The sequence below is a fragment of the Rhinolophus ferrumequinum genome, chromosome 13 (genome assembly GCF_004115265.2).
Source record: "Rhinolophus ferrumequinum isolate MPI-CBG mRhiFer1 chromosome 13, mRhiFer1_v1.p, whole genome shotgun sequence".
Taxonomy (NCBI): domain Eukaryota; kingdom Metazoa; phylum Chordata; class Mammalia; order Chiroptera; family Rhinolophidae; genus Rhinolophus; species Rhinolophus ferrumequinum.
Genome location: NC_046296.1, coordinates 22,047,462 through 22,178,756, shown reverse-complemented (window position 1 = coordinate 22,178,756; position 131,295 = coordinate 22,047,462). Strand labels below are relative to the sequence as shown.

Here is a 131,295-nt window from a genome sequence, read left to right as displayed (position 1 = left end):
ATATGCAAAGGAAAAAAATCTGTTGTGTGATCAAAGGTCACGTTTTGTCAATAATAAGAAAACAAACATCATAAAAGGGGGGTATTGAAGAAGATGTATGGTTGATAAAAAATAAGCTCATAAAAAGATGTTCAACATCATTAGTCATTAGGGACATATTTATTACGTGTTAAAAAGATACTGTTTTGAATATAGGGGGTTGAATACAAGATACTATTAAAAGTAATTTCATCTGTGTCTTCTTGCTATTTAAAATAAGACTATTAGAAAATTTAAAATTATGCATGCGACTTGCATTTGTGACTTGCATTTTATTTTTATTGGATAACGTGGTTCCAGATAGTAGTTTCTCTATCAGTCTTAGCGGTTTCTAAAGTGAGGATGTCAAACATATGAGGCAGATCTTATACCCAACCTACAACGGATGTGTACTGTGAGCAAGAAATCAATGTTCGTTGTTTTCAGCCATTGGGGTTTGGGGTTGTTTGTTAATGCAGTATTGATACGCTAGCTATCCTGATGGGGATCGAAATGGAATTTCCTGGCTATCCTAACCTCTGAAACCTCCATCAATGTCTATTTTTCCTCTTTAGGTTCCTCATCTCTATGATCCACAACCAGACATGTCAGAATCTTTTATGATTTTCCTTTTCCTTCTAAATGGACTCTGGTCTAGTAGTAATTGACAAGGAGAATGGTAAATCCAATATCACTGTGTGGCTTTTTCTTTTTTTTGTCTGTGTCTTGACACACAAGGAAGATAACTTTTCGGTTGTCTTGTCTTTGGGTTAGTAAATGATGTCAAAATAAAGCCAGATGACTCACTGTCCCAGTTTGGTCATTTTTTGTCTGTCACAGTGAGTGACCTAGTTGGATAAGCACTGCACTCTTTCTGTTATGCCTCCCTTCCTGTTTCTATTGCTCTCTGGGCATCTCTACAAAATATCTGCATTAGTGTTTTACAAGAAAATTCTGACCACAGGGTGGAGAGTACTTGGAGCTGGGCATCCCTGGGAGAACAGTGGCAGTCAAGCCTGTTGTAATCCACGTGATAGACGACAGGATCACAGCAGTGAATGTGCGGCAGGTCAGAGTCCATTTCAGTCAACAGCTGAACAAATATTTATAGAAGGTCCATCATATGTCAGAAACTGTGCTAGGATGAGAAGTAGTTAAGCATTACTCTCTGTCCTCAAAGAACTACTAAACTGATGCTTCAACACCCTGTGATAACTGAGTGCTATAATGGACAGATAAAGAAGGGGAATTGGGCCGTTCAGTGAAGGCTTCCTTAGAGGTAGTTATAACTGAGTGAAGCCTTGAAGGATGGATAGGATTTACCAGGCAGAGAGGTTTGAGGGCCGGTTTGAAACATACGTATCAAAAATAACAAGAGAGAAGCGAATCTAAGATGATTTCCATTTTAGGACTTAGTGACCTGGAAAATGGTCGTTTCATTGATGAGTATAAGAAATACAAAAAGAACAGCCTAATTAGTGGAAACAATGATGCATTTAGATAGACAAATACTAAATTTAAATACTAGATTCTAGGTAGGAATCTAGAAGGGACTTCCCAGGAGCGGTAGGGACCCAGGACTGGAGCAAAGAAGAAAGGTCAAAGTGGAGTTTCAGATTTGGAAGTCAGGAGCTTGTCTGTGGGTGTTTGAAGTCATACTAATGGATCTGAATGCCCAGGGTGCAGAAGAGCCCATGCATTCATTCACTCACTCATTCAGGATTTACTCTGAACTCTTTACTTGTATGTGGTAGTTGAAGAAAAGTGAGATCAACCTGGGTAAGTGCATACTTTAAAGACAAACAGAAGTGTAGACTCTTCTTTCAAGAAACTTGACTGTGTGAGAAAAGAGATAAATAGCTGATAACTAGATGAGCTAGGAAACCAAAGTACTTTCTAAGGACGAGAGAGATTGTCTGGAGTTGAAAATTTAGTTGAATTTCGCCTACACTTGAAAAAAAAATCTATTTGCTAATGAGAGAATTATAACTTAAAAATTTCAGTTGATTATACACATAGCTGTTAATGTTGTTAAAATTTGCAGAGATTTCAATTGCATCATTCACTTCTATCTATTAGCTGATTGTTCTGCTCTGCAAATAATAGACTTAGGAGACTTATGCTTCAAAAGAAATTGATTGGACAAACTTTAATTGGTCGTCTCCTGAGCTAGGTGTTTTGCAGGTGCAGAGAAGTCAAGACCCAATTATGTTCTCTGGGGCTTAGCATCTGTTTATAAAGATTAATGCCAGCGAACGGTATAGATGATCACTGTGATGAGATTATACCTCCATTTCCAGAAAATACCTTAGAAAGGAAGAAAGTGAAAATGGTGAGGAAAGTCTAGAAAACTGACTTGAGGCTCTGCTTGTGTTGAATAAATAACTGGAGAATTTGAGTTTTCCCTGTTTTCTTGTAGGCAATGGCTATTTGTTAATGGGGGCCTACAGCCTGGTAGCTTGGAGGAAGGTGACTCAAGGGACAGGGAAATTAAATTGTAATTTATCTGTGTAGGAGGTAATAGAGTGTAGGTAGTGAAAATAAGGAGGAACACAATGATTTCAGAGGAGGAAACCACAGATGGTACTGATTGAATAAGATGGTGAGAGTTAAGGCATACTCAGAGAGGACTCTAGTATCTTGATCTTCTGAGAACATTTCCTTAACAGAAAAAGGAAAGTCACAGAGTGAGGGTGGGTTTGGAACATGAATGTGAAGGTAAAGAAAGAGAGTAGGGATCAGGTGGCTTTTTAAACTCATAAGCAAAGAAGTCAAAGCTGAAGTCCTAGGAGATGTGTTCACCAAAGAAGAATATGTAGAATTAAGAAATTGACACAGCTTTATGTTGGTGAACAGGCAAGATCCAAGAATGGAAATCAAGAGCAGGAAGAGGAGCCAGAAAATGGGTTGGTAAAGATGTGGTCTATAAGAGAAGACTCTCAGAAGCCTGAGGAGAAGTTATTTTGCCAGAAAAGGGAAGTGGTCAACAGTGTCAAATGCATAAGAGGATAAGGAAGCTGAGGCCTCAAAAAGACAGTTGAGTTTCCTCGGTAAAGGACTACCATGACTTTCAAGGGAGCCCTTTCAGAAGGATGGTGAGGGTAAAAGTCATAGCACAGAGAAAATGGTGGGTGTAGTGAAAAGGGGAAGCAGTGGTTATAGGCTATTATTCATTCTAGAAGTTTGTAAGAGTGAATTATAGAGAATTGGTTTATAGCTTCTAGGAGTAATGGGGTAATTCATTCATTTATTTGCTCAATAGCTTCATATGTATTGGAGCCCACTAGGTGCTTTTTCACTGTTAGGTGAATGAGGCAGGTCAGATCCCCACTATTATGGAGCTTGTATTCTAGTGTGGAAGGACAGTCTGTGAACAACGAAGACAACTTCAGACATTGAAAGCACTATTGATGAAAATAAGGCACAAAATAAACACATTGCAATCTATGGATCGAAAGAGAAAGCACATAGGTCCTGAGGTTGGATTGAGTGCCTCAAGGAACAAAAAGAAGGCCATTGTGTCTGGTACTTGACAGACTAAAGTGAAAGTGATAGAAGACGTCAGAGAGACAGAGAAGGAGTTTGGGTCCTCAGATTTACAACTTTTGAATCTTCTTTGGCTTCTTTGTGAAGAATGGATCATAGAGGGCAAGAGTTGAAGCTTGGATATGTGATGGAAGCTGCTGAATAATTCTTGCAAGGGATGAGAATGGCTTAGGCCAGTCTGGTAGCACTGGAAATGGAGAGAAGGGGTCAGATGTAGGATTTGTTTTGCTAGTAGAATCATCAATTAAGACCTGCTGCATGACTTTGGGATAAGAGGGAAAGACAAGTGAAGGATGACTCTTAGGTTTTTGACCTGAGTGACTGAATAAACACTGGACCCATTTGCTGCTATGGAAAGCCTGAGTGAGATGCAGATGCGGGGTGTAGGAGGGTGGTAGCAATCAGGGGTTTTGTTTTGCTCTGTGTGACATATTTTGACTCATCCAAGTAGAGGCAGGGTTCAGAGGAGTGGTCAGAACCAAGTGAAAGATTGTTTTCTGAGTGTAGAACTGAATATTTGTAAATTGTAGATTGAGCATAGGAATACGCTGGAGAGGAGAAGAGAGGAGGAAAATGAGGAAGGAGGGTTTTGAAGGAGATGAAGAAGGACTGGATGACTGGCCCAGACAGAGAGTTGCCATGGAAACCTAGCGAGACATCACTGATGTGAAAACGGAAATACAGATGTAGAAATAGAATTCTTTTGCGGTTGAGAGGAAGAAAGACAGTAGGGCTTATGCTAAATGCCCTCTGCCACCTCTCTAAAGTAAGAGGTGAGGTCACCTTTTGAGGGGGATCTGGGTGAGAGGAATAGTTGGGGGCTTGAGGAGAGAGGTTAGGAATAGATGTTTTGGAGACTCTGTTGAGAGCAGAGAGCATCAATCTCAGTGATGCAAGGAGTGAGAACAGTCCCTGACACTTTTCAGCCGTCCTTAGCGATCCGAAGGCAAGAATGATAAATCCAGTGGCAATGACCTGGGCACACAGGTTGGGTGGCAAATCTAGCAATAGATTAAGGATGGGTTGTTAGAGTAGGTTAAGGGCAGGTGTGGGATACAGAAGGGCCTTAGTGTACTGAGAGGGGCTAAGGGGTTAGATTCCTGGCTCGGGTAAAATGCCAGGTGTGTTTGCCGCGGCACAGAGATGTGAAGGTGCTGCTGCGAAAAGTGTGGTTCCCACCCCAGTTAGCAGCATCATCCCCTGAGAGTCTGTTAGAAACACAGAAGCTGGGGTTCCAACTCAAATCTCGGAGTCAGACTGTGCATTTTAACTAGATGCCCGGGTGGTGTTCTATGCATATTAAAATTTGTAATGAGTTGCTCTAGGGAATGAGGCTTTCAAAAGTTAAAACTTAAAAAAATAAAAGCTGTGTACTTCTGCTAAAGATCAGAGGATCTTACTTGTACATTGGTTTAATATATTTTACTTTTTAATTTATCTTTATGGTTTCCTGATTTTAAAAAAAAAAGAAGGTACACTGGTTTCAAAAGTGGAAAATATGCACATGTATAAAGAAGAGACTACTGTCCAGCCACATTCATAGCGCCCTTTACAATATTATAAGGAACACAAAAATGACTATGAGGGTCTCCCCAAAGTTAAGTTTCTCCCAGAGAGTTACCACTGCGAAGTAGTTTAGTAGCAGTGCAGCTACTTCTTGGTTCGATGACCTTCAGCCTGTTACTTCACCTAGTCTCTGTTTCTTTATCAGCAAAATGGGTGTGCAAAGAATAGTGTATAGGGTTAATGTTAGCATTACATTAAAAATTCACATAGATAACTTAGGGCAGTTCCTGGCATATAATAAAAGCTCAAAAATATTATTATCATATATTAGGACGGTATCTGGGTGAGAAATCACTAAGCAAAGACAACTTTTAACACGATGTCATAGCTGCTCCAGTTTGGAGGGCTTTGGGCCACTTCTGTATAGACTACTGTCTTGAAAGTACTCATCAGGCATGACAGATAGTTCAGGGGAAGAACCCTGGAGGACTGAGGAGGTACAATACATCCCTGATCTGAAGGGGCTGGTCAGGGAATGGAAGCCAAGACTTAGGCAAAGGGAACAAGACATGGAGACTTGGATGTGTTGAATTAGAAGCCACAGAGCAAAAGCCCAGGTCCTGGGGTGGAGTACAAGGTTCCCCAATTCCACTTTTGGTGTTACATCTTTTCTCTTTGTTACATAAGTCCACAGCAGAAATGCAATTGCTTTTGCAGTATCACAGCTGCAAATGAAATCCATAAAAACCAGGAAATAAATATCTGAGCTGCCCTCAACTGTCCCTGACTAGAGGTTAAGAAATGTGGAAATCCCCCACTTTCTGATGGTGGCTTGCCCGCAAATTTAAATGAGCCCTGATGAAACATGATAAGTGTTCAGCATAATGATGTATAAGGTTGTTGGCAATGTTTAGTGGTTTTTTGTTTTGTTTTGTTTTTTTCTGGATTTTTTTTCTGTTCTTTTATTTGGGATGCATTTCTTTTGTTTCCTCATTTTGGCTGCCTCTCTGTGTTTGTTTCTTTGTATTAGGTAGATCTGCTCTGTCTCCCATCTTGGCTGGGTGGGACAGGTTCTATGGGGCCCAATGGCATAGTCTCCCTTGTCACCTGAGCCGGGTGCTCCAGGAGTGTCCCTTGTGAGGATTGTGTATGCCGTCCTGTTATAGATGAGACTTTTTGCTATTGGCACACCAGTGGGTGGGATTAACCCTCAGGCTGACTGGCTGTGGAGTTTGGCCACATCCACAGCTTATGGGCTGCTATGCGGGGGGCTTACCCCACTGAGTGGGATTTGCTCTAATGGGCTCTGGTGCCTGTTGAGACCATCCTTTTTGTATACCACTTCTGGGGCTAATTGGGCAGTGCTCTGCTATGGTCTGAAGCCAGGCTCCAGGTATGTTGGTTCTGGGGCCTCTTGGGAGGGGCTCTGGTGCAGACCAGGTCAGTCACTGCCTGTGACTGTTTGGGGGATATCTGGTAGAAGCTACAAAGTGATCCACAGTCATTCATTGACTGTGCTAAACCTAGAGGCGCATGGGAGAGGCCACACTGAGAATGGAGGACAACTGCCAAAAGTACCAGGCCTGGGATAATTCCACAAAAAGTCGGGACACCTGGAGGCCTGCTGCCACCTGCCAAAGCCCTTAAGGTTCAGTCCCTGATAAAGCCTTATGTGGTATGTGAGTTGGGTGAGGCAGGGTCTCAGGGAGTCACTAGAGTGGGAAGAGTTGTGGTCACGAGTTTAATGCAGATTCTGATGTGGTGCCAGTCCTGAGTCTGGAGAGACTCAGCAAAAGTCTCAGAGCACACCAATGCCAGTCGCTGCCTGCCTGGGGCCTGTGGACTCTGACAGTTCTACAAGAAGTAGTGCAATGCAGGAGGGGCTGGCTGCTGGCGGAGAAAGTTGGGTGGGGCAGGATTCAGCTGAGTCAGCAGTGGGGAGCAGCAGAGCTCACCAGGCCAATCAGATTCAGATTTGGCCTGTGGGCGTGGGCTCAGCATAGGAAAGATGGCGCCCGACTGCCGGCTGCACAAAAGGTGCAAATTGCCGATTGTCCTCCAGTTCTCCCCCTTAAGCTGCACACCTCAGCCTGCCCCTTCGCATGTCTCTGAGTCCCCGAGAGTCACTGTCTTCTGCTAGAGCCCAAGGTGAGTGCCTATGAGCAAGTGAGTCTGTGTGCAAAGCCGTCTGGGTTTCCCGCAGCCTTCCATCCCACCCGAATGGTTGGAATCCCCACTGTTTTTCACAGCCAGGTGTTGTGAGGGCTCCTCTTCCCAGCACCAGTACTCCAGGCTGGGGAGGCTGGTGTGGGGCTGGGGTCCCTCGCTCCCCTGGGGTGAACCTCTGCAGCTGAGATATCCCTCTTGATTCTCAACCACCACAGGGATGTTGGGGGCCCATTCCACGTCTCTGCCCCTCCTACCAGTCTCAGCGTGCTTTCTTCTTTATATTTTTAGTTATAGGACTTTTGTTTGGCTAGAATTCAGATGGTTCTCCAATTTGATTGTTCTATAATTTAGTTGTGATTTTAATGTGTTTACAGAAGGATGCAGGCATAGTGTTTATCTACTCTGCCATTTTTGATCTCTCCAGAGTCAATTATTTTAACACTAAACACCACCTGGGATGAAGGATTCTTGAAGCTTTAATCCTGCCAACCTCCCAAATCTCAGCCTCATCTCTAACCATTCCCTTGCTTAAATATTGTGATGATCACTAACTAGTAAACTATAGGATGTCCACGTTAGTCAAACACTGGTTATTTCAATCTGGTTGTATAGGAAATAAAACTGGTATAACATAAACATTTTACTAAAGTGAAGCTTGTTTATTAAATTATGCCCCTCTCAAACATCCCTCCCACTAAATACCAATATCTGTGGCCTCACATCACATGAGTGCATTGTTGGTCAGTATTCAAGATTCACACTCAGGGCTGTTTTTCTGCCTCCTCCCTAAGGTGATATGAGCTTGTATGAGGGGATTGTGGTGTTTATGTAACATCTTAGCAGTTGGGAGACGTATTTGACCTGTATGGATTTTTATAAAAGCCTTTCCTGTATTTCAGAAAATGTCCTTACATATTCTACCCTTACACTTCCCTAGTGTCTACTTAACTTTTAAGTGAACTCTATCTAGTCCTGCAGTTTTGGCTCAATGGAACATAAAAATCCTTTCTTCTCCAATAAAACTTAACGCTTACTAATGAAAACATCACCTTTCATAACTATTATCTCTAAAATGGGTATCAAAAGCCTCATTTGGAACCAAAAACTGAACATTTGTTGTTGTTGTTGTTGGGTTCTGCTCAGCCCTCCGAAGAGGCTGAGGGAGTAGTAAAAATTGCCAGGAATAAAATGTACTTCTGATAATATTTCAAATTATTACCTTGTATGGATTAATTTCATAGACATAAACTGCATGGAAAAAAACCAGCCCCCAAAGAATAAACTGTTTGATTCCATTTATGTGTGGCTTAAGGTCAGATAAAATTAATGTTTAAAAAAGTCAAAATATCGATTACTGTTGGGGGCATGTTGTATAATCTGGGAAATTGCAGGAGGGAATCTTACAGTATACTGGAATATTCTCTAACTGATCTGGGAGTTGTATATTACGTGGAAAACACATTTTTGATGTCTACACTTCAGATTAGTGTGCTTTTTGAATTTAATTGTATATTGTCTTTCAATAAAAATTTATTGTGTTAGCTTCCTGTTGCCCTTGTAATAAATAACCACAAATTTAGTGTTAAAACAGCACAATTTTATTATTTTATAATTCTGGAGGTTACAAGTCCAAAATGGGTCTCACTGGGCTAAAATTAAGGTGTTGGCAGGATGGCATTCCTTGCTGGAGGCTCTAGGGGAAAACCCTGTGTTTTGTTTTGTTTTGCTTGTTTGAGCTTCTAGAGGCTTTTTACGTTCTTTGGCTCAGATCCCCTTCCATTTTCAAACTTAACGGTGGCCAGCCTGTTGATGCCATTTCTCTGGTTCTGAGTCTTCTGCCTCCCTCTCCCCCATTACATACCCTGCTGATTAAATTAGACTCACCTGAATAATCCAGTATAATCTCCCTAGGTTAAGGTCAGTGATTAGAAACCTTCATTCCCTCCTACCACATAACCTAACACATTTACAGGCTCCAGGGATTAGGATCTGAACATCTTTTTTTTTGGGGGGGGGTGAGTGGGTGGGGTGGTGATTATCCTGCCTACCACAATTATTCTGTTATATAGTTTCTTAATTTATAATTAAAGTTTTCAAGATAAAGTCCCAACCAAAAGAATTTAAAAACTATTAACAAATAACATTTTGATCCCATTTTCAAGTGACAGCTCCCCAAATGGGCTTTTCCTATTAGCAATTATTCCTGGATAAGAGGGTCCTCTTCTTCTAGTGCTCCATGATGATCCAACTTCCTGTCCTGGCCATTCTTTGAAATATAATAGAAAATTCAGCTATAAAGAATATAAAACACCTGCCCTATATTTAATATCTTTAGTTATGTCTCAAATACTCAAAGATGTACATTCCCCTATAATTTAAGAAGCAAACAATAAAACAACATTAATTGGATTCATGTTTTCCCTTCCAATTATCTATCCTATTCTCCTCAGACTTTGAATAAGCTGTCTAGAACTTTACTTCCATGTCCTCACCTTTCACTGTAAACTGTTCATACTTCAAACTGTCTTTCATCATTCTATCTATTCCAAAAGAGATGTCTTCAAAAATCACCAGTGGCCTCAGAATTTGCAATCATTAGTTTTCAGTTCTCATTGGAAAGCATTTATTGAGTACTTACTAAGTGAAAGATATCACGCAAAGCTATGTTTGGAAATAAAAGCATGAATATGAGAGAATACCTGCTCTCAAGTTGCTAATAATTTCTGCTGTATACATTAGATGTTTAGTTTTCAGGTGGTTTTTGCTTATGTCCTGGAAGCCTGGATCAACCTGTGCTGTTCAGAGGACAACACTGCTGTTATATGTTTCTGATGTCGGGTCTGAATCTGACAACTTCTGGACTGGATCTTAAAAATTAGTAGACATCTCAGGTCCCGCCTCAATCAGACCTGAAGTTCGGAGACTGAAAACAACAGACCACATACTAAGCTTCTCATTCCAGAGTGCTCTGGTTTGAGTGCTCTGATATACCGGGGGGAAAGACAGAGAAAACAGGGCAAATGTCTTGAGGTGGGAGTGCGCTTGAGGAACATCAAGGATGCCAGTCTGGCAAACGCAGAGTATGAGTGGGAGGTGGGGTGAAGGGAGAAAACGGGTGTGGGCAAGACCAAAGCAGCAGTGGAATTCAGGTCATACAGGATCCTTTAAGGAAATGCCACAAATAAGCAGAACTGTCCATGCAATGTGTCCTATAAGTTCTCAGGTATTTTCTCAACCCCTAAGCAGGAATATTTCCGATTAGATTTCTATATGCAATAAATTGTATCTGTCAGTTTATTAGACATATAAATAACCTCCACATTGTCAAAACCAGTGGTCCCAGAAGTCCTATTACTTGATCCATCAGTAGCACCTGCTGTCTTTGATCCCTTCTGCATCCTTAAAGCATTTCACTTACTTCCTAGTTTTCCCTCTACTTCATTTCTCAGTCTCTTTGGCTGGCTCCTCTTTAACCTCTTTATCTCTGAATGTTGGAGTGTCTCAGGTCTCAATCCTGGGACCTCTTCTTTATCTACTTAATCCTGTGTTGTGAAAAGTCTTGAATATTTTAATATAAACTGAGCAAAATTATCATGCTCCTGTGATGATTGGTGTTAATGCTGCACTTGTTACAAAACTTAAGTCCAAAGATAAAATATTTTGTAAGGCTATAATACATACAAGTGTTCATTACAGAGTCCCCACGAACACTCGGACCTTAAAATGAAATATGAAAAACACTATGGCTGTATCACGATGAACTAAATATGGCCCCATTGCTTAATACCCAGACAGTTCTATGCTTCGCTTGATGTTGGCCACAATGTAGTAGCAGCAATTCTATGACCGAATTCCGCAAAATGGTTAAGAGGTTGCTTGAAATGTAAAAACAATAAAACCCAACTTGTGTTATAACATTAAAAAAAAAATCCCTGCAACATTGGATCAAAGACTGGATCATTTGGTTGACATTTGAACTCCTCACACTGAATATAACCCTGCATGGACACTCATAGATGACGTAAACATATTAGATAACCTACTCCTTCCTAGTGAAATTGTGTCTTCAGGAAACTCAACTGGTAAATAATAATCTGACCCACTTTACTAAACCGAAGTCAGTTTCCAAAACTAGAAATCATAGCAAGTATAACTGTGAAGCTAAGAACTAAATTTCACAAAGTTCCCTGATTTCAAAATTTATGAAAATCGACTACAACTATCCTTTTTACCATCTAACTGAATATTGATAAGGTAGAAAATTATTACAAGGTGAAGTTACTAAACTGCAGTTAAACAAGATAGCAAAAAGAAAATGATTTCAGAAGAGAAGAATTTTATAAATATCTTCAGTGGTTAGTCTAGATATAAAAACCATGGTGCAAAGATTGTATCCATATTTGGAAGTACCTATATTTGTCATCAGCTGATTTCATTATGAATAAAAATAAATACTTCTCTTAGAGGATTATGGCTTAATTCTGCACTCAAACTGTAACAAGAAATATAAACCAGACAGTGACATCTTAGTAAGGAAGAAAATGCATGAGATTTTAGTTCCAAATTAAAGGAGTAAACAATTAAAAAAGGAAAATTTAACAGAGGTGACTTTTATCTCATTTATTTTATTTTAGTTTTTTGATAACAAAAGTAATACATTTATTTTATTTTTGAAAATTTTTATTAAATTTATTGGGGTGACATTGGTTAGTAAAATTATATCGGTTTCAAGTGTACAATTTTATAATACATCACCTATCTATTTATTGCATTGTGTGTGTACCACCCAGAGTCAGTTCTCCTTCACTCACTATATATTTGGCCCCTTCTAAGCCCCACCCCCCACCCTCCCTTCTGGTAACCACTAAACTGTTGTCTGTGTCTATAAGTTTTCGTTTGTTTGTTTGTCTTGTTCGCTTATTGCTTTCAATTTTATATCTCACATAGGAGAGAAATCATACGGTTCTTGACATTTTCTGTCTGACTTATTTCATTAGCATGATAATCTCAAGATCCATCCATGTTGTCGCAAATGGCAATATTATATCTTTTCTTATGGCCTACAGAGGTGATAGTTAGAGAAAAGTATTATTGTACCTTTCCAAGTACGGGACCATCTCTCTGGTTCACCCTGGGGGAGATTTGGATCTATTACAGAAACAATGTGAGATGGGAATAAGGTGATACTGCTTTTCGACATTCTTTGAGAAGGCAATAAGCTTAAAATCCAATTAATGGTGAAAGAGAAAAGTTTTTTTCAGGCCTGAAAACAGATCATAGAATTAATGTAAAGAAGAGACTCCCACCGGAATGGCTAGGGGAAGAGGCAAGAGCACAGAAAACAGTGATGGTGGCGGAAACATGGCCATGCCAGTTACGGGGTTGTGGGGAAAGGCAGAGAAAAAGAATCAGGAGGGTGACAAGTGTGTTGTAATTTTCCATCTTTGGGCTTTAGTGTGGAGAGTGGGAAGAGTCAGATACACTGAAAGGAGGGAGCTTTTCCTGCTCACAGTTTGAGATTCTGGAGGAGACTCATTTATTGAGGCTTCATGCCAATATGGGGTGAACCAGCACAGCCAAGAGAACTGTGGGGGGCATGGCCAGGAAGAGAGTAGCTTCAACTGAGGCACCAAGCCTCTCTTGGATTCATACTGAGAGCCTGGGGGTTTGTCGTCGTGCCTGTCATTGTAGGAGCAAGTTGCCCATAGCAGATATTGGAGGGAGACTGACTAGCTATGAGACTGCAAAGAGGACCTAGAAGAGATTCAGGTCTACAGCCAAGCAATGGTTAAGGGTCAGCCTGATTAGCATGAGACTATAGGAAAGGCCATGCATGCATCAGATGTAAGTCAGCAGTAGGTGCCAGTAGAAAGCCCCAGGAAAAAACCAGCTAACTATGCGTCAGCAGCCAGATGACAGAAGAATAGATGTCACATGACTTCTTCTAGTACAAAATCATGTGAATTCCTTTGCCCCCAGGAGCTCTTCACCATTTTGAATGAGAATAGGTAGAAAGCAACTGAAATACAAGGTAATGAGCATTTTTCTTAGAAATCTGGTACTTAATATGTTATATTATTGGATTGCTCTAAGGTTTGAAATAGATTGAATATTAAATCTTTCCCCTGCTAGAACCCAGAGGATGGGGGTTGCAAAAAACATTTGATCGGTTAGTTATATCAGCTGAAATCAAATTATTCTTCAAGAACTCAAAAGGGAATACAAAGGAAAGAGAATAAAGAAAACTTACACACTAAACTCACACACTAAAAGGATCTTTTGATAATTCCATGAAAAATGGACACAAATCCAATTTAAAAAACATGGAAGTAAGTTTGTAAAGAATGGGTTTAGCTCATTCTATAGTGGTTTTGGGGAAGATTAAACACTATATGATTCCTTATAAAAGTAAGCCTGAGTTAAAGTTAAGGGTACTCCCTTTTCCTTCCTTTCTTTTCTTTCCTTTCATTCTCCCTTTTTTCCTTCCTTTGTTCAACAAATGTGTGTCAGGCTCAGTGCTAGGCACTGAAGATATAACAGGGAATAAGACAAACATGATAGCACCTATGATGCTTAGACATTAGGAAAGGAGACAAAGAAAGAAACAAGTAAAGATATAGACAAGGTAAAATAATTGCAAAATGCAGTACGTCCTCCCTATCAAAGGAAACAGGATGTTGAATGAAATGAGGACAAATGGGCATTTTGGTGGGGCACCTGCTATGGATATCACAGGCAAGGGAAGTGTTACTGAGGAATGATACTTGAAAGCCAAGACTTGAAAGTAGGTGATCAATTTGACCCAGGTTGCTCAGGAGTTTCCTGGTTTTAAAACTAAAAGCCCCATCACCTGGAATCCCTCAGTCTCGGGTAAGCCAGAATGGTTGGTCACCCTACTTGAATGATGAGAAAGAATTGGCTTTGCACATCATAAAGGAACAGGCACTCCTGGAAGAGGGAATTGCATGTGGAAAGGTGGAGGTGGGAAGGAGCTTGGCATGGTCAGAGAATGGTCAGTGCAGGGAGGAAGTTCTGGGAACAGGTGAGGATGAAGAGCTAGACAGGGAGCAGGTCGTGAAGTGGAAGCTCTGGTAGAGTTCTGATTGATTTGAGATACAATGGAAAGATATTGACAGGTTTTATGTAGGGAGTCATATGATTTGATATTTTAAAAAAATCACTTTAGCTGCTATATGGAAAAAGGATAGAGGGGGGTCAAGATTAGCAGCAAAGTTAGGGTTATATGGAATTAGCCCAGGTGAGCAATGAAGCTGTCAAATGTGGGACACATGGCACGACAGAATTTGCTGATCGATGTTTCATGGGGTTCTGGCTTGAGCAGAGGGATACATGGTTTTCTGTAATGCAGGAAACTAGAAGAAGAAGTCATACTTTCTGCCTAAATCTCCACTCCTTATATGGACTAGCGATATATGTCAGAGTCCATAGATTTTAGAACATGTAATTTCTTACAAAGGGCACTCATTCCAGGATTTCAAATATGTAGCCTACATCAGTAGGAAGCTTAGCGCTATGCAAAGGAGTTGTTATCCCCGAGTCTCTGGTATAACCCAGTTAATATCTATTTTTAGAGTAAAACACTGATAGAGACAGATGATCTGCCAAGCAGAGCCGGAGGGGTAAAAGCACAGAGATGGCTACAAGGCAAAAAGGATCCAGCGTTTGTTCCTGTTTGTGGTGTGGACTGCACCACAACTGTGTTACTTCTAGACCCATAAATCCTGCCCGCCATTATTGCTTGGGCATGAAAAAAAGAAAAAAACGTTTTTAAAAATTATGATCGACAAAAATATTCATTTAAAAAGAAAACCATGAACAGAAATTTAGGTTAAAAAATTTGAAAAGGAACTATACTAAAAGGACTGAGCCAAGAATGATTCAGATCATAAAAGTAATAGATTTGGTTAAAAAAAAAGTTCAAAAGAGAACTAATTAAAAAGTTAAAGAAACACTGCTGAAGGGGAAAAATCAGGGCTAACTAAAAAAAGATGTAAAAAAAATAAAATTTGCATTGTAAAGTAAAGACTAAACAGGGGGAAAAGTAAAAACTCTAGACCCCAAGATTTAGAAGGGTAAAATCTGTCAAAGCTGAAATAAGGTGAAGGATAAATATAGAGAACAAAATAGAGAGGTGATAAAGACTAAAGGAGGAAGTGCACAAAATCAAAATGTTAAAACCTGTTAAAATTAAACTCCAAATCCTCAAGTATTTGTGGAATGAAGTTCTGGAAAAATAAGCTCTCGTTATTTATAAAGAAACAAAACTGACAAGTCACATGAATTACTAAGAGCGACCTCAGGGCTAAAGTAACTCCCATGGGTTGGGGGGCTCCAGAGAACTTCTTGAGGGCAGAGATGGCCTGAACTGCCAGGGTGTAGGATTTCTGAAGTGCCTCTTTAATGCAGGCCTAGTGGCAGGCCTATAGGTCAACAACAAGAAATCAGCTTGGAGCATCACCACTTGGTTGAAGTGGCTACATAAAATGTTTCTACTGGCCTATCTCGGTTCCCATTTGTTACTGCACAAAACTGTGTAATACAGAAAATACCGGAGGGATTATATTTCTTGCATATGAATGTATTGTTCATGCAACTTCTGCAACTTTAGCTACAAAAGAGATATACTTGAGGCTGCGATTGGTAGGGAAGACAGCCCAATCATTCAGAAGGCTTCCTCTGAGACAGTTTTCTCTCTTTTATGAAACACTTCCCCAGCTATGGTAAGGTTAAAAAGCGATCCTTCTGGAACTCAGAATAGTCAAAACAATTTTAAAAAAGAACCAAGTTGGAGGATGCACACTTCCCGATGTCAACACTTAATACAAAGCGAGTGTAATCAAGACACGGGAGTTCTGGCATAAGAACAGATAGATCAATGGACTAGAATTGAGAGTCCAGAAATGAACCCATATATCTACGGTTAAGTGATTTTCAACAAGTGTGTCAAGATCATTCAATGGGGAAAGAAAAGTTTTTCACTAAATGGTGCCAGCACAACTAGAGAGCCACGTACAAAATAATGAAGTTCCCTACCTCCCGTCACATGCAAAAATTAACTTGAAATGAAATGTCCAGAACAGGTAAATCCCTGGAGATAGAAAGTGGATTAATAAATAGCTGAGGTAGTGGTGGGGTGATGCGGAGAGGGGACATGACAGTTAATCTTCAAAACAGTGCCACGAGGTGGATTCTTTTGTAATCTTCATTTTACAGATGAAAATCTGAGGCACAGATAACTTGCCAACATAGTTAATAAGGGGAAGTTGCAGGAATGGATTATCTCCAAAGGTTGGTGGGAAGATACCGTCTATATAGTAACCACTCATCTTATGGTAGTTACAATTATCTATAGACATTGATCTTGAGTGGTAATGTTTTTTTTTAAAGTTTATTGTGGTGACAATTGTTAGTAAAGTTACACAGATTTCAGGTGTACAATCCTGATAATGCATTATCTGTATTTCACATCGTGTGTCCACCACCCAGGCAGTTTTCTGAGTGGTGACTTTTGTATCACAAATATACTGTGCTTTAGTCAGGGTTATGATAGTAGAGTAAAAACGTAAGTCATGTTGAGCTAAAACTGTACATCATACTTGGTTACATTTTGCTTTCCATTTGGAAATGTAGATATTGTATACATAATAAAGTTTGTAATCCAGGAGGTGAATTTCAAAATTTACGTGTGATAGGTTTATTTTTAAATGAAATGGAATCTTGCCTGTGAATTTTGATCGTCTTGCTCAACTCCCCAAGGCTCCTGGCTCACTCTTTCTGTGTACACAAGTTTCGAAGGGAAATAATAAAAACGTAATTCTAGAAGTATTTTCAACCCTGGATGAATTCCTTTTATTGTCTTTTCATATAAAGGATTAGAAGTATTCACAAGGTTCATAAACGGTGAGAAATTTCTTTACATCTGAAGACTGTTAATCCATAAATGTCTAGTTCTAAGCTTTTGGATCCAACAAACTCAGAGCTCACATCTGTTACTTCAGGAGAATATATTCACACTTACAGCCCAATGTAGTAAAATTACAGAATCAGAGGAGACACTGGGATGAAGATTTAAAGAACAAATCTGTGGAAAGTGAAATAATACCCCTATGGAAAAAACATCGGCACAGAATAATTGGACATTCTGTTTGGACAAAAGTGGAAAATTGAATGCATATGTTCTTAATTATGCCTTTGGAGATTAAGAAAAAAATCTATTGGGCAGTCAGGTCAGGACTGAAGGGCAGTGTGGATTAGGAATTTTCTTCATTGGAGTGTTATATACCCTGGCATCTTCAACTTGTAGCTGTAGAGGCTGTTTTTCATTTTTGGGTTATAGTCTACATTCTTTGTAGGAACTCAGTCCACTCTCAGTCCAACCCTCCCACCTGGAGATGAAACTGATTAGTTTCAGTTCTGTCATTTGCAACTAAAAGGGTTCAGACAAATTCTGACTTCTGAGATTTTCCAATCAGCAAACGGGGCTGGAATGAGGAACTCTCATACTCAAGCTCTTGGACAGATCTGGGTTTCAATAGAGACGTTGCCCCCTCTGCTGGCAGCTGGTTAGCACGTACCAGGTCTCAAGGATGGCGTGGCAGAAACTGCTTCCCAGCGTTGGAGCCTCTCTTCTCCAAGCACAAGCTGTTTGACCTTGCTCAAGTTACTTTACATCTTCCAGCCTCAATTTTTGCATCTTTAATATATTAATGTTAAAAATCTACCTTTTGAGACTGCTTGATGAGGTAAGTGGCTACATAAAAGGTACTTAATCAATGGAAGGTGTAATTATTATCTGACAGTTTGGGGGAAGAAAGCCAGCCTGTTCAAGTTATTCAAGGTTGCAAAATATGATCTTTAATATTGTTGGTTTTCTAGATGTGACAAAAGTTACACATATGATGTCAACCTAAGAAGTTATTGTCATGGAGTATAATTTAAAACACTACTCAAAGACAAATGAAAATATCCCTTGGTCTTGGATACAATAACTTGACTAAATTATCCCTAATTTAACAGTACTCAAATGCAATTTCAACAAGTATTTTTCCTGAAACTAGGCAAATTGTTCCAAAGTGCACATGGGAAAATAAACACACATGCATATTTAGGAAAACCTCGGGGGAAAGAGGATCAATGAGGATAGACAACCCTATTAAGTACCAATAAACTTTAAATTCTCTATAATTAAAACAGTGTGGCATGAATAGATAGACAGATCTGAAACATAATTGAAAATTCAGAAATAGAACCATGTAAAAAGAAAATTTATTAGTGAATAAAGTGGCATCTCAAATCATTGGGGAAAAGACATGTTGATAAAACAGTGTTAGCACACCTATACAACTATTTGAAACGATAATTTTGGATCCATAACATACATGATACTTCAGAAAAAAACTCCAAATGGAAAAAATGAGCCATACAAGCTCTAGAAGAAAACTTAAGTAAATTTGTTTATAATCTTGCTGTGGGAAAACTTTAAAAATATGCCCATCATCCAGATACAATAGTAGAAAAGATCAATTTGACTACATTAATAAAAAGAAGATTTGTGAAAAAAACACTGTAAGTAAAATCAAAAGACAAGTGGTAAACTGGGAAAAATATAAATGCAACACATATTCCCTATTTAGAAAGCATTCAAAAGTTGAGAAAAGCAAAGATTCATACACACCAAAAAATATAAGCACCTTTAAATGTGTGAACTTCATTGTGACAAGTTTTTCAATAAATGGTGCCAGCACAACTAGAGAGCCACGTACAAAATAATGAAGTTCCCTACCTCCCGTCACATGCAAAAATTAACTTGAAATGAAATGTCCAGAACAGGTAAATCCCTGGAGATAGAAAGTGGATTAATAAATAGCTGAGGTAGTGGTGGGGTGATGCGGAGAGGGGACATGACAGCTAATCTTCAAAACAGTGCCACGAGGTGGATTCTTTTGTAATCTTCATTTTACAGATGAAAATCTGAGGCACAGATAACTTGCCAACATAGTTAATAAGGGGAAGTTGCAGGAATGGATTATCTCCAAGGGTTGGTGGGAAGATATCGTCTACATAGTAACCACTCATCTTATGGTAGTTACAATTATCTATAGACATTGATCTTGAGTGGTAATGTTTTTTTTAAAGTTTATTGCGGTGACAATTGTTAGTAAAGTTACACAGATTTCAGGTGTACAATCCTGTAATGCATTATCTGTATTTCACATCGTGTGTTCACCACCCAGTCAGCTTTCTGAATGGTGACTTTTGTATCACAAATATACTATGCTTTAGCCAGGGTTATGATATTTATGGATAAAATATCGTGAGTCCTGAAAGCCTACTTTCAAATACTTCCGCTCAATAAAAGTGGTTTTGTTATAGACCAGTGGTTTTTTTGCTGTGACGTTTGTCTATAGTCGAATGGTATTTCCATGCCTCTGATTGCGGCGTTCAACTTTACCGTAACCAAGAGCTCAGTGTTCCAGAAAGAAAGTTTAGGAAAGCAGATGTCCATTTTTCTATATTTTTGTGTTTTTTCAAGAATGAAAAACAATAGGAAATTTTTGTACTTTAATCATTTATTTTAATAAAATGTAGCAACTTAACTATATTTACTTAAAATATAAATACTGTAATTATTTTCTGTGGATTTCTGACACATTTTGGAGAACAAACTTGAAGTCAAGTGAAAAGATTAACCAGGGATATTTGGCAATGTGTGGAGACATTTTGGTTCTCACAACTTGGGAGAGGATGCTATCGACACCTAATAAGTAGAGGCCAGGGGTGCTGTTAAATACCCTACAAAGTATAGGACAGTCCCTTAAACAACCCAAAATATCAATAGCGACAAGGTTTAGAAACCTGGTATAGACAGATCGAGATAAAGCAAATGTGGCTAAAGTTAACAACTGGGTAATGTAGGCGATTACATAACTATACTGTTCTTTCAAGTTCTCTGTAAATTTGAAATTTTTCAAGACAAAACATTTAGGGAAAAATTAAATTTAACAAGATATAATAAAAGGAGTCAAAGGAGAGAAAAAAGAAGCTGAACTGATAAAACAATAGGCCATACATGGAAAAAAAACAATGGTAAAATGTCTTTTTTATTATTATTGACCTATAAGAATAAAAACAGAAAATTCTGCCTAGTCTGTTTATTGGCAACAAAAAACACAGCCACCCCATTAAGTCGAGACATTTTCAAATGTCATTTTTAGAAAGCTTTGTTTATGATCTTATGTATTTTCTCCCAGGCTTTTACTGTGTGATGATCAGACAAATAATTTTGTCATATTAAAACTAAAACAAAATGAGCAAACTGGGAAACCAGCAGTTGTTTTCTTCCCCACAGGGCTCAGAAGACCCACAGCTGAAAAATAGGCCGCAGAAAATGTTTATTGAAAAATTTCCTTGATAAATTAATGTTTATAGTAACATAGCATAACTGATATGGTTGCAAACTCCAGTTTTATCATCCATTATGCCCTGACTGGGTAGGGACTAGGAGGTATTGGAAAAGGCAAAATAGGTTTACTAAGAAAGTGGGTTTTATTTCAGGTAGGGCTGAATTATAAGGATGTTGAACTTTTACCAGACCTGACTCACATCCCTTGCTTTGTACTATGACCTTCTTTGGTTTTGTTCAATTTCTGCTTCTTTCTAGTCCTTACTCTTTCTTCCTTCTCCAGCACTGTTTTATTGTGCAGAGTAATAATTGAATGGGTTAATATTTTTGTAACACTTTCCACTGTACTTTGCCATCCCAGTAATTTTTGTTTCTCTGCAGCTCTCCATCTGTGAGAGCAGGTATCCAGAACTTTGTGGAGATGGTGGATACAGCTAAGAATAAAGGAGTCAGTGCTCAGCTTGGAATTGCAAAAGGCTAAAAAAAGGCATGGAAGAAACAAGTTTTCACCATCAGGCTTTCAATGCAAAGATCCAGGCACCTGAGAAAGAAAAAGGTCTTCTGAATTCCAAAAGATTCACTTTAAATAATCACTTAAAATGAACCACCATAAAATAGGAAGGATGCAAGGCATGATTAAAGTACAGCATTTCCACCCAAAAAGAGAATGAGATGTTTGCTAGTTGATGAAAAGAAGAGAACTAGAGAAGACAAAAGAAGGGTTACATGGGGTGCCTCTGAGTGGGTCCTGCCCCCCAGACATGTTTGAGGATTTCATAGCAGAACATTCTTCATTCCTCCTGGCACATGTGAGAAGGAAGTCCTGTAACAGCATGTGGCAACTGCTGCAGAGTAGAAATGGGCGTGCTGTAGGGTGTTTAGGCAGAGTGAGCCTGAGCAGAGACTTAACTTACAATGTCAGCACTTGTCAGCAGCCCTTTTTTGGTCCATGAGGAGTGTGGGGTTGGGAGGGGGATGGGACACACCGTAAGACTTAATCTTGCTTATTAGGTGATTGGATAAAGAAGATGTGGTACATATACATACAATGGAATACTACTCTGCCATTAAAAAGATGAAATACTGCCGTTTATGACAACATGGATGGATCTTGAGATCATCATGCTAAGCAAAATAAGTCAAACAGAAAAAGTCAAGAACCATATGATTTCACTCATATATGAGATATAAAACTGAAAGCAACAAATGAACAAGACAAACAAACAAAAACTCATAGACACAGACAACATTTTAAGTGGTTACCAGAGAGTAAGGGGAGGGGAGGTAGAAGAGGGTAAAGGGAGTCAAATATGTGGGGCAGAAGGAGATTTGACTCTGGGTGAACACACAATACAATGATGAATTATAGATGATGAATTATAGAATTGTACACTTGAAACCTATATAAGTTTATTAACCAACGTACCCCCATGAATGTAATTTTAAAAGTACTCCAGTTGTTAACTCAGGCTCAACATATTGCTCAGTCTTTTGTGATTAGCGTTGCCATGTAAATTTGAATTTCAGATAAAACAATGAACATTTTTTTTTTTTTTTAGACTACGTATGTCCCCTGCAATATCTGGGACATACTTATACAAAAAATATGATTTGTTACCTAAAATTCAAATTTAACTGGGAATCCTGTATTTTTATTTGCTAAGTCTGGCCACCCTAATTGGAGTCCCTCCCTTCTTTTTCCCCTTTCCTTCCCCTTTCCTGGCATCCAGGCGGAGCAGGAAACCTAAGGAACAGCATAGCGTCAGAAGTGAAGCCTGCAGCCCTCTATTCCTAACAGGCTTTCCTGAGCAGCTTCTTTCCAGTTTGGGCAGTAGCCACTCCTCTCAACTGCCTTTGTCCCTGTAATTTGCAGTCTATTTTCTTGGCAAGATCAGGGCTCAGGGCATGTGGTCCTCCCATTGCTGACTCTGGCTCACCTCAAGTCGCACTATACTGGATTGCCCTAACTCTGCAGCATCTTGTCTTTCTCCTGGTTTTGGCTGTCAATCTCACGGCTTCTGCTTTGGGGTCTGTTACCTTATTTCTCAACTACTTCTATAGCTCTCTCAAAGGGCATGGAAACTTTCTCAGACTTCCTTCATGTCCCACTGAGCTGAAAGAAACTTGGGGTTACCTTTCTCTCCATCCCTTTTAGTAGTCCAATTATAAATATATTAAACCTTTGCAAGACATGCCTCGTTTTATGGTGCTTTGATTTTATTGCACTTCACAAATGTTGTGTTTTTTAACAAATTGAAGGCAATACCTTCCACCAGCAAAAAGATCACGACTAACATTATTGCAACACTCGCTTAATTACGGTAGTCTGAAATTGAACACACAGTATCTCCAAGGTATGCCTGTATTCTGAACTGTAGTCTCTAAATCCTTTTTTTAAAAATTCTTTTTTCTCTCTGTGCTTCAGCTCCAGCATTTTTCTATTGTTCTCTTTCCCAGCTCACAAATGCTCTTTTCTACAGTGTTCTAATCTGCTTAAACCTATGTATTGAGTTTTCTTTTCTGTTACTGTACTTTTCAGTTGTAGAATTTCCACTTAGTTCATTTTTATCCTCTAATTTTCTGGTAAAATTCTCCATCTTTATCTGTTTCCTTCATCTTTTCCTACATTTACCTGGACACATTAATCATAGTTATTTTGAAGTCCTTGTCAGCAAACTACACTGACTAAATTCTGGTGACTTTGTTTTTCTTTCAGTCATTTAATTCTGTCTTTTAGCATGCCTGGTGGGTTTTTATCGGATGCAGACATTGTATAGGAAAAACTGCAGAGGCTCCCGGTGATGTTATCTTCCTCTAGAGGTGATAAAATCCCTGCTCTACGCAAGGCTGAGGGATTTTTTTTGTTTTAGTTAATTTTCAAATAATTTTTCCACATCAGCATTTTATTTATTTTTAAACATTTTTTATTAGTTTAAGGTACACAAAACAATGTAATAGTTAGACATTTATCATTTATATCCCTCACACAGTGAAACCTCCCATCCCCCATCCACTACCCCTCTGACATCGCACACAGCCATTACATTTCCACTAATGCTGTGACTGCAACCAATAATGTTGTAAAGATTTTGTAGGGTATCCGATGGACACTTGTCTCATTAGAGAGACCACCTCAGGGATGATGTAGATGCCTGATCACTGCACTGTACACCTGAAGCTGAAGCTGAAGAATAATGAATGTCAATTACTATATATATATATACAGTTACAAGAGGCAGAGGGATTTGTTCACCGTAGGCAAATTAGGGATTTAGCTGAATTGAGGCTGGTGCCCTCCAAGGGTTTCAACTGAGACCCTAGGTTCTTCACCTGGGCCCCTGCTTCTGGCAGGTGCTCAGTTCTAATCACTGTCTCCTCAGCAGTGTGAGACTATGTACAAACTCCACTCTGCTTCTCAGAGGCTCTCTGCTTAGTTTCCTAGCCTCCAATCCCTCAGAGCTTCAGAATTTGGCAAATGTCTTAGGAACACTAGCCTTGTGTCAGACTTAGTTCTCTATCTCTCCCTTCTGGTTGAGCCCTGAAGTCTTCAATATTGTCTCTCTAGCCCTCCCGAAACCACCACAGCTTTCCTGGATTCCCTTGCCCTCCTTCTGGACAAAGCCCAGATTCTCAGTTTTTTTTTACATCACGCCTGGAATTGCCCAATGCTTCCAGGGAAAAGAAAACTACAGAATATCAGGTCATCGCTCCAGGTTCATCTTCTCCAGAATCTTGGTCCCTCTGGTCCTGGTGTGTCCACAGCAGTCCAATACCTTTAAGCAGATGTTTTCTGTTTTATGTCTGGTTTTTCTACTTGTTCGAAGCAGTAGCATTGCTCTTATATATCCTTACTGTTTTTTTTCTATCAATTGCTGACAGAGGTGTGACTAAAATCTCCCACTGTGATTTTGAATTTCTCTACTTGTTTTTGTAAATTATGTGTATATTTTCATGCTATTAGATTAATATAAATTTAAAAAGATATTTTAATTTTCATGGTGAATTGTGTCTTTCATTATTGTACAGTTTTAAAACATCTCTAGTCATGTGTTTTCCCTTAAAGTTAAATTTGTCTCATATTAATTAGATACGCCAACTTTTCTTTGCTTGGTGTTTGCATGGTATATAGTTTCCATTCTTTTACTTTAAACTTTTCTGTAGCCTTAAGTTTTGATGTGTACCTTGTAAAATGAATATAGTTTTTTTAAAAAAAATTCCGTCTGATATCTTTAACTTTTCATTGGAGTATTTAGTGTATTTATATGAAATGTTACAGATACATTGGGTTGAAATTGCCCATCTTACTATTTATTTTCTATTTATGCTGCTTGTTCTATATTGCTTTCTCTGTCTTTTCTTGTCTTCCCTGCATTATATTTTATTACTCCATTTTACCTTGGTTGTTGTATATTAGCTTGGTCGTTATATATTCCTTTACTATTCTTTCAGGGTTTCCCATAGAGATTACTTTACATACCTTTTACGTTTTGAAGTACATCCTTAATTGGCCCTTTTTACCCTCTTCTCAGACAATGCAAGAATCTTGTATTTTAACTCCATTTAGCCCCTCCCTACTTATATGCCACTGTTATCCTGTATTTTAATTCTCTCTCTGTGTTAAACCCCACAGATTTTATTACCTTATACTTGATATTCATTGAGATGTGTCCACATATTTACCACTTTTCTTGCTCTCTGTTCTTTCCTATACTCCAACCAGATGAAATCTGGGAACATATTCCTTTTACCTTTGAAATATATTGAGTTCAAGTTTGTTAATGAAGAACTCTCCATGTTTTTGTTTTCCTGAGCATGTCTTTGCTTCTCTTTCCTTCTTGAAAAGTATTTCCCCTGGGTACAGAATTCTGGGTTGTGAGTTTTGTTCCTTTGAAAGTTTCCTTAAAGATAACATTTTTGTATTTTGGGTTCCATTATTCTTGTTAAGAAATGATTCCATTTAATTATTGCTCATCCATAGGTAGTCTCTTCGTTTTCTTTGACTGCTTTCATTTTTCTGTCTTTCCTTTTCAGCAAATTTAGCTGATATAGCTTAGTAATGTATCTTTTATATGTCATGTTTACAGGTTGTATGGCTTCTTGAATCTGTGATTTTTAACAGTTTTAAAAAGTTATCAACCACCATCGCTTCAAAATTACTTCTGCCTCATTCTATCCTTCCTCATCTTCTTGGACTTTTATTACACATACATTAGACCTTGTCATTTTATTAGTAATGTTTTCCCACTGTCCTCTCCTCTGTATTCTTCATTCTTTTTCTCTCTTTGCTTCATTCTGGATTATTTCTTTTGTATCCATCTTCAGACTCACTGTTTTCCCCTTTCTTCAGCTGGGTTTAATCTGCTTTTAAACCCATCTATTAATTCCTTAATATATCATTTTATTTTTTAGTTGTAAAATTTCCATTTGGCTCTTTTTATTATTTCAGTTCTCTGCTAAAGTTCTCAACATGCCTTTTATTACACTGATAGCCTTAAGCTTTGTTAGTTTGGAGACGTCATCTGATAATTCCAACTGTAGATCTTTTCTGTCATCTGATTTTCTGTTTGTTTTTATTCATGTTATCATGCTTCCTTGTGATAATATGTTTGTAGAGATAATGTGAAACCTGATCTGTTGATATCTTTTTCCAGGGAGGTTTGTTTTGTTTGTTTGTTTGTTTTTTGCATCTGGCAGGTGTCTAGGGCATTATTATTTGGGGTTTCTCTCAACCCAGTTCCAAAGATTGAGATGTTTTTAAGGATTTTCTATGAAGTCTTATGTATTTCTAGGTCACTCCCATCCCCAGGGTGCAGTCTTGAGTCCCAAACTTCAAAACGGGAGATTATTAGGGTTACCAGCTTGTCTTAGTGAGTCCTGGATTCCACTCACTGTCCTTGTAGCTTGAGAGGCTTAAATAGATTTCGAAATCTATTTAATCTCTTAGATGCTCTCACAGAAATTGGCAAATGCACCCATGCAAGGTTGACCTCAATCATAGGTTTACCTCTCAAGTTCTCTTTCTTTCCCCAGATGCCGGTCCAATATTTCTTTACTATCTTGTTAGCTCTCTGATACCTTCAAGTAGATTAATTATTTTTCTGAGGTTTTTTAAGTTGTCCTAAGTAGGAAGGCTTGTCAGAATTATCTGTTCTGCCATTAGCAGAAATGTAAGTTCTATGTATTTAATATTGATTCCCCCCCCGAGTTTCCAGACATTTGTAATGGGAGACGTTTCTTGTTAGTCTTAGTCCTTCATGTTGCTTCAATGTAAGAACTAACTGTCAAAATTATAAAAGGCATTATACTGCTTAAAAGCTTGACTGGTTTCTGAAGTCAAAGAGATTTGGGTTTAAATTGTGGTTTAACATCTTTTTGAAATTTATTTAATTTTAGATTGCCTGGAAAAGAATTTGGAGATGATTTTCCTGTGTTCTTTGAAAGTGTAATTAATTGTGAAGATGAAAGAAAGTAATGTCTATAAAACATTTGGCATAGGGAAATACTCTAGAAAAGGTTGTTGAAAAAAGAAATCTTGGCTTTATGGAAAATTATCCTTCTCAGTGGAGAGATTTGGTGATTACTACCTCAGTCAAATATTCAGACTTACCTTCTAACACAGTAAAGCAATCAGACATTATGTGCTTCTTAATGTAATACAATAAGAAGTATATTATTACATCACCTATGTAGAATAATTGCTAACTATGTTTTAACTGAATCAAATCATGAAGAGACAATCAGACAAATCAATTACAGAACATCCCATAAGATAACGAACTTGAATTCTAACAACAACAACAAAAAGGCCATATCCTGAAAAACAAAGCCAAAGGCAGGGACACTTTTGGTTAAAAGAGATTAAAGGTACATAAAAAAATATACACATGTAAATTTTGTTTGGATCCTGAATTGGAAAAAAATAAACTATAAATCAACTTTGTCTATTGTTGATCTACTTTCATCCATTTGATGTTTTTGGTCTTTCAACTCTACTTTAAATAAAAATGTGTCATCTTCCATCTTACGCATTATTTTTTCTAATCCATATTCTGATGTTACTACTCATCTTATTTTTGTTAATATTATTAGGGCATTTGAAGTTTTGGAGAGAGATATTATATAATGTAAAAGCAATGATTAAATCAAAGTGGTTAGGGTATGTTGTATTTTTCAAATTAGGCTTATATATATGTGAATATTCTAAGGTCTAACGTTTATATTCATATATATTTTATTGATTATTATATCCTGGTCTAAGATTAGGTTATAAACCAGAAACAATTAAAAAAGAAGTTTCTAAATTTATTTTTAAAAATAATAGAACTTGAATTGATTCAATACTAAAAAAACGCTGGAAATTCCATGATACTCTATTCCAATAATCTTTCCTCTTTTACAAACTGTGTATACTCAACCTATTATTTTATCTATGAGTAAGAGCACTCCTTTCGTGCTACTCCACCCACTCACGTGCTCAGATGCTAATGGCTTGGTCTGATAAATATACATTTAATTCTAAGCCTATAACATAAAATTTATCACTGAGTTCCAAAACTTTCCTTTCAGTGTAGACTGTGCTCTTAGCCCTTAACTTATAATACAAATAATTATTGTAATGCAATACTACTACATAAACCAAACTAAAGATTATTCATATAACTTGTAAAAGTAATTATTGAGGTGACCCAATAATTGCAGATAATAAGTGATACTTTTGGGTTAAGTGCATTTTCAAATGTTTATTAAAAAAATAAAACAAAACATTCCTACTTTCCTATTTTTCTCTTACAGCTTTTGAGAAGACTAGAACAATTATTCATATATTAGCATTAATATTAAGTATCCCATGTAGCTTATAGGTTGTACATTGCATTTCAATAGAATCTTATCTTAACCATTAATAATATAGTAAATTATTTTTTATTATATATTCTGGGTAAAATTAAAATAAATAATGCACAAATAATTTAATAAATCTTTATAGAATACCTACTATGTTCCAGGCTTTGGAAACACAAAAATAAATAGTCCCTGACAGTAAGAAGCTCACAGTCTTAAAGGGGACACAGACAAGTAAAGCAGACAATTTAATGTAGTATGACAGCTTTCAGAGTGGTGTGTACAAAGAACTGCAGGAACCTTACCTGCATGTACAAGTGGTATGTACAAAGAACTGCAGGGGCCACTTAACCCAGAATGGTAAAAGTTAGGGATGGTTTCCAGGTCAAGATGATGAGTTTTACAGAAAAGAATTAATGTTGGTGAGCAGAAGAACATTCTTATAGAGGGGAGTGCCAAATAGTCCTGGAGACTGGACTGCCTGATCTTTAAGGCCTCTTCCAACTCTAAGAAAATAGTAAGAGACAATCAATCACCTGCTTGAGGCTACAAAGGAAATTTGTAGAGAGCGGGGCATCTTTTGATAGTTGCTTATTTATTAAATACTGGTTTCCTGGATTCTTAGTTTTCATGCTATACAGCATAATTTAAGAAGAAAATCCTATACTAACTAAAATGTTTTGTTGACACTTTCTACTATAGTGCTGACCACAGATTCAGAATGAACAATCTGGTATAGTGAATACTACTATATCATCTACTTTTAAGAAAAAGAGAACAAAAGCTAAAATAAAGGTTCCTGGAAAGCTATAAACTTTAATACAGTCAGGTTTTTAGGGTTCTCTAAAACAATGTTTTTCTTTTGAATATAGAGAAAACAAAAAAGGAGCTGTCCTTTTGGGTATCCTTCAGTAGGACACTAGGTGGTGCTACGAGGCTGTCAGAAAGAAAGTGAGGTTTACTAAGAAAAATAGTGCAGTTCTGCTGTAGTTAAGTGTTCTGAAAACTTTCCATATATTTTCAGTCCCTGAGAGCAATTCCAGGTCTATAGGCAAATAATGGGAACCTTAATCTCACAAGTTTTAGCCCTATGGTCAGATTAATCACAAATTTAGCACATTTTAAAATGGTTTCAATGTTTGACAATTCCATCTAATTCCACTGAAATGGAAATTTTAGTTTTTGAAATACAAATTTATTATACATTTAAACATATTGTTATTAATTTCATTTAAATAAGTCCCCCCAGGAGCCTAGTTATACCTACCACTTAAAGAATCTCTAAGTCAATTTCTTCAAATGGGTTCCAGAATTTTTGAATTATCATTAAGCAGAAAATACCAATCAAACTCTCTTATTATTAAAGCACCACAATATATTAAGACATATACATGAAATAATACATTTTGTAATTACTCTATTAGCATTGTATTTCTTATATAAATAATATTTCATGATTTTTTCACATTACAGTAAAACCAGAAAAATATTTTTTTCTAAAGTGTCAAGTAAAAACAGACTTTACTTTTATAATATTTTCTACTTAGTTTTCTTTTAAATGTTAAATATTTAAAAAGGTGAACAAAACAATCAATAGATAAAGCTATATCTTTTGCAATCTCAGAGTCATTTTAGTTTTAAACTCTCAAAGTTATGAGATCTGCTTGTGATTTTTCTGCATATCTTTTCAGTTCTGCTTCTAGAATTTCCCCCCATGTTTCTGCATCCATCGGGTACATGATTTTTTCTGGTAGGCTACCAGGAGAACATATGTTGCTGTATCTTCCGGTAAGCCATTCAAGTTTCACTTTACTCTTCTGGTAATTCCTCAGTAGTGTGTCCTGAAAGAGGTAAAACCATCATCGTCAAAGAATGTAGTAGGTGGTTTGTTAGTGAGTTTGTTTGAAACCAGAGAAGCTGATTGAGGCTAAAAAGATTAAGTATTTTGTTATGCACATATACTAATAAATGTGTGTGTGAGTGTGTGTGTGTGTGTGTAGCACCAGAGTTTGCTGGGGGTTTTGGATAATGTGGAGTGAAAACAAGTAGCCACTATCCTTCTGATTAACAGACAAAAATGCCCAAATTTAGGATTTAAAAAATGTAAAAGGATGGATGGGAGATACTGTGTTTTGCAGGAACAGAATAATTCACCAAGTCCAAAAGCCAACACACTCTGTATGTCATTCTGTTTATGAAATCCTAACTCTTCCAAATAAAAGGTAGAGTTGGTTCAAACCTACCACCATATTGTTAAGAACACTGCAGACCACAAAAAGGAAACTTACCCTCCAGGAAAAACCACTTTTTCGATCGTCATCTATTTCTCTTTTGCACACAACTCTCACAGCTAAGCAATGAGGCTCCCATAAGGAGTCATTGTTGCTTACTGCGGAATTCCACCTCTTGCATGTCATTGACGCCCTGCACAAACTCCGCATGTCCAGCTGACTGAAAATTTGTACGTAAAGTTCGTCAGGTAGCTGTTCAAAAAACTTATTTTGATACTCTTTGTTTTCCTTCTCAGCATCCAAAGAGTTCAATCCTATGTCAGAAACTCTTGAATTATTGTTCCTCTTCAAGTTCTTCTGCATAGCTTGATGTTTTAGTAAATTATCCTCATATGTCACCTAAAATGCAGAGTTTAAACATACTTAGTCTCTTCAGGTAAGACTACAGAACCCACTCTGAGCCAGATACTTTCTGGGAATGATTTAAAGAACTTTAACTTTCTCTACTTGAGATTCTCAATCTGTAAAATGGGTCCAATGATACTCCTCTTGTGTGCTCTTGCAAGGATTAACAGGGGTAACATGTAAACCATCTAGCCTCACATCCGAATTACACATTGGAGGCACTCAATGCATGTTACTTCTCTTCTTTTTAAAAATATTTTTAGTAAAAGGGTTTGTCTCTAAACATTAGTTTTTCCGCTCCCAAAGAACATTGTCTAAAAAAGAGAAGTGATTCTTCACAGACTATAATTTATTGAGTTTAGTAGAAATGACTATTGTGAAAACACATTTGACTCCAAATATTTATTGAAAATACCTTTGGAATGCAGACTGGTGCAGCTGTTATGGAAGGCAGTGTGGAGGTTCCTCAAAAAATTACGAATAGAATTACCATATGACCCAGCAATCCCTCCCCTGGGTATCTACCCAAAACATCTGAAAACGTTTATACATAAAGACACGTGTGCTCCAATGTTCACTGCAGCTTTGTTTACGGTGGCCAAGACATGGAAACAACCAAAATGTCCTTCGATAGATGAATGGATAAAGAAGTTGTGGTATATATACACAATGGAATACTATTCAGCAGTAAGAAAAGATGATATAGGAACATTTGTGACAACATGGATGGATCTTGAGAGTATAATGCCAAGTGAAATAAGTCAGACAGAAAAAGCAGAGAACCACATGATTTCACTGATATGTGGTAAACCAAAAACAACAAAAGAACAAGACAAACAAATGAGAAACAAAAACTCATAGACACAGACAATAGTTTAGTGGTTACCAGAGGGTAAGGGGGTGGGGGGTTGGAGATGAGGGTAAGAGGGATCAAATATATGGTGATGGAAGGAGAACTGACTCTGGGTGGTGAACACACAGTGGGATTTATAGATGATGTAATACAGAATTGTACACCTGAAATCTATGTAATTTTACTAACCATTGTCACCCCAATAAATAAAAAAATCATTAAAAAAAGAAAACACCTTTGGAAATGTATATAATTCAATTCTATTAAACTCCTGAACACTTGGTGTCTGTGGGAGCTGATGCCTTGTCATTAAGTTCTTTATCTACAATTTGTGACTTAATCATAAACCTGATGGACATTTAGTAGTTTATATAAGACTTGTTTATATATTTGTACCTAATGGGTAGATGCAAACCTTTGACATAAACACTATCTGAAATGGACAAGAGGTTGAGCTCAGTGTCATAATGACACAAAGTCTCAAATATTCTATTCAGTTAAGTTATAAGATTAGCTTCTAGAAATAGCCTCTTGAAGCTACCTACATACATAGTTAATTATGAACCAAGGATAATAGTCACTGAGGCCATCAAGCAACAGTAACTAAGAGCTATAGACAATGTTTATAATTCAGCAAGGTATAGCACGTGACTAAAGATTTAAAGTCCAGTTTCAGCTAATTTACCTAAGGGACATGGTGTAGGCTTCTGAAATCAATGGAAAACATGGAGCTATTTTTGCACATAAAGATAGCTTATACTTACTTACAAGCAGTTTATTCCATTTTGCACTTCTTAATAGGAAGTGGTGGTTTCGGAGGAGGAGTTTGAGATACAGCTAAAAACTTCTTTTAACTTAGCTCACCACAATTCCCGTCTAGATTAGCTCCTCAACCTGTATTTCTGGATTTGCCAAGACCAATTGCTCCCATTCATTTGGTTGTGTATGACCCAAATTAACCGTGTTGGTTAGAACTTTAATGTCTGTCTGTGTTCATCAGAGGACTTCCTCTTTGGGGAAGAAAGCAAACTGCAAAAACAAGTTCATGAGTCAACCGCAAGTTTTTGCCAGGCACCTCCCCTCTCTCACCATCAATACAAACCAAAGCCAAACTACCATATTCTTGAAAAGACTCCCTTTAGTAGAACGTTATTGTTTGTTACTACTCCCATGATCTCAGTGGGGAATAAAATGCGTCCTCTCCGTTACAGGTACTCCACAGAAGACCGATGAAGGCTTTTGAATCTAACAATCGGGGGTGCCTCGGTGAGGTTCCTAAAACCCCAGTGGGCATCTTTCTTCTTCTAAACCCAATTTTGTCTGGATGCCTGCAAAACTATCCCTTTTCTTCCTCCTTTTGAGGAACCAAGCCGCGCTGCCAAATTACCTCTAGTTAGGGAAGAGCTCGCCCCAGGTGTCACACGGAGGGAGGGATCCGGAGGCAGCTCGGACCTCCCGGCTCTCAGGGAGCCCCTAACCTGTCCAGACCCCTCAGGTCGGAAGGAATGACCCCGAGTCCCATCTGAGCCACCCTTCTTGCGTGCCTCGCCCAGGCTGCAGCTGCCGGAGTTCAAAGAACACCGGGCACTGACAAATGAACAATAACAACTCTGTCATTTCAGGTCCGCGCCGCTGAGCAGAGGTTGCGATGGCGCTGGGTCCGGGCCCCAGAGCTTGCTTGCCCGATGTCAGCGGGAAGGGAAGAGCCTCCTACCTGCTGGGCTCTGGCAGCCTCTTCTCCGGCGATTTACATCCTCTGGCCTTTGAGGCATTCCCCACACACAGTCCCTCTGATTCCACCCACCCTAGCCCCACCTCTTGTTGACTCGGATTTCGCGCAGGCGTAGAGAGGAGCGCGCATTACCTTTCGGGATTGGTAGTTTTACCAGGGGGCCTCAGCTCGGCAAAGGAGGAGAAGGAAGGCGCTATGGACTACAAGGTCCGGCGTCCTCCAAGACGGGAGGGCGGGGAGAATGATGGGGGGGGTGGTCTTAACCGGGGCTTTTAAACACTAGTTTGAGAAGGTGTGATAGGGGAATCCCCGAGTGCGTCACAGGTACGAGTGGAGGGGCGGGGCTGGGGAACCTGTTTCTGGGGTTCCCTACTGCGCCGGGACTCGACGCGCCCGAGCCGAGTCTTTGCTTTCCTCCCCTAGTGTTTTTTCCGGGCACCTTTGTAGGCCCCGCGCGTGACCAGGGAAGGCGGAATCGGCTGCGGGGATCGACTCCTTGCGAAGGGGCCTAAGCCTCGCCGCCATGTCCGGGGGCTTTGAGCTGCAGCCGCAGGACGGCGGCCCCCGGCTGGCCCTGGAGCCCGGGGAGACGGTGATTGGCCGCGGGCCGCTGCTGGGAGTAAGTGTGGCAGGGGGCTGGGCAAGACCCGGAGAGCCGGGCTAGTCCTTGCTGGCTCCTGAGGCCCAACTCCCCGTCCTGGCCCGATTCCCCACCACGCCAGCCCTGCCTGTCTGGATTGTAGGGGTTTGGGGGCAGCACGTTTTTCACTCAACTCGAATCAACTCTCAAACGTTTCCTTTTGTTGCTTTCAAAAAGAAACTGATCAGTGTTATCATCGTTATAATCGTACCCAGAGGTGGGCAAACTATGGCCCAAACCAGCCTGTTTTGGTATGGGCCCGAGTACGAAGAATGATTTTTAAGTTTTAAAATGTAAAGGAAAAAACAACAACCGATTTGCCTTTCAGGGAGAATAATTGCTCCACAGGTTGTGGATATTGTCCCTTGGCCTGACAAGCCACAATATTTACAGTAGTATCTGGCCCTTTACAGAAGAAGTTTGCCAACCTCTGATTTTATCTTTTCTAGAATAATTTCTTTTAAAGCTTTTGACCTCTTTTGTGGGACTGCGTGGCCTTACTTTTATTGTAATAGTCTTTTTGAGTCGTATCAGTCGCTAACCCTTATGTAGTGTGTAGTAAAAACCATATGAGTTAGGTCATTGTTCAGACGAGAAAATTGAGCTACAGATGGGTTATTTAAAGGGCACACATAAGCTTTTGGACACATAGTGCCACTAAGCTATGTATTTATTCTCTACCTTCTTTGGCATGTTTAGTAGGAGTTAGGAAATTGGCCTGTTGCAGTTTGGAGTTTTATAGATCTGTCTATATATGGATGTGTATATTGTTTTCTTAACATTCAGCATTTCTTTTTCAGTGCCCAGTTTGTGTAACACATTTGTAGATCCTAGCACTGTGGGATGTGCAAATATGAATGAGACATGGGTCCCAGCCCTCTAGGAGTTTTCTCTTGGACTGTGGAGACAAACCTGTGTCAGTGAGCTAATGCCAGGGAGTAAGGAGTGTGGACAATTTATTATCCTGGTTAACAGCAGTGTCTAAATGGAACCATTGGTGTTAACCTTGGGATCCTTCTCCAAGCAGGAAAAGGAGTGGGCATTGAAAGTTGTAATTAGGAAGTCAGTCCTAAAGAGGGGTGTGTGTGTGTGTGTGTGTGTGTGTGTGTGTATGGGTACATATATGTATATGTAGTAAGGTTAATTAAGAAAGTTAAAGTATACCTGCTATTTATTTATTTTTTTTTGCTGGGCAAGTAATTACTTAAATGTTTAAATAACATTATTATTTTTCTCCTAAACATTTGAAGGAACTGCCTGGGGCGGGGGAGGGTAGGGGGGGCGGTTTGTTCTCTCCTCCCTTCCCTTTCTCTCTCTTTATCTAAGTTAGAAACTTAAGTATGTGTTTCATCTAGAAATCTTTTGACTGGTGACTAAAAAGTTTTGATTTGCTTAACAAATTGTATCACCAATACAGAGTACTATAGATCTGGTTAAAAGATCGATGAGTTGTAGGCTTATGTTTTATCAACATGCCAACAGGTTATAGACCTTTTTATTATTTATAGCTTGATCTTTTGTGTTACAGGTTTGTTATTGTGAGATGAGGCTATTTGGTTTCTGGTTTTGAAAATGGTAAGGAGTAGAAAGTCAATTATCTGGTCTGGATTTTGCTTTTCCTTTTCAAATAATCATTCAGTGATGAGAAACTATTGCCAAGTTTGGCAGATATTAGAAGTGGTTATGAACGATACCCTCCACGCATTGAAGGAAAAGTTTGAAGTGCAAACAAATCATCTTGAGGTTTTTAAGAATTTGGAGCTGACAGAGGTATGTGTTTCTTCTCTGCAGTGGTTAAACCCAACATGAGGGCGGTTTTTTCAAACAACAGCAATTTCAGTCAGGATTCTTTTTCTTTTTTCTTTTTTTGGTAGTGTGAGAGAGAGCAAAGACTTAGTTCTAAGTGGGAAAACTCAGGAAGTTCATTGTAAATTAGTATCCATCTGAAATGATTAATTATAATAAGTATGATTTTTGAGCTCTTACTTAACTAGCCATGTTTTTTGGAGACAAGTTTCACAAAACTATGGTCCCACAAGCATACAGGTTTATAATTTCAACATGTAAAACAGTCTTAGTGGTAAAACAATTTGACAACGAGAATGTCTTTATATCTTTACAGTGGCAGGAAAAACACTAATAGATAACAGAGCAGAGTGAATTTAATTTTTCATTGTGCCCTTTGCTTTAGTATGAGTCATCAGCAAACCCAAGGTCGTTGTTTACTTACTAGGTTGTAATTCTGTCATGATCTGTACAAATTAAAAGGGTTTACAGCAGGATGAATCTCCAGGGAATTATTATCCTGGGTGAAAACAGCCAATCCCAAAGGTTATATATTGTATGATTTCATTTACATGACATTATTGAAATGACAAAATTATAAAAATGGAGAACAGGCTAGTGGTTGCAGGGGTTAAGGAAGGGGGGAGGACAGCAGGAGGGAATTGGGTATGACTATAAAACAGCAATCGAGGGGATTTTTGTGGTGATGGAAATGTTTATATCTCAACCTTATCAATATCAATATTTGATTGTTTTGCAAGATGTTACTGCAGGGGGAAACTGGGTAAATGGTGTGAGAGATCTTTATTATCTATTTCAACTAGATGTGAATCTACAACTATCTTAAATAAATTTAATTAAAAAGAAGATTTTTACAATATAGCATCTCAAGCAACAGAGTACTTTTAGGCCAAACTATTGCTTTATGGTTTTTCTTTAATTAAAGCTGAAAAGTTATTATACTCTTAAGTGAAAACTACTGTTTCTGATTTCAAATTTTCTTCATTCTGTTTTGGTAGCAGGGATTATATGACATTCCTTTATGAGCTATTTTCCTCGAAGGAACTAGGACAGTGCCAGATATCTATCTAGTATCTTCCTAAAGGCAGATGCTGTTGAATCTACTGCTTTAATTAAAAAGAGAAGAGGCCCTGTTAGGGGTGGGTTAGTGGCGAGCTTTCATATGGACTCTTCAGGTAGCTTCATGTCACCACTTGCTGTAAGTGTCCCACAAAGTTTGCACAAAGTAACTGCTCCCCATTCTGGCAACTCTGTACTGTTTCTGCTTGTTGCAGAATCTCACCGGCTGTCCTGGAATGCTCGTCCTACCTGGTCCAACAAGATTTGTCCCTCGGGAGGTGCCAAGTACTCTTCCCTCACTTAATTATTGAATACAATGCCTGGCACTAGTAAGTCTTCAACCATTATCTCTTTCTTCCTTTTCTGTGTCTCAAACACTCACTCTTCCAATCCTCAAAAAAGAGTCTCCTTATAATTTAGGTGTGAAAAGGATACAGAGTTTGGAAGTGAATTTTAATAAAGAAGCAGTGCTACCAACTGTTAAAGCTTAAGGAGAAACATTCATGATGGGCTAAATGTTAACATTTTTCCTGTTTTGTTGACCAATGTTTTAGTTAATTCAGAAAATAGTTGATGACTATATACTATAGTCCGATAGGAGGGATGAAAGAAATACACAACTCCTGGTTCCTAAGAAACTTACAGTTTAGTAAGTATGAGAGACATAGAGAAGCAAGTAACTAAATGTATTACAACCTCAAGTGGGACTGGAGTCTGGCAGGCAGCTTGAGTTAGTGAAGTGGGAGGGAATAAGAAAAACCCAGGGACAATAATAAATGCCAGCGTCCCAAATGACTACTGCCTCAATATGTCAGTGACATACTGAACTGACTGGGAAGTCTTAGAACAGTTAGGATTTTGGTAGGTATGGAGGGACGATCCTTGCAGACTGAATGAATGTATGATTTAAGCCTCTAAGATTTGAAAGTGTAGGCATATTGGATAACCGGGTAAGTGCTGACTAGACTTGTGGGATAATCACATAACATCAGTGATGCTGTTTAGCGTTCACAGACATTGCTTTTACAATATTTTTCAGTTTTTTTTTTAAATAGGATTTATTTATCACAGCAGAATTGAGTGGGAAGTACAGAGTTCCTATATACCTTCTGCCCCCACACATGTGCAGTTTCCCCCACTGTGAACATTCTGTTCCACAGCGGTATATTCTATGAACTTATATTGACATGTCATTATCGTCCGAAGTCCATAGTTTACACCAGGGTTCACTCTTGGTGTGTAGTCTCTCGGTTTTGACAAATATATAATGACATGTCTCCATCACTGTAGTATCACACAGAATAGTTTCAGTGCCCTAAAAATACTCTGTGCTCTTTCTGTTCATCTGTCTTTTCCCTTCCAACCGCTGGCAACTACTGCAGTTTTTACTGTCTCCATAGTTTTACCTTTTCCCGAATGTCATATGGTTGGAATCATACAGTACACATATGTAGACTTTTCAGATTGGCTTCTTTCACTTAGTAATATGTATACTGAAGGTTCCATGGCTTTTCATGGCTTTTTAGTGATGAGTAATATTCCATTGTTTGGATGTTCCACAGTTGATCCATTTACTTACTGTAGGGCATCTTGGTTACGTCCAAGTTTGGCAGTTATGAATAAAGGTGTTCTGTAAACATCCATGTGCAGGTTTTTGTGTGGACATAAGTTTTCAGTTCATTTGTGTGAATATGGAGCACAATTGTTGGACTGTATAGTAAGAAGGTGTTTAGTTTTCTAAAAAACTGCCCCGTTTTCCAAAGTAGGTGTACCATTTTGTATTTCTACCATCAATGAATGAGAGTTCCTGTTCCAAATCTTCATCAGCATTTGGTATTGTCAGAGTTTTCCATTTGAGTCATTCTCATAGATGTATAGTGCATTACTTTTCATATATATATATATATATATATATATATATATATATATATATATATATATATATAAATTTTTCCCTCTAAATCAGTGTCTCCAAATTACCATCTGCCATGTACTACTTAACCTGAATATGCTATTTTTTCATATGCCTCCATACCTCTGTCCTAGCTCTCCTTTTTTCTCTGGTTATTTGATCCTGTAGGTAGTATCTGGATATCTCTATTTTTAAAAGACTGTTTTGAATATCTGTATTTTGAAGACTATTCTGTTGCATAACCAGAGTTGAAAACTACTTCTAGACACACTGTGAAGAATGCTTGGCACAGAATAGGTCTTTAAGAAATGTCTGCTGAACTGGACAAAATAAGTAACCATTCAGACCCTAGAATTTACCGAAGTCCCAAGTGGGGATTTCAACCCAGTTTTGTCTTCCTAAGCTCTGCTTATGTTTTCACTCATTATGTTGTCTCTATCATAATATATTAGTGTTGAGGATGATGTTCTCACATGTGTATTGCATGGGTTCTACAAGCAGCATTGCAAGACAAACAGAGTTGAAATTTCTGTGGCATGAAGTCAGCACAATCCATCATATTTGGCTAACAATTCAGCAGCCTTGAATTAGGAGCTCAGAAGAATTGGATTTTATTTTTAGAAATATGATCCATATTTCATCAGTATTGTGGATTAATAGGTGTCTGTGAGGTAGCTTGATAATCTTAGTACAATTTACACCATTATTCTTACGGGAAAGTATATTCACAAATTTCAAAAATCACTTCATGTCCAGTATATTAGTAACCTTTTAAAAAGCTTCTTTTTAAATTGGAGTCTGCCTGGAGAGCCTCTGGCCAAAATCAAGTTCATTTCTTCAAACTCGTTCTTTCTTAATATCAGAAATTGGACTTTGGTACATTCCAAGTGTAATAATAGACAACTTGTATCAACTAACTTTTGCTCTATTAAGGAATAGGACCAACTTAGTACTCTCGAATGTTATGGCAGAGTCTCAGTGTCGCTGATTTGAGCTTTGGAGTGTACGTTGGACCTGATACTAGTGAGTACTCTAGACAAGAACATTTTATGGTTTGTCGACTGATTAGCAGTAACCAGTCTCTATTCAATTCAGCTCTTAATTTTAGATTTTATTTACTTTACACACACACACAAAGTTTGAGGAAATAATTTTATGCAAACTATGCCAAAAATAGATCCCATGCTTCTTTAGTTTGTGCATTTTCAAATAATACAGCCTCAAATCCCATACCAGATGATTTTCTGTTTTTCTCTACCATGAAAGTTTAAATTTGTCTAGTTTTCATTTATTGCCGATAAAGCAAACTAGATAATCTTGTGTGAAAGCACTATAAATTGTATTACACAAGAAGATTTTTATTATCTTAGCCCTTGGTGTATTATGTAGTTTATGCTGAAAAAACAAACAAACAAATCTTACCTCTTCTCTGTTTTTACATTTTTCAGTAAATATTATATATATGCAAAAATGAAATGATAGACACCATTCTGTTCTGTTTCGGAATCCAATAGCTTTTCTGCTTTTCCTTTATTCAGGTTTGTTTTTTATTTTTAGAATTTTGGAAATAATAAATCGGTTAGAGACTTTGATTTAAAACCTTTAAACATTTCTGCTAAGAATGTCTTCATTTTGTTTGATGTCAATAAATGCCAAAAATAAATATTTGGCAAAGAAATCACAAACACTTCTTTTATGTTTTCATGTCTTTATCTTCTGGCACAAACTTCATGTCTTAAAAAATGGGGGAAAGATTTGAACATACATCATAATGCATGGAGCATTCAATTCAAACCCAGAAAATGCAAGATAAGGGATCCACACTGTGTCAATACAAAAGTGTTATAAAACAGAGAGCTCTGTCCCCATTCAAGAAACAATATGAAGAATTCAAGTAAAAGGGTATTTTTCTGTAGTATCTGAAGAAAAACCGCTACTGTCTTACCTGCTGCTGACAAAGTACAGGAGTCATTTCACCATTATCTTTCAGCTTATGTATTCTTCAGGGTTTCTTTTCTGAGCTCCAGCCATGGGATATGAAATTCTTTTAACACTAAAGGAAGTTTTTGTTGTTGAGTGCTCAATATAGTTAGCGTTTGTGTTTAATATTCCTTCTGTAACTGGCCAAGCATCAATGAATTTGTTACTACGTGTCCAGGATCAATATAACAGTTGTTAGACTAATGGGTATTAATCATAATTGTTTTTGGCTGCAAGTAACAGGAATGTGCTTATGGCAGCTTAATCAAATAGATTTTTTTTCTTCTGTAATAGAGAATCTCGGGCAGTCAGTCAGGGCTGGCACAGCTACTCAAGGAATAGGCTTTTCTGTGCTCCTCCATAGTCATCCTTTGCATGTGGCTCTCATGTCTGTACTCATAAGAAGGCTATGTAACTTGAGGTGTCACATTTACGCAGGAAGGTAAGAAAGGCAGAGGGCAAAAGGTGCATGCCAGTTGAGCGCAGTCCTTTTTACCCGGACGGAAGATGATAATCTTTCCAGAAGCTCTACTCTGTTTTGAATGTAGATGTTGTTGTTTTGTTCAGGTATAGTGAGGGCAACCAATCAGGAGATGATTGCCATGGAAAAGATAATTTATTACAATTCCCAAGAGAGAGAAGGACATACCATGCAGGGTCACACCAGAGAATCCTGAGGTGGGAGAAAGCAGAAAGAAGAGAGGGCTAGAGGAACTGGTAGGAAAGCCTTTATTGTGGTTTTCTCGGGAATGAATGGGCAAGGCAAGGTGAGCAGGTTTAGGATGGTCTAGTTTGAATAATTTTATTGTACTCTGGTCTGTGGGGTCTTTCCCTGGTTGTCTGATGCCTAGCTCTTGGGTGATTAGGGCAATATAAGAGCCAGGTAAAGCCATGGGATTGGGGGTGCGGTTTGGGATTGGTTAGTTTACATATGAAAGGTGTACTTGCGGGTGAGTCAGTTACTATCTCTGAGAATCGGCAGAAGATACAGAAACTAGATTAATATATAGTCTCTCTTACGTCCTGTGCTAGAACTGTGTTACCTGGCCATCCATAGCTACAAGGAATTCTTGGTATTTGTATATTTTTTAACTGGGCACATTGTTACTCTAACAAACTGGAGTACTATTAGCAATGAAGAAGAAATGAATTAAGCAACTAGTAGCATTTGGCACACAGTGTCACATGTGAAGATTAGCATCTAAAAAGTGTAGGTGTAGTTTAATGATGAATTACAAATTCAAAAGGGTGAAGTGGTTTCAGTGGAAGATTATGGGGAGTGTTGGGGATTCTGGTAAGAGGGAGGGCACATATACTCTTTAAAGTAAAAATGAAAAACCAAAACCAAAACACTGAATGATTGGTGGCCTGTTGGCTATCAGTTTGTGGTGCCTAGTCTGAATCAAGGAAATTAAAAAAAAAATTATAACTAAATAGAGGCTCATTAATTTTATTGAAGAGACTATAAATAGAATTATACTTCATTTTTGTTCTTTAGCGGTCAGGTATACTACTTTTTCTAGATAACTTGGTAACTCTTTGAAGTACCAACATTTTTGAAATTTTAACTTTTTTCCCTGAACTTTTCATTTTGAAAGATTTCAGACCTGCAGAAAAATTGAAAGAATAGTGCAATGAACACATATGTATCCTTCACTTAGGTAACTAATGGTTAACATTTTGTTATATTTACTTTCTCTCTCTTTCTTTTCTCTTGAGCCCATTTGAAAGTATACTGCATGCATTATGGCGTTTTATCCCTAAATATGTCAACACATATCACCTAAGAGCAAGGACATTTCTATAAATAGTAAATAAACAAATACGTCTCCCCCCCCACACACACACTCATTATCACACTCAACAAATTTGTAACTGCAATAAATTTTAATATTCCATTTTTAGGTTTATCCAACTTTTCCAATAATGTCCTTTTTAGCATTAAAAATATTTAGGATCCAATCAAATATATCTTCTCTAGTCTAGACCTGTTTTGTCTTTCACGGCAGTAATGCTTTTAGGAGTCCAGGCCAGTTGTTTCATAGAATGCCCACAAGTTTGATTTGTCTGGTTATTTCTGCCTAATTAGATCAGGTGAAACATTTTGGACGAGAGTATTCCATAGGTGATGTGAACTCAGAGCAGCTTATCAGGAGTGTCCTGTTATCAGTTTGTCCTGTTGCTGGTGATGGTGTTAGTGCATTCACTTGGGGAAGGTGGTGTCTGCCAGACTTCCGCCACTGAACACACCATTTCCTTTGCGAGTAATCTGTGGAGTGATGCTTCGAGACTGCATGAATCTTGTTTTGCATCAATCTTTCACCTGGATATTGACACCCCTTGAGCCATTACTGAATCCACTATTATTGTGGTACTTACAAAATAGTAATTTTCTGGTTCCATCATTTCTTCTACATTAGCAGGCATTGTTTTATAAAGAAAGTCTTTCCCTCCTAGCCCTAGCCTCAGCCCCTTTCTTGAAATCAGTATGAGCTCATGGATTATTTTTGTATTCAATGTGTTATATTCCATTATCATTATTCATGTTGATGCCCAACTTGTTCCCAATTTGGCTGGACCTCTGAACTACTGGATGTGAGATGTGTTTTCAGCATTTCCCATTAAGGTACGATTTCTTTTCTGCGAGAGATCGAATCTGTGTGCCACCGCCCCCAGGTTCTCACTCCCTCTCTTCTCTTTTCCTCCTAGTTGCCCTCTGACTTTCTTTTCCAGCATAGGTCCTGAAGCTTGATCTCTCTGCTTTTCGTGTTTCTTTCCCCTCTTACATGTAAATTAAAGTTTGTGGTCATCTGTTTCCTAGTGCTTTAGCTCAAGCTGGGATATAGATGGTTTCATTTGTTTTATTTATTGATCTCTGATTTTTTTTGGAGGATGTGTGGTATGATTAGAATTTAGGCGGCCACAGTTATTCTGTATGAAACTGGAATTCCTAGATTTTAACTATTTTTATGGCTAAGATGCAAAATGTCTGACTTTTGAATGAAGTTTTCATTTAAACCTGGTGACGCATGGTAACCGATAAACTTGGGTAAGCAATTAGTACCTTTTGAAGGATGTTATGTCATTTGTCCCTCCCTACTCTCAGTAGTCCCTCGCTGACAAACTCTTTTTGAATCCTTGGGTTTCTTTGCTTTTCTATAGCCTTTCTCTTTCCACTTGTGGACCAACATCAGTCATTCCCCTCCTCACCCATTGTTAACGCATTGCTTACTAAACCCCATCCACTTTATTCTCTACTGTGAATAGAGAATTAGGAATTTAGATAACACATCTTGTTAGACGTGGATATGACATTAGAATAAACAGGACCAAGTGAAAGCCTGAAGGCCTCTTGGAGCTTTAATTAGAGTTTGAATTTTCTCAGAATGTCTACTTGCTTATTAAATAGCCATTCTGTTTTATTTCCAGTTCTTCAGTATGTTCTAGTTTGGACAGTTAAGCTGCTGGGAGATGATCTAAAAAATGATGTTTTATGTAATGATAATGAGGGACGCAGTGCAGGGCTTAGAGTAAAGGTGTCTCTAGAATCAGATTCTGTGGATTCAAATCTGGTTCCGCTGCTTATGGGTTACGTAATTTAAGTAGTTGCTTAACATCTCTGCTCATTTAAGTAGTTGCTTAACATCTCTGCACTGCCATTTCTCACCTATAAAAATGAAAATAATAGTGTCTTCACTGTTTTCATGAAATTTAAAAAAGAGAATTCATGATGAGTATAGAACAGTGCCTTGGTCTCGATAAATAATCGCTGTTCCAGTTAATATATTAATAAGAATGTGTCGATATTTACTCTGCACAAGGAGCAGTGATCAGCTGTTAAATAAAGCAGGTCATGAGACCGTTAGGATAATCTATTTGTGACCCGCCCTCCACCGACCACCCACCATTCTCACCCCATCCTGGAATTCAAATAAGCTTTGATGATAATCATAAACTTTTAAGCTTTCCATCGAAAGCATAAATTATTTTTTAGCTTGCTTATTATTTAGAGGTATGGTTTAAAAGGGACAATTATAGCTAAATGGCTGAGTGATGTTAATTTCAAAGACTTTAAAAATAATTATTTATTTTTGTTTTCAGTTACAGTTGACATTCAGTAGTATTTTGTATTAGTTTCAGGTGTCCAGCATAGTGGTTAACATTTATATAATTTACGCAGTGATCCCCCTGACTGGTCTAGTGGCCACCTGGCATTATACATAGCTGTTGCAACATTATTGACTATATTCTCTATGCTGTACATTGCATCCCGTGACGTCATACATAGTGAATGGTTAGAAACTTGAGGCTTTCCTGCTAAGATGAAGAGCAAGGTAAGGATGATCCCCACTCTCCACTCCTGTTCAGCATCATATTGGATGTCCGAGCTAAGACAAAAAAGGAAATAAAAGGTATGCAGATTGGGGAGGAAGAAATAAAACAGATGACTCTTAAAAACACGTTTTTGGTACTCTATATAGAGATGCACAGCTTATAATGGAATTACACTGTTGTGAATCATGTGACCACTAGAGGTCACATTATACTTTTATATTATTTAAAAATATTTTTTTGCTAGTGTCACAGAAGTCTACTTCAAAGAAATGCTAAGATAGGAAAAGTCCATTATTGCTTCCTGCAAAATGTATAGCTTGGAAGAAAAGAAAACAGAAACCCACACCGGACTATTACAGGAACCATCATTATATGTCATGGTATTATATTTGACAGTTGATTATACCATTGGTTAGCAAATTGGTTTGTGTTATTGAAGTTAACAATGAGATCTTAGTACCCAAGTTAGAAATAGAAACTTCTTACTCCAAGCCACAGAATAATTTGCATTTCTTGAAACTATGTCTGAATGATTGCATGTAGGTGTAGAGGCATATGAATATTTTTCTCACATTTTTAAAAAAATTAATAAGTATATAGATTTGGAGTGCTACCCATTCAAACAGTAATCTATACAAGTTACTTAAATCCTCTGGACTTTCCATTTCCAAATATGTAAAATGTGAATAATAGCTATAACAGTATTGTGGTGAATCTCAACACTTTAAGTGAAAGTTCTATGCACATAATTAAATCTATGCAAATGGTAAAGTGGGTTATCAGATAACTGCTGTTGTTTTTCATCCATTAAGGCACATTGTGGGAAAGATTATAGGAACCTCTAAATTTCTATCCTTTTCTAATAGAATAGATTATTAGTTTATATTTACTTTTCTGAAATAGCTTTTGTAGCTAATAGTAGATATTTTTTTTTAGTAGATATATTTTAAATGGACTACCTTTAAGCTACTTTATTTTAGAAAATGTCCTAAATAGTAATTTGTAACTGTGTGGAAAATTCATGTATGTGAAATTCATTCCACTGTGATGCTTGATGTTACTATTTTTATTTAGTCACAGCTTTAAGTGTGGAACTGCTCTCTGATTGAAAAACATGAGTACTGATTCTTGGCAGTTTCACATTTTTGCAAGGTTTTACAGAACTAATGGGTGTAATTGAATCTAGGCATTGCTGTAATCTGCTTTTACTTATTATTTTGATCATGATGTGGATAATATTAGAGTTGAAGTGAAAGATGTTAAGGTAACCATGAGATGGATCAAATAATTATGGTGTGAAGTTGATGCTTAAAATGTTTTCATTATGTGTCAGCCACAAATTACAAAGGTAATCTTTTTTTTTTTTTACTAGTTTCAGGTGCACAAAACAATGTAATAGTTAGACATTTACACCCCTCACAAAGTGATAATCCACCCAATCAACTACCTGTCTGACATCGTATATAGCTGTTACAATTCCATTGACTATATTCCCTATGTTGTACTCCACATCCCGTGAGTCTCTATATACATATTTAATTATAGTTGACATTCAGAATTATTCATCTTCAGCTTCAGGTGTATAGCACATTGGTCAGGCATCTACACAGTCTATGAAGTGGTCCCCCTAATAAGTCCAGTGCCCATCTGGCACCCAACATAATCTTTACAACATTATTGATTATATTGCTCAAACTGTGTTTCATATCTCTGTGGCTGTATTGTGGCTACTAATTTATGCTTCCTAATCCGTTTACCTTCTCCCCCATCCTCCCCTCTCATCTAGCAACCATCAGGTTTTTTCCCCTATGTCTCTGAGTCTATTTCTGTTTTGTTTGTTCGTTTATTCTGCTCTTTAGGTTCCACATATAAGTGAGCTCATATGGTATTTGTCTTTATTCATTTGACTTATTTCACTTAGTGTAATATGCTCTAGTTCAATCTATGTTGTTGCAAATGGTAAGATTTCATTCTTCTTTATGGCCGAGTAATACTCCATTGTATAAATGTACCACAGTTTCTTAATCCAGTCGTCTATCGATGGGCATTTCGGTTGTTTCCATGTCTTGGCTATTGTGAACAGCACTGCAATGAACATAAGTAATCTTAACCATTATGTTTATAGCCATGCAGCGAGGGCTTGATTGGCAATTTTAGCATTTAAAGTGCAAACAATTTTTTAACTTTTGTATTTTAACATTTTTTAAACTTTTTTTGTATGCAGAAATGATTATAAGTAGAACACTGTGGGCTCAAACACAGGAAGCAAATATATATAAAGTAGATGATAATCTCGTCTTCACTGTAAATATTTGATTTTCACTACTCCTCCCACCTTCTTGTGTTAAGTAGGTGCTGAAAGCTCAGCTGGCTCCAGAGCTCAGCTGAGGTCTATCTGACCCAGTCGGCCTGACCCTGAAGCTTGTAGTCCTACCTGTTACATTTACCAGACTGCTGCTTTTTAAAGCCTTTTGTCATTATAACCTACATTATATTTCCTGCATTTGAAATGTTTTCTAATAAGTACATATTCTATAGAATTTTTTTCTCATTTTATGAATTTTATTGCTAAGAATCCCCACTATATGTCTGTCTTGAAACCATCATGTAAAGTTTTGGGATCTCTTAGATTCCAAGCTTGAGTCTCTGCTCTGACATTTATTTTTTTACAACTTTGGGCAGGTCCCTTAATCTCTGAGTTGTTTTGTTTTTTGTTCAATGAGGACAGTCATTTTAATATATAGTTGGTGAATGAATAATGTATTTCATATCTAGCCTACTAATTTCAGAAACATTGTTATGGTTTTGTTGTTGTTATTGTTTTTCAGGGAAGTGGCTGTGTTTGAAATTCTTATTTTTTTCCACTATAGATAACAGACAAGAGAGTGTCCAGAAGACATGCCATTCTTGAGGTGGTGGGTGGTCAGCTTCGAATCAAACCGGTAAATATGTTATTAATGATTTTTAAAAACTTTTTGTCTCTCACCTTTTCAGCTCCTGATTAGAGGGGCTTATTTTCTAAGTTTATGAAAATGGGGAATTAATTCAAAATATATCCTTCTTATTGCCAGAAGATAATTGCGAGATAAAGATCAAACTGTTTAAACTATCTGTTTTCTCACAGGGCAGTGTTATGTTTACATAGTTAGAATTTTCATGAATGATGACTACCAGTTCATGCACACATTATGATTTTGTTCATGACTGGATATTACAAATAAGATCATATAAAAATCCCATAACTTTGTATTCGTTGGTTTTTTGGGGTCGTGACTAAAGTGACTTAAGGGTTATAGAGTTATATTTTTTTTAAAGTTTATTGGGATGACAATGGTTAGTAAAGTTACATAGGTTTCAGCTGTACAATTCTGTAATACATCATCTGTATATCACATTGTGTGTTCACCACCCAAAGTCAGTTCTCTTTCCATCACCATTTTTAACAAATTACTAATTTGTGTAGAGTTGAATATTTCTAAAATTTAGACCTTGTTCTAGGATTTAAAATTTTTTAATTTGAAAGTTCTTGCTAAGGACTAGAATTTTAACTGCTTGCGTCGTAGTATAAATGCTGCTGTAGGGACAGCAGTTTCTGAGAACATGCTATGTGATTATGTCTTTTCACTTGCAGAATCTATTGTGTAGGAGAATGAAATATCTGTATGAGAATTTTGTGTAGGAGAATATTGTGTAGGAGAATGAAATATGAATATCCATTCATTTTGGACTAGATGTTGTGGTGGTACAATTATTATGGAATGAAATCCATTAATTTATAACATTTAAAAACCTATATGTATTTTCATCTTATGTGTACAACTGCCTGTTGTATTATTAGTTCTTCCTTTTCTATAGAGAGTACTTGTATTATCCTATGTTGAACAGCTCCCAAATTTGAGAAATATCCTTTAATTCTAGTATTGGGAAAATTTTTGAATCAAGCTGAATTCACACCATCTCAACCTTGAAAAAATACTTCCAAAAATGTTTGTATCTCATTCTGCGTTGTCTTAGTGTCTTGAAAAGTGCTAATATATGAGTCAGCACTCCTCTGGGACCGTCTTTATTTACCATCAGTTATTCATCTCTATTCATCCAACTGTCATATTCTTCATAGTGAAACTTGCTAGACTATAAGCTCATTGAGTATAAGAACCCTGACTAATCTTCATATCTCTAGTATCTAGCATAATATCTGTCACATAGTAGGTAGGTACTTAATGTTTGTTGAATTCATGAGTGAATGCTGCAGGGAGAACTATATGTGGCATTTCTAGGAGTGGGGATATCATGGATTTTTATAAAATTATGTTATTTTCCAGTACTTAATATCTAACACCATTTCAATGAACCATTATGGCCTAAAATAAAGAAGTTTGATTTTGTTGTTAGTAAAGCATGTTAAAGTAAAGAATATAGGGATCCTAAATTCCTATCCTGCTTTTTCTGATTGAGCATATCATTAATCATTAGTTTATGTTTACTTTTTTTTCAAAATAGCAATTATGGCCAGTAATACACCTGGCTCCCCAAGTGGAAGACCCATTGACTTAATACTTAACTCTCTACATAATTTAGATTTACAGCTCTATAATTCATATTAATGAAATGAGGAACTTACAGCGAGTGCTTAATTTTTTGACAAGTATAACATTTAAATAGTCCTTGATGATTGGATTTCTAGTCATTTTTGATACCAAAGCTGAGAAACCTCCTGCAGTAGGTTTATAGACCTTTCTAGATTTGTACTGTTAGTATTCAAATCCCACTGTGTTTGCAGATATCACAGAAAATAGTTACAAACTTTGGGTGGAAGCTTAAATGATATAGCCACTTTGGAAAAGAGCTTGGCATTATTTCCTAAAGATGACAGCATGCATTCCCTACAAGCCAGACCCGCCCCCCCCTGCTCCCCCCTCCAAACACCAAGAGATATGTACAAGAACATGAATAGCAAAATTGTTCATATAATAGCAAAAAACTAGAAGCAACATAAATTTCCATCAATGGTGGAATTTATAAATACATTGTGATATATTCATTTAATGAAATATACTACAACAGTGAAGATAAATTACAGTGAAAACATGAAAAAACATGGGTTAAAATTAAGAACATAATACTGAATGATGAAAGCAAGCATTGGAAGAATATATACAATATGGCTCCACTTATATAAAATTTAAAATCCTACAAAAAATAATATATTCAGGATCATAAACACAGGTGGTAAAACCATAAAGAAAATCAAGGAAGCGATAAACATAACAATCAGGATAATTATTACCTCTGAGGAAGCTGAGAAGAAAATAGGATAGAGAAAGACTCCCAGGGGACATCAAAGGTAACACTTTTTCTCTTAAACTGGCTGGTGGGTCCTTATATAATATCTTACATGTATTATGTCTTTAAAAATTATTATAGGACATTTATGACATGAAAAAGGTACAAAGAATAACACAATGTACAACAGTTACTTCTGTAATGCCAAATTACCAGACATTGGAAGACATGGAAGAGCATACTTACTTTTAAGGAAATGTACAACCCTAGTACAAGAATTTGACTACTGTTTTAGAAAAATATCTAATTGGATTTTGAATTTTATTTCAGTAATTATATTCACATTATATTAGTGGAAAGAAAGCTGCTTCTTGGAGTTGGTGATATATGTACAGGTCTTTTGCTCTATGCAATACTTGATTTCTTGTTTATATTAATATCATTTTAATAAAGTGCCTATTCGCTTGAAATAGATTTATTTATTTATTCACCTACTTAATGTAGCTGCACCCACAAGGTACATTTTAGAGAAATTTTAAAACTGACTTTAATTTTCAATAGAAGTTTTAAGGTCTTGAAAATAATGAGAATGAGATGAACATTTATTTGATGTGCGAAAGCAAGTTATATATACAATTGTAATAAATTGTTGAGAGAAATTTTAGCTTAAAAACATCATAAAATTGTATAAGTGAATATAGCAAATATTTTGTTACGATCACTTCTGTATGTTGTATACTCCCCTGTTTTCCTTCAGTTTAGGAAGCTAATCAAATAAAAAAGTAGCTTTGACTATAATAGATGAATGCGATTAGGACAAATACTAATTAGTACTTTTAAAATGGATGAATTTGTCTTTCCCCCCCTCTAATTTCCCTTAAAAAAAGTCTCTAGCTTAGTAGTTCTTGGAAATAGTGCATGAAGAGAAAATGTTAACTTTTTGTGTGCGTCATTTAAATTTAATCTACAGTCATAACAGCAGGGAGAAAATTCATTGTGAAGGCAAAATGATAATATTTTCTGTAAATGACTGTATCACCAGTGGTTAGTTATGTCCTCAGGCTGAATTCATAGCTGTAATGCTTTTATTTTATTTTAATAAAAACTTACTCTTTTTGGTTCTTGGTGATTGAGGGAGTAGTTATATAGCTACATATAAATTGTAAAAGATATATTTTTTTGTTCATTTGGTATTGATCCTCAAAATATATCTTTGGGTGACTGTGTTTTTTCTATTGCACAATAAAATTCCTGAATTGTGATTGTTTTTCTTCCCATGAAATTATGAGTTTACTTATAAAATAGCTATAAAATACTGCAATAGCTTTCCTACAACTTTTGTTAGAAAAAGGACAGAGAGAATGCTTTCTGAATTAAAAAGAAAAAAACACCAAAAATAAGAGAAACCTCTGTTTTTGGGTACACATCAATCTTTTAAAAATATTTAATAACTCCAAGAGAAAGCTATAGAAAATTGATTTTTATTTTAATTCCACTTCTTCAGAGATAATGCATCCTTTATACCATTTCTTATTATAAATTATAACATAATTTATTTAGATTCACATCTATAATCCTATGTATATGTTAAAAGGCTCACATCAATGATATGCCTCTCTTATTTTTTATTCACTGTGGGTTTGGGTTTGCTAGTATTTTGCCTGCCCTTGTCTGCTTTTAGAATCAAAATTAAACTAGCCTCATTAAAGGAATTTGAGAGACTTCCATCTTTTTTGTCTTAAAAGAGTTTGAATATTCAGAAAAATCTTTAAATCTATTTGGGTCTGGTTTTGTGTGAGATTAGAAAGATTTTTAACTATTGATTCTATTCTGAAAAATAGGTCAAATTCAATCTCCTTTTCTTTTTATAATCAAATACAGTTTAAACAAGCCACACACACATAGACATACATGGTGGTGTTTTTTTTTTTTAAGTCTGGTGTGTATTCTTTAAGATAATTGGCAATTTTGGCCATATTTTCAAATCTATTTGCATGAAGTATTTATAGTATTATTTTTCAAAAGTTTTGTTTTAGATGTAGTTATGTCATTGTTTCTATTCCAAATTTTTTTGTGTGTGTGTTTATGTCTTCTCCCTTTTTGTTTATTAATATTGCTAGATTTTTGTCTACTTTATAATTTTTTTAAAAAACTATCTTTTGGATTTCATGTGTATATGGCTTTTTAGTTTAATGTATATAGTTTGACATAGATTTTTAAAAACTTATTTAATAAGTAATATTTAGCTCTAAGTTGTAGGATCAAACATTATATTTCTTGGAATGTCATTTTTACTCTTAGTTCTGAGATCCCCTGAGTGAATCATTTTAGGAAAAGAAAAAGATGATCATGGACCACACATACTGTGGCTGGATTTGCTGAGTGCTTGATATTTAACCACCTAAAATCTAAATGTCAGGTGCTTTCACCTGAGGAAAAAATACTCAGACAGAACATTTCTTTCACATTGTGTTAGTGATGCCTTTTTAAAGAAATGTAGTTAGTTTCCTTTTTAAAAGAAACTGTTCTACTCTTAGAATTTTAGCCTTGCATTTAACAACTTAGCCTTTGTAAATTTAGTACTATGCCATTATTTAATGTTGTTTGTACAGTCATCAGAGTTTTTCAAATATTCATGAATAAGAACATGGTCTTAGCCTATAAGAGGCAAACCTCATTTAAAGAACATTTAGGGTTCTGGCAGAAGCTAATGTACATTCTTGTTTTGACTCTTGTCCCTCCCATTACCCAACATTCCTGACTCTGGGGATTGGAATACTCAAGGAAAGGGAGGCTTCGCTTAAAAGGCAGAGGAGTATTTCCTGCCACTCCCTTCTGGCCTGCATAGTTTCTGATGAGAAATCAGCTGACAGTCTTATGGGGGCTCCCTTGTAGGTAACTAACTGCTTTTCTCTTGCTGCTTTTAAGATTCTCTCTTTGTATTTAACCTTTGGCATTTTAATTATGATGTGTCTTGGTGTGGGCCTCTTTGGGTTCATCTTGTTTGGGACTCTGAACTTCCTGGGCTTGTATGTCTGTTTCCTTCACCACAAGTGATGAAAAGCAACGACATACAACCAAGATTGCACTACCCAGCAAGGCTGTTATTTAGAATTGAAGGACAGATAAGGAGTTTCCCAGACAAGAAAAAGCTGAAGGAGTTTATCACCACCAAACCAGTATTACAAAGAATCTTGGAAGGGCTTCTTTAAGATGGGAGGGAGGTAAAGGATGGGTGAAAGGGGAAGGGATTAAGAAGTACAGATTGGTTGTTATACAGTAGTCATGGGGATGTAGGGTATAGCATAAGGAATATAGTCAATAATATTGTAATAACTACGTATGGTGCCGCATAGGTACTAGATCTATCAGGGTAATAGACGGGAATGGGGTTGGGACAGGGTGAAAAGGTGAAGGCATTAAGAAATACAAATTGGTAGTTAATACAGTGTGGGGAATATAATCAACAATGGTGTAAAGATCATGTAAGGTGCCAGATGGGCACTGGACTTATCAGGGGGATCACGTCATAGACTGTAGATGCCTGACCCACTGCGCCATACACCTGAAGAGCTGAAGTACAATCATATAAAATGTCAACTATAACTAAATATATACGTATATATAGTCATGGGATGTGGAGTGCAACATAGGGAAGATATAGTCAATGCTATTGTAACAGCTATATAAGATGTCAGAAGGGTTGTAATTTGGGGGGTGGGTTATCACTTTATGAGGGGTTTATGTTGTGTTGTACACCTGAAACTAAAAATAAAATAAAAAGAAGAATTATTTGATACATTAAAAAAAAAAAAAAAAGACTGAGGAGTTAACAGATACCTGTTTCCTAGCCCAGTGGTGAGCACAAACTCAGAACCTGGTGGGTGCTTTGTCATGCCTTCTTGTTCTCTAAGGTACTTTGTCATGCTTTTGTGCACTCTAAAGCTCTAGCCATGAGCCAGGGAGCCACTTTGGGAGGTAAACTAGGGGGAACTGATAGCACAATGAAAGGGTTTTAAACATTACGTTTAAATTATAACTTGAATGAAAGAAACAAACATTCACAACTCTGTTTTAGGAATATGGTGTGGCACTGCATCTCCATTTTTACAGTCTTGTATATATAGTTTGTAAAATGACTCTGACCGGTAAAATAATTGCCTACCAAATTTGTATAGCCTCTGTTTTCAATTCTTACTTCTACCTTTATCTCCCAATTTTATTGTACTGCTTTCTTTTAACACTGATGTAAAGGAAATAGAAATGTTTTCAATTGCAGATATACCTTATGGCCAGATCCTCATGAAATGAAATTGCCAGGACTAGGTAGATTATATTTATTCTAGCTTTGGAAGTTGTCTTAAAAAAAAAATGGGCATATAGGTAACAACACTTACTTTTCTGGCAGCTTTTGTTTTAATGCCTCCTGTTCTATATTAGTAGCCCCCTCTCCAACTTGGTTAAACATACTGTTTGGACAGTTCAGCTTCCAAAATGTAGTTATTTTCTTTACAAATTGAGCTAAATAGTTTCTAGGTTCCTTTCCTCAAATTCCAGTTCTGTAGTTAGTTTAAAAGCATAATGTTATGGTTTGATGAAATGAAGTCAGGTGAAGTGACAGAGTTATTTGTGTGATGTTTTTTTGGGGGATTTTGGAAGCCAGTAAGCTTATATGCCCAGGTGCTTACAGGAGATTTTTAGAAGATGAAAGTGGTTGTTGTTTACAAATTTATTTTACCTAATTGTATAGATCATATACATAATTTTTTTTAAAATCAGGCAACCCAGTATCTTATAGAGAATGGAATTAAAATGATTTTCGGGGTAAACCTATTTAAGTGACTCAACAGGCAGTGTTTTTAGTAAATACATTACATTTTAAGCCTCACTTCTTATAGTAAACTCTTTGGAACCATTCCTGAGATTATTCACTGATATCTGACAGCTGAAATATCATTGATTCTTCCTGCTATTAGAGACTTCTCTGTTAGGTACAGTAACCTGTACCCATGGGCCTGACAGTCTCGTGGTGATTTATCAGATGATTATAGGTAATCTTTGAAATGATAGGGACTGGTTCAAAATGTTCAGACAGAGGTATGGTGGGATAAGACCTCTCAGGCTGCAGTAAATCAAAGACCATTTTGAGACCTCCTTAATTGGACCAAAGATTGTGTGTGTGAAGATTTGGGGATATGAAGGTGGGAGATGAGGTCGGAAACCACTGTTAAGTTTATGAAGAACCTTCACTGCTGTGTTTTGCTCATATTGGGGCATTATCAGAGGCTTTACACAGAGAAATGTGAATGAATAACTTGGAAAGCAGTGAGGTGAATGAAGACAGGGTGCCTTGATGTGATACTAGCCCAAGCAAGTAATGCAAGCAGTGGGTATGAGCTTGAACTAGGGAGTGACTGTGCAACTGGTAAAGAGAAATGGATTCAAGGGATACTTCAGAAGTAAATGATCTGGGACTTGATGTTTGGATGGAGTGGGAGAACATTGTAGATGTTCAGTAAGTGTTTGTAGATATTTTGGTGAGTTTTAATATTTAATACAAATTAAATCAGAATATACTACATTTACCCCTGAAAACCCTATTCATTTTCTGTAGAAATAAACTTTTTAAAAATATACAGACAATTGGAAAATAAATTGTAATGCAAAGTAACCTACCTGTAAAGAGAAGTTAGTAATATTATTTGCTTCATGTTTTATAACAATATTCTAGACTTGTTTATTTATTACTTAGTTTATATTCTATAAAGGCTTTAGATTTTTTTAAAAGTGAAAGTGAGTATATTTAATAAAAATTTTAACCAAAATTTCCTAATGAAGAGAAATTTGTTGAGGGTTAAAAAAGAAAAGTGCTGATACATTTCTAGAATTTCAAAATACATTAAAAATAGGCTTACATAAACTTCCTTAATTTATCCATAATAAACATTTTTTACAGTAAGAACAGAAGTTTTTACCTACTGCATTTATACTGAATTCTAGTCTTTTCAAACTCAGGGTAAATAAAACATACTTTTATACCTACAGATATTTTCAAAGGTTGCGATCAGAAAAGGTTTTAATGTATGAAAATATGTTGTATCTCAAGATAGTTTAATGGAGTATAAATAGAAAAACTGGAAGTGTTCAGCATATGTCCAATCCCAGGGTTGTAATTATCTTGCTGTACTGGAGAGATTGCTGAGGTCTCTAGAAAGTCTCATTTAAACTGATGAAGTGGATGGATGGATGGTAGGGGGAGTGGCTCTATGTAAGATTCTATTAAAAAACCAAAGATTCGCATTAATGTAGATTGCTTTGTATACACTAAAGCTTATTTATTTTAAACATTTAATCATATTGATAACAAAAAGTCTATTTGACCTTTGGAAATGGCCACTTTCAGCTTTATTCTAGTTAGAATTTTGAAGGTGTCTTTCAGTAGGTCTTAGTTTTGGAGGCAACTTCATTATCTTTAACACGGAAGCAATCAGTGGCAAACATAGTTCAAAATAGTAGATATTGTAATAGCTTTGACATTAAGATATATTTTCTACTTGCAATTTGAATATGGATGATGATCTTCATAGTGGGAATTTCATTCAAAGTAAGATTCCTCTGTGAGGAGCTTAAAAAAAGCTATGTTGTTTGCTTGAGAAATTTGACCAAAATCTCCCTTCTCATAGTTTCTCATTTTTTAATCATAGTAAGAAATTATTTGGGGAAAATATGTAGAAAAGAAGGTAGCCATTTCCAGGGGATTAAGGAATTTTGGATATCAAAGTTGGGAGACTCAGTTTCTGTACTGAGAATTATTTGTCATGTTTACCTTTTCAGTTATCTCAAGCAAAACAGAAGTATCTTTTGCCAGTTAATTGATAACTTTGCTTTTTGATTCCTAGAGAAATGGGTGGTATATTACAGTTTTTGTCCCCTTTTATATATATAGATAATAATTTCGGTATTTGTAAGTGCTAGATTTATTAGACTTTTAAGTCTCATTTGTACCTAAATTGTTGTTATATTAAAATTTTGTATCAGCTCATATTTAGTTGTATTTCTGTCATTATTTTGAGTTACAACATCACTGTATTTCTATATTTGTTAGATACACACAAATCCATGTTTTTATCGGTCACCTGAGAAGAGCCAGCTCTTACCATTGAAGACAAATCTATGGCACTGGTTGAATCCTGGAGATAGTTTTTCTCTGTTAATAGACAAATACATTTTCCATGTTTTCTCTACATATTCTGAAATGGAATCGGGATGTACTTTAAGGTAAGAGTGCCTGATGAAATGAGATTAAATAATGGTATTTGTAATCTAACGCCTGAGCCATCCACAAATGCTTCAGTAGAAACCATTATAGTATTAAACTGTATTGGCAATATAGGAGTTACATAGTGTGTGTGTGTGTGTGTGTGTGTGTGTGTGTGTGTGTGTGTGTCTAGAAAACATTTGACTTGGAAACTTATGCCTCAATAGTGATTGTCCTCATATGTGGTGCCTTTTACCCTTGTGTTCAGAATGTATTTTTCATCTAACAGTAACCAGGATAGTCAACTTGAAACTGGATACATTTTCTTGATTTTTTTTTAACTTTAAAAATTTTATTAAGGTATTAACCTCTGGGTTAGACTACATTTGTATAACTTCTCTTTCTTATGAAAAATAACAGAAATGATAGAGTAGGGAAAGTGAAGAAATGAGGTATTACAATAAACATCTGGTGTAAAGTTAAAATGAATATTCTGTTGAGGCAGTCATTAGCAGATGATTTGCTTTTGTTTCAACTTTTAAAATATAGAACACATATGTGTAAAATGGACCTATAGAAGTAGGTGGACAAAATTATACAGAGTATGCTCACTAATTGCACTGACATTAAACTGAAATATCAAGAAAAATATCCCAATATTTTGAAATTGAAAACACATTCCTAAATAACTCATTGGTCCAAGGGAAATGACAAGGACAATTAGAAAATATTTTGAACAGAATAATACTGAAAACATAACATAAAAATTTGTAAGATGCAGCTAAAGTCATCCTTAGAGGAAAATTTATAATAAATGACTACATTAGAAGATAAAGCTATAAAACCAATGATCTATGTTTCTGCTTTAAAAAGATAGACAGGAACAAATTAATCCCAAAGTAGCTAGAAAAAGGAAATAATAAGAAGAATTGAGACTAGAAATCAATTAAACAGACAAATAAAATTAACAAAACCAAAAGTTGATTCTTTGAAAAGATTAATAAAATTGAGAAAACCTTACCAAGGCTTGCCAAGAAAAAAAAAAGCTGGAAAACACAAATTATTATCAGGAATAGAAGAGGAGATATCACTACTGATCCTACAGACCTTAAAAGAATAATGAAGTATTTAAAACTTTATGCCAGTAAATTTGACAGCCTAAATGAAAATATAATTTAACAAAACGGATACACTGAGAAACAGAAAATCTGATGAATCCTATATCCATTAAAGAAATTGAGTTCACAATTTAAGAATTTTCCACAAGTACCTTCACTAGTGAATTCTCTTCAACTTTCAAGGAAGAATACCAATATTACACCTTTTTGCCCAAAACAGAAGAGGCTACACTTCCTCACTCAGTTTATGAAGCTTCTATAATTCTGATAATAAAATCAGACAAGAACATTACAAGACAAGAAAATATATACCCTCACAACAAAATATTTACATATCAAATCCAGCAGTATGTAAAAATGATAATACACTTTGACCATATGGAATTTGTCCAAAAAATGCAAGGTCTATTTATCATATAAAAATCAATCAATGCAATTCACTAAAAGAGATTAAAGAACTATCATTTCAGTAGATGCATAAAAATAATTTTGACAAAATTCAACACCTGATCATGATAAAAAAGAAAAGATATCTTTGAGAAAACCAGGAAAAGAAGGAAACTTCCTTCCTATAAAAATCTTACACTTAGTAGTGAAATATTAAAAGTTCTTCCCCTAAGACTGAGAACAAAACAAAGACGTTTATTTGCACAGCTTTTATTTATCATTTATTTGAGGTCCTAACCAGTCCATTAAGGCAAGTAAAATAAATAAAATGGATCATAGTAAAAAGAAGTAAAACTGTTTTTGTTTGCGATGACATGATTGAATATTTAGAAAATCCTGAGGACTCTACCAAAGAAGCAAGACACAAAACAGTACCTACTGTATGATTACATTTAAATTACATTTAATAAGCAAACTATACAGATGGAAATCCAATCAATAGTTATTTGCAGGGGGATTGACTAAGAAGGGGCACAAAGGAACTTTTTGTGGTGATGGACATATTCTGTGAATTGAGAAGGGTGGTTACATGGCTGTATGTATTTGTCAAACCGTGCACTCCAGGTCTGCATTTTAGAATATATAAATTACATCTAAAATTTTGAAAATAGTAAATGGAAAGAAATTATGTTAGGAAATTGTTTTTTGATTTGGTTAAATGAATTCGATAACCATGGCTTGCCATTTTAAAGTACAAATATTCCTTTTATAACACATGTATAAAGAATGCTATTTTTTAACTAGCTGCTGAAATGAGAAATATAGATAAGTAATTTTTTTGTTATAATAAGTTTCCATAGTAGAAGTATGCACTTTTTTCAAAAATCAGGAAAATACACATTTTTACAAAACAAAATATGGTCATTACCTGATAACTTATTTATATTATATGTCAATTTAAATTTTATTTATATCTGTCCAAATTAGCTTGTCCCGTTGGTGTGAAAGATCAATGTTGTACCTTAAATCAGATTGTGGATTAGTAAATTTTGAATTTTTTTAGTATTGATAATACTGAAAATACCACCCACTTTAACAGCATTGTATTTTTTCAGGCTATTAGTTATGAATAATATTATCTGCTGTATTGTTGCTATCAAGCTAAATGTGTTGAAAGAGGTAGTAAATATTTCACATATGTTTTGGTAATTGTGTGCCTACGAGGTCGGACAATTAAGTTTGTGACCTCACCCTAGAAAAAGTGCTGTGTACCTCATTGCTGAATATCAATACGGTCACCTTCGAAGTACGCCCCTTGGGAAGCTATGCACCGACGCCCGCACCTAGTCCACACTTTGAAGCAATTTGGGAACTCTTTTTCTGGAATGGCCATCAGAGCTGTCGTCCTATTACCCTTGATGTCCTGAATGTCATCAAAACATCTTCTTTTAATATTTCCTTTCTCTTTGGGTAAAGAAAGAAGTCATTGGGGGCCAGATCAGGTGAGTAGGGAGGGTGTTCCAATACAGTTATTTGTTGATGCTAAAAACTCCCTCACAGACAGTGCCGTGTGAGCTGGTGCCTTGTCGTGATGCAAGAGCCATGAATTGTTGGTGAAAAGTTCAGGTTGTCTAACTTTTTCACGCAGCCTTTTCAGCACATCCAAATAGACAGAATAACAGCACATCCAAATAACAGAAACTTGGTTATCTGTTTGTCCATTTGGTACAAATTCATAATGAAAATCCCTCTGATATAAAAAAAAAAGTTAGCAACATCGTTGCAACAAGTTCACAAACTTAATTGTCAGACCTTGTAGTTTAGAGTAACCAAATTAATTGTTTTTATATTAAAAAATTAAATGTTCTGTTTTCAGCTTGATAGTGTAAAATTTCCTTCAGCGTGTTGATTTCACTCTCAGTTCTTTTTCAGTTTGTGATTTAAGAGTTTTCAGATAGTTCCATGATAATAGAATGATTTCTGATGTGCAGTAATCATTTGCATTTTTTTTACTTTGATCCTTATCACTCATGTAGTAACAATAGTTGAAAGACCATTTGCCTAAAGATCAGGTTAACTATAATAGCTATTATTAATTGAAGATGTTTATCACATTTGTATCATTCAATATATTATTCAAAGCATATAGCCTTCCCTTTTAAGCATGTTGGCAATATTACATTCATTTAAGAATGTTTTTGCTTTCATTTGTTAAACATTTAACATTTGAATAGGCAGAATAAAAATGAAACCTAAAATACTGAATACTTTCTTAAAAGGGGCTATGCATTAAAATATATGTTGTCAACCTTTCTCTGTAAAGGACCAACCAGATTGTAATTATTTTGGTTTTGCAGGGCATGTGAGCTATGCCCTAATAACTCAAATCTGTTCTTCTAGAGCAAAAGCAACCGTAGACTATGTAAACAAATGCACATGGCTGTGTTTCAGTAACACTTTCTTTATGAAAACAGGTATCAGATTGGATTTTCACTAAGTGTTGTAGTTTGTTGATACCTGTATTATAGTAAAAGCTAAGTTACATAACAGAATGACCCCAAAATGCAGTACTTAAACAAGATGGAATTTATTTTTCTGTGGCAATAGTCCAGAGTTGTAGGTGTGCTCTCCTTCATAATGTAATCTAAGCTAGTGGAGTAGCTCTGTCATCCTCAACATAGAGCTTCCAAATGAGCTTCATCATTGGTGTTTCCAGTTGGTGGGAAGGAAATGAAGAAGAGGATCTGAGACAAGTATCTTGTACATATCACTTCCATTTATACCCCCCCTGAAAAAAATTTGGTATGTGGCTACACTGAGTTGTAAGGAAAGCTGGGAAATGTGGTCTCCAGCCAGGTAGGTAGACAGACATTGTTACATATGCTTACTGATCAGTGCCATTCCAACATGGCTGTCTGTTACGCCAATAACACCCACTTAGCCTCTGGTGGTTAAATGCTAACCACTTGTCTTGTACAATCTAGAATCCTGTCATATCCGTTGATAAGAAGGAGCTCTGTTTTTCTGCAGCCTCCACTCCCACCAACATTGACCTGTAGAGGCAGCTTTTGTTCTGCTAAGTCTGAGAGAAGGAGCAAAACTTCATTGTTAGATGTACTTAAGAAAATCACATTTATAACGAATGGTAGGCAACAGAGGTTCTGAATTTAAATGATTAATAAATGAATTTTGATTTTATTTTATAGAAATAGTCAAATGCTTGATGAAGATGACCTATTGACTAAAACACCAGAGTCTTCCTTGGTGAATTTGCCTGATGAGACAACTGGTGCCCCACAGCTGGAAAGAAGCACAGAAATAGCGATGACCCAGACTTCTACCATAAATAGTGCGGTGAGAAATTTAGTATGTCCTACATCTATAACATGTTCCTTAAATTATTTTAAGGAGAAATAAGGAAACTGAAATTAGACATATCATGACAATACTTTTAGTATTTACCTGCTTTTGCTATTTTTAAGTTAAGTTCTAGAGAATATCATACCTTCAACTAACAGATAATGAATTTCTTTGTTTGAGAAATTTGACTCAGTCCAAAGTTGCAAATGTATTTTTTCATGGTAGTTTTCTGCAAAGTAAATAATTTTATAATTTCATTAAGGATGCATGATTATTTTTAGTAATTAATAAAATAGGTGCCTTTTTAGACTTTCCTAGGTGAATGCACAGACTTCAGTAAGCAGCAGTCAAACACTGCCCAGAGGAAAAGAATCCTTCCAGCGTGGATGTTAACAGAAAATCTAAGTGATCAAAAGCTGTCAGCACCAGTCATCAGTGGAAGTAGGTTTTCTTTCAAGAAAATATTAAGCAGTATTTGAAAGCTTTTTTGAACAAATGGAGATAGAGTAATAATACTGTAAGTGTATAATGTAGCCTAATAGTTTTTTAGATATGTACATGAAGTCTAACTAAAAACATAAGCTATTATTTTATGCCATTTATCAAAAATCCTGCTAATTTTTTGATTTAACAAATGCTATTTATCTATGTGTTAGACTTACATTAACATAGATTGTCAAACAAACCTGTTGGTTTTATGTCCAAGATAAAAGGCCAGCATAGCAAGGGCTTTATAAATTCATTAAATTAAATTAAGAAGTGCCAGGCATACAATGGTATGTACTGGAGGATTTAAAGAAGAGGTGTCCCTTGTGTTAGTATATATAGCTCACTGTCATGGCAGATATCACAATGATTTATGCTGTGGGTATTCCTATTGATTCAAGATTGTTAAAATGTTTCTTGCATTGTCTTATAGTATAGTCAGCATTTTATTTGTAACTTTTCAGTCATCTTCGGTTCAGTTTCTATTGACTGCTTGTTTTCTTTTTTATAGGTTACATTTTCCTGTTTATTCTTTTGTCTAGTGACTTTCTATTGGATATTGGATGTCATAAATGACATATTGTAGAGACTTTTGATTTACGTTCCTCTGAATAAATATTTTTGTTCTAATAGACAATTAATTTGGCCTAATAGTCAATTTTCTTCTAATAGGCAGTTAATTCAGGCCCCAAACTCTGTTTCCCCTGTGTGGATAGCAGCTGCAGTCTATGATTAGTTCTTTCAGCTTCTAGCTGCTGATTTTCTCTGGTTTCTGGGGCTTTCCCCATGCACATGTAGTTTAGTAATCAGCCAAAAATTTGGGTTGATTTTATGTGTAAATTTTGGTTCTTGGCTCTCTAAGGCTTTCTTCCTTCCAGGATTTTATCCCTAACTGTCCACCTGCTCCATGAGCCTCGAACTCTGTCCTCTGACCAGTTAAGCCAGTAAGGCTGGAGCTTTCTGCCACCTCCAAAGTGGGGATACTCTCAGGAAAAAAGCCACAAATTCACGAACTTCACAGTTTGGAGTTAATTTTTCTAGCTTAGACTCTTCTCCAGTTCTGCCTTTTGGGTCATTCTCTAGTGCCTTCAAGTAGTTATTGTTTGTAATATTCAGCATTGTGGTCACAGAAGTCTTCTAAAGTTTTTGGTGAAGTATGTTATGGATAGAATATTCCTCATTTAATGCTAGTTTGGATCAGAGTGATCTCATGGGAAAAATAGGTTGTATATTATATGTTGAAGTAGATGTGATTTAATCTGGAGAATTTTCATATCTAAACCTGAAATTTCCTGGTAAGAGTTTTATTCCATTACAGTGGTTTTAAATCCCCTTCCCCATCGTTAACGGTATAATATGTTTTTATCAGTGATATTTCTCATTTAATGTGCTAATTCCCAATTTTCAGGTAGGTGATAGCACATGGGGGAAGTGGAGAGGGGGCAACCACTTTCCCCCAGTCGAACAATTTCTCTAATATAGAAAGAATAACTTTACTTGACTAAAATTGGACCAATGCAAACTACCTCCCTGCCAAAAGAAGTCCTTTTCTTTCACAGTTTCATGCTGTAATTGCTTCTGTGCTACCACTATTACATTACTTACAGTAATCCAAAATATGTTTTGCTTCAAATTATAAATAGCTATTAACTTTCACTTGATAAATGTACCACATAAAATATGAAGCACATTTTTAGGTACTTCACCTTGATCGTACAATGAGAGTAATTTGACATTGATTTGGACAGGAATATTATATAGAAAACAATGTACTTAAAATGTGAAAGCTTCAAAATTAGAAAAGTCTTTGGATTCAGGTATACGTTTTCTATAAATTTAGACTTTGGGGCAGTACCCGTAAGAGCAAAGTTACCTTGCTTAATTTCTTTAAAGACTGGAAGATTTAGAAGTAAATTAGTACTTGAATCCAGCTAATTAAAGATTGAAATAATTCAACTTTTTCTGCTATGTAGTTCTTATTTTATTGTTATTATTTTGTTTGTTTAAATGATATATTATCCAGGTCAATAGACCAATGCTGGTGATTTTTAAAAATCAATTTCCAGGATGTATTTTAGGCTCATTTAGATGTTAAGTTCTTTCTTATGTCTTTTGTAGCCTTCATACAATACTTGTTCATTGACATTTATTTAGATTATCTGAAACCAACTTGATATTTTGGAACCTTCTGGGTGATTTAAGTATAGGACAGATAACGTTAATTGATATTAAAATACTTAGCCAAGATCACATAATAAATGCCAGAACTGTAATTGAGACCTAGCTCTGCCTGACTCGAGAGCCTATGCTCTGAACCATGTCACCATATAGCCGCCTAAATTCTCCGTGTCTCTCTCTCTCTCTCTCTCTCTCTCTCTCTCTCTCTCTCTCTCTCGTGTGTGTGTGTGTGTGTGTGTTTTAATATGCTCTTATGTTCTCCCCTAGATCTTTTCTCAGTTTAATTCCTGGTTTAATCCTTAAATGAACATTTGCTGTGATCAAGCCATCCTTTCTGTTTTACAATGGGTATAGTTTCAGTTTATTTTAATTTCTGGGTCCCCAGATACTAGCTCTTGGATGTTATCATGAGTTTCTCAGACCTGGACTAAAATTTTCTTCACGTCCTTTAGTGATCAGAAAGTCAATATATTTGGTCGAAGGCTATCAGAGCCTCCCCTTTCTTGACACCCATTTATCTGTGTTCCCTTAGGCTTCTAGGCCCCAGGACAGTCATAACTCTTAGATTATGACACTCTTGCTAGGTTTTAAAAGGAACTTTTATGTTTCCATTGGTATCATGCTACTCTGTAGTACTTTTCTTTCTCCATCTTTTAACTCTCCAACATGGAGTCATGAAAAGTAGCAGATGCTGATAAAGACTGAAGTAGTAAGTAATCCCCAATCCATTTGGTTTGCATTTAATTTTGTACTGTGATTATTTTCTGTATGACAACTCAATGTATATCATAAATATTGAACTGACTTTGTTTAATATGACTATAGTTCAAAATTTACTAAAAGTGCTAGTTATTCTGTATATTTACTTTATTTCTAGCCATGCTGCTAAAAGATCTAATTAATTCTAATAGTTTTTTCAGCTTCTTGGATTTTCTAGTTATGCAGTCATATCTACAGAATTATGATACTTTTGGCTCTTCTGATCTATATACTGGTTTTTAAATTTATTGTCTTATTTCATGAGCTAGACGAATTTTAAATAAAAATGGGTAAAAGTGGCATCTGTGTCCTGTTCCTGATTTTCATAGGAATCCTGTTAATATTTCAGCATTTAATAGAATTGGTATTCAATTCAGATACTCTTATCATATTTAGGATATTTTATTTTTACTTCTTTTAATAAATGTTGAATTCTTCGAAAATTTTTTTGATATAGAGTCTTGCATTTTCATGTATTAATGTAATTAATTATGTTGGTAGATTTCCTAATGTACCATGATTATATTCCTGGAATAAACAGCTGGAATAAGTTCAGTTTTATCATAATGCCTTATTTTTATACTCTATTAGATTAGATTTGCTAATATTTAGTTTAAAATGTTTATATCTATATTCACAAGTATGGTTAGTTTTCTCCATGTGTGCCATCTATGTCAGATTTTGGCAGTAGAGTTAGGTCATCATTGTACATAAAATAAATTAGGAAGTTTTCGTGTATATACTCAAGGACAGTTTGAATAACTGTGTCTTTACAGAACTTTCCCATATCACAATTTGGGTGTGGTGCCTGCTCTTAGTAATAGTTCTGGCATAGGAAAAGTAAGTTAGACCAGTAAAAAAGAATGAAATACCTAGAAACAGATCAGAATAACATACATTTAATATATAAAAATTATCAGTTCAAATTGATGTGGAAAGAATGCATTATTATTATAAATGATGTTGGGAAAATTAGCTTTCAATTTGGAAGAAAATAATAATAGAACACTAACTCAGACCATATTCATAAATACATTTCTATTGAATTAATATTTTTAATGTAAAAAATTAAAACTATGAGGTTATTTGAAGAAAATATGGGAAAATATTTTTATTACTTCTGGGAGGCTTTCTTAAGATGATGGTGAACATAGAACAAAAAGGGAAAAATTGACAGATCTATCTATATTAAAAATGAAAAACATATTTGTATGCAAGAGACACTGTAAACAAATTAAGAGGCAAATACAGTGGCAAACAATATGCTGGGAGATATTGTCTGCCACACTTACAAACTAGATAGAAGGTTTTTAATAATTGCCTACTTACCATGTTTCCCCGAAAATAAGACCTAGCCAGACAATCAATTCTAATGTGTCTTTTGGAGCAAAAATTAATATAAGACCCAGTCTTATTTTACTGTAATACCGGCTGTAATAATATAACAGCCGGTAATATATTGTAATAATGTAACAATCTAATCTAATCTAATCTAATCTAATATATAATATAATATAATATATAATTAATATGAAATTTTTATGATATACTATAATTAATATAATATAATGTAATATAATATATAATATCTGGCCTTATATTAACTTTTGCTCCAAAAGATGCATTAGAGCTGATTGTCCGGCTAGGTCTTATTTTCAGGGAAACACGGTAGTAACAAAAAAGAAGGTAAAAACTCAGTAGAAATTTTGAGCATTGTATATAACATACTACAGATGAAGAAATACAAATAGCCAATAAATATATGACTTATATCAGATAGGAAAATGTATAATGATACCATTTTTTTGTTTTAAATTTAAGATCATCAAAATCCAAGCAGTTGATAGTAACCAATGCTAACAGAAATGCGTATCATTAAACATACCATGTTTCCCTGAAAATAAGACCTAACCGGAAAATAAGCCCTAGCGTGATTTTTCAGTGTGGTATCCCCTGAACGTAAGCCCTAATGTGTCTTTTGGAGTAAAAATTAATATAAAACCCGGTCTTATTTTAGGGGAAACATGGTAGTTGGTAGAAGTATAAGTTGGTATAGACTTTTAAAGTTATTTGGCAGTATCTGTTAAATTTTTAAATACACAACACACTTTGATACAGAAATTCTAATTTTAGATATTTAACCCACAGAAATAATAGCATTTATACTTTTAGCCCTGTGTGTATTTCATATGTATCTTTGTAGATATTTTTGCTTAAGCTTAGGAAAAAGTTGAGAAGAATATACATCAAATTATTAATATAACTTAGGAGTGGTTCCTTTGGAGGTTAAAATTGGATGGATGTAATTTTAATGACGTATATGCATATAGTTGCGCTATCATTCATATAGCTTATTAGTATAAAAACTCGTATAAGTAAATGCAATTAGTAATGTTAAGATAAATAACTGATTTGTTTTAATAGTTAATTTCTTTTATATTTCTATCTTTAACTGTACCTATCCTGAATTTAGAAAAATATTTGACATGCCAGATACAAAGATTGTTATGAATCAATTAACGTATTTTATACACTCTTTGTGCAAAACCTTTTAACAACAATATCAAAATGGCTTCTTTCAATGCAAAAGAAATTAACTCTGGTCCCTAGAAGGAATATTTGTAGTAGAGAATTTGGAATTTTAAAGAATTGAATATTTTAAATATATGTATTTTTAATTTTAGAATTTTATGTACATATTAACACTTGGAATGTGGCAAACTGCCACTTGGACAGAGAAGCTGTGTCTTATTTAACTTATATTTTTAGTTAAACAAAGTAAGCACTACCATAGTTGGTTATTTTCCTTGGCTTGACTAATTCATAACTGTTGTAGCATTTGGTCATTTGTTTTACCAAGCTGTACAGTCCTATTTCTGACAGTTTCTAAAATGATATGGAATGCTTTCTAATTTAGATTCAAAACAAATATTTAAATAATTTAGGTAAAGTTTAGTTGTTAGGTAGTTTATAAGTTTATTTTGATAAATACATTATATTTATATTGGTTTAACTAATTTTCCTGTTTAATAATATGGACAGTACATAGTCTATTAATATTTCTTTTCTGAACTTAATGGAGTATTTTTTTCAGGCCACTTGAATATCCTTTAGAACAACTCTGAGCAAACTATAGCCCATTAGCTCACGGCCTGTTTCTGTAAATAAAATTTTATTGTAATACAGCAATGCTCATCCATGTATGTATTATCTATGGCTGCTTTCATGCTACAAAGGCAGAGTTGGTAGTTGTGACAGATACTATATAGCCCACAGAGCTTAAAATACTTGCTCTTCAGCCTTTTACAGAAAAAGTTTGCTAACCCTTGCTTTACAGCTTTAGAATTGTGACTATAAATTGCCTTATATACCTATGAGTTCTGACAATTAAGTTTGCGAACTTGACACTGTGTGCTTACGTTCGCAGCACTGTACAAACAGCTTGGTAAGGTTTCATAACTGTGGTATATAGTGTCTCACAGCTGTGTTTGTGTTGACATGTGTCAGTGTCTTACTGAGTGGCATTCATTATTGTTGTGGCATAATTTTGTGTGCCGTGAGAATGTCTGAGCTTGAATTAGAGCAACAAACAAACATTAAATTTCTTATTAAACTTGGCAAGAGTGGAAGTGAAATCAGGGACATATTAGTCCAAGTTTATGGGGATAATACCATGAAGAAAATGGTAGTGTACAAATGGATTAAATGTTTTTCTGAGGGGAGAGAACACGTCACTGATGAAGAGAGGTCAGGGCGGCCAGTAATGAGCAGAACTGACGAAAACATTGCAAAACTTCGTCGAATTGTGCGTCAAAGTCATCAGCTGACTGAGAAGCATAGCAGACCAAGTAAACATAGAGAGACAGTTAGGAAAGTCTTAACTGAAAATCTTGGCATGAGAAAGGTGTGTACAAAAATGGTCCCAAAGGAGCTCACCAATAAACAAAAGCAAAGGAGAGTGGAAGTTTGCCAAGACCTTTTGGAGAGGCAAGATGATGTTTTGGGCCGTGTTATCACTGGTGATGAAACATGAGTGTACCAATACGACCCTGAAACAAAGTGTCAAAATGCACAATTCTCCACAAAGTCAGCCAATTCTCCACAACCAACAAAGTTCCGTCAGTCCAAATCAAGAGTCAAAACGATGTTGCTACCCTTTTTTAATATCAAAGGCATTATTCATTATGAATTTGTATCAACTGGCCAAATAGTTAACCAGGTTTACCATTTGGAAGTGCTGAAAAGGCTGTGTGAAAAAGACAAAAACGACCTGAACTTTTTGCCAACAATTCATGGCTCTTGCCTCACGACAAGGCACCAGCTCACATGACACTGTCTGTGAGGGAGTTTTTAGCCAGTAAACAAATCACTGTATTGGAACACCCTCCCTACTCACCTGATCTGGCCCCCAATGATTTCTTTCTTTACTTGAAGATAAAGGAAATATTGAAAGGAAGACATTTTGATGACATTCAGGACATCAAGGGTAATATGATGACAGCTCTGATGGCCATTCCAGATAAAGAGTTCCAAAATTGCTTTGAAGGGTGGGCTAGGCCCTGGCATCAGTGCATAACTTCCCAAGGGGAGCACTTCAGAGGTGACCGTAGTGATATTCAACAGTGAGGTATATAGCACTTTTTCTAGGATAAGTTCACGAGCTTAATTGTCATACCAACGTATATCCAGGCTCTCAGGGGAATCTGACAAATTCTGTTCACATTCACAATTCACTTAGTCAAACATATTTATTGAGCACCAGTTTTGAGCTCTAAGTACTCAAGACGGAAGGGGGGAAACAGTGAACAAGGTACATAAAGTTTCTGTCCTCAGGAAGCCATCATTTGAGTGTAGAGGAGAGAACTAACCATGAAGATTTTCATCCGAAAATAATAGATCTTTCTTCTTTTCTGATTAGACAGTTCATGAATTTGTTAATGAAATATAAGACTGAGCTAAGTTTCCTAAGTATATTGAACCTTGTGAAGTAAGACATGTCAGCCTAGATTGAGGCCTATTTTCTTCATCGGTGAAGTTTGTAGAGGTCACTCTCCCTTTTGGGTAATTTGGGTTCTTAATCTGTATTTAAGGTAACTTAAGTTGAATTCCTCACTGTGGATGTTAAAAGCTCAATAAGTATATATAAAATTCATTGGATAGCTATAGGTCAGATTTTTCTGTTAGAGAAATTCAATGCTAAAATTAAAATATGATAGCTAACATATATCAGGTACTCTCCTAGAGAGTTTATATATCTTACCTCATTTATTCCTCCTAATAACTCCATGAGTTATTATTATAATTCCCCTTTTCCAGATGACAATACCCAAGTTCAGAGAGGTGAGGTGCAATAGTTAAAGGGTGAAATCACCCTGTTAGCAGCGTCTTGGCCTGGCTGACACAGGGCTGGAGCTCTTGGTTATTGTTCTGCTTAATGCTCTTTGAGATTTGCAAGTAAGTGTTTTCAAGTTGGCATTAACATAAATGGTGCTTTAATTTTACTTACCTTTTTGTCTTTTTCTTTCTTCACTTTTTATTTTTTTGGCGGTATGGATTATTGACATTTGACGATACAAGAGACAATTTTCTTCTCCTTTTTCTTTGTGTGTGTTTTAGGTAATAATGTAATCCAGGAAAGTCAAAAAGAAGGAATCTGCAAAGATAAAACACAAGGAAACATAACGCAGCAAGGAAGAAAGCGACTAATTTCACCAGGAAGCCCAGAAAGGACATCAGCAGAGCAAGACACAGGAAAAAAGTGCAAAAATGCTCATCAAGAAGAATCTATTGTTTCATCCAAGGTGATTTTTTATAAAACTCATTGTCTGATTGCTTTCTTCATCAAGTGTTCTAGATAGGAATTAATTTTATGTTGTATACAGAAAGGAAAAACCAAAATTGCTTTATATTAATAAATTTCTGAAGTTTATGAAGACAAAAAATAGCCCAGGGTTTTTTTTTTTGGCTTATTGAAACTAGTCTTTAATAGAGTATTTGCATTGTAGAAAACAAATCTATTTAATTTAGATATTTTCAAACTGGGAAAAAAGTGGAGACCACTTGACTCTGGTTATAATTGGCACCTCCATTCTGAAAACTTTGTTTCTTCTATTTTATTGACCATTCGCAAACACCTTTAACCACCTTTTTCTTGGTAACTGTGAAGAGAAGAACAACTAATGGGCCCGTTCTTAACAGTCTGTTGCAGGATTACTTCAGGGCTAACTTACAGTATTTATAAACCTTCTCTTTCAGGTTTTGGTAACTCACTAAAATGGTTTGGATGATTTATGTATTCTTTAACATTGGGTACTTAAAGAAAATGAGGCCCATGTTAGATGCATTTGAAAAGAGAGAGAAGAAAATGAGAGGTAGGCCCAGGGAAGAAAGGTCAAGTATTCTTCTTGGTAGCGGAAGAGGTGCTTTAGATGACAGTTTTCATGATCCTGTAGACCTAGGGCTGACCTCTGTGGGTCACCATCATTTTGGTCTCAAGGAGAGCCAAAGGAGTAGAATTGGTTTTAGAAGAGTGTGCACTGGAATGATTGAAAGGCTGGAAGCATTTCAGAAGGTGAAATGTACTCCCCTCACTTTATAGTACTCCCCCACTCCTGCCTCCTCTCACGTTAGAGCAGATCCAGCTTCTCACTGGGGTCCTTCCTTCCAGCTAGAGAAGTGAGATCTAATCACTATAGGCTCAATTCCTTACGGAGTCAAAATGAAAACAAAACGTTTTCTGACTCGTATTGGCCATAAAAACTTATTAAGGTAAAACTTGTTTACTTTGAGCCCAACATGCTTTACTCTCTGAACATATTAATCCGACTGCCTTTTTTTCCCCAAGAAGGGGATTTTTTTTTTTCAGAAGAAAATCTATAGTATTCATGTTTTACTATGTTTATTTAAACCCATAAAGTTTAGTAATCACAAGTACAACTTCCAGGAGCACCTTAATTGGTAGAGTATAGAGAGGAGCAGTAAACAGATCCAAAATAATTTGAAGTATTTGATATTTTGATGACATCAAGGGAGTATTCAGCCAGGTTCTAGGAATGCCTGAGCTCTACTTGGCCAATTGCTTTTCCTTATCTTAGGGTTTCTGAGGGAGGTTCACCTCTCATAGCCCAGGAAAAATGCCTCAAGGTTTTCATAACCCTTTTTCATAACCTTTTTTCATAACCCTTTATGCAGGGCTCTTTGGTAAAGCTGGGCCAGAAATAATGACTTATACTGAAACCCAAATAGGCCTTTCCAAACCCTACCCTCCATTCCCCACCCAGTTTCAGTCTTAACACTGGCTTGCAGCTGGTCCCGAAGGGATGGCTACAGTGCAGAACAGGTGGAGGGAAAGTTAAAAATGAGTGAAAACAAGAGGCTGGGCCCACCTATTTAGTCTAATGGTAGGAGATTGCCAATTACAAGGGACCAAGAACAGTTAGGCCAGGCCTGCAGAGTGGACTTGAGTCAATTTACTTAGAAAGAATCAGTCACATTCACTGGGACAGAGTGAGGAAAGAAGTGGAAATAAAGGGCAGAAACCACTTTACCCGTACTGGGTCCTACTCCTGAGATTCTGACTCAGTCGGTCTGTGTGGCCTGTGTATCAGTATGATTTTAAATAAACTCAATTTTAATGTTCACTCAAAGTTGAGAGCTACTGACGTACCATCATTCAACACCTTAAAGGAAACTGAGGTCCAAGATCACATTGCTAGAGGCCTTGGGCCTCAAATATAGGTCTTTTCATTTGGGGCACAATGGATTTTTCTACCATGAGTATTGTGTCTACACAACATGTTCTGTCTACAAGAGTTTTGTGACTCTAGTAACTTCTGATAATGCAGATAATTCCTCTGAAATAGTCCATTTTTCATCAGTTCTCTTATGTCTTTTTGCAACTACTTACCAGTTACGTAATTGTCTAATTTGAGGGTGAAAGTGAGGGTGCTTAAATCTATTAAATTTAAAGAAAAATGTGGTGTGCTCTGTACACAATCTAATTAGGACTCTGTTGTAAATGACAGAAGGAAGCCCTAACTGAAACAACTTAAGCAAAATAGAACTGTAAAGCATATCAACTGACTACTGCTGGGAAACAAGCTACTTCAAGATTCCGTGGCATAACACAACAATCATTTATTATTTCTTATGATTCTGTGGGTTTGCTGGGCTCAGCTAGGCAGTTCTTTTATGACGCTGTTTTGTTATCAGCTGGGCTGCATTCAGCTGGGAGCTTAGCTGAGGCTGGAACATCCAAGGGGGCTTCATTCACCTGAATGGTGCCTCAGCAAGGGTGGATGGAATGGCTGGGAGCTGGCAGGGCCTCCCGCTGTCCACTTAACCATTAAGTAGTCCAAACTGAGATTCTTTACCTGACAGCTGGATCTCAAGAGAGTGCAAGTAGAAGCTTCCAGGTGTCTTAAGACCTGTGACTGGACCTGGTACATTATCATTTCTGCTGCATTCTTTTGGTCAGAGCAAGTTATCATGTCAGTGTAGATTCAAGGGATGGGGAATATACCCCACTTGACTGATGAAGTGATTTGTGTATAAAGGAATGGGAGGGATTGTTGGCAGCCATCTTAATGACTATCGACCACATAAAGATGCAGGAATAATTCAGTTTCCTGAATGGAAGGGAAAACAGCAGGAACTATAGATAACAAGGACCAGCTGGTACCAGGGACCTGATCAAAATCAGGCTGCTCTATGCTTTTCCCATTTTTGCCTCGTGAATCATTCTTCACTACTATTGGCAGGCTTTTTTCACATGGCGTACAACATGGTCACAGTTCCAGGCTCGTGTCTTCCAGTTTTCTAAATTAAGAGAAAAAAAACAAGAGTTTCTCTATGGTTGCTTCAGTGTTAAATTCTCGGGAGTTGGATTCTGGAATCTCCACTTCAACTGTTCACAGTGGTCAGAAAGATGAGGTAGTATTATTATGCCTTTCTGAGTCATGTGTCCATTCATTATGAGATGAATGGAGGAAGGAAGCCTAGGAAAAAATAAGCAGTAGGCACTCCAGGACTTTTTTGGATACTATAGTTAGATTTGGGTAAATTCAGAGAGGAGGAAAAGAACTGTAGTTTTCTTAGGTTGGTCAGGATCAACCTAACATATGAGGAGGCTTGGAATGGTGGGGAACCTTGGGGTACACCATAAGCGGGGGAGTGGGAAGATGCTTATTTAACCTCTTTCGAAGAAGGTTTTTGAGTTGGGTGTTGACAAATGGCTGGGGTGGCAGATTAGCACAGTGGGTTGGAGAGGAGGAGTACCGTCCGTGAGGGCATAGTGTGAGCAGAGGCACAGAGGCAGGAAAGCGTGTGTGGTCCACACAAGTACATCTCCATGGGACGTGTTGTGCATGCAGGCATGACTGTGTGTGTGGCTATGGATGGGCGAGATAAGGGGAGGAAGCTACTGAACAAGTCAGAACGGTGCTTGAAAACCAGCTTAAATAAGAAACGAGGACTGTATTTTATGTGTTTAGAACTTTTTGAGGGGTTTTGCGTGAGAGTCATGTGGTTAGGAGTGTGTAGCCGCGATATGTAAGATGGAGGCAGAGCCTGCCCCAGAAGCTGTCACAGGAGGCCACAGGGAATGAAGATCTGAACTAGGATGGTGGCATTGGGACCAGAAAGAAGCAGAGAAATGTGAGAGACACTTCGGAGACAGAATTAGCAAAACTGGTGACTAACAGAATATGGAGGAGGAGGTATTGAGAATGTTCTTAACAGAGCAGAGGGGAAGCAGTAGATGTGGCAGTTGGGCAGGGGAAGGGAAAGGACGGGGCCGGGGGGACTTGTTTGGTTTGAGGCAATGGCGGCGTATCTGTGAAAGCTGTCTCATAGAAGTGAAAGTCTGTCTCACAGCGGGGATGAAAATCAGGGAGAGAGAGTTCTGTTACCTCCATATTATTTAGAAGCAAACTTGCAAACATTTCATTCAGAGTACATGGAGTATACTGAAGTGGATGCTTTGGCAGTGAGAGCCATTTCCAGTTATTCTGCCCGCTCTGTCCTGTATATGCAGCTTCCCCCGGTGTTGATAATTGCTGAAGCAAATAAGCTGGCTATTAAGTATCTCATTTCTCTACATACAGATGCCTGCTGTGGAGTCTCTCATTTAGCCTCATGGAGGTAGCAGGGGAGATGCAGACTAGAACTCTTATTTATACAGCTTTTTCTTAATGAAGCTGTATCCCCCAGAGCTCCTCAGCATGGGATTACTACATCAAAGAGTCTTACACCCTTTGCTCCTGATTGGCCAATGGGTTAGTACCATTTACAGCACAGCTCTGATCAGCCCCATAGAAACATCTTTTCATTCGTCATTCATTCATCCAATAAGCATTCATTAAGCAAATAGTAGCAATATAGTGGCATTAATTATCCTGTTAACAGCAACAACACCTAGAAAACAAGCAACCATTTAGTGAGTTCTTATCCTGGGCGAGACCCAATACTAAGATATACTTATTTCATTTACTTTTTAGAAAATGTTGGTGATTTGGTTGATTATATCCCTGGTTTATGGATCAGAAAACCTGAGGTTCTGAGAGTTGAAATCAACTTGTTCAAGGTCAAAAGTTAAGAGATGGCAAAGCTGATATTCAAAGTCTGATTTTGTATTTCAAAGATTATTCCAATAATCATTACACTAAATAGTCTTTCTGTTATATGCAAGGCAGTGTGCTAGAATCTGGGATTAAAAGATGAATAAGACAGGTTTGTGAGGGACATGATTCAAATCATAGAATAATGTCACCACATTGGCTTTTATGGGAGCTTTGAGGAAGACTACCTAAGCCAGCTGGACGATTCCTAGGGAAGGGTTCCTAAAAGAAGTGATCTGAGCTGAATTTTAACAGAAGAGCAGTAGGCATGACCGGGTGCAGAAGAGGTGGAGGTAGGAGTCCATGCCAGGTAGGTGGGCCATCAGGTCTAAGAGCAGAGGGGATACACATATGTACTGGGAACTACTGTTCTTAGAATGCTTGATGCACAGTCAGGCAGCAGTGTTAGATGAGGGTGAAGCCATCAGTGGGGACTAGTTCCTGGAGGGAGGACCTTGAAATGTTCTGAGCTACAGAAATCATCCTGGCAGCTCTTCAGTGGAGAGATTGGAAGAAAACAAAGTAAAGTATAGGGGGATGAGGGAGAAGATTAGGGCATCCACATAGTCAAGAAATAAAGAGAATGTGACCCAGGGCAGTAGTATTAAGGATGATGCAAAGGCATTGGATGAGAGAAATATTTAGGAAGCAAAACTGCCGGATTTATTGCTTGGATCTGGGGAAAGTGAGGGAAAAATAGACTCTCGAGGTTGTGGCTAGAATGGGTGGCTGAATTGTGTTGGGCGAACCTATGGTTCAGAATACCGAGGGAGGATTTCAGTTTTGACATTTTGAGTTTGAGGTGCATGCAATATTGGGGAAGAAATATCTAGGTAGTGGTTGACTGCTGTATGAGTGTGAAGCTCAAGGGTGGATTTGGGGCCGAGTTTAGGATGTTTTGGTCTTTAGCGTGTGGGTGCTAATGGGATTGATCCGGGACGTGTAAGGCAGTTGGTTAACATAGACGTTCTTCCCAGGGCCGCTTCGAAACAGCAGGTTACCTCAGTGACCTTGCATTGGGGGACTCTTTATCCTGTGCCGTGTAGTTCCTACGACGTTCGTATGGTTGAGGGATGGGGCAGGGCTTGCTGCTCGCGTTGGACGAGTTCGGTGGCCTTCGTTAACACACGGGGCCTCCCGGCCGCCTGCAGGCAGCACGGGCCCTGCCGCCGGCCGCAGGCTTCCGGTCGCCGAGCTCCGCCGCGCGTACTTGTGCGGGCTCCGGGCTCCGGGCTCCCTGTAATGAGCCGCCCGTCTCCCACTCCTCCCCCTCCACGTTTCAGCTCCTGTGAGAAGGAAGACATGTGGCGGCTTGTGAAACACGGAGCTCCCTGCCTCTCCCCTGCTTCGTCCACGTGCACAGCACCTGCCGTCGTTCCTGTCCCCTCCCCTGCCAGTTCAGTGACCTGTTCTGCCTTAGGAGCTTTGTAATGGGCACAGCACAAATTTACATCTCAGCAAACTTACAAAGACAGCTGCACGCAAGAGACTTGGGGGATCATTTATACATAACGGAAACCACGGATGTTACACTGTCTGACGCCGAGGCTCGGCTCTGCGGAGCATCAACGCGTCACGCGGTTCCATGAAGAGCCTCCCAAGTCCAGCCTTTGTGACTCTGAAATCATATTTGAGAACCCCGATCCGTATATTGGTATCTGTGACTCTATCATTCTCTTCTCTCTTAGAATAAATTAATACGTGAAAAGTATGCCTGGATAGTAAAAAAAACGAATCCTTATTTGCATTTCATAGAAGAAGAGGGAGTGGAAATATGATGCCAGCCATTTCATATCTTGTATTTTATTTCATTTTCTTGGGTTTGTTTTTTCATTTGTTAAGTGGTGAAGTAATACTTGCTTGTTATTAAAAAATATTCAGAAGCATGAAGAGTAAAAAGTGAAAATCTTAAGTTGCCTCATCCTCCAAGCCTATTGTCCTAAAACTATTTTGACTTGTATCCTTCTAAACCTTTTCATTTGGATTTACACAAGTAAGGACACAAGTAGATATGTAGGGAAATTTTTTTAAAAGCTAAATGGAATTATAGTATATATATTGTTCTTGTTTAATTTCATTTAAATATATGAATACATACACACACATTATATTTATATACTCGTATATCTACCTCTTTCTTTTCAACCTCTGCATAGTGTTTCATGGTAAGAATGTATTCTAATTTACTTAACTGCTTCCCTAGCCATGTCCTTTCTTTGCCCCTATATGTATGAAGGATGTTGAGTGGGATATGTACTTCGATTGTCTCCAAACTGTTGTTGGGGCCTACAGCTGGGGACAGAAATACTAAGCATAAGTTTCGTGTTTGAAAGGAGCCCCCAGCAGTAAAAGCCAGACCTTTTCCTGTGGGGTTTATTGAAAGTATAAGTGTTTCCTATCCCATCCCCAGGCTTTGTACAAAGAGAACTAAGAGACAAGAAGGTTTTAAGATGTGGGAGAGTGCTATGTTGGGGGGAGAAGTTATTTTTTCCCTTTCTAAAATCAAGAGAAGAGAGGAGCTCTAAGAGAATTACCTGTGAGACTGGCATTTAATTGGACATCAGCTTAGCCAGTGGATTTCCTGACCTGCTCTATTGGTATGTGAACAGAGAAAAAGAGAACTGGTGAGAATTAACCCAGTGCGGGGACTGCCACCTGAGCAGGTGGGTCAGGATTGCCCCATTCCCATCCTAGAGTTCCAGTCCCTGGCATGTGTCAGTTGGTCCTATAGCAGAGAGAGATGAAATTGGGGTGTGGTCGAGCAGCTGGGGAGAAAAGTGTGTGTTTTAGAGGACTGTGCTATAAATGCCACCAGCTGAGGGTCAGCTCTAAGAGGTAGCCACATGATCGCTTTTCCTATAGGTTATTTATAACTACACAAGAAACATAAGACCTAGGTTCCTTTTGCAAAGTCTTTGGTCAGTTTGGATAGTATTTTAAAGTTCCTTAAAAAAAAGAAAAAAAATCAAAACACTTAAGTAATTAGTCCAAAAGAAGCCATGTTAATATCTTCTCAAGAAATTGGAGCTGTTGGATATTAAGTAGTAGCCAAAACCAGCTTTTTCCAGATGGCAGCCAGCGTGCATGAGTCCTTAGGTACCAATGGGGGTGAGCGTCACGTGTCTCTGCTCTGTGGTCATCACTTCCTGGAAATGGTTTCCGCAAGGACTGGGGTTTATCTGAGCAATGTTTTCATATCACAGGAAGTGTAAGTAATTAAAAGGTCATTGGATAAGACTAGGTTTACTCTTTGTGCTGGTGGTAAATACAAATTAAAATGTTTCTACAGTGCTAATGAGAGTATTTACTTGGTTCAAAACAGCTCTAATTGGTTAAACTGAAACTTTTATTCAGATCATGTCAAAGGAATCATGTTTATTTTCTGAGTTGGTCACAGCATAGCTTCATGTAAATTTTTCTGTGAAGGAGGAGCAATTTTATCATTCAGCTATAGGGAAAAATCATGATTATATTTACAGATAGAAATAAAGTATTGCAGTAACTTACAAGAAATTTTTAGGACAGTGTATATGAAGAGTGTGACACATTGTTGAACAGGAAATTTAAGAAATTAATAGGTTTTTTGGGGAAGATTATATTAAAGTGAAAAGCAAGTGTATTCTCTTATGTTTCACTTGTTATTTCATATGGTTATTTTTCACTGAATGTTTGACATTATTGTAACAAGTTTGATACAACTCTAAATTTCTTTTCTTATAACTGCATATTGTTTTAAAGTTATTCAACTAAAGATATAGAAAATAGTATTTTAAATAACTTTAAAATGTAAATCTTAAAGTTTTTAAGATATACATACTACACGAATCTTGTAGTTTCGTGCTTTTATGTTTAAACTTACATATTTCTTTTAAAACATGTTTCACTTATTTCTATTTTTTCTTCTGATTTGTCTCACAGGAAATGCCACAGTCATTTCCTGCAATCACAACAAGTAACACAGAGATGAATAATATGAAGACTAATACACAGAGAAACAAAATCCCAATAGAGGGACTTAGTGCATTTGCTGAACATAAAATCATCACAAAAGGAACTCCAGATAAAGAAGAGGCAGTGAGCTGTTCTGAGAGTTGTGCAAGTGCCCAAGGAAAGTCCTTCCACGATGAGTCTCAAGGAGCTCATCCTGAGTCCAGCTCTGATCCCTCCAAGCCTGACACTTTGCATGCAGCGGCAACTGATTCAGTTCCACAAGATTCTGAAGAAAACAAGGTCAAGAGGACATCCTGCATGTATGGGGCAAACTGCTACAGGTAAAATGAAATTACAGGTAGCATATAATTATATTGTTTCAATAGCATGTGACTATGTAGATCTATGCTATCCTGTATTAAAAGCCTCATGAAACACATTGGCCTAAAAGTTAGCAGCTTTATCATGTATCTGCTGGTTTGCACTTTTTCAATATGCATTACTGCAAATCCTGCTAGAGGCTTTTAAGAATTAAACATTTCATATGTAGACACGCTGATTAATGCAAGGCTTGGAACTGGGGACTCCAGACTTGAAAATTGAATCACTTAGACCTAAATACCTGCTTATTTAGTGTCTCATTTAGATATTGGAAAGCTACCTTCATGAATAGTTGTTGTATACATTGTAACTATCAAAACAATTTCAGGTTGTGTTTGGGCATCCTGTATTTGTGCATTTTCCTTTATATTTTTCTAATGATGCTTTTGAATCATCATGATGCCTTCTAAAACAACTGAATATATATTTCCTGGATTGATTGGTTACTTCTGTACTTACTTCATTTGATTGCATTGTGCTCTGTTTTTGAATTTCGTATTTTGTGAATTCAAATCGTGATCCCTTAGTTTTAGGCTATAGTTTCATCTATAATGTTTACACTAGAATGTTTATAATTATGCATTCCTACTTCAGAAGTATTTCTTTTCCATTCCAACTTGTGAAACCACATATCTTACTAACTAACACATTTGAGCAGAGTTTGCTGTCTTTTATGCAATATTGTATTTATATCACATATTCTGTTAGCTTCACATTCATATTCTCTCTCTTTAAAATGCTTTGCCATTTGAATAATGACATTTTTCAACTGTTACAACTTATGCATTTAGTCAGAATTTTATCTACTTATAATGACCTTAGTTCCACATGTGGAACATAATTGGGAAACTTGTAGAATAGAAGTATATAAACCTTCTATGAGTTTGGATTTTAAAAAATCCTGTTAGGTATTTGTATCAGTTCACTAGGGCTGTCATAACAAAATGCCACACAGATTGGGTGGCTTAAACAACAGAAATGTACTATTTCACAGCACTGGAGGCTGGAAGTCCAAGATCACGGTGTTGACAGGTTTAGTTTCTCCTGCGCCCTCTCTCCTTGGCTTGCAGGTGGCTTCATTGTGTCCTCACATGGCCTTTTCTCTGTACATGCACATCCCTGGCCTCTTCCCTCGTCTTATAAGGACACCAGTCATATTGGATTAAGTCCCTACTCTTATGACCTCATTTAATCGGAGTTATCTCTTTAAAGGCCCTGTCTCCAAATGCAGTCACTTTAGGGGTTAGGGCTTCAACGTATGAGTTTGGAGTAGGGGGGACACAATTCAGTCCATAACAGTATTCAACACAAGAATTTGTCTTTGTTAAAGATGATTGAATTCTTTAGAAGATCCTGATGAATTCATTTATATTTGATGATGATCCATGTTAGTTAGATAATGATTCAAAATCAGTCTAGCTTATGGATAATTATTTTAATTTTTCAATAATTTTGATATGCATAATGAGCACCTAAGAAATATTACCGCTGAAATCTGGAAAACAAAATATATATTTGTAACAAAGCGGAGAAAATAACATACATTGAGTTCTTGTTATATGTGTACATCATAATCATTTAAATGTATTTCTTCTCCAGCCCCGATGCCACCGTTTTACTTCGTGCCATGGTCTCCCTGAGACTCATGAACAATCTCCTAAATCTCCACTTTCCCTCAAATTCATATTCCTCATTATTGCCTGAGTGATCTGGCTAAGAAAATAAAAACACAGATTAAAAGAGAGAGAGAGAGAGAGAAATTCTGACAGTATTTGCTTTCAGATACTGTACAGAATCTTTTAGTGGCTGAAGCCTGGGTTTCTTAGCATCGCCCAGAAGACCCTGAACTGCCACTAATTCTTTGGATGCATCATGCTCTTTTATGTCCTTTGGACACGCTGTTCCCTTTTCCTCGCCCCTGCCCTGCTTAAAGATCTTGCCTACATCCAACTCCTTTCCAAATCCTTTTCTGACTTGTCTCTTCTTCCCAAATTACTCATCCTCTATTCTGTGTGACATTGTTCCTCATCCAGTTTCTAATATTTGACATTAAATCTAATATTTAATATCTATTTATTGACTTTTAATTATTTATTTATATGTTCTGTCTCTCTTTATAGAAAATTATTCCTTAAGGGTAGTGTTATTTAATCCCTTGATGTCATGCTATTGACTCCCAAATCTATGGCTCCAGCACAGATTTCTTTCCTGAATTTTAGATCTAGATAGTCACCACTGTATCCACAAGCACTTCAAATTCAACCTCTCTAAAGCAATGGCATCTTATTTCAATCCTTTGTGAAATGAAATAACAGCAAAATCGTATTTAACTTTGTTGGAACTGTTGCTTTCAAAATACAGCTTTTGAAAAGTCTACTCTTTTGGGGGTCATTTCATTTTTCTGTTTAATAGCATAGAGTCCCATTAGTAAATTGGTTTTAAAAATTGGGCAGAAGTTGAAATGTCTCTTACTAGCATATAAGAAATTTATACTTTAATTTAAACTTGTGGCTTTTTATCTATATAAGGTTATATAAATTATCCAGGAGTTAATAGTGTATAAAATAAGGTTTTCACTTCTGGTACAGGTGAAGTATCTTGTTGAAGACCAAACTTCCCACTGAAAACAGCTAGGAAAGGTGAACACTCATGTTTGAAAACAGCCAAGGCAGCCGGGACTTTGAGCCTTCTTTTCTTCTTGTGACATTTGCCAATTATTTTAGTGTTTCAGGCTGAGGGCTAAGAGGCCAAACAGAGCTTTGGGCAGTCTCATGGGACTTAGGCAACAAAAATGGAGTACAGTATTTGCCAAGCAGGAGAATCCCTGTATGGAAGCATAGACATTCAGGATGGAAAACATGAGCATACGTATAAACGAATATTGACTACGTAAAGCAGTAATAATTGTTGTTTTGTGTAAAATATATGTGAAATTAAAATATATGAAAATAACAGAACTGTTTGGGGATTAAAGCAAGTAAAATTTGATCACATTATATAAGTGGAATCATACAGTATTTGTCATTTTGTGATGGCTTATTTCACCTAGTATAATGTCCTTAAGGTTCGTCCATGTTGTAGCATGTGTCAGAATTTCTTTCCTTTTTTAAGACTGAATAATATTCCATTGTATGTATATTATACAACGTTTTATTTATCCATTCATCTGTCAATGGACAGTTGGGTTTCTTCCATCTCTTCGCTGTTGTGAATGATGCTGCTATGAACATGGTTGTGTACCTAACTCTGAGATCTTGCTTTCAGTTCTTTTGGATATACGCAGAAGTTGAATCGCTGGGTAATATAATAATTCTATTTTTAATTTTTTGAGGAACCACTCTTTTCCATAGAGACTGTACCATTTTACATTCCCTCCAACATGCACAAAGGTTCCATTTGCTCCACATCCTCACCAACACTTGTTAGTTTCTGCTTTTTTTTTTGTTTTGTTTTTTTTAGTGGTAGCCATCCTAATGGTGTGAAGTATGATATACTATTATGTTTTTTATTTGCATTTTCCTAATAATTAGTTATGTTGAGCTTCTTTCATAGGATTGTTGGCCATTTGTATATTTTCTTTGGAGAACTTTCTTTTAAAGTCCTATTCCCATTCTAGGATTGGTTATTTATTTTTTGGTCATTGAATTGGAGGAGTTCTGAATATTAACTCCTTATTAAATGATTTTCAAATATGTTCTCCCATTCTGTAGATTGCCTTTTCACTCTGTTAATTGTGTCCTAGATACACAGATATTTTTTATTTCTTTTTTAAAAATAATTTTTTTAAAGAATTATTACCTTTTAATTCATAGGACATTTGGGCTACTTATTTAAATATGAGGACATTTAAACAGAATTTAAGAATGGAATTGAAAAGACCTTCATTTCTTTAATCTTCACAAATTTTATTAATTTTTTGGGGTGACATTGGTTAATACGATTATAGAGGTTCCAAGTGTACAATTCTATAATACATCACCTGTATATTGCATTGTGTGTTCACACCCCAAAGCCAAGTCTGTCACCATATATCTGATCCCCTTTACCTTATTCTACATCCCTTCCATCTCCCTCTGGTAACCACCATGCTGTTGTCTGTGTCTATGAGTTTTTGCTTTTTATTTGTCTTGTTTGTTCATTTGTTGCTTTCAGTTTTATATTCTACATGTGAGTGAAATCATAAGGTTCTTGACTTTTTCTGTCTGATTGATTTCACTTAGCATGATATTCTCAAGATCCATCCATGCTGTCACAAATGGCCGTATTTCATCTTTTCTTATGACTGAGTAATATTCTATTGTATATATGTACCACATCTTCTTTATCCAATTGTCTGTTTCCAGGTCTTGGCTACCATTTAATTCTGATGTAGTCCAATTTATCTAGTTTTACTTTTGCTACCTTTGCATTTGGCAAGAAATCTTTGCCAAATGCAATGTCATAAAGATCCTCCCCCACACAGACACCATTTATTTCTAAGAGTTTTATATTTGAGGTCGTATATTTAGGTTTTCATCCATTTTGAGTTAATTTTTTATATAGTAAAAGAGAAGGCTCCAACTTCATTCTTATGCATGTGAACGTCTAATTTTCTCAACCATCTTTGTTGAAAAAACTGTCCTTGCTCCCATTGAATGGTCTTGGCATCATTGTTGAAAATCATTTGACCATGTATGCGAGGGTTTATATCTGGGCTCTCTCCTCTCTTCCATGTCTTTATATGCCTGTCTTCATGCAATACCACACTGTTTTGATAACTGTAGTTTTATAAGTTTTGAAATAAGGGGAAGTGTGAGACCTCCAGCTTTGTTCTTCGTTTTCAAGATTGTTTGCCTATTTGGGTCCCTTGAGAGTCCATATGAATTTTAGGATGTATTTTTCTCTGTCTGCAAAAAATGCCATTGGGATTTTGATAGGAATTTCATCAAATCTATAGATTGCTTTGGGTAGTATTGACATCTTAACAATATTAAGTCTTTCATTCCATGAACATGGGATATCTTTCCATTTGTTTGTACCTTTTTTAATAGAAATTAAATACCAGTGTACATGTCTTTCACGTCCTTGATTAAGTTTATCCCTAAATATTTTATTTTTAAATGTTATTATAAATGGTGTTGTTTTTAAATTTTTCTTCTGGAATTGTTTATTATGAGAGTATAGAAACAGAACTGATTTTTGTGTTTTAATTTTGTGTACTGCAACTTTGCTGAGTTGGTGTATTACTTCTAACTATTTTTTGTGGAATCTTTAGCATTTTATGCATATGTAGAAAATGAATAGATATGTATACCGAAAGTAGAATGTTCATAGCAGTATTATTTATAAAAACCAATTAACTTGAATGCACCCAAAGGTCTATGAACAGTAGAATGGACAAATAAATTGTAGCAGCTTCATGCAGTGGAATGTTACACAGTAACGAAAATATAGTACTGCTACATGCAACAACATGGAGTAATCATACAAACATTAAAAGTCATTCTCAAAGCAGTATATATTATGTATTTCCAGGCAAAACTAATATGTTGTTTTATAAAGTTGCTTCTCAAAGTATGGTCCAGAGACCCCTGAGAAGTTCTGATCTCCACGAAGTTTTTAGAAAATCTATTAGGTCAAAACCATTTTCATATAATATTAAGACTTTGTGTGTGTGTGTGCCTATTCCACTCTCATCCTCTCACAAGTGTACAGCATAATTTCCCAGAGGCTACATGCTCCGTGTTATTGTTAAGGATTGAATGTAGAAACAGATATGAGAATCCACATGTCCTCCATTAAGCCAGACATTAAAGAAATTTCCAAAGTTTAAAACAGCATCATCACAATTTTTGGGGAGATAGAATTATTCAGGTTAAGATATGTGTTATTTATGATAATATGTAAAGGGTTTATTATTTTTGAATATTTAAAAGTTTTTCTCATTTTTTATTTCTAACCGGTTAAATAACCCACATAAATAAAAGCCCTCTGGAGTTTTAGTAATTGTTTTTTTAAGACCAAATGTTTGAGAAACATTATTTCCTATGACAGTATAGTGGTTACCTTTGGGTTTAGTGATTGGAAGTAGACCTGTGGAAGCTTCTAGAATGTTGGTAATGGACTGCTTTTTGTCTTAGCAAAAGGCACATAGGAGTGTTCATGTTATTCAAAGTCTTTAAAAGCTGTGTATGCATATGTATGTGTGTGTATACACATGCACACACACACACATATATAAAATACTAGTTGCAAATTAATCATTGACATTCATGACCTACCATATGTCATTAGAAATTTATTTTGTTACCATGGACGTTCTTTACTGACTATGTCATGAGCCTTATTTTTAACAATGTAGCACACTAGTTTACATTCTGGAATAATCAGATGTATTGCTTGGTTTCCTGCCGTATCTTATTAATTTTTTTTAGTATATCTAGAAATCTCTTAGATCCTATTAATTATTTTTTCTGACAGTATATTTATCACCCTCATAGGAAGAATCCTGTCCATTTTCAACACTTCAGTCACCCTGGTGATAGTGATTATGGAGGTTCACAAGACATGTGTCAAGATGAGGCTGATGACAGGCCTGAATGTCCTTATGGATCATCTTGTTATAGGTATATAAACCAGAAACATTTGATTGTGCTCCCTTTCTCTTTAATCTCTGTAATTTATTCATTTATGCATGCAGTTTCTCATCTCGTCTTTAATGCCTAGTTTTTAAACTTGTATAGCTAATAGGTTTTAATTTTGTTAATAGGTAGGATTCTAATTTTTTTTTAAATTCTAAATTGTTGAGGTTATTAACCTTATAAATGCCTGAAATTGTTCCCCATGTCTAACTTCCTAAAATGCAAATCATATAATTTAAAAGCTGTTGCTCCTACTCCATCATGCATTCTATCCAGACTCCTTACGGTGACAGATTTCAATTCAGGATGTTATCTCTGCCTCCTGCAACTCCTACCATTCCACCATTCTTGCCAACACATGAAACTGAACCCTAAAAGAAAATTAAGAGTGCTTCTCTCTGTTTCTGTAGCATCTTGTGCCCATTTATGCCATGGAGAGTAAAATTTGTCTCGAGATTGTGTTTGTTTCTTACACACCAAGAATTGGCAAAGGCCTCCAAAGAAGAAAAGAGCCCGTGATGTTCAACTCACCTAAGAAGGGCTTTTTCCTCCATGGAATTTTAGATAATCTAAAATTTTCATGCTCCTATAATTCTCTCATAGAAATATTTTTTATAATTTTTCAGGTTTTTTTCTAGTTATTAAAATGGGTATTGGTCTGCCATGATGTCCTACATTTTTCTTAGAAGCAAAATCCAAATATGCCTAATCTTGAGAAGAATAAAAACAAAATATAAAGCCTCGCTAAGAATAATGTTGTCAAAAATTGCTGCCTTCATTTCATCAGTCTCTTTAAACGAGAACAGAGTAGGGAGTCATCAAGAGAAATTACTCCAGGGTAGGTGACTCACATGTAGTAATAGAAACTTTCATATCTATATCTGAATATATTTGTATATACCTATAGTGCATTTTTCTTTTTTATCTCTTGAGCTGCTTGGTGTTCTGGTTCTACTTAAAGATAAAATATTAAGATTTTTTTCATTGTTAATTTTAATTATAGTTCAGAGAGATTCTTGGAGAATGTTAGATATGATTGCTTACTCTTACTACTGTTTTACAAATAAGGGAATGGAAACTAAGAAAGGTTAACTGAGTTTCCTAGGACTCCAAAGCTGGCGAGATCAAAACCAAATCTTCTCCTAACTCTAGCCCAGCATTTCTCTGTGGCATTGCCCTACTCCACCACTGTTATTTATGGCTTTCAAAAGTATTGATAGTGGTTGTCTTTTTAGCCAAATGGCAAAATAATATTTTGGAGTTTAAAAAAATTCTACATAATGTACTTTGATTGAAGGACTTGTGAATTTTTCAGATCAACAAGGTAATAGAAGCTCCAGTTGCAGAAGCATGCTGTATATTTATATGCCCTTTCTTGTCACATTATCATTATTAGTTAGGCAAAAAACATGATGCAGTAGATTTTTGGGGTATCATTGCCAAAAACTGATGTTATATTATGATCAACTCACTTTTAGCAATCTTGATTTGTAAGGACATATTTTTAGTTATGTATTGTTTCGTGCTATTAAAGATAATTAAAGAAGACAATTTAAGTGATACAAACTTTATTTAACACTTCATTGAGAGGTCAGCCGGTAAAGGAACACACGTGGTCAGGCAAGTTAAGAAAGTTTTTATTGTAAGAGAGAAAAGTATATCGGACCGAGCCAAGATCGCTACAGTCTGGGCTGCATGCCTATAGGAGACTTGCAGCCCCGAAGGAGGGGGTGAGGAGGGCTTTATAGAGGCAGTGCTGGCAGGGTAGCAGTGTTTGCACAGAAAATGCTGACTGCCTGTAAGCCAGTAGCTGTTTTGTGGCGTTTTCTGTTATCGCAAGTTCGTCTCTGTCTGCAGGTGCAGGCCACCTGTTGTTTTCTTGCCGACATGGCTCTGTCTGTAAGTCAAGGTCTCTGAGACCTAACATTCAGAGATCTAACATTAAGTCAAGGTCTCTAACATTCAGAGACCTAATATTCGTAAAGCAGACAGTCCCCATTCAGAGAAGTGCAAAATGAGACAGAAGACAGGAAGCTTTTATACGATAAGGAATAAAAAACAGGGAAGAAAAAAATAGAAGACATCTGGCTAGCAGTGGCCATATAGTCAACCTTGTTTGGAGTGAGAAGGAACAAGGAAGTAAGTAGAGCCCAGAGTACACTTGACATCTGAGGATTGGCTGACTGGATACACTGTGTTTCGGGTCAAGCAGCAGATTTACAGGGTTGTGAAAGTTATTTTTGTGGTTGCTGACGTGGCACCCCAGACAAGAGAGGCTCCATTTTGGGCCTACATATGTATTTCAACATTGCTAGAATATTGAGCCTATTGTATCAGAATGATAAAGTGCTCTAATTTAGTTTGCTTAAAAGAAAGTTTTTACGTAAGTTCATGCCAGATTTTTTCCCTATAGCCACTGAAGAAAAATTTTGAAGTCTCACAGATCATAAAATAACTCACAAAAATCAGCCAGAAATTGTTATATTCAGAAAAATAAAAATAAATGTATATATATTCCAGAAGTAGGGTTGTGATACGCCTGTTTTCCATGGTGCTTGACACATTTAGAAGGGAGATGAAATTTATGAGCTAAAACATCTTGGTTTGCTTTTTATCCTCAAAATTGTGCCTTCACAAAACAGGGTAAGAATTATTTTCAATTAAAAAAATTATTCTCTCAGGTGAAATACTTTGTCCATTTTTAATTGTTTTACTACCCAGTCTTACCTTATAATCCTGTGAATGTGTGCAAATCACTTTCTCTTTTTGATGTGTCTAGGTAATCTCAAATGTTGTATAACACATTAAGTAATATTCGTCTTATACTATGTCATCTATCTAACTTTATATGTATTGTATTTCCAAGAATTGTCATCTATGGTCAAAATTGTATTACTATAGAGCAACTATGAAAACACAAACTGTACATATATGGGTATATTTCATTTTCAGCCATTCCATCCTATGAATAAAACAGAGTAAAACATGAGTAATAAAGAAAAAACAGATATGAATTACATATTAAATACATGCTATAGTAAAATTAAAGATTTCCATAGCCCATATAATATAGGAGGTTGATGTTTAGAAAAGGACATTTAGTTGTTAAATTTCATTTTTTTCTAGGCTGCAGGCATTATTAACATTTTCTCTGACATTATACATTTTCAAATCTAACAAAATTAAATCAACTTGAAAAAATGATAAACGAACTAGTTGATGTTGTTGTTTTAAGTAGCTTGTCCATGTAACTAATTTATTCTCTGTGCCCTGTACACTGCAGTCTGTCAGAGGACCAGCTCAGTTTAATGCATTTGATTAGCTTAAGGTACTTGTCTGAACTAGAACATTAGATACTTAATGTCCAGTATAATCTACTGATGGCTGTGCCTGCCTCTGACTCATTTGCTTCCTGTGGTGCGTAATAGGATTTTATGCGGTTCATTATTTCTGTTCTTGCTTTTTAAATTAAGCACTAAACTTAGAATACATATACACTACAATGAATGGAATCTGTTTTCCACCAGTTTAGTGTAAAAATGTAAAGTCAAATTCACATACATTGCCTTGGATTTACAAAACCTTAGGCAGGCATGTATTATGCTAATGAAAATGTTAGTGCCTTTATGTTTTTCAGAAGCCAGTGCTCTAGTTTTATTTTTTAATTGTAAGACCTTTTAAGAGGGATGAGTTAAGGAAGTATGTCAGTCATCAACTATAAGTGCTTTCATCGTAATGTATCTGCAGCGTGATCTGTATAGTGTGAAAGAGCAGTGTTTTGCCACAAGCGTAATTCATTTTTTTTAAATGTGTATTTACTAGTAAGTAAATTCATTATCTTTTGTTATTTGCTGATTCAGATTTATAGCTATGATCTAAAAGTTTTTGCTGTTTTCACTTTTATTTTATTTTTGTAAAGCATTCCAAGTTATTGCAATATTATTAGTTGATAATATATGCAGGTGTACCCTTAAAACTACAAGATCCTGATTTTTAGAAGCCACTTAACAAAAAAATAGAAACATATATTTAGTCCAAATCCGTATTATATTATTTGAGGCAAAATAAATAGGTTTTAATGGGGAAACTCTAGTTGCCTGGTAGTTGAGATTCCCAGGTCAAGTTATATGAGGCTATCAATCATTTTATTTGTAATTAAGAATAATCAAAATTGATAATATCTTAATGCATTTTATAGGATCTGGATATAGAAGAAGTAAACGATCATCATTTGCCATGCTTACAGTTCTTTAATCATGTGTAAGGATATGGCCTTAAAAGAAAGTATTAGGTTTGTGCAAAAGGAATTGCGGTTTAAAAGATTAAAAATAATCGCAAAAACTGCATATGTTGATCATTTACTACATAGTTTTACATAAGAGTTGGCTATAATTTTATTTATTTATTTATCAATTACAGTTAACATTCAATATTAATATATATTAGTTTCAGGTGTACAGCTTAGTAGTTAGACATTTATATAATTTACAAATTGATCCCCCCAATTAGTCTAGTACCCACCTGGCACTATACATAGTTATTACGATATTATTGACTATATTCCCTATGTTGTACTTTACATCCCCTTGTATATTTTGTAATTACCAATTTGTACTTCTTAATTCCTTTACCTTTTTCATTCATTGGCTATAAAGTTTTTAAAACTTCATTTAGAAATAATAACAACATCAGTTATATTCATGGAGCCTTGACACTGTACTAGGATGCCTTCTGTGGTTTTTTTTCTCCTTTATTTGATGCGTATGCCTTCATTTTAATTATAAATTTGTTTTCTTTGTTATATTTAGTGTTAATTGCACACACATAAGAATTTTCACATTTCTTTTGGCATAGATAGTAAATAATAATGATTTTTCAATGAACAAATTGTCTACTTTTTATTATTTTATGCTGGTTTACTCATTATTTAATAAAGACCATATTTGTTAATTTTTCATTTCTCCTAAATTTTGAGACTTAGATATTTTATAACATAGGACTCATGTTTTTCTTTAGGTTTTAAAATAAGCGTTGAATTTCAAAAATGCAAGGTAAATTATTTTGGAATGAAAACAAAGCTATAGTATGATCACCTATTCACTGAGTAAATGCTGAATATTTAACATGCTAGTCACTATTTTAGAAGCTAGCGTAAAACAGTATTTCAGGCTCATTTAGTATTTCGAGTGTTAAGTTTCAGTATTAAGTTACCAAATCTTTGGAAGTAAAAATAGAAATTATTATTCTGTTCTTGCTGTTGCTTACTTAATTTTTAGTTGGCTCTTTATGATGGAGAGATAGTGAGACTTAAGTTCTAGTTCTAGTTATGCTAATTCTGTGGCATTATTTTGAATGTCATTTGATTTTCCTGAGCTTTATAGTTCCTCACGAAAACATGGAAAACAATCATTTGTGTTCAGGGGGCTCCACTCAGTGGAGAAATCCAGAGCAGAGTGTAATCTATTCATACTTATAAAGTCAGATGAGTTACATTCCTGGCTACTCTTCCTTAGCTTTCTATTCTGCCTCCTTTTCTTTTTCCCTACATGTAATACTGCAGAGGGGCAGGGCTCAGTTCTCTGACCTCTTCCCTTCTCTATTCTTATTCCCTAGTTGAGCTAATTCAATTTAGTGGCTCCAGACTCACATGTTCAAGTGCCTCCACTTGGTTGTAAAATAGGTAGTTCAAAATTAATCACATCTGAAACAAAACCCCAGTTTTTTATCGGGAAAACAACTCTTTCCCAAGTGTTCTCTGCCTTTGTCAATGACTTCACTTTACACATAGTGTTTAGGCACCAAACCCCAAAGCACTCTCGATTCTTCCTTCTTTTTTCTTCACATCACTCATTCAGTTCTTGCCATTTCAACCTTTAAAATATGTTAGGAACCTAACCACTTCTTACTTCCTCTACCTCTATCGTCTTAGTTATAACCACTATCATTTCTTTCCTGGAGCACTGCAGTGGCTTCTTAAATGATATCCCGTCTTTTTCTGTTGCTCTTCTGTAGTTTATTTTCCACACAGCAAACAGAGTAATTCTCTAAAACAAGTCATATAATGTTGTTTTCTGTAGCTTCCCACAAAACTCTTTACCATGTCTTATAAGTTCTTCTCTGACTTGATTTCCTACTATATTCCTTCTCACTCATTCCCCTCGAGCTATACAAATCTTGCTGTGTTTTTTCAAATGCCCTAGCTTGTGTCTCCTCAACCTTAGCAAATTTAAAGACATTTTTTTATTTCCTCAAGTGTTCTTCCTTCAAATATGTATTGTTATTCATATATCTCTATCATTAAAATCAGAAATGTTTTGGAAAATGTATGTTTTAAAATATAACAGCTCACAAAAGCCTGGTGTGGTTATGGATGTATAACTCTATGTCTAGAACCCAAAGATTACTATTAATAATTAACAACCATGCAAAAACAGCCCAAAACCCAGAAAGGATTTTGAAGCCTGCTGAGTTACAGAAAATGCCATTTGTGAGTTGTGCCAAAGGTTGATGTAAATCTTTTATGAATTAACTCTGAGTAAGTATTTCCATTCATTATTAGGAAAAAGGCCTGGGTGGAATTTGGCATTGTCCTTGAAAATTATTTCAAATGTTCATATGCCCCCGAAGAACCATACAGTATTGCCACTTAGCCTTAACCCAGGATTATATGAAAAAGACATTTGCCTTGTTATGAAATAACTGATTTTTGAAAATGGTATATGCATAGGCAAATGTTAGAAAATATTCTATAAATGTGTAAAGTATGATAGGGGAAATATTCAACCATAATAATTGTATGTATTATTGAAGGCAAAAATTCAGCTATTTAGTATTAATTGGCAATTACTTTTACTGGCACAGTTTACAGACATTGTTGGCTATCTTGAAGTAAAATTGATTTCTGTTTCTATAAAAATAGCTGACACTTGTAAAATGCGTAATAGCCCACAAATATTTATATACATTACTTCACTCAACCCTTGGAACAACCCTGGGTGAAGTAGGATCTTACTGATGAGGAAACGGAGACTTGGTTCACAGGACTTGCCCGGAATCATTTAAGCAGTAAACGATATAGTTTGAATTCAGACGTAGCTCTTCTGATCCCCAAACCAGAGCCCCTTCCACAGCATAATGCTGGTCATCTGCAGTTTGAAAAGCCAGATGAGAACAGGTCCAAGACACAGTTGCATCCGTCTCTTTCGCATTTGTGAAGGGCTCTGTGTTCCTTTTTGACCTGAGTGATTGCTTGCCTAGAGAGCTAAGTGTCTTACGATGCTGGGCAGACAGTATCTCAGGAACCTGACTGCAGTGTAGTCTGCTTAAATATGATCGTCAGATTTTCATTGTTTCCTGGGGAAGTAATATGAATTGTTAATGGCAGGAAATTCTAACTTATTTTAGTCTTAGGTTTGTGTAAAAAAGATTCAGTGAGTAATTTGATTATTAACCTTCTAGGTGTGAATAAAAAGCAATCTCAGCACGTGACATTCTTTTTAACCTAATAAGAATAGGCAAAAAAAATAAGTATTAACATTAACTCAAGAAAACTCATTATCAGTCTGGAAATTAGGAAAAAACTGTTTTCTGTATTCCAACCAATGAGAATTTTAAACTTTGGTTTGTATTGCAAAGGATTCTTTCCAAGTTCTTTTTAACAATCGTTTTCTTAAGAAATAATAGGTAGCAAAAACAAATATCTTTTTTGTATTAAATAGAAAAAATGTAAAATATTTAATCATTTGGAAACTCACGTAAAAGCTTAATTTAGAAAAGTTTTTTGAAGGAAAAATTACAAAATAGATAAATTTATGAAAAATATAGTTGAATGTCACCTTGTGAAATGTACTCTTAAAGGTGATAGAAAAGATATTAACAAGTGTAAGAAAAACCCTATGCCCTCCAGCAGCTCATTTAACAGGTGATAAAGAACACACACACACACCTGTATTGAAAATTTAGGTGACAATACAAGAAATTATGGGGTAAGTACTGAGTACCGAATGTAGATATGGAAAATAGGTTCTAGAGATACTTCCCCAGGATTATCAGAGTTGCCTTCCTGAAGGAGCATAATATTCTTAGCATGAAGGCTGTGAGCAAGTGCCTATCAATGGGAAAGAACCAAACACTACTCCCGGAGAGCAGAAATGAAGGCTTGGGCTAAAGATCAAGGTTGGGACTACGATTATGGTGGACCTGGAAGGAGAGGATAATTTAAGAAATTAACATTCAGAATACTTTTTTTTTTTTCACATTTAAATTGCTGTGTAAGCAAAACATGTCTACAGTTTGTTTTTGAGTGCATGCTTTTGCATGGGATACATTATCTTTTCTGTTTCAGCTCATTTTCTTATTAAAAGTCCATTTATTATTCTGTGAGTTATATTTATCACCAACAACACAGAATAAAATATATTTGAAAATATCCCTAATAGGAAACTTCTGAATCTGTCACTTAGGTTATTTTTTTCTTTATTTTCAATGAAATATGAAAACTAGTTGATATTAATATTTTTATTTCAAAATGGAAGTTGGGTCTCTAAGTTAAATGTTGAAAAGCATCAATTCAACTAGTTTCTTCAGGTCTACATTGCAGTCTCACACCTGTCTTTTTATGAAAATGGCAGAGCCTCAAAGAAATAAATTTTCTCCCTCTAAGGCGGAGGAAAATGTACACATGGAGTGAAAACCTTTTCCTTTCCTCAGTATAAAATTTCATAATACATTTTTGTGCTCTTCCTTTACAGAATATACAAATGTAAAACTGTTGTCCTATTCCTTTGTTCTGAAATGATTTGCCTTTCCCTCAGTAGTATGTGGTTAGAGAGTGTGTTTCAAGATGAGAGAGAACAGGAAGACACACCTTCTGCAATTTAGGATTCAACCGGTTCATCCACAGCCACCAGCTTATTTTCTGATACCTCATCTTAACTTGGCCTTTTTAAAAAGTTACTCTCCCTTTCAGTCTCTCTGGCCTGACAATTGACCTGATGTCAGCAGTCTTTTACCTGTTATTGTGTACATAAACTGTACTTTTCTCTGTTAAGTGCCATTGTTCCATTTCTGTACTTGTTTTTAAAGCCTGGCATTTAGTTACTTTGAGAGTTTCTAAAGAGGCTTTTGAAGGAGATTACAGTATCAAACAATTTAAGACCATATTTAACTTTTCAATAATCCTGTTCTGTTAAGGGCAAAGCAGGAAAAGATAGGACTGCTTTGTACCTGAAGCAAACATATATTAAAAAGAAGGTGAAAAGCCTTTAAATCTCAAATGACTTTAGATATATAATAATAATAATTATGAGGCATCTGTGTAGAATGTTAACACTTGAAGAATCTCAGGGAAGGTATATGGCATTTCAGTGTACTTATCTTACCATTTCTCAGTAGGTTTGAATTGTTCTCAAAATAAAAAGTCAACAGTGTACTTTATCACAATTTAAAAAAAAAAAAAAGATTTTTAAAAAGTTCCCAAAACAATCTCAAATGACCAGCAGTCTTTTTCTACGTTACTGACGAAGAATGCCTCTGGTATTAATGTGCCTCGTTTTTCTGTTCCACCTCCCCTGATGTCCAGCATTCATTGTACTTTATAAAGACTGAATTAAACAGGCCACTGACCTGCACCCGCAGATTCATTAAGGAAATGCTGTCCCATAAATCATCACTGCAACTTTGTTCATTTGCACCTCTCTTCATCACGTTTAAGTTGTCCAGTTTGTTTCTCTCAACTTCGAAGTTTCTTTTCCATCAAAATGTCAAACTTGGGTTGATTACCCCAAACACATAATCTTTTGTAGAATCTGTTTTCCACTTTTCAAAACTGTTGACTTATGACCCTAATTAACTGTGTAGTTACACTCTTGTACTGTGTTTAATGCTCATATTGTAGAAAAAGTTCCCAATAAAGAAGAGGTACTGGCAATAAGAATTGTCACTGATACCTGACACAGGGCCTGGCATGTAAGAAGTTCCCCGTGACTATTTCTGGAACAACTGATGAATGAATCAATGGCTAACATTAGTTACTTATCACCTTCCATGCCTTCAGACTAAGAACTTACTGTGTGTTCCTCATGCGTCCTCACAACAGCTTTGCATGAATTGTACACCTCAGTACCTATGTATTGTCGGTGTACCCCAGCTCTGCTTTGTCAGTCCCCTAATAGAGAGGACCGTGATCAACCAGTTGCTGCTCTGGATGTTTGCTGCCTACGCAGCTTTGCATTATCCAGAGAACGTCTTGTATATATGGTGTACCCGAATATTTGTGTAACTATTATAATAAAATAATAGAAGGAATCATACGTACATAAAATCAAAAGATATTCAATTGGTAGTTTCTGTTTGACTTTGTAATTTGTTGTATAAATTTCTCAACGCAAACTGACTTTCCTATTTTTCCATAATAATTGGTGTTCTTTGAAGAGGCATGATGCTTTTATCTTTAGATTCAAGAAGAGACTTAAAGTATCAGTTTAAACATTACACACAACACGCAACACATACATATTTGATATTTTGTGTTACATATTATATATACTATTTTACATTGTAATTTCATGTATGTAATACATAACATTGACATTTTAGAAAAAATATATTTCAGTTTAGAATACATCTATTTTATTTGTCTTATACTCTTTTTCACTAGAGATAATTCATGAGGGAAGAATTTTGTCTGGTTCACTACTCTATCTTTTCATCTAGAAATATGCCTGGCATGGAGTAGACAATTGGTAAATGTTGAAATTATAAAGCAAATTCTTCGTACAGCATGGTTACTATAGGTAGCAAACAAATAAAATCAAATTTTTCTAATAAGAGCCTAATTTTATGTGTACATTAATGAATTTTCTAGTTTAATTAAAAAGTCATTAATTTTTTAGTGATTAGAAAACTAGATTTGTTCTTTTTTTTTTTTTAGGAAGAATCCTCAGCATAAGATAGAATATAAACATAGTACACTTCCAGGTAAGTAATTTTACTTTAGAAAACTTAAAATGAAACTTTCAAATGAATCTCCTGTTAAACCTTGATACAGTTTGCAGTTACTGTGAATTTTTTTTTAATCTCTTTTGTGAATTTGTTGAATTCTGATGTTAATGATTTTTCTTAGATTAAAAAAATGTAAAATTTTGTATAGCAAATGTTTTCTACAATCATTGTTTAACAATATATATTTGTTCTTGTATCTGTTGCAGTTCTTTTCTTTGTAGGTACCTGAAAACAAAATTTCAAATTGGTCTAAATGGTAAAAAGAATTTATTGATTTCTATAACTAAAAAGTCCAGAAGTACAGCTGGATTTAGACAAGGTTTATGCTTTGGCCCATTACTATTGTCAATAATGTCACCAGTGATCCAGTTTTCTTCCATCACTCTTTCTGTAGCGGGGCCATTATTAGCCTGAGACTGGCTTCTCTCCCCACCAAGGGACTGTGTGCATCCTTATTCAGCTGGCACGATAAGCACCCATGTTTACATCGAAGGAGAGAGAGAATGAAAAACTTTGACTCTCACTATTCCTAGGAAAAATCATGAAATTCACTTTTTTTACTGGCTTAGATCACATTCTTTCTCTTGAGCCAATCACTATGGCCACTGGTTAGTTTGTACCAGCACTGGAACCAGTGTAGAGTCACCTCCTTCAGAACCACGAGGATTCCCAATAGAAACTGAAGTTTTAGGGGAAGGAGAAGGAGGCGATATAGACACCAGAGATGCAACTATCAAATGTCCATTGGTTCTATTTACATTTATCTGTTTTACTTTCTGTTTCTCTTGTTACAAACTCTAATGTTTTCCCATCTTAACAAATTCTGGCTGCTTTGTAGCGCAGAGGCCAATTCAACACACAATATTCTGCCCACAGAGTAAGAGGATAAAATGCACACTACCCTGGCTGTGCCCACATACATTTGCATGTGTATAAACACAACCAACTTGGTGTATAAAGATAACCAAGTGATAAAAATAATTAATTTCACCACTGGGAATTCTGTGTCATAGTTCTGATTGAAATACACTTTAGTGCTTTAGAACTCCAGGCACTAATGTACTCATTTGTGTGAGCTAATATGGTATGGAAATTATGTTACGTGCTATACTTTCTTTACTGGGACTGTATCTAAAAATGTAGCATTAGACACAGTGCTTAAATTAACTTCCTTTCCAGCAATAATGTAATAATATTGATTAAAACTATATTTTATTGACAAAGGTTAGCATTGTTCCATGAAAGAGCATTTGACACATTGTATATATCTTTACAGATTGGGAGCCATTTTCCTAAACACTATTAATATGCATCATATGGTATAGTTAAAAATAATCTGAATTTTCTTTGAGACTTTGAAAAGTCTCTTTGAATTATCATTGAAGTATCTTCTGAATGAGAACATATTTTTAGAACAATTGGCTTTTTTACTTTATTGGAAAGACAGCTTTTAAAAAAGTATAGCTATTTTTAAGTAACAGTTTGGCTTTATATTTTTAATGTACTTTCAAGGGTTGTTGTGTGGCAATATAATCAGAACATCTCTTTCTATTCTAAAACCTATAAATTAAGGTATATGGAGCATTTAAAATATTAAGTGTTGAAGTCTCATTGTTTTCAATTTAGCAATATCTGACACACAATTCTAACATCCTTGTTTTTCTTATTTCCCAAATCCTTAGTTTAACATTACCCAAGCTCTTGATCTCACTTATGTAATGGTTTATTTACTCACACACACACTCATTATTTATTTATTATATGTCTAACATGTGAGCAGAGTTGCAGAGAGACATGAAAACCAGCTCTGGCTCTCCAAGGTTTGGTGAGATGCTCTCAAACCCTGGAGGAAAGAGAAGGAGTACCTTATTCTGGGGGTTAGCAGGGTAGGCTCGATATGGGAATTTTAAGTTAAATTGGTCTTTACAGTGGTAGGATTTCAATCATCTTTGTTTCTTAGCTTGTGGTGGGTGGGCATAGGGCATCCAGACCAGGTGAATAATGGATCAATCAAGGACATCAAGGTAGAAAATAGTAGGTTGGGTTTGGAGTTAGCAAGTGGATGGGTTTAACTGACATGGAGTCTCTGTAGTGACTTTGGATGATATTAAAAGATGTATTGAGGCCGGATTATAGGAGCTCTGGCAAGCTAGACCGAAGGTGTGGATGCATGGGCCAATAATGGTGAGCTAGTATTTTATCAAAATGAAGCTGGTGATGATGAGCAGTCTGAATTAGAGTGGGGGAACCTTGTAGAGATTAGTTATGTAGTTGAATAAAGGGCCAGAGAGCTAGGCCACCATGAGAGTGGAAAGGTAGGATTGGATACAAGTGAATTTTGAAGCAAGGATCAATGATTTACCAACTGGTTATGATGAGGGGCTGGGAAGAGGTCCAGGAAGTAGGGATGACTCAGGGTTACAGGACAAATTATCAGGAGACTGGGGATGACATTTACACATAATAGAGATCAGAGGAAGGACTACGTAGGGTTTTTTGGTTTTTTTAATTTAAATGTTGAATTTGAGGTGGGGTATCATAACTACATGAGACAATACAATTTAATATAGTACTATATACCATATACCAAATACTGTAGTCTTTTGTAGTATAAAGTAGCTGCATTAAACTCTTCCTCTTTAATTTCTAATTTGTAACATTCCTAAAACATGTTAGTCTAGAAGGTTCTTCTACATATGTAACAATTTATGTAGTGTGTTGTGCTTTTGTAGGTTTCACTGCTGTCATCTGTTAAGCTTTTTGTATACCTAATTAGTTTAAAAATTCCCTAACTTTCTGCACTTTTTCTGAGTGCTGTGGTTTTGGCACAAGATTTTGAACACAAGAGTAATGAGAGCCAGGATAATTTTATTTTACACTTTCTTAGTTGTACCTTACCTGTTGACAGCATTTAAAAGAAATTATCACCAGCATTTTATCACCTGATTGTTGGAGTCATTCTTTCTAGCTTTTATTCTCAATGATCAGTACCATTCATGACTGGAAATTTAGGATGTTATACTGATAGCTATTTTAATATTTCTCTAGTTTTGGAATTGTATGCACACGTGTGTGTGTGTGTGTGTGTGTGTGTGTGTGTGTGTGTGTGTGTATTTTTTTTCCTACAGAAGTAGAAACCAAAAGGTCTAGAAACCAAGCTATTAAGGAAGGTTAGTGGAACATAAATGAAATTCAATAAACTGCTGCTTAGTGTGGGGAAAACTGAGAGATTTTAGAACATGAAACAGGCTAGTCAATGGTATTTCTAAAAAGAAACAAACTTCATGTATAATACAGTAGATCAGTATTACACAAACTGCTTTCCCAAAGCTAAAATATGAATATCCATTTAGTAGCTTGGTACATTAGAAAGATGAGTATTTAGTAGTAAAATGAAGCATTTAAAAAAATGTTTATTCTTGTAGTATGTAGTAAATTTTTATCTTTAGAGATATTGGGCTAAATTTCTTTCTTGCATAATGAAACTTAACACCCTAATTAGTCCTACCTAAGATTTACTAGAAAAGAAAGTAAAACCTGAGAAATTATTGATGTTAAGCTATAAATCTGCTGTGAGGCCACTGCCATCTTAGATCCTAACATCAGACAACTATTTGGAAAAACCAGCAATTTAGAAAGATCTTTTCTTCATGTAAAAATCAGCAGTTCTTTCCACATGCATGTGACACAGTGTACACATTAGTAGCTCTGCAGGCTTTGTTCCTGGAATATGAATTGTAAAGGAAGTGTTAGATACAAATTTCAGAATTGTCATTCCGATATTTCAAATTCCTTTGCATAAATAGAAAAGTCAGAAATTATCATATCCTAACACCAAATAGTTAATAACATGTTGTTTTAAACATGTTAAAGAGTTTGCTCTTTTTTCTAAAGGTTATTTTTCATTATTGTGGTTGTCCATTGCTATCCATCAATTTAAAAAAATCACTCACAGCTTATTTCTCCTGTGCTGCTTTCAAGTAGTCAAGCTGTCAACATCTCCCCACATTTCATACTACTTCACCGATTTGCAGAGAAAATGAAAAGTCCTACTTTGGCCTTAAAAGTAGAACTTTGGAGTCAGAAAGGATCTGTGAGGTCATTTAATCATTCCATGATCCTTTGATTCATAGATAAAAAGAAAAATTCCATTAAGTGACTTGTTCACTGTCATGGGCTTATTTATGACACAGATCTTTGGACTTCTCCCCCTTGAATCTAACCTCTTCTTTTAAACCATACAGTTGTGTTTTTTAAGACTTTTTGTTGGGTGAGGGGGATGGACAACCACGTAAAAACAGCAATAACTAGCAGCAAGAAACATATAAGCATTCCAGGTGAAGAGAGAGAAAAAAAATGATTTCTTCCAAGCTCATCTTGATTTGGAAAAAGCAAGCTCACTTTTGATTTCTCTGACACACTCTACAATTATATTTCAAACAAGCTAGTGGTAATATAAGAAAATGCTACATATAGGCTCTTATTTTTTTTTTAATGGCATACTATTTAATTCTATGGAAATCTATTGGAAGCCATAACTACAAAAAATAAAACTACAAAAATTATTATTATTATTATTATTATTATTATTATTATTTTAAACTTTTATTTATTTAAGTGTGTTTTTCCAGGACTCATCAGTTCCAAGTCAAGTAGTTATTTCAATCTAGTTGTGGAGGGCGCAGCTCACAGTGGCCCATGTGGGGATCGACCTGGCAACCTTGTTGTTAAGAGCACCGCGCTCTAACCAACTGAGCTAACCGGCCGCCCCTATTTTTTGTTTTTGATTAAAAAAATTAAGCAGCCACATCAATGTCTCCTTTTATTATATTTGTGCTTTAATAAGCTTTTCACCAACCATGGCATTCTCTGTACAATACTGGGGTCTTGGCTTGGGATCTCCTGTGATATGACTCCCTATGACTGAGTTGCCTGGCACTCTAACCAACAAGCTTCCTTGTATGAGAAGCTTCCTGTGAAATTTTTGTATAGCAAACAGTATTATTATAGCAAGGTTTATGTGAACTTTACTAGTTTCATCACTTTGAATCCAGATATTCAGATACCATGCAGTGTGCTTCAGCTTTCTCAGAGAATACATACGTGGGTTTTTTTTTTTTTTTTGCTTTTTGTTCTTAGTATCCCCTTTGCATAAAAAAATATTGATTGTTATGGTAAAGATAGGCATTTTATTCCTACATTAGGTGCTAGTCATATTTATTTCAGAACCCTCCTTCCAGAGATTGCCCCGTGATTCAGGAAATCATATAATAATTTAATTTAGATCAACAAGTGCACTGATTCAGAGCATTTCCAAGTAAGGAAAGTTTCATTATCTCTATGGCCCAGTTACACTGAAAGGCAGAAACTGTTATTTGTCTGAAAACACCTTCAGCAATTAAAAAAAAAAGGAACCACCTAGATGGCATTTGTATTGTGGAATACTTAAAATCACTAAATTGAATTTGTTGCAAGAGGGCCCATTAATTAATTGATTCCACAAAGGTAATCATACATCAGCATTTAAAACACTGTTAAGAAATGTCAATGTTGTACCACTAACAAAGGCCATAGAGCTGAATTGTAGAGCTGACTTTGACCTTGTCATGACTTTGACTCTTCAAGTGTTTTTACTTAAAACACAGTTAAATTACCTGTTCATGTGAAATAAAGTGGATGGAATTAGACTATAAGCTATATCAAGTTTTACTATGGATGGTTTTGTTAGATCCTGAACCTCCTGTTAAAATGTGTAAATGTAAACATCAAATGTAAATGATGATTTGATAGATATAAACAATTTTTTTGGGAAAGCAATGGTATTCTTCTGACTAACACAGCCTTTTTGTTTCAACAAAGCAAAGCCTGTCCAGTAAGTTGCTATAAAGATTTCCAGGGTTCACTGAGGCTTCAAGCCCCTTCAATTTAGCAAGATTTAAATAAAAGTTTTTCATGTAATTCATTATATTGACAGACTAGTGATTAAAAGTGTAGATTATAATAAGAAGAGTTTTTATAAAACTAAAGGTGTTCATCGGTTGATTTGCAAATGGTTCATTTGTTCATGTATTTATACATATTAAACTATATATTATACATAAAGTGTCTTCTACATCAAAAAGTGCCTTCTATATTTGGTGCTGTTGTAGGAGCTGAGGATACAACAGAGACAAAGCCCTATTCTTGCAGAATTTTACAAAGGTGGGCAGTGCACATGTAAACAATTATATGTCATGTAGTGATAATTGCTAAAAAGAAAAATAAAGCTGTGTAAGAGAACAGACGGCAAGGGTGTGTGTGTGTGTGTATGTGTGGTGGCAGTGGTGTGTCATTTCAGAAACACTAGTAAAAGAAAGACTGTGTAATAACTTGACATTAGAGCAGAGCCCTGAAGGAGAGAGCAAGCCAGGTGATTATCTGAGGGAAGAGTATGCCAGGTGATGGGAATAGTGACTTTAAAAGTCCTGGAGAGGATCATGTGTGGACTATTCAAGGAGCAGCAAAGAGAGGGTAAAATTGGAACAAAGAGAGTAAGAGCAGCAGATGAGAGCAGAAAAGCTAGCAGTGGGCCAATTGTGAAGGGTCTTGGAGGCCAAGTTCTCCAAGTAAGGACTTCAGTTCTTATTCAGAGTGATATGGAAAGCTATTGGAAGGTTTTCTGGCTACTTTGTGGAGAATAGGCAAGAGTGGAAACAGAGAAACTAGTTAAGAGCATATTAGAATGGGCCAGGAAGATGACGATGGTATTGGGACCAAGATATTGGAATGGATGTGGTGGATATATTTGGATGGTAGAGCCAATAGGATCTCTTGACATATTGGATACTGGGTTTTCACTGGGGGATGTTCAAGGATGACTCCAAGGTTTCTTGCCAAAACAACTAGTAGGTAGAAATGTTGGAGAAGTCATATACTCAAGACCGCTAAGAGAATGATTAGATTTTGGTGAAGCACCTCTAGAGTTGTGTTCTGGAAATGTTAGGTTTCAGATGCCTGTTAGTCATCCAAGTAGAGATAATACACAGGCAGTCAGATAAATGAGAGTCTGGAATTCAGGCAATGGTCAGGGCTTAAGGTTAAATTTGGGGATTTAGGGTATAAGACTGAATGGACTCACCTAAGAAATGTGTTAGAGAAGATGTCCCAGCCTGAAACCTGGGCGCTTCAAAATTTAGAGGTTGGGAAGCTGAAGATACCCAGCAAAGGAGACTGAGAAGGGACAGCCAATAAAGTAGGAGAAGAACCTGAAATTGTTTCAATTTTATATATATTTTTCTTGTAAATCTGATAATAATTTCTGAATCTGAAAGGGAATTCTTTGAGATGTCATTAGTCATATATGTGAGATACTTCCAAGAGCAAAATGGGCAAGAACAGAGATACTGATATTTTTTCCTCTTCATTCCCCTCCCCATCTGCAAATTACCCTCTAAATGTTTTTAAAATGTATTTCATCATAAAAGTTATATGAGGAATTAAGATTAGCTAGACATCATGCATAAAACATGCCCTCAAGATACTTGACAGAGATAAGAAATGTATACCAATAAATACAGTGCAAGATTTCTCTTGAGGAACTAATAGGCTTCTTGCACTAATGAGAATTATGCAAATTATTAGGTAGCCCCTTTTTAGCCTTGGCTACCAAGAAACTTGGGGACAAATTTGATGCTCAATTTATAACAATTATGTTAAAAATTGAGATTGACATATTTATATTTTGCTTTTTATGTTCTTAGTTTTTCTACTTTTATTTGTATTATTTTTTAAATTACCTCTTATTATTATAAGGTGTCTCAGATCCTCTCGGGAATGAGCAGTGATGTTAAGAAAAATATAAATATCTGGGCAATGGGAGTTAAGAGGACAGATAAATTACTTCCTTTGTCATCATCTTCATTTTTTTCCCATCAAATTCCTTGACTTTCATTTAAGTTATATCTATCTTTTACATGTGTACATTTTAGGAAGAAGTTAATTAAAGCATATACAAAAGTATGGACATTAATATTTTTAACCCATACATTTGCTCTTTATCACAGGGATTGTCCTCTGTGTTAGAGAAGATTTCAGATAGAATCTTCCTACTTGTTTCTTAAGTGTTCCACATAATCCCAGAGTCTCTCACTGCCTTATTTTAAACCAACTCTGTTCCTCACTGTGGAAAGAATATAAAACAGAGTGGGATGAGGGGAGAAATGGATTTGGAGACTGAAGAATTTTTGTATTATAATATTAATTGGAAATCTATAAATTCTAATGGCTGTTACCATAATAATCCTACTTTTATTGAAACATGAACTGTAGAATATAACAGATTTAAAAACTAAACTTTCCAAAGTATGGAAACTTGTATCATCTCATTTGATCACAATCTTAGAGTGTCAATTACATTGTACTAGGTTTGCTGTAATAACAAACAATCTTCCAATTTCAGTGCCTTACAACAGAAATGAGATGTATTTGTCCTTCACGTTACAGCTGCGTGTTGGCTGTGCTCCTGTCCCATGTGTTACTCTCATCTTGGAATCCAGGCTGAAGGATCAGCCCACATCTAGGACACATTGTTCTCACAGCAGAGGGGAAATAACAATAGCAGAACCACAGAAAGGCTCCGAAAGCTTCTCCTTGGAAGGGGCACACAGCACTTCCACACATTTTTTTTGCCCAAGACTGTTGGGCTGGGGAAATATAATCATCACAAGGAGAGGCAGTGAATAACTGGGACAAAAGTACATTCTGCCATCCCGGAAGGTAGCCTGAATATGATTATGATATTATGAAGGGACCATTATTATGAATCTCACAGGACATTTTAGTCTTAGGAGCCTCATGGTAGGAAATGTTAGAATAATAACTAGCAAATGGTCATTTTAGTCCCCTTTCTAGAAATTTATAGTGGTTAGCTATGTACCATATTTCACTGAAAATAAGACCTTACCTGACAATCAGCTCTAATGCGTCTTTTGGAGCAAAAATTAATATAAGACCCGGTCTTATAGTAAATTAAGACTGGGTACTATATTGTATTATATTATACCCGGCATTATATTATATTATGTTATATTATTCCCGGTCTTATATTTTATAAGACCTGGTCTTATATTATAGTAAATTAAGACTGAGTCTTGTATTAATTTTTGCTCCAAAAGACACATTAGAGCTGATTGTCCTCTAGGCCTCATTTTCGGAGAAACACGGTATTAAGTGAAATTAATTCTTCTTGATGGAGAAAGACTTTTTCTTTAAAGAAGTATTTTTATTTTATTTTATTGGGGAATATTGGGGAACAGTGTGTTTCTCCAGGGCCCATCAGCTCCAAGTGATCATCCTTCAATCTAGTTGTGGAGGGTGGGTGCGGCGCACTGACCCATGTGGGACTCGAACTGGCAACACTGTGGTTCAGAGCTCACACTCGAACCAACTGAGCCATCCAGCCACCCCGAGAAAGACATTATACAGTTTTACTCCCAGGGTGAGTGGCAATTGATGTACTGTGTACCAAACTTCTGTTTTTTAGTGAGAAGCATTTTAGATGAAGACAGTGATAATGGTGCAGAACCCAGTAAGTATGACATGAGTGACAGCTTTCTAGACGATGAAGAGGAAGAATATGAGCCAATAGATGAAGATTCTGACTGGGAGCCGAGCAAGGAGGACCAAGAGAAGGAAGATATGGAAGAGCTTTTGAAAGAAGCAAAAAAGTTTATGAAAAGAAAAAAGTAACTATTTTCTACAATAATATATGACTCACATGTACTTGTTCTTTATGGAAAAAAATTGTATTGGTTATAAAAAAGTAAAAAGCCATAGGTTGCACAAAACTTTGGTCTTTTTTTCCCCTTTTTTCCAAAGATTCTGTATTTATAGAATACTATGCAAGTATAACTAAGCAAACAACATCATGGATGAAAAAGCATGCCTCTTTTCATAGCTATTGAAATAGTTCTTAAGCAGAACCAGGATTTAAAAAAATGACAGCCATCATATAATAGCTGTTATTTTTCTACTACCCTCAATGCAAACTTGACAATTTCATTTACTACTTTTGTTCTTTGAAACTTGGGGAATTTAGTACCAAATGGATAATGAAAATAGATTCAATAAGACTATAGAAGAGAAATGCTCAACACACAGGGAATATTATTTTGTGACCTACATCTGTAATTTATGTCTGAGTTTAAAGGTGGAAAACCTTAGAGAATTTGACAGTTTCTTTTTCAAACATAAGTCCTGCCTGATTATATTAACTCTCAATGTGCTCTCTTTACATTAAGAATATAAAAATGATTTTTAACCATAATTTTTCTCAAATGACCTTAGTTCTTTTGTCCTCAGATGAAAATGGCAAGTTGTCTGCTAATGTTCAAGATTCTGGCCTTTTATTTCAAAAGAAACTCCTTATTCTTCAATTTTATGAAGTATATCTTTGTAGCTCTGTTCTTAAACTACTTTAGATCCTGTTATACTCTTGATTTAGGTGACTTAGAATTTTTGAAATATAGTTTAGAATCTTTAATAATAGTTGGGTGTATATACACAGTGCGGTGGGTATAGTATTAAAATAATAAATCACGAAACCAAAAGTGTCCGTTAAACACTAATATTTTCTATTATAAGAGAACCAAAAATTTTATATCTTAAAAGGGCAACACAGATTTATAATTGTTTCCTTAGTGTTTTTCAATATCTTTCCAAGTAATTGCATATTCAAATTTACTTAAACTGAGGCAGGATAAGAGAAATACTTCTCTAGACTATTGTTGCGTATTATTCTTACTTTGCCTCTGTTATTTGGGAACTCATTTTCCTCTTCTAATGTTCCTTTAGTCTCGGGGGCTTGATAAACCTGTGAAAAAAATCTTTGAACTTGCTCTCATCTTTGCACTGACTTAATCCATAAAGTGTTCCTTATGGACTTATACATATATGCCAAAGGAATTGGAAACACGTGCCACATAAAAAAACTTGTACACAGTGTCCATAGAAGCATTATTTATAACAGTCAAAAAGTAGAAACCCCTAAATGTCCCATCAACTGATAGAAGGATTTTAAAAAAATGTATATCTCTACGATGGAATATTTTTGGCCATAAACGAATACTGAAGGATTGAAACATGCTACAACGTGGGTAAACCTTGAAAACATTATGCTAAATAAAAGAAGCCAGACACAAAAAGCCACATATAAACTCATTTATATGACATATCTAAACTAGACAAATCCACAGAGCCAGAAAGTAGATTACAGGTTGCAGGGGGTAGAGTAGGAGGAGATAGGGAGGGACTGCTTATGGGTATAAGGTTTCTTTATGGAGTGATACAAATTTCCTAAAATTAATGGTAATAGTTGAACAACTCTGTAAATGTACTAAAAACCCACTGAATTGTACACTTTCAAAGGGTGAATTTTATGGTATATGAATTAAATATCTCAATAAAGCTATTTTAAAAATAGAATGTAAAAGGTGACAGTAGTCTTTTAGAAAGAAAAAAAGTATTTCATTTCAGAATATATTCTTGGCAGTAATGTGATAGCTCATGGTAGCTGTTTTTGTAAGGATACCTTGATGTGCCTTTCGTAATCATCCTATAGACAAGTTTGAGTATAACTAATGTTTAAACATATAACCTAATTAACTAAAGTGTAATGAAAATTTGCCCCTTGTAATTGGACTATATTTATTTTAATATTTTTTAATTTTTTAATTACAGTTGACATACAATATTATATTAGTTTCAGTGGTACAACATAGCGATTAGACGTTTATATAACTTACAAAGGGATCACCCTGATAAGTCTAGTACCCATCTGACACCACACATAGTTTTATAATATTATTGACTATATTCCCTATCCTATACTTTATATCCCTGTGACTATTTTGTAACTACCAATTTATACTTCTTAATCCCTTTCCCCTTTTCACTCATTCCTTCCAAAATGTTCTCTGTATCTATGAGTTTGTTTGTTTTGTTTGTTTATTTTGTCCTTTGGCTTCCACATATAAGTGAAATCATATTGCATTTATCTTTCTCTGACTTATTCCAATCTGCATAAATACCCTCTAGGTCCATCCATGTTGTTGCAGATGGCAAGATTTCATTCTTTTGTATAGCTGACTAATATTCCATTGTATATATGTACCAACTCTTCTTTATCCATTCATCCATTGATGGACACCCAGGCTGCCTCCACATCGTGGCTATTATAAACAATGCTGCAATGAATATATCGATGCAATAGTGTTTTGGGTTTCTTCAGATAAATACCCAGAAGTGGGATTACTGAGTCCTTCTTTGTCTTTTGTTAAAGCCTTTGTTTTAAAGTCCATTTTGTCTGGTATAAATATTGCTACCTCAGCTTTTTGTTGTTTCCATTTCCATGAAATGTGTTTTTTCATCGCTTTACTTTTAGTCTCTATGTGTCTTTTGATCTGAAGTGTATCTCTTGTAGACAGCATATGTAAGGGTCTTGTTTTCTTATCCGTTCATCTGCTCTATGTCTTTTGATTAGAACATTTAATCCATTTCCATTGAAACTGATTGTTGATAGATATGGAGCTATTGCCATTTTATTATTCATAATTTTGATTTTTTTTCCTCCATCTTAAAGAAGTCCCTGTAACATTCCTTGTAATACTTGTTTGGTGGTGGTGAACTCCTTTAGCTTTTTCTTGTCTGGGAAGCTCTTTATCTGTCCTTCAATTTTAAATGATAGCCTTGCTGGGTAGAGCAATCTTGGTTGTAGGTCCTTGCTTTTCATCACTTTGAGTATTTCCTGCCAATTCCTTCTGGCTTCCAAAGTTTCTGTTAAGAAGTCAGCTTACAATTTCATGGGAGCTCCCTTGTAAGTTACTAGTTTCCTTTCTCTTGTTGCTTTTAGGATTCTCTTTGTCTTTAACTTTTGCCATTTTAATTATAATGTGTCTTGGTGTGGGCCTGTTTGGGTTCATCTTATTTGGGACTCTGTGCTTCCTGGGCTTGTATGTCTATTTCCTTTACCAGGTTAGGAAAGTTTTCAGTCATTATTTCTTCAAATACGCTCTCAATCTCCTGCTCTCTCTCTTCTCCTTCTGGTGCCCCTATGATGTGACTGTTGTTATACTTATTGTTGTCCCAGGGGTCTCTTAAACTACCCTCATTTAAAAAAAATTTTTTTTTTCTTTTTGCTGTTCTGATTGGGTGTTTTCTGCTACCTTGTCTCCCAAATCACTGATTCAGTCCTCTGCTTTATCTAGTCAGCTGGTGATTCCTTCTAGTGTTTTCTTCATTTCAGTTACTGTATTCTTCACTTCTGACTGGTTCTTTTTTATGGTCTCTATGTCCTTTTTTATGCTTGCTGTCTCTTTGTTGAAATTCTCACTAAGTTCCCTGAGCATGCTTATAACCGCTGTTTTCAACTCTGTATCTGATAGGTTGCCTCCATTTTGTTTAGTTCTTTTTCTGGAGTTTTCTCCTGTTCTTTCACTTGGGACTCATTTCTGTGTTTCCTCATTTTGGCTGCCTCTCTGTGTTTGTTTCTATGTATTAAGTAGATCTGCTATGTCTCCCAGTCTCGGCCAAGTGGCCTTATGCAGTAGGTGTCCTGTTGGGCCCAGTGGCACAGTCTCCCTGGTCACCTGCTCTGGGTGCTCCAAGAGTGTCCCTTATGTGGGTTTCATGTGCCCTCCTGTTATACTGAGCCTTGGTTGCTATTGGCACATCAGTGGGTGGAATTGACCCTTAAGCTGTCTGGCTGTGGGGTTTCGCCAAGTCCACAGCTTGCATGCTGCTGTTCAGGGGGCTTACTCCGCTGAGTGAGATTCACCCCAGCACTCTCTGGTGCCCGCTGAGACCACCCTTTGTGTGTGACACTTGTGGGGCTAATTGGGCAGTGCTCTGCTGTGATCTGAAACCAACCTCCATGGTTTGGTCTTGGGGCGTTTTGGGAGGGGCTCTGGTGCAGACCCAGGTCACCCACTGACTGTGACTGTTCGGGGACCACCTGGTGGGAGCTACAAAGCGATTTGTGGTTGTTGGCTACCTGTGCTAAACCCAGAGGTGCGTGGGAGAAGACACATTATGAACCGAGGACGTTTGCCACCAGTACCAGGCCTGTGGTAACTGCAAAAAGCCAGGACACCCTGAGGCCTGCTGCCACCTGCTGGTTCCTTTAAGGTTCAGCTGCTGATAGAGTCTCATGCGATATGCAAATTGGGTGAGGCAGGTTTGGGGAATCATTAGAGTGGGAAGAGTTGTGGTCACCAGGTTAATGTAAATTCTGGTTTGGTGCCAGTGCTGAGCCTGGACCTACTCAGCAAAAGTTTCAAAGCACACTAAGGCCAGTTGCCGCCAATGGAGCCCTGCCAGACTCTGATAGTCTGATAGTCTGATAGTCCAAGAAAGAGTTCAATGTGGGTAGGGCTGGCTGCTTGAGGAGAAAGTGTCTTCAGCTGGGGTAGTTGGGTGGGGCATGGTCCCAGTGAGTCAGCAGGGTGGAGCCCGGAACTCACTAGGCCAATCAGATTCAGATTTGGCTATGTGGAGGAGGGCTCAACACAGGGAATATGGCGCCTGCCTGTCAGCTGCATGGGAGAAGGACCTCACACAGGGAAAATGCTGACTGTCCTCCAGCCCTCCTTCTGCAGCCACATTACTCAATCTGCACTCCTCATATGTCTCTGACACCCCCAGAGTTACTGTCCCTTCGCTAGAGCCCAAGGTGAGTACCTGGGAGAGAGTCTGTGCACGGGCCATTTAAGAAGATGTCTGGGTTTCCCATAGCCTTCCATCTGGGACAGTCAGAATCCCCACAGTTTTTCACAGCTAAATGTTGTGGGGGCTCCCCTTCCCAGTGCCAGTACTCTGGGCTGAGGAGCCCCGCTCCCCTGGGGGGAGCATCCGTGGCCAAGATATCCCTCCTGATTCTCAACTGCCACATGGAGGTTTGAGGTCCGTTCCATGTCTCTACCCCTCCTGCCAGTCTCAACATGGCTTCTTTATATTTTTAGTCATAGGACTTCTGCTCAGCTAGACTTCAGATGGTTCTGCAGGTTTGTTGTTCTATAATGTAGTTGTAATTTTAATGTGTTCACAGAAGGATGCAGGTGCAATGTTTATTTACTCTGCCATCTTGATTGAATCTCCATTCCCATCTTGCTGCATATTGAAATATAGTCTCAATCTTGTGGAAAAGCCTTTGTGTGATTGAGTTGCAAGCTGAACTGGTAGATTTTTCCATGGAACACAATTTTTACTTGAAAGAATGACTGGCATACATAGTATAGTTATTCAAACGAGTATTTGTCAGACATTTTTTGAAAAATGAACTAAGTGAGCCTATTTTTCTCGAGGAAGACAATCAACAGTATTTGCGGTAATTGTAAAATTTGAGCTTTGAAGCAAAAATTAGAATTTTGAAAAACCTATATCAGTCTCTGTGGGCTCAATAGCTTCCCAAAACTTTAAAAACTGTTCTGATGATATTGTTGGTGATGTAATGAAATGTGTCAACATTTAGAAGATCTGCAAAACTCAGCAAGCCAACAATTTCCAAATGACCAGCATATATTACAAAATTAGGCATAGGTAAAATATCCATTCAAAGCTTAAGATAAATCAATGGAACTTAGTGTAACAGTCTCTAAGTTTATTAACATGGTTTCAGATTACGCATCGCAAGTAACCTTTCAGAAGCTGCCACGTGTCTAGTTTTGGTGACATAACAAAAATAATATCCATAATTATCTGAAAAGCCTATTCAAATACACCTTCTTTTTCCATCTACATATCTGTGTAAGTCCTAATTTTCTCCATATACTTCAAGCATAACAGCACATGAGAGCAGACATGAGAATCCAGCTGTCGTCTACTAAACCAGCCATTAAAGAGATTAACAAAAATGTAAAACAATGCCAATCTTCTCACTAAATTAAAATAATTTTTCATAAAATATATTATTTGTGTTAACGTATAATGGGTTTATTGTTATTTTTAAATGAATTAGCAAATAAATACTTTAAAGTTTTCAATAATAATTTCCAAACCAGTAAATATCTATAAATATGACCTTCATAAACAAAAGCTCTTTAGGGTCCTCAATATTTTTTAAGAGTGAAAGGAGTCCTAAGGCTCAAAATTTCGAGAACCACGCAATTAGATCACTGTACCACTCAGGCTAGTTATGGTGGGATAACCCCAAAATCTCAGTGCCTTAACACAGGGGAAGTTTTCTTATGCCAAGATTTCCCGTGTTAGATGACTCTCTAGGGCACTGTCTTTCATATGGCAACTCAGCCTTCCAGGCTTTCAGAGTTTCCATCATCCTGTAGCTGTACTCTCTAGAATATGAGACCTTAATCCTGATTGCAAGGGTAATAGATCAAATGGAGGGTTATGTGCTGCTGACTAAATGCTTCTGACTGGGAGTGGCTCTCATCACTCCTGCTCACAGCCCATTGGCCAGACGTAGTCACATGGCCTTGCCTACTAAAAGGGGCCTGGGAAGTACAGTTTTCGGTGCCCAGAAAAGATGAGCACCAGACAGAGTGAACACTAGTAATGTCTACCACGATTATAAAGGAATGAGTGATATATAGAGAAAAGAGAGTTGAGGACCAGATCTTGGGTGTCACCATTTGAGGGGTACGAAGATAACATTCACCAGGAGTTAGAAGGAGGAGAGGGATGTCAGAAACAGGCTATGTCACAGAAGCTAAGAGTGAGTGTGTAAAGAGAAGGTGGCCCACATAGTCGTTACAGAATGGTTTCAGGCCTAAGTACTGAGATGAGATTTCGCTTCCTACTTCATGGAAATAATTGAAGCTGTTAGATGAAAAACTTCCACAAACTCTCACATGCATATACCCACCTACCAGCTATTCTCTATCTTCTCCCCTGGTATTATAGATATATTGTCTATGTTCTTATTTAAAGCCAATTCCCCAAATCTAATCACCTCTAACATTCTCAAAGATAGAACACTGGTAATTTCTCCCTTGCTCCCTCATCAGTTTTTTCTGATACACTGAATCATTCAAATCACTATGCAAACTTAGTATTTCTTCCATCCTAAAAACAAATGAAAAGCTTCTCTGGACTTCACTCCCCCCTACAATGTTACTACCCCATATCTGTTCTCCCCTGAATGGCAAAATTCCCCCAAAGTATTAGCTATGCTTCTGGTCACCAATGCGCCTTCCTTAAGCTCTTTCAGATCAACCTTTTCTCAACACCTCTCCCTCAAAACTGCTTTGGTCAAGACCATCAATGATCACTCTGCTAAATCCTATGGTCAATTCTCAGCTCTCATTCTTCTCGACCTTTCTGTAACATTGGAAACAATCGGTCACTCCTACCTCCTTGAAACACTTCCTTCATTTTACTTCTGGAAAATTGGAATATCTTGAGTTTTCTCCACCGACTCCCAGTGTCCCTTGCTGGATATTTCTTCTGCCCGTGAGCTCTTAATGTTATAATGCCCTGCAGTAGAGTCCTTGGTCTTCATTTTCTTATTTACATGCATTTTGATGACTTTGTGCATCTTGTGGCTTTTTTCTATATTCGGATCACGCCTAAATTTGTACCTCAAGCCCAGACCTTTCCCCTAAGTTCCAGCTTATATATCCCAACTGCTTACTCAACATCTCCACATGAATGTGTGACAGACATCTCAAATTTTACATGTCCAATACCGAATTTTAATTACCCTCTTCTCCCCCCGCCCCAAAATCCTTCCTCTCCCAATCAGCATAAAAAACTTGATAGTGTTCTTGACTTCCCACTTTCTCCTACATTCAGCAAAATCTTTATGGTTCTACTTTTAAAATATATCTAGAATACTATCAACTTGGGCTTTCTGCTTCTGTCTTTGGTCCCTACAGTTTATTCAGAACACAGCAGTCAGAGTAATCCTGTTAAACTTTAAGTCAAGTTATGTTACATCTTTACCCCAAATCCTCCAGTGTTGCTCAGAGGAATCACAGACTTCATTAAGTCCTGTCCAGGCCCTCCAGGAGCAGGTCCTCTCATCTGTTACTCTTCCTCTCACTTTTTCTGCTCCAGCCATACCGACCGCCTTATTGTTCCTCATATACATTCCTGTCAATGGCTTGTGCCCTGGCCATCCATTCTGCCTGGAATGTTCTTTCCCACATTTGCATGGATCCTCACCTCCTTCAAGATTGTGTCCAAATACCTAAGACCCATTACCCTATTTAAGATTTCAGCTCTCTATCCCCTGCATCTCCACATATCCACTGCTGATCCCCTATACCCAGCTCTATTTTTCCATAACACTTTTTTTCAGTTAATTTTTATTGGCAGGTCTTAAGAGCGCAAAATAATAACAAATCTGGAGGGATGGGAAAGGAGGGGGTCATGGCTCCTTTCTCCCAAGTGAGGGCCCTGCAACCAAGCCACTGGACTTGATTGTGGCCACTTGGGGTCCAGTCCCCTCTGAAAAACAAGCTCCCAGCTATAGGGGTTCTTCACAACGAGGGGAGTAGGGGTCACCCCAGGCTGCTTGGCTCCTGCCCACTGCCCACCTCCACAGCTTAACGTAGGGTGTTAGGAGACTGGGCTAAACCTAATGCTCTCCAAACCCAGGTATCTGCTTCATGTCTCAGTTTCCTTCCTCCTAGAGATTAGGCAGGTTGCACCACCATGCCCTGCTAGTGACCTAGCCTGATCCAATGTGAGTAGTTCCCACAACATACCACTGTTTAGCCATTTCATAACTTATTTCTTAACATACTATGTAATTTATCTATATTTAGTTTTGTTTCTCATTCCACTAGAATGTAATCAGGGCAGGGATTTTGCCCATTTCCTTCACTGCTAAATATTCAGTACCACGAATAGTATCTAGAACATAACTGGTGTTCAATACATATTTGTTATGAATGAGTAAATGACTCTTTGGACATTCGTGATCATGACAAAAAGAGTAGAGCAGTGGATAAGAAAAACCACCTGGTTTTTCCCTCCTGTCTCTCCTTTACTACGCCCCCACACACAACACTTTACTTGTGATACTTCTGGTCACCAATTTGACTCAGCTCTAACACTGTCTACTTGGATACAGGCTTAGTTCCCACATGTTACGAGCTTAGTACCACAAGACTGCCCCCACCCTACTTCAAGTACCAACTGAAAGTAGTGAGTCCCTGGGCTACCCACAAATTCTGTACAATCTGGCTACAAATTGGAGATTCCCCACACCCCCACCTCACGTTCCATTAATTTGCTAAAGTGGCTCACAGAACTCAGGGCAACACATTTACCAGTTTATGAAAGGATATTATAAAGGACACAGAAGAATAGTCAGATGCAAAGATACATGAGACAGGGTTTGGGACCGTCTTGAGTGCAGACGCTTCTGTTCCCGTAGAGTTGGGATATGTCATGCTCGCAGTGTGCATGTGTTTGCCAAGCTGGTAGCTCTCTAAAACCCCGTAGCACTGGGAATTTATGGAGGCTTCCTCGCATAGCCACCATCAATTATTAACTCCATTTCCAGCCCCTCTCCGCTCTGTGGAAGATGGGGGATGAGGCTGACAAGTCCAAGCTTCTAATCATGGCTTGGTCTTTCTGCTGACCAGCCCCCATCCAGGAGTCAACCAGGAGCGCATGCAGAGTCACCTCAATAGAACAAAATGTGCTCCTAGTGCTCTTATCAATTAGGAATTTATAAGGGTTTTAAGAGCCTTTTGTCGGGGTGGGGTCAAGGATCAAGTATTAGAATAAGAGATGCTCCTACTGCTCCTGTCACTTAGGGGATTACAAGAATTTTAGGAGCTCTGTGCCAGGAACTGTGGTCAGAGACCAATATATATTTTTTCTATTATCTCACATGTAGCATAGGCAAAAACAAGATTTCAGGGTTTTCAGGAAGAAATGGTGGAGAGGAAATAAAGGTATTGATTGCAATCACGCCAGAGAAGTTTAGAGATGAACCAAAGTTTGTTTTGTGTAGTATTGTTTTCACAATCAGAACACAGAAGATGTTTCAGACAAGAAGAAAGAATCCGTGAAGTTAAAGATTCAGAATGCTGTGAAAGTTAAGAAATGGATATTTGTACTTCTGTTAACATTTTTAATTTAACTAAATTTATTAGAACAGTGGTTTTCAAATTAAGTGTTTATCAGAGTCCCCTGTGAAGCTCTCTAAACACTGGGCTGCATCACTGACCTACTCCTACTACGTCAGAATCTCTCAAATGGGGCATTCATTTTAAAACCAACGCCACGACTGTTTCCCAGGCATAACTTTAGTTGAGAACTACTGGTCTAGAGGAACTAGAGTATAAGTAACTTTATTAGAGCTTTTGAAGAATTTATTTAAACAGAAGTACCACTTTGCCTACTTATTATAACCCCCAAACACTGTATTTTCTGGTATCAAGGAAGAGATGCTATTGAAAGAGAGCTTCTGGGTAAACAGGCAGTGTACGGCCACTTTTCATGCATCTCTGATGAGCAGTTAGTTCAACTTCAGCACTGAGAATCAAGCCGAGTGTGAAGCATCTCAAAGGAAAATTAGTCATTCTAAAGTTTGGGATTAAACTGAAAGATTTCCATTTTTCACATGATAGGAAGCCATAGATAGAACTACCTGGTACTCTTTGAAATCATCAAATTATAAGTGCAGTGCTTCCATGGGCATCCTACATTATTTTTGAGATTTTTAATCTTCATTAGGTGTAGGCTCAGCAGCTCACAATGGCACCAACAATGTTTAAACTGTCAGGGAACTTCCTAAGATGAGGTGCATTGTATATTTGGAACCCACAATGAAGACTTCCTATGGTGTAGTGAAGTTAGAAATTAACCAAAGGGTAGGAAAAATAAATTTAACCAATGTGGAATTTTGAACTATTTTGAGCAGATTAAAAGCATCCTTCTAAAAAAAAAAAAGAAATAGGTTGAAATCGTAAACAATTTAGAAATAAGCAACAGTGAAAGCAGAATGTTACATATCAAACAAGATGTACTTAAAGGAGGACAATACTATATAGTCTGAAATGTGTATATTAGGAAAAAGATTACAAATAAATGAACCAAGTATTTCAGTCAAGAAGCTAGACAAAAGGAAAATAGGACAGAATTAATAAAGTAAAATCTTGAAATAACATTTTAAAAAGCAGTAGACTTGATCAACAAGATACAAACATAGATTCTTTGATATCATTGATAAAATAGATACTTGGGGGAAAAAAGACAAGTGTTAGAAATGACCAAGGTTAGAACTATAAATACAGACATAAGGCAATATGTACAACCTTATGCCAATAACTTTGTAGGTCTAGATAAATGTATGATTTTCTATAAAAATACAATTTATAAAAATTTCCTTTTAAATACCTTTTAAAAATCTGAAAGATCAATAGCTATAGAGGAAATGGAAAGTATTCAAAGATATGCTCCTATGTATTAAAACTTTAAAAGACATGAGACACTGGCATAAATGGAGATGTACACCATATTTTAGACAGAAAAATGCAATGTTGAAATACATGTTAATTAGCTTGATTGTGGTAATCATTTCACAATGCATACATATATCAAAATCTCACATTGTATTCCCTAAATATATACAATTTTATTTATCAACCATACCTCCATAAGGTAGAAAAAAGAGGAAGACAAATTCTCCCTAAATTAATCTATAAATTCAGTGCAATCCCAATAAAAATTTCAAATGGATTCTTTATAGAGTTTTACAATCTAAAGTTTTTACAAGTTTACAATTCTAAATTTCATTTTAAAGAAAAATGCACTAGGCAAATCAATAATTTTTGAACAATAAAAATAAGTTATTGTTGACTGCCTCATTAAATGACTACATTAAAATGTGCATATCAAAAAAATAGAGCTGCATAGGCTTTAAAAAATTATCGTATTGATGCAGGAAAAGACAAATAGGTGAATACTACATAATAGAGACTCCAGAAACAGACCCAGGTATATATATATGAATTTAATTCCCTATAAAAGCGTAATTTTAAACCCACTGGGACATGTTAAAGAATAACAAAATTATACATTTGCCTCAGATTCTGAGAAATAAAATTCAGATGAATTAAAAAATATACCTGGGATATATAAAATATTGGAAGGAAACATATAATATTTCCCTAACCTAAGCACTTCTAAGCAAAATTTATACCCCAGAATCTGTAAAGAAAAAAAATTATGTCGAAAACAATTTTTCTATAGAAAAAAATCTATGAAGAACATATTTCACTCATAAAAATTAAGAAATTTTGTTTCAATAGAGCAATAGACTGAGAAAATACTTGCAGCACATGTAATGTATACACATAGAAAGCTCCTACAAACAACACAAAAGGAAAATGGATAAGACATAAACAGGCAATTCCAGAAGATAACTTGGACATAAAAACATGTTCAGCCTCAATAGTACACGGAGGTACAAATTAAAATGATGAAATAGTCCTTGACCATCAGTTTTTTAATCTAAAATATTGACAAAGTTCAGTGAGAACAAGGAAGTGTTAATTGATCAAGTCTTTCTGGAAGACAATTTAGCCATAACTATAAATATTTAATGTGCATGCCCTTTGACTCAGCTGTTCTATTGCAGGAGACTATGCTACAGAAACATTTGTTGTGTGAGTATAAAGATGACTATACCAAGAAGTCCACTGAAGCTCTGTCTGTAATTAAAGGAAAAAGAAAAACAAAGAAACAAAGAAACAAAAGGAAAAGAACCCACATTTCCAGCAATAGGGAAGTGGTTAAATAAATTATGTGGCAGTCATAGTATGGAATGAGGTTGACTTATGTAGCAATATGGAAAACCCTCCAAGAAATGCTATTTTTTTTTTAAAAGGAACTCATTGAATAATGAGCTCAGTATGATTCCATTTATACAAAAAGGAGTACCTCTGTCTATTTTTTTACATTTGAATAGAAAGAGACCAGGATACAGATGAATGTTCACAATACTTACCTAGGAGAATGGAAATGGATGTGGGAGGGGAGGGGAAGTAAAGGTGGACTGTCAAATTCAGTCTACATACTAATGTATTGCCTGAATCTTATAACAAGAATGTATGCAAGTACCACCTGTGTCAAAAAGAAAACAACACAAAATCATCGCTGAGGATACCAGTCTTGGCTGGCAGTGAGACAGCAGTGCAGTCTCTAGATAAAGTCCTCAGACACTTGGTAAACAGTCCTTGCATTATCCCTGATGCTATCAATAACATTTCTGTCAACAAAAACTATTTTAGTGACCAGGACTAAATGTTATCCCCAATGCTAATGGTCCCTGGGGTTTTTACCAAAACATAAAACAAAAAACAATTAATTTTTAGAAACATAGGAGGCTTTATGGATTCAAGGCGTACCTCATGCCATGGGTATTAAGCACTGAGTGCCCTAGTCCAGACCTGATGGAGAGAGAGGTTTTAGAAAATGTAGAACCGAACTTCCCCAATTCCCTCCAAATTCCAGGCATTTACCCAAATAAAACCCTGTAAGTCCCTGTTGGGCGGGGATTTTGGGGAAATGGGAGGTAATGGAACATTTTAAGACCGGAAGTAATCTTCTCCCCTTCTCCTGGGGTCCCTCAGCATTCTACAGTGTTCAGCCTCCATCATAAGCACTGAATGATCCAGGTTGTCCTGGATGTCTTGGTGTTTCGACTCCTCCATTGTGTCCGCATCATTCGGTGAGCAGGTGAACACCCCGATCGTTGATATTCTATGTAGTAAAGCAGGGCAAGGTGGAAAGCCAGGAGGTTTTCATCTGATGGTACTGCCCCCTGGATAAGGAAAGGCAGATTGAGAAATATGAGCTAATTATGGCTCTGAACAATCCCCACTCTACCCCAGTGCTCAAGTGGGAAGTCCAGAATCTTCCGGTCAATGCCAGCCTAATGAAAGCATAGCACTGGCATTCATCCCTTTTGTTTCGGAAGAGAAATTTAGTGCTCCAAAACAGAGATTAAGCAAACTGTGTGCCCAGCACTCTTGCCCAGCATTACATGCTGGAGAAATTGACCTTCCTTTGATGGTGTTGATAACTAAGTGCTAATTGGCAAGAGAGAAAATCTGTTGCTTGGTGTTGTCTAATTAATTGCCCCAGGTCAATCTGCCTGTTGTTTTCTTCTTAGTAGATACAGCACTTGTTATTTCCGATTCATGTTTGACATCTCAAGATAGCACTAATCATCCATGCCTAAATAACAACCATGCCATCTGATAAAGAGATGGTCCTTTTATGACTTAGCAGGTTTACTGGTGTGTGAAATAAACAAGTGTCTGGAATTAGCAGTCTGGATATTTATGAAAACATTCCCTAGTCAAGAATACATGTTTGTTCTCCCCATTTTTTGTGTGAAATGGGCACTCTGCTTATAGCCCCCCTAAACCAGTAAAAAGCATAAGCACTTCACCTAAGACATTTTCCTTTAACAAAACAGAGATATTCCTATCAGAATGACTGTAAAGTTAATGAAATTCCTGTATGTCCACTCAACACACCATCTGGACAATGACAGCCACCCTCAGTGCATTTTTTTATTAGTTTCAGGTGCACAAAACAATGTAATAGCTAGACATTTATCGTTTATATCCCTCACACAGTGACAACCCCCCTGCCCCCATCTACTACCCCTCTGACATCGCACACAGCCATTGCATTTCCACTGTTTCTATTCCTAATGCTGTACTCTGTCTGCTTTTTGTAACTATATATATATAAAATTGTAGTTGACATTCATTATTGTTCCCACCTCAGGGATGATGTAGATGCCTGATCACTGCACTGTACACCTGAACCTCAGTGCATTTTTAAAGAGCTTTTGCAGTTTCCTTGGTGGCGATGGCTCTAGGATAACTCTTTCTCTCTGAGAACATGCCCCTTAGTGGTGGTCTCCGGGGCAACATCCGGCTCCATGATGCTATGTCTCTGACCTCATCCAGGGTAAGCCCAGACCTCATGAAGGCCATAATGTGCTCCTTCCGAGGAATCTGTACAGTATGAAGACACACAGGAGTTGGAACTGGGGCACTTGGCTCTGCAGCACCCTGGAGAGCAGGTCCCCAAACCTCCACTGCTGAGGCTTCAGAGCTGTCTCGGTTCACTGACAGGTCAACCTTTCCTTTCATTGAAGTACCCCAGGATCTATTTTTATTTTCCTTGAGCTAGCCAGGATTGATCTCTGTTGCATCCAGCAAAAAGGAAAAAGAAAAACTTTTAAATATTACGCTAAATATTAAACTATGATAAGGCTAGGTAATGAACACTACATTATTAATTTAATTAAGGAACTTTTAGTTGTTAATTGTTAGGATTTTTCTTTTCCTGTTGTGTCTAAAACTCACTAATTAAGGAAGCAGACTGAGGTAGAAATGATGAAAAGTGTTTATCTTTTAAGACATCTGACATAATGAAGTAACGTGAACTTCTGGCATTTTGCTGAGTAATGAATTTCAAAATTCATTCTGGTTTACAGGCATGATTTCAGTGCTTCCTGTGGGGATAGAGCCAGGAGTGCAGTTTCCAGGCTCTCGGCCTCATGTGGAAAGGTGCTGGCTCGGGTAGTAAATGGCCATCAGCTGTGGCTAGTTGGCCGTCATCTGTAACCAGTGAGCCATTGGCCACTGATATAACTGCTGTGGCTACGCTAGCAGCAAATGGGGGGCTAGCAAGAAGATGGTGGCTGGCAAGCGCGGATAGCAGTTAGCAAGTGAGGTTGGTTGGTTGACAGAGAAGCGGTCGGCAGGTTGCGGATCGCATGGCTCCTGCTTCCTGTGTCTCCAACCCAGCCGCCAGCGAGAATATAGTGGTATGACTCCCCTATCCATGGCTCCATTGGTCTTCCTTTTTGGTCTCACCATGTCCTGCGTTCTTGTGTGGGGAGCGGGAGCTGAGACCCCGCATGACACCCTGCACGACACTTCCTAAGCTTAAATATGTATAGGGATGTGGGGACAGAGCCCCAAAAAGCAGTTTCCAGGCTCTCGGCCTCACATAGAAAGGTGCTGGCTCAGGTAGTAAATGGCCATCAACTGTGATCAAATGGCCATCAGCTGTGGCTAGTTGGCCGTCAGCTGTAACCAGTGAGCTATTGGCCACTAATATAACTGCTGTGGCTAGGCTAGCAGCAAATGGGAGCTAGCAAGAAGATGGTGGCTGAGCCTGCAAGCGGCGCAGTGAGGGTTGAGAATTGTGTGGCTCCTGCTTCCTGTGTCTCCAACCCAGCCGCCAGAGAGACTATAGTGGTGTGACTCCCCTACCTATGGCTCTGTGGGTGTTCCTTTTTGGCCTCACCATATCCTGCATTCTTATGTGGGGAGTGGGAGCTGAGACCCTGCAGGCCGTCCTGCGTGACAAGGGACTTCTTAAAGCAAAAAAAATATTGTGGATCTTCAGATCCTAGTGTGGAGTGCTGCACCAGCATTTATTTAGCTTATTTGTAGAGATTTAAACTGCCACAGTTGAGAATGAAAAAAGAAACAAAACTAGTGACTAATTCATTATGAAACATTAAATAAATACAAATCTATGAGCACATAGAGATACCAATAGTACTACTAATTTTTTAAAGCAAAAGTAATAAAAACTCATTTTTTACTAACTCATTCTAGTGGAAATTTTAAAGAAATATATATTCTGCCTTTGGGGAAGGAACTGTATTTCATCTTCAGTATATGAGGGAAATGTTTTTACAGGAGAATGACAGCTAATAAATGGAGAAAGAATGAAAGAGTGAGGACATCCTCATTTTCTAACCTCACAATGTAGTAATTGATTCAGGCAAAGATCATCAAGAGACCCTGAAAAATATCATCTCACACATAATTTACAAATGAGAAAGCGTAATTTTCAATGGAGAGATCAGGTGTGACCCAGTAGTGGGATGGCCTGATATTATGTGCTTCGATATTCTAAAAAGATAAATGGGGACCACTCTAGACTTAAAAAGAATAAAGAATCATAACTACCACATGCAATACATGAATTTTGATTAGATCCTTCAAAAATGCTATAAAAGATATTTTTAAGACTATTGGAGAAATTTGAATGTGACCTGAATATTGGATGATATCAGGACATTATTGTTAATTTCTTGGGCTGAGATAATAATATTTTGATTCTGAGGGAGAATGTTCTTAATTGAAGGAGATACAAGCTGACGTATTTATAGCTGAAGTAGCATAATATTTTTATCTTCTTTTCAAGTGGTTTCATTTATACACACATACACATACAGATAATGGAAATATGGCAAAAGTGTAAATTAATGTTGAATTTAGATGGTTAAGTATCCAGGTGTTCATTATACTATTATTTTAACTTTTGTGTTTTTGAAAAATTTCTTTAGAAATCTTAGAACAACATAAAGGAAAAGAAAACATGGGGTGATTTCTTAAATTACAAAAGAAGGTGATGCATAGCTATATCTTAGTTAATCTCAAAACAAAAGAATCTTAAATTAAAAATATTGATTATTTCAAGATGACCTCATTCTTTTAAATTTTTAATTTTGTTTGTATTTTAGAGTGCATATAATATATTGATATAGTGGTGCATGTAAATGCTTGATATAAAGAAATATGCAAGCTCAAAATTTCTTGCTCCTTCAGTGTGCAATCAAAAATACTTGGAGACCACTTTCATGCTTACAATGTCTCGTCTTTCTGGGTCAACTTTTTTTTTTTTTAATTTTTATTGGGGACTATTGGGGAACAGTGTGTTTTTCCAGGACCCATCAACTCCAAGTCAAGTCATTGTTTTCACTCTAGTTGTGGAGGGCGCAGCTCGCTGGCCCATGTGGGAATCGAACCGGTGACGTTGGTGTTATGAGCACTGCGTTCTAACCAACTGAGCCAACTGGCCACCCCCAGGTCAAATTTTGAACTGCTATCAAGGCCAGTAGAATAACCCAGGAGGGTTATTGTAGATCAGAGAGAACATAAGCCTAGTGATCAATTAGGAAGGATTTGTTGGGAGAGAGGCTTCAGTCAGGATTGGTAGGCTCTCACGTAAGCATCAGAAGTTGTAACTATGGCTGCACCAAAATTAAGCAAGGTTGGAGAGAACTGTCTAGACTGCATTTCTCTGCCTTCAAAGACCTTCAGTTTGCCCCAGTGGAAATTCAGAGTCTGTGTATTGTGATTGAGATATCTTCTATAGCTGGGCTCCCTCAGGCTCTGGCTGCAGTGTTCCCCAGAACCAAGACTCACAGGATCACAACACTACGATCTTGTCAGGGCAACCAGTACATTGTGTTAGCAAGCAGATTTATCCTCACTCTCCTAACAATGTCCCCTAACTTATACTTCCTACAACGAGGAGGACAGTGTGGTATTGGAAGGGGGCTGGCACTGGCGCAAGATTGGATAATGCTGTACTGGAGGTCCCTGTGACCTGTGTGAGGTAAGCTTTGCTGTTACATTGCTGATCTCCGTGTGGTTATTTGGGAAATAAATTCTCTCAAGTGGCCACCAGCGGGTAGACTGTTTTCTCACATGAGTCCCAGATACCAGGTACCCAGACTACTGAGAATAGAGTTCTGTTTCTGGTCTAGGACAGAAATGAACAAATTAGGGGACAAGGGGAAAGAAAGGACCAGGGAATTGCCTGGAGGTCAGATGTTGTTCCCCTCCTAAAACTTCCTCAACAGAGCTCAATAACCAACGTCAGCCTTTCCCACATGGTATACTGATTCTATAGGATGTTTATAGGTGAGACTTAAAAAGGAGTAGAGTGATAAAGTAAGTTTATAAAATGCTGGATTAAATAGATTTCTCACTCTGAGACATGTCATAGCTTTGCATAAGCAAATTTGTACTGTGAATCTTCCAAATTGTATTTACTATTTCTGAAACTTACATAAACATGTTTTTTTTTGTGAGTGTGTGTGTGTGTGTTTTTCTGGAGCATTCTAGGAAGTCTGGACTATGTATTCACTCCTTCAGTCAACAAATATAGTTTAGTAGCTATAACTGGGGCAGACGTTGTGCTTGGCACTGAAGATGCAGAGATGAATAAGACAATGTTTTTTCCCAAATGAAGCTTATATTGTGATAACAGCAAATAAGCCAACAAAATGTAGACTATTTGTATGATAGCAGTGTAATAAGTGCTATAAAAATAAAGCAGGGAAAGTATGGGGTGGGGGCTTGTGGTGGGTGTGAGTTGTGGTGGCTATTTTAGGTCAGTGGTTGAAGAAGGAATCCCAGAGGAGTGATATTTGAATAGAGACCTGAGTGAAACAAAGCAGTGGCCACGTGATGATTTAGGGGAAGTGTATTCTCAACAGAGGTAAAAAGTACAAAGGCTGTGGAGCAGGAAGGAGCTGGAGGAGTTCCAGAAACATCAAGAGAGAGTTGCCTAAAGTAGAATAAGCAAGGTGGGGAGAAGGGGTAGGAGACAGGAGGGGTAAGAGACCTCTCTCTTTAGTAGAGGTAGACCAGATAATGTAGGCCCAGATTATGGAACTATGCAGAGAAGAGTGAGCATTTGGGGATTTTGCAGATAATAGACTCTGATTTACAGAGGGCAAACATTTGGGGTTGGGAAGGAGTGAGAACAGAGTCAGGTTTGTATACATATTGAACACATAGGTGTAAGATACTGGATGAGGAATGAATGACCTGGCATCTTGGACTTGAGTGAGGCAAAAGGGGTACGAGGCAAAATGGGATAAATGTGATAGAAAATAATTATCTCTAATTGCAACCTGTGACTTGGATTGGTCTTTGGGCAGCTGGGGCTTGTGGTGTCCTGAAGGAGGGGAGAAGAAAGTAGTACCAGGGGCATTCACAGCTCTTTGGGGCTCCTTTATTTCTAACTGCGGGCCCTGTCCCAGCAGGGAAAAGGTGGTCATACTAGGGGTGTCACGTGGGTCTATTTTCCATGACGATGGGGACTGTGTTCTCTTTGTCTCACTTAATGCTTAGTCCATGCTGTGTAAATAGCTGATTCTCAGTAAATGTTTGTTCCAGTGAATTGAATTTAGATCTTGTGACTTTCAGAAAATGAATACTCTAGAAGAGAAAGCGACTTACACTGTAGCACACAGAATCCAAGTCTGTATCAGCTGAGAGAAAGACAAATCTATAACACAAGAATTCTTATCAACATTTCTATCACAACCATTAATAGCATTAATAACACCAAATTATTAAATGTTAAAAGACTTCAAATGAAAATAAGGAAGACCCTGAATGTATATTGATGAAAGATATGATTGCGTATGTGCTGATATATAAGTTAATATATATACTACTAACTTAAAATAAAAAGTAAGACCTTCTTTGGTGTTTGGTGTTAGGTGTGCATTTGAATTGTTTCTATTTTAAAATTATGTCATTTCTATCTAATTCAGTGTGACTCAAAACGGTCATTTCTTCTCTGTGGCCATCATTATGCTGAAAAAAATTAAAAATTATTGAAAATGTGATTAATAATGCCTTTTAAGTAGTTTCTTGAATTGATGACAGGTTAGCTAATATTGCTAAAAGTTTTTACGTAGCTCATTATCTCCCTGTCAGACATCAACCTCAAAAAGCATTTCTTTCATCATGATGAGTGGAGAATATGTATTGGATGAAAGCAGTAAAGATTATAAGTTAATCATTATAACTTAATTTTATCACTGGAAGGAGCTTTAGAATTTATTGAGAAGCAATGTGGGCTGTGGAAGAACATTGACTATAATTTGAGTCAATAATGGATTGCTTCCTCTCTTATGACCCCACGTGCAAAGGACCATCAAAATGTACAGAACATTCATCAGTAGCTGGGCAATAACTTAATGTTAAAGAAATGGTGGTGTATAAAGATCAAAGAATATTGGCATTTTGTAATATGCTTAAAATTTCATTTTTGAAAAATCAGAGAAAGACAAGCAGAAAACACAACATAAAAATCACCCACAACCACCCTCTCCCTCAGATCTTCACCAGTAACTTTGTTTTGAGAAGTCCATTCCCATTTTGTAATTGGAAAATTAAGGATTAGAGAGTTTAAGTGAATTCTTCAAAGTTGCAGAGAAAAAAGTTAGTAGCACCAGTGGTTCTAAGAGGGGCTGGCAGGTGATTTAGGCCTTTTCCTCATTCAATGTCAATAGCTTGAGTACTCCCTTCCAACCTGTCAAGTCCCTTCTACCTTTTGAAGTGCCCCTGATTGGTAGTGGTGGGTGCACAGAACCTGTTCGCTCGATGCCTCACCAGCTCTCTCACACCTAAACTTATAAACCAAACAGAGTGCCAAGAGGTCCGACTTTGATCTCATGCTTTGAATTTGCTTCAAGGCACTACTTTAGCATGTGGATAATCAATGGCAAATTAATACAATTATTAGCCCTAATGAAAATCTATTGCCTTAGTGAACTAAGGTCTTGTTTGTTAGATTTGCTATTTAAAACAAGGAGATAAATCAGTAAGAGAATAAAATAAATGCCAACTCGGCCTCATTCTTTAGTGATAAAGTATTTCCGAAAGAGGAGTTCCAGACTAAACATACAAGGTCCTTGTCATACTAATTTCAGCTGATTTCCTGAGTATAATGTTTTCCTGCCTCTGTCATTACAAGTGACTGACAGCTGGCTTAATAATCAAATTCAGGCAGTGTTTACTTTTCTTGACCTTTACTGAGAAATGAGTTTTCGAGCTCTGGACATAAATAGAGTGCTTTAATTTGGGGAAAATAATGGGTTTGCCTCATCCCCAGCAGCCCACAGATCTGATTACCTGTGTTATTTCTACATTCCACTTCACCTCAAACTTCAAGAGGATGGCTGGTCGTTGAAGCCACTCTGTAATTAATTCCCAGCTTTGGCTCGCTGCACACGTCACCCCAAAAGAGGAAATGTTTGTTTCTGATTGAGTGAATGAAGGCTCTAGCTTCTCTCCAGAGTCTCCAAAATCTATCTGAAGCCCTAGATTTTTCATATTCTGTTAAGGTCTTTGTTCATGCAGCTCAGATGAACAGATACTTTTCTCAAGCTGTAGCCTTGATTTTCCGGTGGTTCTGGACGGCACTTTCCTTCTGTTTCCTTGTGTGTTCTCCAGTGCCCTCTACTGGGGCGACAGGTTGATGCAGCAGCAAAGAGCCCTCAGACCTGGGTGAGCTTCAGGTTTTCATCTGTAAAATGGGGATAATAATACCCATCTTGTAGATGTGTTGAAAGGAAGAGGAGAGCTCATGTGCTCGGCAAGTGCTTGGCTCACGCAGTGGGTAGGCATTGGATACATGTAACTGCTGTTGTGATTTTCTTGTATATCCAAAGTCTTCTTTATAATCCTTAGTTCTCCTACTGTCTGTCTGGACTTTGCATATTTCCCTCTTTTTATTTTTATTTTTAAAATCCCAACATACTTTTCTCAAATCCTTCAAAGAGAATTCGTTTCTTGAGAGAAAATTTTCCCTCATTGTCAGCATTAGTTTGGCTATTCCAGAACATCCTGGGGTTCTTTCTTTGTCTGGTTGATACCTACCT

At 36.6% G+C, this 131,295-nt stretch overlaps 2 protein-coding genes across 6 annotated transcripts; one reads left to right on the top strand and one right to left on the bottom strand.

The window, feature by feature from the left end:
- Nucleotides 1–29,605: 29,605 nt before the first annotated feature.
- On the bottom strand, nt 29,606–33,811 carry FBXO48 (F-box protein 48). Of its 4 annotated transcripts, none has more exons than XM_033124230.1 (4): nt 33,705–33,790; nt 32,755–33,019; nt 30,790–31,131; nt 29,606–30,342 (listed from the first exon to the last, which is right to left on the bottom strand). In XM_033124230.1, exons 3-4 carry the CDS (start codon nt 31,093–31,095, stop codon nt 30,139–30,141), a joined length of 510 nt encoding a protein of 169 aa, XP_032980121.1. In that variant the 5' UTR covers nt 31,096–31,131; nt 32,755–33,019; nt 33,705–33,790; the 3' UTR covers nt 29,606–30,138. The 4 variants fall into 4 exon arrangements, with proteins under 4 accessions (XP_032980121.1, XP_032980120.1, XP_032980122.1 ...); XM_033124229.1 differs by having other exon boundaries at nt 32,759–33,019; XM_033124231.1 differs by lacking the exon at nt 33,705–33,790 and adding an exon at nt 33,378–33,659 and having other exon boundaries at nt 32,759–33,019.
- A 228-nt stretch (nt 33,812–34,039) lies between these two features.
- Nucleotides 34,040–110,151, top strand: APLF (aprataxin and PNKP like factor). Of its 2 annotated transcripts, XM_033125586.1 has the most exons (10): nt 34,040–34,341; nt 48,325–48,396; nt 57,843–58,015; nt 62,707–62,854; nt 63,169–63,301; nt 71,900–72,084; nt 80,818–81,170; nt 87,690–87,815; nt 98,761–98,807; nt 108,352–110,149. In XM_033125586.1, the coding sequence occupies exons 1-10, from the start codon at nt 34,246–34,248 to the stop codon at nt 108,555–108,557; spliced, it is 1,539 nt and encodes a 512-aa protein (XP_032981477.1). In that variant the 5' UTR covers nt 34,040–34,245; the 3' UTR covers nt 108,558–110,149. The 2 variants fall into 2 exon arrangements, with proteins under 2 accessions (XP_032981477.1, XP_032981478.1); XM_033125587.1 differs by lacking the exon at nt 48,325–48,396 and having other exon boundaries at nt 108,352–110,151.
- The last annotated feature ends 21,144 nt before the right edge of the window (nt 110,152–131,295 follow it).

Coding starts and splice junctions, on each gene's coding strand:
- APLF (XM_033125586.1), top strand. CDS start 34,246: ATGTCCGGGGGCTTTGAGCTGCAGCCGCAGGACGGCGGCCCCCGGCTG. Junction 58,016..62,706: donor GAATCGGGATGTACTTTAAG/GTAAGAGTGCCT, acceptor TTTATTTTATAG/AAATAGTCAAATGCTTGATG. Junction 63,302..71,899: donor AGCACCAGTCATCAGTGGAA/GTAGGTTTTCTT, acceptor TGTGTGTTTTAG/GTAATAATGTAATCCAGGAA.
- FBXO48 (XM_033124228.1), bottom strand. CDS start 31,095: ATGCAGAAGAACTTGAAGAGGAACAATAATTCAAGAGTTTCTGACATA. Junction 30,343..30,789: donor AAAGTGGTTTTTCCTGGAGG/GTAAGTTTCCTT, acceptor TACCTCTTTCAG/GACACACTACTGAGGAATTA.